General features: G+C 38.6%; 5 protein-coding genes and 1 non-coding gene across 8 annotated transcripts; 5 read left to right on the top strand and 1 right to left on the bottom strand.

The window, feature by feature from the left end:
• The first annotated feature begins 44416 nt into the window (after nucleotides 1-44416).
• LOC128541635 (galanin receptor 2a) lies at nucleotides 44417-45795 on the top strand. The gene is made up of 2 exons (XM_053512148.1): nucleotides 44417-44763; nucleotides 45054-45795. The coding sequence occupies exons 1-2, from the start codon at nucleotides 44417-44419 to the stop codon at nucleotides 45793-45795; spliced, it is 1089 nt and encodes a 362-aa protein (XP_053368123.1).
• A 5341-nt stretch (nucleotides 45796-51136) lies between these two features.
• Nucleotides 51137-64445, top strand: si:ch211-250n8.1 (uncharacterized). Of its 2 annotated transcripts, XM_053510961.1 has the most exons (16): nucleotides 51137-51458; nucleotides 53393-53497; nucleotides 56291-56366; nucleotides 56716-56872; nucleotides 56956-57001; nucleotides 57751-57809; nucleotides 59092-59127; nucleotides 59211-59263; nucleotides 59461-59593; nucleotides 59933-60138; nucleotides 60239-60284; nucleotides 60983-61048; nucleotides 62332-62391; nucleotides 62485-62570; nucleotides 63543-63625; nucleotides 63813-64445. In XM_053510961.1, the coding sequence occupies exons 1-16, from the start codon at nucleotides 51422-51424 to the stop codon at nucleotides 63845-63847; spliced, it is 1284 nt and encodes a 427-aa protein (XP_053366936.1). In that variant the 5' UTR covers nucleotides 51137-51421; the 3' UTR covers nucleotides 63848-64445. The 2 variants fall into 2 exon arrangements, with proteins under 2 accessions (XP_053366936.1, XP_053366937.1); XM_053510962.1 differs by lacking the exons at nucleotides 63543-63625; nucleotides 63813-64445 and having other exon boundaries at nucleotides 60239-60289.
• Nucleotides 64446-65644: 1199 nt separating this feature from the next.
• Nucleotides 65645-83695, top strand: unk (unk zinc finger). Of its 2 annotated transcripts, none has more exons than XM_053512334.1 (15): nucleotides 65645-65874; nucleotides 67906-68115; nucleotides 68859-69035; nucleotides 69153-69283; nucleotides 70032-70167; nucleotides 71986-72103; nucleotides 72521-72605; nucleotides 72899-73104; nucleotides 73196-73258; nucleotides 73346-73505; nucleotides 75607-75705; nucleotides 76639-76824; nucleotides 78054-78235; nucleotides 78600-78860; nucleotides 79008-83695. In XM_053512334.1, the coding sequence occupies exons 1-15, from the start codon at nucleotides 65735-65737 to the stop codon at nucleotides 79167-79169; spliced, it is 2316 nt and encodes a 771-aa protein (XP_053368309.1). In that variant the 5' UTR covers nucleotides 65645-65734; the 3' UTR covers nucleotides 79170-83695. The 2 variants fall into 2 exon arrangements, with proteins under 2 accessions (XP_053368309.1, XP_053368308.1); XM_053512333.1 differs by having other exon boundaries at nucleotides 69150-69283.
• A 152-nt stretch (nucleotides 83696-83847) lies between these two features.
• Nucleotides 83848-116687, bottom strand: unc13d (unc-13 homolog D (C. elegans)). Its single transcript, XM_053512332.1, has 34 exons — nucleotides 116622-116687; nucleotides 114198-114242; nucleotides 113962-114012; nucleotides 112744-112791; nucleotides 112243-112350; nucleotides 111548-111607; nucleotides 111362-111428; nucleotides 110971-111139; nucleotides 110371-110415; nucleotides 110192-110263; nucleotides 109927-109996; nucleotides 109468-109572; nucleotides 107518-107610; nucleotides 106164-106264; nucleotides 105829-105946; nucleotides 104038-104159; nucleotides 103733-103823; nucleotides 103586-103642; nucleotides 103337-103434; nucleotides 101664-101715; nucleotides 101328-101458; nucleotides 100188-100308; nucleotides 96182-96334; nucleotides 95893-95988; nucleotides 95609-95815; nucleotides 94638-94712; nucleotides 94289-94368; nucleotides 92682-92787; nucleotides 91067-91138; nucleotides 89855-89938; nucleotides 89571-89691; nucleotides 89015-89138; nucleotides 85408-85607; nucleotides 83848-84177 (listed from the first exon to the last, which is right to left on the bottom strand). The coding sequence occupies exons 1-34, from the start codon at nucleotides 116682-116684 to the stop codon at nucleotides 84074-84076; spliced, it is 3309 nt and encodes a 1102-aa protein (XP_053368307.1). The 5' UTR covers nucleotides 116685-116687; the 3' UTR covers nucleotides 83848-84073.
• Nucleotides 116688-118159: 1472 nt separating this feature from the next.
• Nucleotides 118160-118230, top strand: trnag-ccc (transfer RNA glycine (anticodon CCC)). Its single transcript has one exon. It is a non-coding gene; the product is annotated as a tRNA-Gly (tRNA).
• Nucleotides 118231-120526: 2296 nt separating this feature from the next.
• On the top strand, nucleotides 120527-133013 carry fbxw10 (F-box and WD repeat domain containing 10). Its single transcript, XM_053510839.1, has 13 exons — nucleotides 120527-120974; nucleotides 123352-123531; nucleotides 123705-123887; nucleotides 125689-125816; nucleotides 126006-126119; nucleotides 126216-126325; nucleotides 128024-128227; nucleotides 129093-129214; nucleotides 129343-129497; nucleotides 129889-130031; nucleotides 131461-131619; nucleotides 131741-131973; nucleotides 132143-133013. The coding sequence occupies exons 1-13, from the start codon at nucleotides 120527-120529 to the stop codon at nucleotides 132865-132867; spliced, it is 2904 nt and encodes a 967-aa protein (XP_053366814.1). The 3' UTR covers nucleotides 132868-133013.
• Nucleotides 133014-144179: the final 11166 nt, after the last annotated feature.

Genomic DNA, 144179 nt, shown 5'->3' with positions numbered 1-144179 from the left:
ATGGAAGCAAATCATTTTCCTAGTTCAGAACACAACAGTGAAAAATAAATCAGATACAGAGGATTGGCAGCAGCTGTAGGAGCACTCTTCTGTATGACCATTCTTTTGGCTGGATTGCACCACTCGCATTTGTAGGTTGTGTGAGAACTGGGTATGTTCATATTTTTATAGCTGACTGTGTTCGAGAATTGATTATAGGTGGTCTTTGATTTGTTGGGAGGTACAGTGAGATCAAATGTTTGCAAGATGTGTGCAGATGATAGTGACCAATACAACTGTCAATTATAATTATTTTTAAAAAGATGATGCATTGTTTTCTTGTGCTGATCCATCATAGAAGTTAAAGGCTTTTGTCTGAAATTCGTTGTAATCAGTGTGTGTCAGTATGATGACTAGCCAGCAGGGTCCGACTGCTCCTTGATGATGAGTTCAGAGTTTTGTCTTGCTCAAGAGTTCAGCTTCAAGTCTGCATTAGAGGGTTTTTTTTTTGTGTGTGAAACCTGATGACATCACTGTTCACAACCCCAACCCCTTTTCTGCCAAGTCTTGTTGAGTCATTTTTAACCTTGAATTAATTAACACTGTGCACAACTTCAGGAAGCACCTCATGCTCATGAAAATATATTCAGTTTATCTGCAGAACATTGAAGAATAACATTCTTTTTTTTTTTTAGAATAGATTTCAGAATTATAGAACTGATCATTCTGGTAACATCAGTCATTTTAGATAGATTACTTTATTAATCCCAAGGGGAAATTGTGTGAATTTTAATTAAATCAATAACACATATACCATTCTTTCAAACTGCTAATAGAAATAGGGCCAAACTCCAAATCCTCAATACCCTGCTGCCTCTCAGCGCTCACCTGGACTACTCAAATACATAGCCGATTATGATTCAGTACCACTGCATACCATCAATTTACAAAGCTGCATTAGACTTTCTCTTTTTTTTTATGATGTGACTATTTTTAATGGCAGTATTCCCTACTGTTGCACCACACAAAATTTTAGTCATTGTCCATTGAGCTTCCCCTCCTCACACTATTATGTCATCAGGCGTCATCGGGCTTACACTGTTGTATGAAGTCTTCTGCAATGTAATGTGTTGCGCTGTGGGTTAGTAGAAGCCATACTGTATTTCAATCAAGTGTATTTTAGGTGTATGTGATGGAATGACAATAAAAACCAACTTGACTTAATATGTGATATAGGTCAATGCATTTTTACAGCATACAGTATATCAGTTTAGCTTTTACATTCAGAGCAAATAAAGTATAACACTTTTTAACCCTACTTTGTATTCAGAGCAATACTCTAGCACGTCTCTGCTCTAGTACTATTACTGTAGTATACCATAGTCAAAACATTAGTTAATACAATAATATCCCACATTGTATAATACTTTCTATAGTAATTACTACAGTATACCATGCCTTGCACTGTACTCACTTACTAAAGTACAGTAAATACTACAGTTTGCTACAGCATTTAATAAATTGCTATAGTAGATACTTTATATATAGATAGATAGATAGATAGATAGATACTGTATATACAATTTCCCAAAATGTTGTTGTATTAATACACAATACACAACACTCCAAATGTTGTTGGATTTATGTTTTTCTCTTCTGCCCATCAACCCCTACACTGTGAGTTGGCAAAACTCAAAAAATTAGAGGTAATCAATTACATTACATGATGTTTTTAGTTTTAAGTAAATGGAACTATGAGTTTTTGAGTTTGTTGTACTCATTTTTTTTTAGTTGTCGCAAATCACATAAAGTGTTGTTGGTCTTTCGGCTGCTCCCGGCAATGGGTCGCTACAGCAGACAATCCGGCCCACACACTGGCTTGGCACAGGTTTTATGCCAGATGCCCTTCCTGACACAACCCTTCTATTTTATCTGGGCTTGGGTCAGGCATTTCATCAAGTTGTTATACTTGATGTTATACTCCAAACTCGGGCCTTTCACTTGGCAGTCGAAACACCTACCATCAAGCAACAATCTGAAAGATTTTAAGTTGGTGGAACTTTAAGGTGACTGTTACCTAAGTACTTAAAAGATACTTAAAATATCAAATTTGTTTAGCTAACTTGAAACTGTAATTTCTACAAGCTCATAAATACCAATACCAATAATTGTAATTATTTAAGTTTACAGTACTCAATGTGTTTAATTACTTTGAGCATTAGGATTTAGAGTGTACCTTGAATCACAACAGAGCTTCTTTCAGAGTTGGTATACTGTTGTGGGTGCCGCTGGATCTCAGACTTCACTCAAGGTGCTTGTCCACAGTATAAGTTATGCTTCATGGTTGAGGTTAAACCATAATTTTCTCAGGTTCTTCTTAACTTGTTTGTACTAGGTTTTCTTAGGTCCTACACTATAGATCTGCCCCTGAGTAGGTTGTTGCCACCAGAGAGTTTTGTACTGAATCTGGCTGATGCTCATTCTGCAGACATGACCAAACTACATTGACCTTTTCTGTTGTAGTTGATTGTTAGTAAGGGGTCTCCTTTTGAAGGTGATTTTAAAGGGAGATGCACAGGATCTGGCACAGACATCTTATTTGGAAGGCCTTGAGTTTGTTCAGGTTGGGCATTAGCATGATCCATATTTCCAATATTACATAGCAGTATGGGCAGGATCAGTGTCAGAACAATTCATATTTTGGTCTTGATGATGGTGTTGGCCTTCTTTTAAGCACACCATAAGAAAGAGACAATCGCAGCTATTGCCTGGCTGATTCTGCTTTTGACTTCAACAATGCTTGTCAACAATGCTTGTCATACTGTATATAATTCTATAGTCAGCGAACATTAGAACTGTCAAGGAGTCATTATCATCGAATTTAGTCCCTGCTGGCCCTAAATGCTTTTTTTATGATGTTGTCAATCACAGTCTGTAAAACAAAAGAGAGGCAGCGTCCAAAAATGCTGGTTGTTTTTAATTCGTACAAAGCTAGTTGACCTTTTTACCTTTTAAATAGTAATTTTGAAGCAGACAATTGATCTTATGGAAAAATATATTCTCTAATGTCTTGCTTAAGGCTGGCCAGTGGACAAAACTGAATGCAGACTTAAAGTCAAAAATGATGACAATGCTTGATTGTCTTACCTGTATCTTGGTCCACTCTGAACCTATCATGTGTGTAAGGTGTTTGGCAATGTGCTGTTTAGAGTGGTTCTAATTTTCAGCCTTGTGTAGTACAGTGAATCCCCAAAGGTATTGCATAATTTGGGGATTGATGCATGTCTTCTCACCACAACTCGTGAATTGCTTGACAGTGGACTGCTTCAGGGTTTTGGCTGTTTCCTGTTGGTACCACCTTAGCAACCTTTTGCAGTTGTTCTGAGCATTGATCATTCTCCTAGTGATCCTGGCCACTTGCAATAGCATCCAATTATTTGAATAGCTGCCTACTTTGCATGATGGACATATTGGCAAATATGCTAAGACATTTGCGGTTCCTCTGCTGCATCCCTTTTTGTTAAGCTCACACCTCATTTAGCCTTGTTATTTAAGGCAGCACCAATGTCAAAACACAAGGGCCAAATATGGCTTGTGGCCTTATTTTACTTAGGTTAAGGCTAGCTGAGATGGGTCAGTATTACAGTATGACTTACAGCTGGGTGGGTAATGTTAGCATTCATCTAAGGAAGCATTACATCTGCAGCAACTTCAGAACAATGCAAAATTTTTCAGATTTTTTTAAATGCACTCAGTGTGCATGGAACATACCAAATATAATTTAGCATTGGGCCATCTGTATGTATAAACACATATTTTTGTTTGTTTTGTTTAAAAAATATATTATCTTGTAAACACTTTGAACTACAGGCTGTACAAGCATAACCTCATAAGATTTTGTGATTTGACGAGGAAAGAAAGTGCAATTATGGGGTTTTAGTCCATCTTTAAAGACTTAAAGAAAAACAATATCAGTGAAGTTGACCTTCTCATGTCTTATGGATCTGTCATGAACTAATTGGTCTGTCGTGAACTAATTTGGTATAAATGTATATATAGCTTTGATCTTTGGTAGACAAAGGTCTTCAAATATGTAAATGCATCATTAAGTACTGAGAACTGTAGATTTAAAAATGTTGAATATTGAGGAAATCCAGAGTAGTGACGTCAACATACTAAAAATTTGTCTCTAACATGTATGTTGTTATATAATTTTTGAAGTCAGCTAAGTTTTTGTATTGATTTTTAGATGGATGAAGTAAAATGGACTGGTTTAAACTCTGGCAATCAGATGGTCAGCATTGAAGTAAGCTTTAAATGAAAACAACAAAGGCTGAACCAACAATTGTAGGACTAGACATATTCTTAATATATTAGGAAAAGCTTTGACCCATCCAGGCCAGGAGATAACAGGTCCTGGAGTCCGACCTTCTTGGCGTAGCCCCTCTCCTTAGGGTTAATTGAGAAGCATCAAACGAGGCAACACATTGTGACACTTGTGGTGGTCTCTTTCACCTAGACGTTTCCGAATATGTCGAGGAGCTGGCTGCGCACTTTCAGTAAACAGCAGATGCAGAACAACCGCAGCCCCAGGGATAGCGGTGGTGTGTGGAGCAAAGCCTGGGGAAAGTGAGTCATCATGTCAGGGCATTTCGTGAATTCCTTTGCTTGCTAATGCATACTGCAAATCAGTCATGCATTTCGATGGTGTTTTTGCAGATTTACCCATTATGTTTTGTGAGTCTCAGATGTTCTGTCGGAACAGAATATCTCGATCATCTAGAAATCTTTACCTCAAAGCCACCATGACAGTCTGAGTGTAGAGGAAAAACTGTACCCTTTGGCCCAGAGATTGATTGTATTGGCTACGGTGCCAGTGGTGCTGAAACGAGAGAATTTGAGCACTGTCTATTTAAGAATTGTGAAGATATCGGGTGACTCGGCTTTTTGAAGTGAGCTGGAATCATGTACTTTGATCAGATTGTCTGTCACTCTTATTTAGACTTTTAATTTGGGTAATTTGGATATGGAATTTTGTAAAAACAGAACCCAATGCACGTTTCAAAACCAAAAAAATGTGATCCACTGTGTTCATTGCTTTTACTAATACAGAGGCCTATGGGTAATAAAAACAATGTTTTTGTTGAATAGTTCAACAAAATAGTTAGTTATTTTAGCCTTCCAGCTAGGACATGGAGAGTGTCACCTATTGCTCTTAAAAATTAACAATTATGATTTGGAAAGCCCAAATGTTTTACATTTTGTTCAGCTAATTTATTTGATTATTTAAAAAATACATTTTTTAAGCAAGAATAGTTCAGTAACTTTATCTGCTGGACACATTAAAACTTCACTTAGTTGCAGGGTGGCAGGATGTTATACATTATACATTTATGTTTTTCTTTAAGCCTCTGTTCATTGTTTCAAAATGATGTAATTAATAATGCTAATAATAGGTTAATAATAGGTTAGATTGTGTTGATGAATTTTATAACAGCAGCTGTGATAGTAGTGTAAGGAAAGTCACATTAATCCAGTTGTCATGAGTTATACAAATACACAAACACAATACTTAAGTAAAAGTACAAGAACTTGCCTAAAAAAAATTGAAGTATGTGCTCTGAAATGTACTTTAAGTACAAAGGTACAAGTACTTAGCATATAAACTGATGTTTTCTTAAATCTATCAGAACAGTTTACTGATAAACAGTATTTTAAACGCAATTGAAGTAGAGACTAGGCATTACAAGAGATAAAATGTTTTAGGTGTGTGTGCATGGAGTTTGCATGTTCTCCCGTGCTTGGTGGGTTTCTTTCGGGCAACCCGGTTTCCTCCCACAGTCCAAAGACATGCAGATTAGGCTAATTGGGTGTGTTTTTATGTGTGCCCTGACTGGCACAGTGTCTAGGGTGTACCTTGTCTCATGCCCTAAGTCTTTTGGGATAGGCTCCAGGTCCCCTGTAATCTTGTGTACAGGATAAAGCAGTATAGACATTAACGATGAGTGGGTGAGAGTGATATTAGCTTCAGGTCTGACCTGATTCACAGTGCCTTTGGTGGAAAGTGGTTGACCTGGTATGACAGAAAAATGTTTTCTTCCAATTTCTATAGTGTAGAAATGTGGAAAAGGATTATTTAAAAAAATATTGTATTGTCTGTACAATCAAATTTCACTCAGATGTTTTATGTAAATATTACTGCACATCGGTCTGTGGTTTGACATTTTAATTGGAGAAATTAGATCAAGTGGTAAAAAAAATGACTAATTACATTTTTTTTCATTCTTCTTTAGTAAATGCTTTGAAATGTTTAAAATTGCTACTACTGATATGCGATATGTACAGTACTATAACACAGGAGGAAATTTAAGAACCCAGAAAAAAGGGGGAAATGTGTATGAAACAGGGCCTAAGCTAAGGTTCATAATAAGAGATCAGATTCTAAAGCCGCTACACACTGTCACCCTATCATTGTTAATGAACTGTAAATAAATCTCATTTTTAACCAAAAGTGTTTATAGAAACAGGGAATGAACATTAAACCAGTGGAAGTGTACTATAAGTATTGGAGAGATCTTGCCAGTAAGAAGAATTACCCCTTTGGTTTATATTTACACCAAAAAAATGAGAACTTTTATTTCACATTGCCTCAGGTAAAAAATGACCTTCACGTAATATCTGCAATATTAAAATCAGTCAAAACAAGCATAAAAGGTTACATATTGGGGGAGGGGGGGGGAACCTTTTATTATTATTATTGGTTATTTTTATTTTTTTTCTGCACTAAAACCATTAATTTGTGAGAAAATGGTACCAAAATCCAATGCCATTAATAAATATAATGAGATTCCGTGATAATTTTGGATATAATATGTTTTCCAGCTGCACAATTCTTATGGCTTTATTTCCACCAGGTTTTATAGGTTCTTTGTGACTTTTATGAGTACATTGAGCCCAGCACACTTTTTATCATTTCTGTACAACCAACATGCGGTGGTGGGTAAAAATACTTCAAAACAAGCAATTCCTGTTATTCACATGTTACAATCAGCTATGCTTAAGTGGTCATATTATTTTTAAAACCAGAGAGTTCTGGCCGAGTTCTTTAGAAGGAATACTTTTTTTCAATTCAATTCAATTTTATTTATATAGCGCTTTTAACAATGGTCATTGTCTCAAAGCAGCTTCACAAAAATGAAAGAATTTTTTTTTTTTTTTTTTTTAGAAAATAAAATATTTGGAAGTGTGTATGTGTGAGAAAAATGTGTCTAGATAATAATTAGATAAATGAATGATGAATGAAATGTCTCTGATGAGCAAGCCAAGGGTGACCGCGATGATGGCAAGGAAAAACTCCCTGAGATGGCAATAGGAAGGAAACTTGAGAGGAACCAGACTCAATCAGGGAACCCATCCTCATCTGGGTGATAACAGATAGAAATAACATCATGTGTGTTGTGCAGGTGAAAGTTCAATATAACAGAAGTTGTGTAGATTAACATGAAGTCCAGTTCAGCACAGGGAGTCAGTAGGTGCAGAGGGCAGATGGGGTTTGGGTCACTGGAAGCACAGGAGCAGCATGTCTTCTCTTCTCTTTTTGGGTCAGATAAAGTAACAACATTGTGATTAATACTTTTTTAGTAGATCTTTATCTTTTTGTTGTCATCTCACGGTTAGTGATCCAGCTAACATTAAAAAAAAAAAGAAATCGTTTTTAACTTTATGAGACCCCACTTGGTGGCAAGGTGGCTTAATGGTTAGCAATGTTGCCTTGCACCTCCTCGGTCTGGGTTTGATTCTGTCCAGGTTCGATTCCCGCCTCTGTCTACAGTACATGGAGTTTGCATGTTCTCCCCTTGCATGTTTCCTTTCACAGGTGAAAGGCATGCAGATTAGGCTAATTGGCTTTCCCAAATTTCCCATAGTGTGTGAATGAATTTGTGAGCATGTGTATGTGTGTGCCCTGATGTGATGGATTGGCACCTGTTCAGGGTGTACGCTGCCTCATGCCCTAAGTTTCCTGGAATAGGCTTCAGGCCCCCCATGACCCTGTTTAAAGAATAAAGCGGTATAGATGATGAGTGAGTAAGTGAGTGAGTGAGTAAGTGAAACCTCACTGTTCTCATATGAGGACTGTATTCTGTGTAATGTATCTGCTTGTAAGATTATCATATGATTATCATATAATCATACGTTATACTTTTGCCAAACTACTTAGTGTTTGAAGACATTGTCAAAGTAAAATTTTTATCAACAGCTAAAAAACAGAACTAGTATGGAGAAATTACAAGCAACATTAGAGATAAAGTGTAAGAAGGTTAAAATAACTGACACCAAGTAAAAAATTTCCTTAAGATTTGTGTGTAGATGTCTGTGCGCTGTTCAATATAACAGTACATGTGGTCACAGCAGCTTGGCTCTGCTGACTTTACAGCTTTCATGTGTTTTTTTATGTTTGTGCTTTTCCTGTTTCATTTAACTAAAGCACATATTATACAGATCTATAAGATTAGAATCAGAAGCAGATCTATTTCATATCAGGCATCCTGGATCTATATTCGTAGATTCGACACTCACCAGTGTTTACCACTAGCCCAGTGAGGATAATATTTTAGACCAGGTTTATATCAGTATCCTTAAAGCATACAGAGTTCCACTCACTTCCCCCACTGTCTCTTTATCTCACTTTACATCACTTTAATCTTACTTCCCCGTCTATTACTACTGTAAAAAAACACTCATCTTCAGATCTACATTTTAGATCAAATCTCGGCAGACATGGAGTGAGGGAGCGAAGTCATCACTGCAGGTCTGCTTTAATAGCTTCAAACTAGCACTTACAGTATTCGGCAGATGCCTCACTATACATCTGAGCAGTTGAGGACCTTGCTTAAGGGCCTAATAGTGGTTGGTGGTGGACATGGTGATCATGGGTTTTGAACCTGGGACCTTCCGAACCATAGTCCAATGCCTTAACCACTGAGCTCCCCTGACTCACTTGTGCTAAGACTAGTAGCCACTGCTAATTCCTGGTTCATGTCCATTTGTTTAATTCAATTCAATTCAATTTTATTTGTATAGCACTTTTAACAATTGTCCTTGTCGCAAAGCAGCTTTACACAATCAAAAGAATTATTTAAGTTTCCATTGGATGTCATGTGAATGTGTATGATTTAAAATGGTCAGATAGTCCCTGGTGAGCAAGCCGAGGGCGACAGTAGCAGGTAAAAACTCCCCGAGATGGTAATAGGAAGAAACCTTTAAAGGAACCAGACTTAACAGGGAACCCATCCTCATTTGGGTGAAACAGAAAGCAGGAATTAATTTGCACCAACACTGTGCGTCAGGTGGCAGCCAGCTCAGCTATAACAGTTGATGTTAATTGATTTTAATATGGAGTAGTTATTGGAGACTCAGGTAGTCTTGTAGAAAATTCTAGTCCTGAACTCTCGAACTGTCAAGTCCTCAGAAAAACAGCTCTCAACACCAGTCGAGGCCAGAACCGTCTTCTAGGTAGCGTGAAACCGTCCCCAGACACCAGACACATCCCAAAGAGACACATGGGGCATCCATGCGACAAGATCTCCAACCAGAAGCGGGGCACCAGGATGGGCTAGACAGGTCCGGAGGGCTCAGGAATGACATGTGTAGCTCGACAGAGAGAGGGAAAGAGAGAGAGGAGGAGAGGAAACAGGAGAGGGAAGAGCAGAAGAGGAGAGATAACATTTAGGTATTGTCGCAGTCACAAAATGTGAGGTATAACGTGAATGTATATTTAGTGTAGAGTGCAAGCAGAGACTCCGGCAGGACTAACTATAACAGCATAACTAAAAAGGAGAGCCAGAAGAAAACATAGACATGAGGGGTCCCTAAGATGTAAAGCAAACAATCACCTCACCGTCAACAAACCTAAGTGATCAATAAGAGTGGGGAAGACAGCATCTAAACATACCAGTTCACCTAATACTCTACGTCCATGAGTCCCCCAGATCTGCTCCTTTACCAAAGACAAATCTATTTATAAAAATGCTTGATTGAATAAATAGGTTTTTAGCCTGGACTTAAACATTGAGACTGTGTCTGAGTCCCGAACACTATTTGAAAGCCTATTGCATAACTTTGGGGTTTTGTTTGAAAGCTCTGCCCTAGCTGGAGTTTTCATAATACAAAGTACTGACAAGCAGCCTGAACCCTTTAATCAAAGTAGGCCTGGCGGATCGTAAGACACTAGCAGTTTATTTAGATACTGCGGCGCGAGACCATTTAATGCTTTGAAATAGTATTTTAAAATCAATGCTAAATTTCACAGGGAGCCAATGAAGTGAGGATAAGATAGGTGTTATGCTCGTATCTTCTGGTTTTAGTGAGGAGTCTCGCTGCTGCATTCTGGACTAGCTGAAGCTTTTTTATGCACCTAGTTGAGCAACCAGACAGTAAGGCTTTACAGTACAATAGTCCAACCTAGCGGTAATAAAAGCATGAACTAGTTTTTCTGCATCGTTTAACAACGATATATTTCTTTCCTTGGCAATATTTCTGAGGTGAAAAATGCTATCCTGGTAATATTATCTACATGAGCTTTAAATGTAAGGCTGGAACTTATAACCACACCAAGGTATTTTACTGTTGCACTTGATGGAACAGAAAGGCCATCTTAAGTTATTGTTACACAGACACAGTTATTGGAACACAGACTCAACAGACAATGATCTTGGTAGTGAATCCAACCATGCGTTTTATTGAAAGTGAGTGAAGTATTGCAAACACAGAATGTATCAACCAGAACGTCTTAGCTGTATGGAGAGTGGAGCTGGTGGACGTGAGTCGACGAACTGGTGGAGTGACGAGTACCCACAAAGCACGGACAAGGAAGCAGGAACAGGAACCAGGAGACGAGATGAAATGGACGACACGGCACGAAAGGGTGAACAGGTGCGTGACGGAGTCTGTAGCCTCATGTAAAGTCAGACGCTGAGTGAGGGGAAGTGAGGTGTATTTAAAGTGTGGTGCTAATGAGGGTCAGGTGTGTGCTCAGAACTCAGGTGATCGGGAACGAAGGTTGAGGATGGAGCCTGGTGTTTCCGTGACAGAACCCCCCCCCCCCCCCCCCCCCACGGACCGCTCCTGAGGGCCGCAAGAACCGTCGTCGGGGCGGACGTCCTCTTCCCCTGTGAGCTGGCATAAGCGGGTGTTGTTGGTGAAACTCCCTCAGGAGGTTTGGGTCGAGGATGTTGTCCCGTGGGACCCAACTCCTCTCCTCAGGGCCGTAGCCCTCCCAGTCGACAAGATATTCAAGGCGACCCCCTCGACAGCGGGACTTTCGGATCCCTTTTACGGCGTAAATCGTTCCATCTTCCAGATCCGGCTCAGGGGGGGGCTCATCTCCGGAACCAGACTCTGTGGACACTAAGGAAAACTGAGTGAGTGATAAGGTTTTAAAACTGAGACGTGAAAGGTGGGGTGAATTCGGTAGGTGCGTGGGAGACTTAACTTATATGTGACAGGGTTGATCTGTGCAAGGATGGTGAATGGGCCGATGAACTGGGGACTTAGCTTCTTACAGGGCAGTCGAAGACGGACATCTCGTGTGGAGAGCCATACCTTTTGTCCCGGTCGGAAGGTCGGTGTATCTGCTCTCCTTACGTCTGCAGCGATGCGTTGTCTTTGAACTGCCCATTGTAGCTGTTGATAAGCCGAGTCCCAAACCCTCTCACTCTCCTGGAACCAGTGGGTCACTGAAGGTACCACAAATGGGGTTCCGTTCCATGGTAAGGGGGGGGGTTGGTAACCGAGCATGCACTGGAAGAGGGTGAGTCCGGTATCTCCTGGATCTTACGCTCTGTCTGACCGTTACTCTGAGGATGATATCCAGAAGACAGGCTTATGGTCACACCCAGGAGATTGAAGAATGCCTTCCAAAATCTGAAGATGAACTGGGGTCCTCTGTCCGATACGAGGTCCTCGGGGATGCCATAAATCCTGAAGACCTAATTGAATAATGTTTCGGAGGTCTCCTTGGCTGAAGGGAGTTTCTGCAATGGGATAAGACGGCAGGATTTAGAGAATCTATCTACGATTACTAGAATGCATGTATCACCTTCTGAGCAAGGGAGATCTGTGACAAAATCCACTCCTAGGTGTGACCAGGGACGCCAGGGAACGGGAAGAGGTAACAATTTCCCCGCTGGCAGGTGTCTGGTCGACTTGGTGGTAGCACAGCCCCGAGATCCCCTCACGTACCTTCTGACTTGTTCTGCCATATGGGGCCACCAAAAACGTTCTTCCAGTAGTGAGAGGGTTTGATTTGTCCTGGGTGACCAGTGCCCATTGAAGCGTGTGCCTGATGGAGAAGGATATCCCTCAGAGTGGTTGGGACATAAAGACGGTGTCGGACAGTCTGGTGAAGAGGGTTTGTTAATTTTAGACTGACGAATTTCTTCTTCGATCTCCCACTGAATCGGAGAAATAAACAGGGTGGAGGGAAGAATGTTTTCTGGGGTTTCTGGAGTTTCTTCCGATTCATAGTGGCAAGAGAGAGCGTCAGCCTTGACATTTTTTGGTCCAGGTCGGTAGCTGACGGTGAAATGAAAGCGTGTAAATAATAACGCCATCGAGCTTGTCGCGGGTTGAACCGCTTGGCCTCCCGGAGATATTCTAAATTCCGATGGTCGGTTAATACCAGGAAAGGGTGAACCGCCCCCTCCAATCAGTGTCTCCAGTCCTCTAAAGCCAGTTTGATCGCTAGTAGCTCTCGATTCCCTATGTCATAATTTCGTTCGGCAGATGACAGTTTTCAGGAGAAAAAGGCACAGGGATGGTACTGAGGAGGATTCCCCTGCTGCTGAGAAAGAATTGCTCCAACTCTTGACCGAGATGCGTCGACTTCTACAAGGAATGGTTGGTCAGGATCCGGGAGAACAAGGACAGGTGCTGAAGTAAATGCCCTTTGGAGAGTAGTCATGGCCGTGGTAGCTTCTATATTCCAGACGAGAGCTTTAGGCTTGCCCTTTAGGAGATCGGTAAGGGGGGAAACTAGGGAACTGTAATTCCGGATAAATCTCTGGTAGAAGTTAGCGAAACCTAAAAAGCGTTGGAGCTGTTTGATGTTAGTGGGAGTCGGCCAGTTACGAATGGCTTCCACTTTACCTTCGTCCATTTTAATACCTTGCTGGCTAATATGGTAACCCAAAAACTGCACAGAATGTTGATGGAATGCACACTTTTCTGCTTTCAGGAAGAGGGCCTTCTCCGGAGGACCTCGGCTACATGAATGCGGTGTTCCGATTCGTTCCTAGAGTAAATTAGTATGTCATTGATAAACAATGACAAACCGATTTAACAACGATCGAAACACCTCATTCATGTAGCCCTGGAAGATGGAGGGGGCATTGACTAGACCATAGGGCATGACCAGGTACTCATAATGGCCAGTAGGGGTAATAAACGTGGTTTTCCATTCGTCCCCCTCTCTTATCCGGATGAGATTGTAGGCGCTCCGGAGATCCAGCTTGGTGAAGATAAGCGCCCCTCTGAGTTTTTCCAAAGCCCCTACGAGAGGGAGTGGGTAGCTGAACTTCACCTTGATTTGGTTGAGGGCGCGGTAATCAATACATGGACGAAGGCCTCAGTCCTTTTTAGCCATGAAGGAAAAGCTCGAAGCAGAAGGGAATGTGGATGGCCGGATGTACCCTTGTTGGAGGGCCTCCTCAATGTAACTCTCCATGGCTTTCTGCTTTGGGACGGAGAGAGAGTAGATTTTGCCCTTGGGCACTGGTTTACCTGGACGGAGGTCAATGGCGCAGTCCCATGGCCGATGGGGTGGCAGCTGCGTGGCTCGCCGAGGGAAGAACACGTCCCTAAAGTTGGAGTAGCACTTGGGGAGAGTCAGACGGAGCTGATCGTTGGGACTTTCCACTGATGACGGGACGGGGAGGATTGGTTCAGCTTGTAAACATACGCCTTCGTCAGTCAGAGGTTAGTAAGAATAACTTTATAGAGGTGTTTAAATTAGCGAAGGCGATGTCCGATGGAGTAGTATGCTCTGGTCCCATCCCAATGAGACGTGGTGACATAACTTACAGCAGGTTATGGTCGCTGAACCGCTGGATGTCCAGGTGGTGCTCCGAAAACAACGTGGGCTTCATTGATAATTGGAAGACCTTTGAGGGCAAAGCTGGCCTGTTAGGGCGGGACGGTGTCCATCCCACTCGGGAAGGTGCTGCTCTCATCTCTTGTAGTATAGCTCATAGTCTTAGAAAAGGCCTAGTTAATCGGTGACAATCCAGAGCCCAGGCCAGGGAGCAGACAGACAGGCTAAACCAACCGTCTGCTAGCTGCATAGAGTCGTCACTCAGGGTTCACTCTATTGAGACTGTGTCTGTTCCCCGAGCTAAAATCAAATTTAGAAAGACTCAGAAAGTCTGTTTTAGTAATTTAATTAACATAAAGACTACAAACTTGGATCAGACTGAATGCGCAGCCGGCACCTCTGATCTGAAGCTAGGACTGTTAAATATTAGATCTCTCGCATCTAAAGCAGTTATAGTTAATGAAATTATCACAGATCAGGAGTTTGATATACTCTGTTTAACAGAAACTTGGATTAAACAGGACGAGTATGTAGCTCTAAATGAAGCTAGTCCTCCTGGATACAGCTACATACACCAGCCTCGGTTAACTGGTAGAGGAGGAGGCGTCGCAGTTATTCACAATAATAATTTGACTATTGTACAAAAACACGGACACAAATTTAATTCATTTGAAATTCTTTATAGTAACATAAGTGTATTTAACTATATTAAGTCAGCTCAGTCGATCCCGCTAATTGTCATTTACAGACCTCCAGGGCCGTACTCGGAATTTCTTAGTGAATTTGCAGATTTCCTTTCAAATCTAGTCGTTTCTGTAGACAAAGTGCTAATTGCTGGAGATTTTAATATTCATTTTGAAAACCCAGAAGACCCTTTAAGAACTGCATTTATGTCTATACTGGACTCGGTAGGAGTAAATCAGTATGTAGTAGGACCCACTCATAAAGCAGGTCACACTTTAGATTTAATAATATTATTTGGATTAAGTATAAGAAATTTATTCACAATACCACTATCTGAAGTTATCTCAGATCACTATCTTGTCTTAATTCAAGTGTGTCACAATAATAATGTACACACAGCGCCGCGCTACCGTATGAAACGTACATTCACATCAACTACCAAACAGAGTTTTATCAGTAATCTCCCAGAGTTCCCAACTTCGATTAGATCGCCGTCTGACCCCACAGAACTCGATCAGGCGACTGAATATTTAGAGTCGACATTTCGCTATACCTTAGATAATGTAGCTCCAGTCAAAAGAAAAATTATTAGAGATAAGAAACTTGCTCCCTGGTATAACGATCACACGCGCACTTTAAAACGGACCGCTCGGAAATTAGAACGTAAATGGCGTCAAACTAAATTACTAGTATTTCAAATAGCATGGAAGGAGAGCATCCTGAACTATAGAAAAGCTCTTAGTGTAGCTAGATCAACATATCTCTCCACTCTTATAGAAAATAACAAAAATAATCCTAGATTCTTATTTAATGCTGTAGCCAAATTAACCAGAAATAAGACCACTGCAGAAATCTCCACAACAACATCATGCAATAGTGAGGACTTCATGAACTTTTTTAATAATAAAATTGTAAATATTAGGCATAAAATTGAGGTTTTGAAACCGAACAATGTAATTGATGCAGATGTTAATCTAGCCATGTCAGATCAGAACCTAGAATACTTTACTCCCCTTGAAGAGAATGAACTAATTTCACTCATCTCTTCTTCAAATTCATCAACCTGTATATTAGATCCTGTACCGACACATTTTCTTAAACAGATAGTACCAGCAATAGTAGAACCCCTGTTGAGAATAATTAATTCTTCACTTAGCATTGGATATGTTCCAAAATCTTTTAAATTAGCAGTTATCAAACCAATAATTAAGAAACCTGACCTCGACCCCTGTCAGCTGTCTAGTTACAGACCAATATCAAACCTCCCCTTTATCTCGAAGATTCTGGAAAAGATAGTAGCGGAGCAGCTATGCTCATATATACATAGAAATGGCATACATGAACTGTATCAGTCAGGATTTAGGCCTCATCACAGTACAGAGACAGCGCTCGTTAAAGTAGTAAATGACATTCTATTGGCCTCTGATCAGGGTTGTGTAACTATGCTTGTACTACTTGACCTTAGTGCAGCTTTTGACACCGTTGATCATGCTATTCTTCTTCACAGATTAGAAAATGTAGTGGGAATTAAGGGTACAGCCCTCTCCTGGCTCAGATCCTATCTGACCCATCGTTATCAGTATGTAGACTTAAATGGTGATTATTCTGCATGTTCTCTAGTGGAGTTTGGCGTTCCGCAGGGTTCAGTTTTAGGTCCACTGCTTTTTTCCCTTTACATGCTTCCTCTGGGCAACATAATCCGTAAGCATGGTATTAGTTTTCATTGTTATGCTGACGATACACAGTTATATGTCTCAGCAAAACCTGACGAGAAAAAACAGCTTACTAAAATTGAGCAATGTGTGCAGGACATAAGAAATTGGATGCTAATTAACTTCCTTCTGCTAAATCAGGATAAGACAGAAGTTCTAGTCATAGGACCGCATACAGCTAGGAGTAAAATTTTAGATCACACCGTAACTTTAGATGGCCTTTCTGTTCCATTAAATGCAACAGTAAAAGACCTTGGTGTGATTATTGATTCCAGCCTTTCATTTGAAGCACATGTAGATAATACTACCAGGATAGCATTCTTTCACCTCAGAAATATTGCCAGAATAAGAAATTTATTGTCGCTAAACGACGCAGAAAAACTAGTTCATGCTTTTATTACCTCTAGGTTGGACTATTGTAATGCCTTACTGTCTGGTTGTTCAGCTAGATGCATAAATAAGCTTCAGCTAGTCCAGAATGCAGCAGCAAGAGTCCTCACCAGAACCAGAAGATATGAGCACATTACCCCTATCTTATCTTCACTCCATTGGCTCCCTGTGAAATTTCGCATTGATTTTAAAATACTACTCTTGACATATAAAGCATTAAATGGTCTCGCGCCGCAGTACCTGAGCGAACTGCTAGTGTCTTACGATCCGCCACGCCTACTTCGATCAAAGGATGCAGGCTGCTTGTCAGTACCGCGTATTATGAAAAATACAGCTGGGGGCAGAGCTTTTTCTTACAAAGCCCCAAAGTTATGGAATAGTCTTCCAAATAGTGTTCGGGACTCAGACACAGTCTCAGTGTTTAAGTCCAGGCTAAAAACCTATTTATTTAGCCAAGCATTTTTATAAATAGATTTGCCATAGGTAAAGGAGCAGATCTGGGGGACTCATGGACGTAGAGTATTATGGTGAACTGGTATGTTTGGATGCTGTCTTCCTCACTCTCATTGATCACTCAGGTTTGCTGACGGTGAGGTGATTGTTTGCTTTACATGTCAGGAAGCCCTTATGTTTGTGTTTCCTTCTGGCTCTCCCTTTTAGTTATGCTGTCATAGTTAGTCCTGCCGGAGTCTCTGCTTGCACTCTACAGTTAATATACATTCACATTATACATTGTGTGACTGTGACCTTACCTAACTGCCATCTCTCCTCTTCTTCTCTTTCCCCCCCTCTTTCTTTTTCCTCTCTCCTCCTGTCTCCCCCTTTCACTCTTTCTCTCTCTCTCTGTCGAGCTACACATGTCGTTCCTGAGCTGCCAGTGATCCAGACTCCCTCTGCCCTCCGGATTTGTCTGACCCATCCTGGTGCCCCGCTTCTGGCTGAAGATCTCGTCACATGGATGCCCCGTGTGTCTCTCTGGGATGCGTCTGGTGTCTGGGAATGATTCTTTCTACCTAGAAAATGGTTCTGGCCTTGACTGGTGTTGGCAACTGTTTCTCTGGGGACTTGACAGTTCGATAGTTCATGACTGAAACTTCTTACATGTCTACCTGAGTCTTCAATAACTACCTGGACTCCATAGTAACATCAATTAACATCAGCTATTATAGCTGAACTGCCTCCCACCCTACACACTGTATAAATGCAGATCATTTACTGCTTTCTGTTTCACCCAAATGAGGATGGGTTCCCTGTTGAGTCTGGTTCCTGTCAAGGTTTCTTCCTATTACCATCTCAGGGAGTTTTTCCTTGCCACTGTCGCCCTCGGCTTGCTCACCAGGGACAAACTGACCATTTTGATTCATACAAATTCACATTTCATACAAACTTAAATAATTCTTTTGACTGTGTAAAGCTGCTTTGCGGCAATGAAAATTGCTAAAAGCGCTATACAAATAAAATTGAATTGAATTAAATTGAATTAAACATCGCTTGCTGCATTCCGACCCCCATTTCAATATCTCTCCACTTTCCCAGGAAATTATAGGTTGGTGCTCAGCGAGCCACAGTCGTCCTAGGATGACGTTGAAAGTGGATCATTACAGAACCAGAAATTCAATGTGTTCCCGATGTAGCCAGCCCACTTGCATGTCAATCGGAGGAGTGGTGTAACGAACCCATCCTCCCCTAGGGGGAGTGCCGGTAACGCAGCATATTTTGAACTGGGTAGGATGGAGGATCATGGGGATCTGGAGTTGGTGACACAGAGCAGCAGAAATGAAGTTGCCGCCTGACCCCGAATCTAGGAGTGCCTTTACTGTAACAGAACGAGAGGCAGTATCAAGAACTACATCAGTGGTTAATGGAGCCATATGTTTGCTTAGATAAGATATTTTGCTTACCAGGGGACGTGGGGGTCGTCGGGGACAAGTCAGGCGGACATGTCCCTTTTCTGCACAGTAAAGGCAGAGACCTTGGGTCAGCCGGCGCTGTCTCTCGGCGGGTGTGAGCCTGCAGATTGAGTGTGGGTCCACTTGCATTGGTTTTGGAACAGATCGCACTCCTGTCGGGCGGAAAACTGCAGTAGATTCGCAATGCGTGGTGGCTTCGGTGGTGCATTCCTGGAGCCTGTTTGCCACTTGGATGGTGGTTCGGATGAACTTCTCCAATCCCATCGAGTTGTCTTGCGCAGCGAGTTGCAGCCTCAGGTGAGGGTCGAGCCCTTGCCGGAACTTTGTCAGGAGAGCAGCTTCATTCCACCCACTGGCGGCAGCTAATGTTCAGAAAGTTAAAACATAGTCATTTATGGAACTGTTACCTTGTTGGAGTTGGAACAGCTTTTCGCCAGTGGTGGTTTAGTCGCCTGAATAAGTGAACACTTCACGGAAATATGTTGTAAATTCATCATAATCATGCACTACACTGCCATCCTGCTGCCAGATAGCCTCAGCCCATTAAAGAGCTTTATTGGTAAGCAGAGAGATTATATACACAATTTTTGCTCTATCAGTTGAGAACCTGTGAGGCTGCACCTCGAACGTGAGAGAGCATTGGAGAAGAAATTCATTGCAGTTCTTTGCCTCGCCGCCGAAGGGCACTGGTGCTGCCATGGTACTGGCGTGCGCGGTTGGTGTCGGCGAAGAAGCAGTTGTTGCCGGAAGTAGTGCAGTGGAGACGACGGCTTGATGGAGTAGCTCCACCAGCTCGCGTAACGCGTCCGGGGCCAGTTGGGTTCATTGTTGTGGTCTGACTTTCTGTTACGGGAACACAGACTCAACAGACAATGATCCTGGAAGTGAACCCAACCGGGCGTTTTATTGAAAGTGAGTGAAGTATTGCAAACACAGAATGAATCAACTGGAAAGTCTTAGCTGTATGGAGAGTGGAGCTGGTGGACGTGAGTCGACGAACTGGTGGAGTGACGAGTACCCACGGAGCACGGACAGGGAAGCAGGAACAGGAACCAGGAGACGAGATAAAATGGACGACACGGCACGGAAGGGTGAACAGGTGCGTGACGGAGTCTGTAGCCTCATGTGAAGTCAGACGCTGAGTGAGGGGAAGTGAGGTGTATTTAAAGTGTGGTGCTAATGAGGGTCAGGTGTGTGCTCAGAACTCAGGTGATCAGGAACGAAGGTTGAGGGTGGAGCCTGGTGTTTACGTGACAGTTATAGTGTAATCTAAAATCTTACTTCTGCGGTCCTTTGACTAGAACTTCTGTCTTATCAGGATTAAGCAAAATATAACTGTGTGTCGTTAGCATAACAATGAAAACTAATACCATGCTTACTGATTATGTTGCCCAGAGGAAGCATGTAAAGGGAAAAAAGCAGTAGGCCTAAAACTGAACCCTGTGGAACACCAAACTGCACTAGAGAACATGCAGAATAATCACCATTTAAGTCTACATACTGATAACGGTTGGACAAATAGGATCTGAGCAAGGAGAGGGCTGTACCCTTAAGTCCTACTACAGTTTCTAATCTGTGAAGAAGAATACTATGCTCAATGGTGTCAAATGCTGCATTAAGGTCAAGTAATACAAGCATGGTTACACAACCTTGATCGGAGGCCAATGGAAGGTAATTTACTACTTTTACAAGTGCTGTCTCTGTGCTGTGATGAGGCCTAAATCCTGACTGATACAGTTTATGTATGCTATTTTCCCATGTATGTAAGTTTTATTTTTCCATATGGCCAGAACATTATCTACAGTAGGGTGTAATGTCCCTCTTGTGATTACAGCAAGCCTCACTGTAGGCTTTTGTGTCCCCAGACTTGTATACTGCATCCCAATGTCAAACGAAGGACTGCACACTATGCAACAAAAAGAGTTATAACTAAAAGGATGTGAGTTGTAATGAGTAAGTATTAGCAGTTAAAATAGTTTAAAGGGGCTAGGTAGCCAAAAGCCACAGCTAACTAACTGTTCTGGTATTGAATCCGAAATAGCCTAAAATGGAAAGCTAGTGTGCTATGTAGGATGTAGAATCCCTTGTTCCACACACCAAGTTGAGCATTTTTTCAGGGGTTAGAGAAACAGATTTAGGATTCAGTTGGAAGTTAGTTAGTGTTGTAGCCTTGTGTTATTTGTGAACAAAGAGGTGAAGTGAGTGATGAACCTGTCAGTGCATTGGCAGAAGCTCACCAGGCAATAATGAGAGACTGAAACACAACACAGATGGTTCAGAGGCTATTCAGAATTACTTAAATGCAATTACTAAGGAGGCAAAGTGTTAAGGTTTTAAGATGACATAGCATTAGCAGATGTGTTTTCTTGCTGAAAGTGATACCATGACTGGTTTTGTGGGTTTTGGCAGGCAGCTGCTCGATGCTCTTTTCCAATAGTACGTACCACCACTGAATCTTTTAGTGGAATGCAGTACCGGAATGGACCGACCTACTTTCACCCATCATAAATATGTGTAAGAGTTAATGACTCAACTGGATTAAATCCAGGTGATGACCCAACAACTAAACTACTGCTGCACGAGCTAGGCCGCACTTAATTAAAAAAAGTCCAAGGGGTATGTTAAAAATGAGGTTTTACTTTTGATGGTTCAGACAAAAAAAGCAAACAGTTATCTAAAAACCATCACGCACAAAACAAAGAGAGAAATATTTGGCTAAAAAAAGGCCACAAAATTAACAAAGGTATCCAAAATGCAACAATCACAGGTCAAAAAAAGTTCCAAAGAAGAAAACAAGAAAGCAAATAAATAAAAACAAAGAATAAAAAAAAAAAAACGCAAAAGTCCAATTAGTGCTAAGTGTTTAAAGTTTGTTTAGTCCCAAGTTTTAATAAATGTGCATGACTGCAATAAACACTGAAAGCAGACAGTTCAGCTTCAAATGAAAGAAACCCATCTAGAAATTGCTCCTGGCATTCTCTAAAAACAGTTGTAACCATGAATCAAGTCCAAAATGTTTTAGGTGGGGACTACATGAGGATTTTTTTGAGCCATAGCCCTTCCAGTCCATCAAGTATTGTATGCCCACAAATTACCTGTGAGTCTAAGAGGTTCTTGATATAACATGAGTGACTGATAAACAAGAGAGCCACTTTACAGGACTATACACATCTTAGGTAAAGAGTCAAACCCTTGTTAAGGATTTGGCCTCTAGTTGCTTGAAACAACTAGAGAGGCCTGTAGTTGAGCATGACACCCAAGTTTGCCAACAGCGACAGATGAACCTCTGGCTCCTGAAATAATTCAATTTACAGTAATTACATTTTACTTATATAGCTCTTTTAATAATGGTCATCGTCGAAAGCAGCTTTGCAGAATCAAAAAGAAAATTAGAGAAGTATGTCAAAACATGTGTATACAATCTTACACATCTATACAATTAAAGCAGTGGGTGCTAATACTTGACTGGCACTCAAATATCCTTGTAGCAGAGCAGCAAAGTGTGTTGTGGATTATTCCCAGCCAACAGAAGGTACTGTAGCTGCTGAGAGTTTAGGTTGGTGGATGCCAGTCAGCACAGGATACTCTGACTATTGGACTTGGAATGGAAACCAGATTGGATGACGCCCTAACCAGCTACCAAAATGCCCACCACGACTGGAAGGTAAATTGCAGACCTGGATCATCTACAAGGCCTTGTGGGAGGTTAATGACTCCAGACACTGGGGCACATTAGTTTAGCAGTGATTTGAGCAGATTTGTATGCTTTAAAGATTTTATAAATTATTAGTTAAACAAACTGTTATGAGATCTAGCAATATTTGGGACCATTGTTGTTTGGGCATGGTTCATGGATGAATAGTCACTGGGAACATTGTCATGGATCTGTCCCTCTGGGCACAGGTGGTACAAGCAGCCACAAATCTTGTATATCTGCTTCCATGCTGGGCTATCAGAAGCTCTTCTTGGTGTTTAGTCTACGGATTGCAATTTGTCTGAGTGACCAGCGAAACTTTGACCATGTACCCTTTGCAGTGTGTGGACATGTTAGGGGGCAGGGACAAAAAGGTCAGTTTTAAGGACTTTGTATCTCTAACTCTTGCTGCTGTGCCTGTCACACAATGACACAATGAACTGGGGCTACAAAGGAATGAAGCAGATTGGATTTGGGGTCTCTGATTAGCCCAGTTTGTGGTGAATCATGTAGCCTGGTAGATTTAGTTGAGGCTTATGTAGTCATTCACCTCGTGAATAGTTGTAGCTTCCATATTCTGTGGGGAACAGTCACTGTGGGGCGAAAAGGCACAGAGTATGGAGTTTAACTGCTAAGTTAAAAACCCTTCACCACCCACCTCTGAAGTGTCCCCTTCCACAGTGAATGAGATGACTGGGTTTTGCAGCACTTAGCCTGGAGCAAAAAAAAAGTGCTTCTTGAACTTGGTAAATAGCCTGTTTTGCTTCAAAGGTTCAGATAAACTGGAAGGCAGATTTCTTAGCCAGGCCATAAAAGGAACCACTACAAAGCTAAAACTGTGGATGAACCTCCAGGAAAAGTTAGGCACAAAAAGAACTTTTTTGTACACACTGTGGCTCTTTGTAGTAGCTCACATTCTGTAGACATTAGTGGAAGAGGGTAGAGGTTCTTGATGGACACATGGTGGGTTCCAGGTATTCTATGCAAGAGAGAATTTCTCCCATGAAAAGGAAACTTGTGTCTTCCAGGGACGTATATGGGGCAAATGGTTCAAGTACATACAGTCAGCTACACTATGACTGTGAGAGGAAACATTCCATCAGAAAAATATGGCACCCTCAAAGATTCCCATGTAACATTTGAGGAACAGGTGAGCATGACTTGGTGGGCTGGGAGTAGAGCTTGCTCTTAAACTAGAGAATCCTGGGACCTCCAAGTGGATTAGAGTGTGCTGAGGCCTGTTGGTTGATGCATGTAGATAGACACTGCAAATGTTACAAGATTTTGTTTAGCAGCTGCTTTTTCCAGCAGACAAAAATAAGGTATGGAACCATGGGACAAAAATAGGGTGATAAAGAAAAAGGTTTTACTTCAGTTCCACCAAACACTAAGCATAAAGTAGAATACCAAAAGAAGTCCAAAGAAGGGAGGTAATAAGACAAATGACACAAAATAAATCAGACAAAAATGCAGGAAGCAAAATGTAATTTTGTCACTTTGTAATAAAGGCACAGGTACCAGCTATATGCTTACATGAGAAACAGAAGTACTGAGCAATGAACAGAGAAAAGGGAGGGTATAAATAACCTGGCAAATCAGGGATATGGGAAAACAATAATGAGCTTTGACATGACAAGGAAAAAAAAAACACAAAGGCAGAATGTCTCCATCTAGTGTCCAAGGTTTGTATCATCTAAAGTCCCAACAAACATACATGTTTTAACAAAAAGCATCCAGTCAAATATAAAATAATACATAATAACAAAAATATTTAATAAATCTAGCATTGACTAAAAAGTGTGGAACAGAGGATTGCCCAGAAGGCAACTAAGAGGCCAAATAAACCCTTTTTGACTATATACTAACATGCGTTCAGACGGAATTGATGGTGTGTGTACACATACCTGAAGTGAGCTGAGGATTCTCTGCATCAGTGACGTGCATCAGAAAAGTCGTGTGAAGCTTGTCATTGGACCAGGCATCGGTTGGTGCTGTTTAGGCATTGTAGGCTCTGATCGTTTCCTTGTTTACTAAAGAACAGAAATGCCTCCTTGTTTTGCATGACGTGGTGTGGTTAAGTAGTGCAAGCCAGGAGATAACAAGGGCCTAAACAAAGAAGATTTGTGAAATGTATATATTTATTTAATATGTTATATTTTCTATATTGTGACATCACTGCAGATTACTGTATATAATTACCAGGTCAGTTAATGAATTCAGTTTCAGTAGAGCAGTCAAACAGTAACACACATAATTAAGTTGCAAAAAGGCTTTGCAGGAAAGTAAGCACATTGGAGGCAGGCTCTCAGCTCCACTAATAGCCTTCACAGCTGAATAGAGATGGAAGTGGACTGAATAACAAGTAGCTCAGTCAAGACATCACTGACATTCTCCTTGCCACAGTTACTTAAATGCCTCAGTGACATCACTCACCGCCAAGAGGCAAACTATTATTCAGCACTCTGGATCAGTTATGTAAGTGTTTTAGCAGTTGTTTTAGCATTTTTATCTATGACACTTGAAGTTTTTCAGGTGGAATGGGAGTGAAGATGAGTTTTTCAGATGCTGCTACATGAGGAACCAATAAATACATGGCAGGCTGTCAGTCGATGGCTTAAAATATTACATTTTAATTTGAACTCCAGTTTTATTTTATTGAAACCACATTTTAAAAATGAAACATTTGAAAGTCTAGTTACCTTGATAGAATTTTAAAACATTTCAGTCATTTTTTAAATTAAGGTAAAAATAGATAAATAAATGTATTTCCAGCAGTTAGAAGCACAGCGTTTTCCTTTAGAATGTAACCAACCTACGAGCTAAGAGGACCAACATAAGGGAACGAGCTGAGGTTATTTGTGCATCTGTCTTATTTTCTCTTTGACAGAAGGTCTTAAGTTTATTTGGATCTCCTGTGGACTGAGCAAATATGAGACTTGCTGAGATGACATGAGTAAGAACTCTTGATGGGAACCAGACTTGAAAGGGCACCCAACTCCTTTTAGAAGATAGTGGGATTATATACTTCCTGGTCAAAGAAAATTTTCCATTTCAGAAGGGTTGCATTATTGGCCTGCAGTAAGCAGTAAAAATGAAAATTGGGGAGATTTAAAATTACTGGAACTGGGGTAAGAACCCTACAGCACATTATAAAACCTGGAAAAGGAGTGCTGAACTGCCAACTTCAGGGAAGGAATGTGATCAGGAAAAAGTCATGAATGGAAATCACTTAAACGGTTGGCGAAGTTGCATCATAGAAAAGACAGAAAAAATGACAGGTAAGAGCATTTCTGTGCATACAGTGTGACAAGATCTGAAAAGATTTTGACTAAAAAGCTAAGGACCATTAAGAATGGACTTTGGAGACGACTTTTGGACTTTTGGTTGGTCAGCACCATTATATGGCAATAAAATAAGGTTATCTGACTGTACTGAATGGCACAGACATACTGAAGGACTAAAATTGTGATAGAGAGAATCTGGGAGCATGAGGAATCATTTCACTCATGAACTGGCCACCACGCTGCACATTGTAATCAAAGCTAAAAGTGATTATACATATTCTTAGAGTGCCTTTTTATGGGTAAGGAATGTAGATCATGCGTGGGTTTCAATAGACTATGGGAGTGCTAAGTACTTTATTATTGCATTCTTACGAATGCTTTTTAATCAAGTATTCTGCAATGAAGAAATCAGGCACTGAACAGAGGGCAGTAAAAGGTCATTTACTAATTTAACCAATGCTCTTTCTGTACTTGGATAAAGTATAAATGTATAAAATAATATTAATAAAATATTAATATGTAATAAATTAAAATGTAATTAAATATTTAATTGATACTATTTCCATGCAAGTATGAATTCTTTTTATTTTCTTTAGAAGCTTGGGGATAAACGGAATGTTTCGTAAGCATTTGAATGTTTCTTGTATCCAGAACATTTTCAACAGGTTTCAGGTTCCCTGAGTGAGTGGAGCAAACATGATGTAAATAGGTATTTAAGAAGAATTGTACGCCCATGGATGAATCTTTTCATTAGCTTTGGCATTGTAAGTATGTGGTTGATTCATCATCAATTTGCTTCTCTTTTGAAAAAAAAAAAAAAACTCACAAATTCTGGTTACAGAAACCATAACTTCCTCTACACAATGTTTACGTCTGTCAGTGTTGCTAGTCCTTTAATCTAATGCATCATCAGAGTAGCTGAAAAGCTAATGCTTTGCTTCTGTAAATCCATGCATCGTCAGAATAGCTCTCAGCGCTTCTCAAAAACTACTAATAGAGGAAAAAATGGTTACTGCAGAAAGAACTGCTAAGAAGATTTACTTAGCACATGAAATAAAGTAAATGTTGGCTCATGTATCTGTTCTTAACATAAGATAAACTGTAAATCTCATACAGTAAAAGCATAAGATGCTCTTCTAAAGAAATTGTGGTATAACAAATAGTTGTAGTAGAACAAGGGAGATGTTAAGGTTCTTAACAAAATCTAGCTACTCAAATAAAAGCTTTAGATTAATGTCACTAATATACATCAACACTAAAACCAGCAGTTTTTTTCAATTAAAAGGTTTGATTGCATCGAAAAAGAATACATTGACCACCACAAAGCTATTAATACTTGTCCAAATGTAGTAATCACTAGGCCTCAGACTGTCCTACCCGGACCTGAATTCTGTGGCTGCTTTAAGCTGCTTGCATGGTGCCTACTGTAGTTAAATGAACTGGGTGAACTCTTCTGAGGTACGTTTTTGGGCAATGACCTGAGTTGGTCCAGTCGTACAAATTATACAGAGCATAAAATGATAATCTGAAATGAGTTACACCTTAAAAAAAATTATATTAATAGTCACAACAATATTTTTACCTTCACCATGGCCATTGTTATTTTATGACTTAATTGGCCCACACCATCTGATTTAGTTTTAAAAAGTTGAAAGGAGTTGAAAAGAAGGTCCACACAAAATCATGCTGCTTGGGAGAGCAAATTTTCTGGATCTGTACCTTTTGCCACAGCCAGTAAGCAAGCCAAAGCAAGATACTTATTAGAGAAAAGAGAGTGATCAGGTAGCACTGCGTGACAATATTATTCTGGTCCCCAACTCTAAAATCATTACTGTTTTAGTACCAAACTGTGAATTAGGCCCAGGTCTTCCAACAAACAAAATCCAGCCACCACCACTCCCCCTTTTGGCCTCCACATTGACAAGCCTGTGGAGGTATGAAAGAAAACAAATGGAATAAAAAAAAAAACCTAAAGGCAGAATAAAAAGTCATAAAAAATTACTATGCAATCATTTTGTACTATAAAAATATGGTCTGCATTTGTTTTTGATTACTCCTATTAGAAATTTTGTTAAGCAAAACCAAAAAAAAGTATGACTTTTTTTTTTTACAAATCATATTTTATTTTAGGAAGCCAATGGTGTGTGTGTGTGTGTGTGTGTGTGAAGAGGATGTGCTGGACTGCCACTTTCTTAAAGGCAGTAACTAGTCACAGAACCAAGATGATTGGGCATTGTTACATCTACGATTGTTAGGATGTTAGGCTTGTAATACTTACTGATTAACATATTCAGTAGGTCATGAATGTAGTACTGAGAGTGGTGTACAGTAAAGGATAAATGTTAATCCTCCATTTCTAGCGTGTTCTGTCTGTCTGCCAAAGGAGGAGCGAAAAAAAAAATGTCTCGTGAGTGCCTGGAATAAACAGTCTAACGTATAAACTCCGGATAGGGTAGGCCAGATTTTGATAAAAATCTCGTGGTAAGGTTCGGATGGAGGTGGACTATATAAAGAATGGCAATTTCTCACATCAGGTCAGCGCATGGGTCATCGCACAGAAATGCAAACAAGTGCTGTCTGCTCAGGCTTGCAGCACAGATGTGATTCCAGAGCCGGCACTGTGTCGCATGCAAGGTGACACAGGCCCAAATGCACGCATTGAAAGCATTTTTTATGCTATCCTTTAGTGTGATGCCTTAGATTAAAAGATCAGCTGATAATGTCATATTGTCCAGCTTAGCATATTGAAATACCAGGGCAGACATGACTCATTTCTCATTACGATAGATTTTTTTCATTGCCAGTAGACCAATGTTGCGTGATATCTACAGAGGAATACTAATATCCCAACACCATAACAAAGAGTACAAATGATAGCCACACATTTACACAAGCAACTGTAAGAGCAATAAGCAAAAAAAAAAAGTGTGTAGTGACAACAGAAAGTAAACATGACATAAGTTGCACAGCAACTGATTTATTGAAGCTGGGAAACAGTGTGCCTTTCATTAGTGTGATTGGCTCATCCTGTTTCTTTCCTCTAGTCCGGAGTGTGGATTTAAGAGAGGCTACAATGAGCCTGGAGATCTTGACTCATATCAGCTTTCTTTGGTGATGACTGAAATCTGATCAAAGGTTTCACGTGAGATCTTTTGCACACGGTCACCCCTGCTTTTTGAGTTGTTGTGAAGGACAGAGAGATTGTCTTACTTATAGTGTTTGAATCACTCTCCTTTTTTCTTTGTGACCCTTATAAATCAATAGATAGTCAGTGACAAATTCTATTAATATTGCAACTGTTCCACCATGGAAGCTGTTTGGAAACGATTAAACACCAGAAATTCAGAAGAAACACAGTGCAAATATGTATTTAATAATGAATCATCGCTGTTGTAGGGTCATTTTTTCCATTCTCATTTCCATCGCAGACTAAACTGTATCATCAATAAGGAGCATCTATGAAGATTTGTTATAGTCTACGATTATATTTACTTTTACAGTATTGAACCATTTTTTACCCTTTAAGCCCTGTCTCTGATTGGTCGGCTCAAAAAAATGACCAATAAGATTACACACATGTCCCGAGAAGGAAAACCCAGATGTCTTCCAGCCTGCAAAGTGATGGGAATGGAAACAGGATGCTGCGCTTTACTCACTAGTGAATCTCGCACTTCTCAGGGGCCATTGTTGAAAAGTGGCGTAATGGTGAACAGACGAGCAATAGACTAAGCACAATTAGGGGCACATTCCAGCTGTTTCTATAAATACTCACTGCCTTTCCTCCCCGTCTGTCATTCTCGTTAAAACAGTGGAAAATCGGCCTGCTGTCAAGACTCAGAGCCTTGTAGTCCCCGAGGCAATTTCAATGGTGTAGTATCAAATTCTATAGTACATAGTGTGTAGGGTCTCTAATGTAGCTTGCAATTAAAACAGAAATGCAGCAAGTTGCTCGGATCAGAAGTGGGAAAAACTGGATTAATCAGATTACAGTGTGATGAAGAGCAGACCACAGCCCATGACAAACATTCTGTGTTCCCTGTAAAACGTTTATACTTCTTCTGCTTTAATAATGTAGAATAATTGAATTATTTATGCACCATGTCTCATTAGAAGAAACAAAGTGTGACCATTTTGTTTCATTCCAGTTTGACTTTAGGCAACCAGCCTTAACAAATTCCACCCTGAAGGCATAACAAAACCTTTCAGGCGTTTGTCATAGTGCACACAGTACTATTTATTTCCACAGTTATGGTGGTAATAAAAATCTAGCACTGATGGAAACTTTTCATCTAGCATGACCCGGATAGTTTAGTGAAGGATGTGTAGCCATTAGTGAGGTGCTGCAGCAGCTGCTGTGCTTTCTCAAACATGCATGCTTGTGCACATACTTACACGCGAGTGAAGAGACTTCCAGTAAAGTGTGGAAAACATGCCCTTGTCCTATTATGACTACAAGTGGGTTGCATCACTTGTTGAAATACCATCTGCTTCAGTTACAAGAATAGTGCCATGTAGCATTCTAGACGTAAGTGCTATGCTTTACAGGTGATTTAAAATAACCAATGAAACATTTACCCTCTTAAAGCTCCGGGATTGCTTTTACATTCCTCTTCATTAAAGTTGCCAATCCTAGATTTATAAAGATACAATAGAATACAATAGAATATCATAGAGTTTTATTAAAATAGAAAAAAAGTAGATGATTTCCTATAGCAAGTCATCATTTGTGGTTATCGCCAAGGACTAGGGACAAAAAACTAGGGACAAAAGTGAGTGACTATGTGGAAAATAAATATGAAGGAAACTAAATAATTCAAATTATTCACTTGTATTCATGGCTAAAAGGAGAGGTTAAGATAATTAAAAAAAACATAGACGTGCATGGTTTGGACAGACAATGTGGAACACTAGTTCAATAATTCACTGTATTTCTGGGACAGTAACATTTACAGCATTTGGCAGACACCTGGATCTTGTGAAAGTCTTTGACAGCCATTAAAGGATTGTATCTAGAACCCAGTCAGTTATTTTATTATTATTATTATTATTATTATTATTATTATTATAATTGATGATGCTTTTTTTGTGTTGGTGGTAAAAAGAAGAATTCAGTCTTAGGGCATTGAACTGTTGTAAATATGTCAGCGCTGTGGCACATAAAGCTGTGAGATTGATTCAGGATATTATTGAAGGTTTCTTTTGTAGAAACCACTAGGTGAAACACCTCATTTATCATCTGATTCTGAACTAAACAAGATGATGAACTGAGCACGAGAAGGTTTGATTCATCTTTGCCCAAGTCTTCATCAGCAGTCACCAACCAGACTCCTGGAACTCCTGGACCAATATAAATAAAAGGTGTCCAGTCAGCGTTAGAAGTGAAGTCTTTTCAGGATCAAATACAATAAGTATATGTTGGAATTGGAATAAATAATATTGGTCTCTTCTTCTCAATGTTTTGATCTTATTATCATCCAAGAAATCATGTAACTAAAGGATTACAGAGTTCGTTTTTTTTTTTTTATGAAAGATTTACATTTCATTTGTGCAATGACAAACCCTAATCTAATTTTACAAAAATGAAATCTGTGAAAATGCGGGCTAGCATAAGAGAAACAGAGACTAAGTGTGAACCTACTCTGGAGTTGTTGCATCTCAGAGACCCAAGCCAGAATGCTCGTCCGTTTACTTTTTCTAAGCATACCATGGCTTTTTCTGACAAGCCAAAGGTGGTGACAGAACTTTGCCAAGTTGTGACGGCATTTTTGCACGTGGGTATGCAAAAATAAGATGCAGTCTTGATCTTGAAAGCCTTACAATTTGGCATCATCCCGTAAGCAATGGAATTAAAGGGTTCAAGGGGCCATCGTCTGGAAATAGAACTTCAATCACCTTGATTATGAAGAAAATGGGCTCGTTTCTTAGGCGACTGCAGCTGTGCAGACAGAAGTTCCTTCGGCATTGTAAAGTTAAGCCTTACGCTGGATCAACATTCATGACCTTGTTCTTGCATAATTTAATACGTTTAGGTCCCTTTGCACCTAAATGTTTGTTATTTGAATTTTAACATTTTTACATTTATTTAGGTGCATTTGCTTCATTATACACTTACCTAAAGGATTATTTGGAACACCATATCAATACAGTGTTTGACTCCTTTTCGCCCTCAGAACTGCCTTAATTCTGCGTGGCATTGATTCAACAAGGTGCTGAGAGCATTCTTGAGAAATGTTGGCCCCTATTGATAGGGTAGCATCTTGCAGTTGATGGAGATTTGTGGGATGCACATCCAGGGCACAAAGCTCTCGTTCCACCACATCCCAAAGATGCTCTTTTGGGTTGAGATCTGGTGACTGTGGGGGCCATTTTAGTACAGTGAACTCATTGTTATGTTCAAAAAACCAATTTGAGGGCCTCCGAGTGGTGCAGTGGTAAAGTGCTCGCCCTATCATCCAGAGATCGCTGGTTTGAACCCCGGGTGATGCTGTTTTCCTCTCACAGCCGGAGGTCTAGAGAGAGCTGATTGTCCGAGCTCTCTCAGGGGGGAGGGATGAGAGGTACTCGCGCTCCCACATTAATCACGACTCTACAGCCAATCAGGGGCGTCTGTGAGCTCGCGCACGCGAAAGGAGCGGCTAGGGCTTACCTCCGAGTGTGTTACTCCGCCCCTAGGGGTGCGTGAGCAAGCAGTTCGAAAAGATGCGGTCAGCTGACGTCACGCGGGTTTGGAGGAAACATGTGATAGTCTTCGCCCTCCTCCTGGCTGAGTGGTAGTAGTAGCCTTAATGTGGGAGCCACCTAGTGATGGGGAGGAATTGGCTACGACTAAATTAGGGGAGAAAATTGAAAAAACCCGGAAAAAAAAAGAAACCAATTTGAAATGATTCGAGCTTTGTTACATGGTGCATTATCCTGCTGGTGGTAGCCATCAGAGGATGGGTACATGGTGATCATAAAGGGAGGGACATGGTCAGAAACAATGCTCAGGTAGCCCATGGCATTTAAACGATGCCCAATTGGTACTAAGGGGCCTAAAATGTGCCAAGAAAACATCCCCCACACCATTACACCACCACCACCAGCCTGCACAGTGCTAACAAGGCATTGAGGATCCATGTTCTCTTTCTGTTTACGCCTAATTCCTACTCTACCATTTAAATGTCTCAACAGAAATCGAGACTTATCAGACCAGGCAACATGTTTTCCAGTCTTCAACTGTCCAATTTTGGTGAGCTCGTGCAAATTGTAGCCTCTTTTTCCTATTTGTAGTGGAGATGAGTGGTACCCGGTGGGGTCTTCTGCTGTTGTAGCCCATCCGCCTCAAGGTTGTGCGTGTTGTGGCTTCACAAATGCTTTGCTGCATACCTCGGTTGTAACGAGTGGTTATTTTAGTCAAAGTTGCTCTTCTATCAGCATGAATCAGTCGGCCCATTCTCCTCTGACCTCTAGCAACCACAAGGCATTTTCGTCCACAGGACTGCCGCATACTGGATGTTTTTCCCTTTTCACACCATTCTTTGTAAACCCTAGAAATGGTTGTGCGTAAAAATCCCAGTAACTGAGGAGATTGTGAAATACTCAGACCGGCCCATCTGGCACCAACAACCATGCCACGCTCAAAAACTGCTTAAATCACCTTTCTTTCCCATTCTGACATTTAGTTTGGAGTTCAGGAGATTGTCTTGACCAGGACCACACCTCTAAATGCATTGAAGCAACTGCCATGTGATTGGTTGATTAGATAATTGCATGAATGAGAAATTGAACAGGTGTTCCTGATAATCCTTTAGGTGAGTGTACAGTATGTCTTAGCAGTTGAGAGCCTTGCTCAAGGGCCCAACAGTGACTGCTTGGTGCTACAACAGCTTGATGCTGCTGGGGTTTGAACTCATGACGTTTTCATCAGTAGTTCAGTGTTTTAAATACTCAGAGAAACATATGAGCAGGGGTATGAAACATATGCTATATGAATTTGCTCCATTAGCTATAAAGAATTTGAGAACCTTGATCTAAAGGAAGGCCTGTTTAATGCTTTAAAATTTTAGGACTGTAGTTACTGAATTATGCTCTGGAATTTAACACTAATATGATCTCCTTCAGTTTGTGTTGTTGAACATCAGTGAGTGAAATACCAGAGCTAATTGAAAACATAGACACGTTTTAGGTACAATTTTTCCAAAAAAACATATTCTGGACTTTAGCTTTTTCCCAGTGTTCAGATAGTGTTAGACAGATCTGTGCACTTCGGCAGGCACAGTTAATGAGAAAGGAAAATATTACGTGACGCAGTGTGATTTGTGAGGCAGGACAGAGCACTTGCGGTCAGACGTGTTTTCCTGTAGTTACAGAAGCTTGAGTAGCGTGTGCCTCATTGATGATTCATGTTTTCACTGTTTTAGATTTGATTTCACTGTTTTGTTTGGGTGTTTTGTTGATGCTGCTATTGCCTCTTTTTTTATACTTTCTTTCATTCTTTTTGAGTCCACCAGAAACTGTGGTTCGCGAATGACGAAACTCTGCAGTAGGTCCTTTCCGGAACAGGGTTAAAAGACTCGGCCAATAGGTCCTTGAGTTTCCACCGCATAACAACAATGTTTGAATTCGTCTAATCGGGGGTATTTAGGCTAAGTAAACTATTGCTCTTTGGGAGTTCATCTGAAGCCATGGCCCAGTCATGCCGGCCTCTTATTCAAACCATTTGTGTGCGGTCGGGAGTCGGGGGCGGGCGGCTGGAAGAGGAATGGAGAGATGAAGGGGGGATCAGATAACCCTGGGAGAAAAGTCTGAGATGCACACAGAGTGAGAGCTCTTGGCAGCCAGCAACAAACCACACGCAGCTTGCGTGATTGTGGCTCCTTTCAGGACATGTGTTCCCCTCTTGCTTACCCCAGACCCCCAGAAGCACCTGCACGCACTGCCACCTGGCCTTGATGACCTTTGCACTCTCAGGGTGGAAAGAAAATGATTACAGATTAAAGCAGAAAATAGGTCTACATTTGACCAGGTTTTTTGTTTTTTAATATAACAATATAAAATTTGTTTCATAGCTCTCAGTATTACTGCTAACCAGACCATCAACAATATAAACGCAAGAGGAAAAGGTGTTTCATTATGGATCCTTTCCAATTAACATTATCTTCCAATTAAAATATGATAAAGAATATTATGTGTTATGAATTTCATTCTTTTTACTGCCGAACTTTCATTTTTTCCTCCAGTTTTCCTGCACTAAAGCCAAAACAAGGATCAGAATGTGAGCTTGTAAGAGCCAAAATCCAGATCATGCCAACAGGTTTTTAATGGCACAGGTTTATAATGAAACACTCCTGTAGCCGTCCTTCCAGAGCAATGACGTTATTCACTGGACACATGCACGTATTAAAAACACACGCTATTCATAAGTCATGGGTCAAAAGGCTTATGAAACATGCTAGCGAGATTGCCCTCGTAGCACACCGTATGCCTCTCCAGAAAGAGGGATAAAGAGGATGCATTGAGGTCACTGAATTTAGTCAGGCTCTCTGCATGTCTTGACGTTTGGAGACTGGAGGTGTTCTTAATGAAGTATCATGATTTGTGGGTTGTAGCCATTGAAGCTTCTTTGCCACTCGCACTCTGGCTGTCTGCCATATAAAAAATACAGATGAAATACAGCTTCCTGTGCAGCACTCAAAAATCCAGCAAAGGCCATTACTTACAGTCGAGCAGCTCACCGGGCCTGAGAGTTCAGGGCTGTTAAACTTCATGACTTTATATGGTGAACAGATCTGGGAATAACTAACACTATACCTTTGAGGTCTCCTGTGGTCACATTTGTATATGAAATTAAGTGCGATGGAGTATTGAAATAATGAGACAATCTTACACACTTCCCATGTAATTTTTTCCCATGTGATTTTAGTTCTCAGTCTTCCCAACCCATAGCTTCAATCATTTTTTCCAAAACTGCATAATGTTTATGCTGCTTAGTGCCAAAGCTTGTATTTGCATACTTCAAAATTATGAAACCAACGAAAGTTTGATTTTACTGATGGTCCTATCACACTCAATAAAATGCTCAAGAAGAGTATGGTTAAGATTTCTCTATTTAATATAAATGTCTCCTTTTATGCCACTCTCCCTTTAAGGAATGCTTCAGGTCATTTGCTGATTGATTGTTTTAAATATTATTATATTTATATAATGTCTGGCACTTTTATTCAGTTAATATTCATCCATTCTTTGGTGACGTCTTTATATCTGTGTTTCTTCCATTTCTAAATGATGGTTTTTACTGGCGGTGACAGTCTTCCTAAACACATTAATATCATTTTATTCTTTTCTGTCGCTCCAATAATTTATGTTTTTTGACCTTTTGATAACCTTCTTTTTTTGTTAAATCAACAAGCTGCAACGAGTTTAAGCTATAGGAAAATGATTAGGATAAGGCAAAAGAAACTGCATTGTTGTCTGGCAGTGGCAGGCAACCAATCCATGCCAGCAAATAAAATAAAAAATTCTTCCCCTATAGCATACCAGAGCATCAGAAAAATCACTTGTGTTCGATTTTGTTGTTTTCTCTTTGCGTTTTGTAAAAAAAAAGCACTATTTACAATATACAACCTATCATTAATATTAAATCACAAGCAAAGTACCTGTAGTTGTAGATCATTACATCTAAAACCTCCGACTGTGTCTTCCTATCTCGTTCACTTCCATGACCTAGCCTGCTCATTAGGGTTAAACTCATCAAGGTTTAAAATGTTCCCATGTGAGAGTAGTGTGAGGCTGTCAGGTTTAGTTAATCTGGTCTCAACCAACATCTTTGAACTGGCCCAGCAGCTCACTTGCAGACTATTTGATCATTTCCTTCCTTGTGTGTGTGTGTGTGTGTGTGTGTGTGTGTGTGTGTGTGTTCATGTCTGTGTGCATGTAGGCATGTGCCGGAGTATATACAGATGTTCATGTGTGTTATGCTGCATTTTTGGAGACTGCACACAGACATACAGTGAACAGTTAAACATACGTACAGCCATTACACCAAACTAAGTACCATGAAGCTCTTTAAGGCGATGTATATTAAAAATTAATTATCCTTAAACCGGAAAGTTAATGGAACTGTAGAAGTGGAACCAGGTGTGGTCTACTGCAGTCCCAGCACATCCACCTTATGGTTTGTTGTGTTGTGCATTCGAAGATGCTTTTTTGTTTATTATTAGAATACATATTTTATGTAAACGCTACCAATGTTTATGTGTGAAAATTCCAGGCGATCAGCAGTTTCTAATATCCGTAGATCGGGCCGCCTGCCTCCAAAAACCATACCATGGTCAAAATCCCTGAGATCATATTTTTTCCCATTCTAATGTGAGCACAAGTTGATTACCTTGACCTGTATTTGCATAACTATATACTGTACATTACACTTATTTCATTTCATTAACTGCTGCAATAATTTAAAGAGTAAGCAGGTGTACAGCTGTTCCAAATAAAGTAGATAGCTCTGTTTCTTTCTCTGTCCAGAATCAAGAACGTTTGTTGTAGTTTTGTGAGATGTAGCTTTAATATTCATGGTTATACAGAATATGGCCAAGATTTGTAAATATATGGTCAAGTTAATAATAATAATTATAATAATAATAATAATAATAATAATAGCTACAGGGTCCTCATTTTTATCTTGATCTCAGGAACTGTCTGTGCTGTGCCACGTTATTCCTGCGTCCCCATGTCACTGTGTCTATTTTCCACCGTAATCCTGACCACGATTAATTGCTTACTGAAGATAACCAGACCAAATACAATGAATAATAAAAATCCATCTGTGTTTGAGGCACTGAGTAGGAAAGCTTGTTGACCAATCAGGCCATGCTGACATGACATCCATATCCTGCCACAATATCTGAACTTTTTTTTGTTGTTGCAGAGAACAGAAAATCAGAAGGAAATTGGCGGTCCATTGGAGTTCAGATGTTACCGCAGTTCTCTTGTCAGTGAGCCTACTGGAAAGCAGCAACTTTAATCTCAGTACTGAATGAGGAGTGTATGTTTCTGTGTGTGTGTGCGTGTGTGTTCAGGAAAAGAGCTGAGTGATATGAGATGCTTAGAAAACCGATGGAACAGTTTTCCTTTGCTTCTTCAGTTCTCCCTCTGTGAATGATGTGTCCTTTGTTTGACTCCAGAGGCCATATCACGCACAGCTCTCAGCGAGCCACCAGCAGTCTGCGAAATCATTGTGGATGGAGGTCTCTTTGGCGTCTCTCTCACACACACATAGATATTTCACTTTTTAACCAAGACGCAGCTCCTGAAAGTAATCTTTCCCATGCTGTGATTGTAATTCCAGTCTGTTTGTTGCTGCTGCATAGCATTACAGTTGAATACACCTGGTTTGGTCTTTATAGTTACATCATACCACCCAGTCAGGAGCAGAACACAAAAGAAAAAAAACAGTATTTACCCAGAATTGTGAATTATTAGGGATGTTTATGTCATTAGTCAGGCTACGCTGGACCAGACAGTTCGCTTTAAACGTACGCTTTATATGCATCAGTGCACTGATTGACCTCTGGGAGATGTGTTTGTCAGGTCGGTGCTGCCTTCTGGTGGTAGAGTGAGAAATCTGCATGGTAACAGGGTTTTACATCCAGAACTGTTCTTTTAACTTATTCTCTGACATTTTTACACATCATCATTCTGTTATGTTGTGATCGCTGAGCTCATTGTTGGATTGGATTTCAGACTAACTCGTTTTTTTTTTTTTTAAAGAAGTAAATGAACAATGAAGTTCATACAAGAAGAAACTAGTTTGGATTCTGATCTGTATTTACATGATAATAACAGTCCAGCATCACTGTAATTTTTTTTACTGATTTTAGTTTTTAGGGTTTTTTTTTTGGATATGTTACTTTTTACTTGTTTTAGCATAAATACAGTACATTGCCTTATATTTATATCCTAGTGCAGATGTTTGCCTACATTACATCACTGCACTTAATAAATAGTATGATTTCATGTCTACAGTTTTTTTAACCTTTAATAATCATCCCTGTATATTTCTAAATAAATTGCATAATAAAATGAAAAAAGTTTACAGATTTTTTTTTATACTGTACTATTGCTGTTGTCCTGTCTAGTCAACTCTGCTATTCTGTTTTGTATATTATTAAATAATTTATACTATATTTAACATTATTTAGTCCTGTATAGCAATGACACACACTTTTTATTTTTAACACATAAAATCTTTAACAAGACTTCAACAAATTTTAGCACTGAGCTGTGTATCCACTGTATACAACAAATGAACGGCATGTGTATAGCACAATTACTAATTCAATTCAATTCAGTTTTATTTATATAGTGCTTTTAACAGTGGTCCTTGCTACAAAGCAGCTTTATAAAATAAAATGTATTAACCATAATTATTAAATTGTCCCTGATAAGCAAGCCAAGGGCAACCGTGGCACGGAAAAACTTCCTGAGATGACAAAAGAAAGAAACCTTTAGAGGAACCAGACACAACAGGAAATCCATCATCATTTAGCAGATATCAGGGCTCGATCTTCAGTCATTCTGTGTGTTAGGAGGCTGGAAGTTCAGGATAACATTGGATGTTTTTAAGTTAATATAAAGTCCATTGAACTGATGTAATTGTGTCATAGACACTTTTTTATCTTTTTTGGGATATCGATGAAGTGTTCCAATCACTAAGATAGAAAACTGCAGATATTCATAATATATCTGTCATCACTTTTTTCTAATTTTATCTACCACCTGTGCTTAGGGTGTGTATATATAAAACAGAAAAAAATTGTTTTGTGCATTTCCTGTACAATATCTATTAAAAGACTTCCCATCTTTCCGAACAGATCCTGTCTATATTACACTGCAGAACCTCCACGGAGACGGAAACGCAAATAGACTCAGCTGCTCCATCCTTCTGGATAATCTGAGATATAAAAAGAATCCTTTAAATGTAGTGTGTGTGTGTGCGTGCACATGTGTGTGTGACAGCTTCCTTGACTGTGTAAATATAGTAGTTGAAATTAACGACACACCCAAGAGGACAGGAAAGAGGTCACAGGTTAAAACCACAGGAGACAAAATGAGTCAAACCAGAACATGACTCTGGAAATATGGACACTTTTTATGGTCCTGACAATTTCCTATTTTCATGATCGGAAAAATAACATTTAAAACCCCTTACCGGAACAGTGCAATTACTTTGGTTGAACTGGGATGTGTGATGAAATTTCTGGTGAATGAAGGTGCAAGATCTGATTCACATTTACAGAAGACTTTAAGGACAGTACAGTGATGAGACTCTTTGAATGGTGCAAACATTTTTAAAAAGGCTGCATGTCCGTTAATGAACATTTAAAAGTGGAATGCCTGATCCTTGAAAATCGATGAATAACTTGTCGCAGACTTGCAGAAGAGACACGTCTTTCTGTGGGATTCTTTCTTCTCACAGTTAATGTCCCGTACCATTTCTGCTACACTGTTTTAGGTCACACCACTTCAGTATGAATAGATTTAGGGGGAAAAAGGAACTCATAACAGTTATGTGTAGAAACTAAAAACAATATACCTGTTTCAGTATTTCTGTTCAAATGTATCTTTAAACATTGCTGTGGTAGATTTATATTAATGAAATACTTAAATACGTATTAAAACACTGACTCATTTAGGCATTTGGCAGACGCTCTTATCCAGAGCGACTTACATTTTTATCTCATTACACATCTGAGCAGTTGAGGGTTAAGGGCCTTGCTCAAGGGCCCAACAGTGGCAACTTGGTGGTTGTGGGGTTTGAACCTGGGATCTTCCGAACCGTAGTCCAATGCCTTAACCACTGAGCTACCCCTGGCCACCTAACACTCTTTAGTTTAATCTAGAACAACTGCAGTTTGTGCAGAATTAAACAAAAGTAAAAGTATTTCCTTAACACATACTGTAGGGCTCCAGAGTCAAATTCAAAACCTTTTAAGCTACTTTTATTACTTTTAAAATACTGTAATCTATTACAGTATTTTAGAGAATGATCTTCCTTTATTGAAGAATGATCATCCAATAAACTAATTAAATAAAATTGACAATGTGTTGTGGCTACTAAAAGCAAATATGACAGCTGATATATCATTAAACAAGCAGGTTAAAAGAATTGTTGCATTATGACACACAGTACTAGAAATGTATCCATGGGGCATCAAAAAGTGTTTGTTATTTAAAAAATTACATAACCCTGTTATGTGTGTGTGCGCATGTGCATGTGCAGGCTCGCCCCCCGTTACATCCCTGAAAATAAATAAGATTTTTGGGACGTTATGAAGCCATATGAGTAATGACTTATATTTATAATAACTTATGTACTTTATGTGTAATAAAGTTAAGGGAATTTCTCCATACAGTACATATATGCAGCACTTTTCACTATGCAGAAAAACTGGGAGTCAACCATTTGGACACACTTTCTCATTCAAGTTTCGTTTTGTGATTTATTTTCTACATTCTAAAACAATACTGGAGATTTCAAAACTATAAAATAACATATGGAACTAGGTAATTAAGCCACACCAACCACAACAACAGTCAGTTGTTATTTTAGGACACAAATGTCAGCTGTTCTGGAAAAGTTCTTGCAAAAGCCATCAAGAACCATGATGAAACTGATCGTCCAAGGAAAGGAAGACCAAATCTTACCTGCAGAGGAGAAATTCATGTAGAGTTGTCAGCCTCAGAAATCACCAATTAACAAACAGCACCTCAGATTAGAGCCTGAAGGCTTTACAGAGCAGATACATCTCAATCTCAACTGTTTAAACGAGATTATTGTGTATTTTTGATGCCTTCAGTATTGTTGTACAGCGTAAAAAGGAATAGAAATTAGGAAGGACCATGACATTAGAAAGAGTGTCCAAACTTTTGACTGGTACTGAAAATGTACTGTATTTGAATCAGTAAATAATAACCATTTACCACTAGAGGGCAGCATTACTTCTTTTTATTTTAGAGCTGCTTATTATTGCTAATAATAATTATATCATATCGATAAAATAAATATTATTAATATTAGAACTGATTATTGATAATCAAAAGATAAAAATGGATAGTGGAGAAATTATTAATTCTATTATTATGTAGTTTGATTATTCGTTCTATTAATTATTGTATTTTTTAGGCTGTAAAAAATACTAAACAGGTTGCGGGATATAAAAAATAAAACCCCTAAGTGTCAACTGAGTTGTTTATTCTCTGATTACAGCGTATCACAAATAGTTGTAATCCTCTTATATGAACTTTATTTGACTAAATATGTATATTGTGTGTATTCTGTGGAACATCCTGTTCCTGCTATAACATATGATACAGAAGCTATAAACGGTCGTTTCCTAACCAGCTTTTCTTTATTTATCTTTTAAACTTAATAGAACAAGAAAATTCTGCTTGTCATAGTAATGAGAAACCCCAAGTGCAAATACAAAGATACAAAGACTTTACAAAGAGCTCACACAGAATTTGTGTTCTGACATTCCTTGCCAGTAACTAAGGGAGCAAAATTGTGCATCTTCTCCAGCTATATACTGTAGGGGTGCACTCTCTTTTACATTAATGTAGAAATAGTTCTCCAGGCTTCCTTAAGGAATTTGTTTGCTTTCATTTATGACAAGTTTTGACTCACAGTCCGTGTACCTGAGCAGTTTTAGAGGAATGTTTTTTTTTGTTTGTTAAGCCACACATTGACCTATGAATCATTCAAGATGGTGACAGATGATCAGGCCGGTGATTAGTCTACTGGTGATGGTGAATATTAAATGGCTGGAACAGACAAAAGGAGAAATAATTTTAATCTAAATATATTATTTTCATTTAATATAAAAAAATGAAGATGGCCCAAAAACTTTCCACAATAATGCATATTGGAGAAAATGAGGGAATGTATTAAAAAAGGGGGCAAAATAAAAAGTTGGATATTATAGAAGTCTTTATTATACAGGTGAAACTCGGAAAAATTAGAATATCGTGCAAAGTTTATTTATTCCAGTAATGCAACTTAAAAGGTGAGACTAATATACAAAATAGACTCATTACATGAAAATCAAGATACTTCAAGTCTCTCACCTTTCTCTTGGCAATGCTCCATGTATTCTCTATGGGGCTCAGGTCGGGCGAGTTTGCTGGCCAATCTAGCACAGTAATCCCACGGTCACTAAACCAGGTTTTGGTGCTTTTGGCAGTGTGGGCAGGTGCCAAGTCCTGCTGGAAAATTAAGTCAGCATCCCCATAAAGCTCGTCTGGGAAAGGAAGCATGAAGTGCTCCAAAATCTCCTGGTAGACGGCTGCGTTGACCCTGGACTTAATGATGCACAATGGACCAACACCAGCAGATGGCATGGCTCCCCAAATCAACACAGACTGTGGAAACTTCACACTGGACTTTAAGCATCTTGCAGTGTGTGCCTCTCCATTCTTCCTCCAGACTCTGGGTCCTTTGTTTCCAAATGAGATGCAAAAGTTGCTCTCATCAGAAAAGAGGACTGTGGACCACTAAGCACAGACCAGTTATTTTTTTCTTTAACCCAGGCAAGACGCTTCTGACGTTGTTTGTTGTTCAGTAACGGCTTGAAAAGAGGAATACAACATTTGAAGACAATGTCCAGGATCCATCTGTGTGGGGTGACTCCAGTCATCCCTGCTGCTTGTGCACCTTTTTCTTCCACACTTTTCCCTTCCACATAAATTTTTATTTATGTGCTTTAATGCAGCACTTTGGAAACATCCAACTTCTTTCGCAATTACTTTTTGAGCCTTTTCCTCCTTGTGGAGGATGTCAATAATGATTTCCTGCACAACTTTCAGGTCAGCAGTCTTTCCCATGATTGTGCTTCCTACTGTACCAGACTGAGAGATCATTTAAAGGCTCAGAAACCTTTTGCAGGTGGCTTAATTAGCTGATTAGAGTGAGACACTTTGAGCCTAGAATATTGAACCTTTTCACAATATTAAAATTTTCTGAGATTGTGGATTTGGGGTTTTCATGAGCTGTAAGCCCTAATCATCTCAATTATGACAAATCACAGCTTGCAGTATCTTGCTTTGCATGTAATAAGTCTATCTCATATATTAGTTTCACCTTTTATGTTGAAATACTGAAATAAATAAACTTTTGAACAATATTCCAAATTTCGAGTTTCACCAGTATGTAAAAAATATACGTAATTATAAATGTATCAGTATGATTCCATTTTATTTGTATAGAATTTCTAACAATGGAAATTGTCACAGAAATATAAATATAAACAAAGAAAACTAAATGAATAGAAATATAAATTCAAAATGTACATTTAAAATATAAAAAGTAAACATTTATTGCTTTTTCAGATTATTCCTAATGGCCATGGTGTCAAAACCTCCCTAAAATGATTTAAGGAAAAACCTTTGAAAGAATCCATTAATGTGGCCATACTGTATATCATGTCATGTATACCATATAAAGCCAACCTGATCATGATCATGGAACCAAAGATCATGAATGGGAGGAGACCTGAGACAGCTTGATGATGGTGTGCATGAGTGATCTCAGTTTAGCTTCATTTATTGGACACTTCAGCACACAGAAAGGATGCTGTCTAACACATGATGTGTGTATAAACTGCTGTAACACCTGCAGGGTTTGTGGATTAGCAGAAACAATGAATGCCACACAGCAAATTCACTTTTTTTCCAGCAGGAGAGTTGAGTCAGTGATCATCGCTTTGGTATTTGCTCTTATCTTTGTGCTCGGCACAGTGGGAAATTGCCTGGTCCTTGCTGTCCTTCTTCGCAATGGCCAGATGAACACCAAGACAACTAACATGTTCATACTTAACCTGGCTTTCGCTGATCTCTGCTTTATCCTGTTTTGTGTTCCACTCCAAGCAACCATCTACGCCATGGACGAGTGGGTATTTGGAGCGTTTATTTGTAAAGTGGTGCACTTTATTATCTACCTGACCATGTACGCCAGCGTCTTTACGCTTACTGCTGTCTCTCTGGACAGGTACGTTCTAATATGCAGTTAACAAATGGTCCAATAATATTACTAATAATTTAATTAGTCAATACTGTATGTAAGGCATATAAACCTTTTAATTCAACAGTAAATGGTGACAAACCAGCAATAGTTTGAGCTTATTATGGTAATACCTTATATAGTTATTAGTTATTGTCAATTAGATGCAGTGTGATGGGTGTGAAAAAGTAAAAACAGTCATGCTGTTTCTCGTGACAAATTATTTTGCCTTCACATTTAATTAGAAATTATATATTTTTTTGTTTTTCTTCTTTCAGATATTTAGCCATTTGCTACCCCCTTCATGCCAGAGAACTGCGAACACCACATAACACTCTTGCCTCCATTGGAGTGGTGTGGACTCTCTCGCTGGTTTTCTCCAGTCCGTACTTTAGTTACTACCAGAAGATGGATCTAAATTCCACCACTGTGTGCATCCCTGTCTGGGACATCCAGAACCGCAGAGCCATGGACATTTGTACCTTTGTATTTGGCTACCTAATTCCCGTCTTGGTCCTGGTTCTTACATATGCCAGGACAATCCACTGCCTGTGGATCAGTGTAGACCCCATGCAGGAGGCATGCGAGAGTCGCCGGGCCAAGCGCAGGGTAACCAAGATGATTGTGATTGTTGCAGTTCTGTTTTGCCTTTGCTGGCTTCCACACCACCTCATCATAATGTGCATGTGGTTTGGCTATTTTCCTCTTAACTACATCACATATGTGCTACGCATTCTTTCACATCTAGTGGCTTACGCTAATTCCTGCCTTAACCCCATTGTCTACGCACTAGTCTCCAAGCACTTCCGAAAAGGTTTTCGAAAAGTGTTTGGATGCGTGGCACAAAAACGGTTGGTCAATCAAGTGAACATGCCTCCACAAGCACAGACAGTGAGCCTGGTAGAGGTTGGATCAAGCGATGGATCGAATCAAAGTGATGGATCCGCTAGGGTTCAAATTTTGAGTAAGAGTGATAAGAAGACAACAATAAGAAGCTTCATGACCTTCAATGTTACCTAATCTAGGCTTATCTGAAGTAACTCTATTTATTTGACATAAAGTTTCATGTTTTTAGCTGTTTCCGTTAAAATTCCTCACACATATTAATTCCTCTATCTGTCTGCATCTCCCTGGATCTGTGCATTCATAAGAGATAAACAGAATTCTCCTAAGAACATGAATAATTGCTTTCTTTTTTTTTATTTTGACATTTGCAATTTCTTTTATATTTTTTGCCTTTGACAAGATCAATAGAACATTAGTAGCTGACTCTATCAATAGGACATAAACAGCTTCCTTAAAGTAGGAAAACTAAGGGTGGAATGAGGTTTACAAAAACCTGTTTTTAAATGATAACCATTATTGTATGTCATTGTGTAGTTTGGGATATAAAAAATAAATTTACAGTATGTTTGTGCTTAACTTGCCAAAACATTTGTTGACCAAAAGTGCCTAATCGCACTTGTGATGTCCACTTTTCCATTTTGTTTCGAATCTGTTGCTCATCTTTGACCAGCTGTCCAAGTTTCATTATATGGGTTGCTGTTTAGATCAAATTTGTTAATACGGCACATACTGTACAGTTAGCCATAACATTGATTATATTGTTACAATGACATTGTTGGTGAAATATATTAGGCAGCAGGTGCATGTGTTGGAAGCAGGAAAAATTTGCAAAGGTAGGGATATGGAGCTGCATAGATACATGCTAGATGAATAGATACATAAATACATAGAGCATTGAATTCTGCCAAAAGTGCCAGCAATGGGCATGTGAGTATCAGAACTATCAACCATCCAAGATATTTAATACTGTCAATCCTGCTGTGTTCATAGAAAACCTGTGCAATTTGTACAGTACATACGAGGAGTACCACAGGGTCTTGTGCTTTGACCACTTTTGTTTTGTCTGCATGTAAATAATGGGATGTGGTGTGACTGGTGTGACCGTTAATGGTATTTACTTCATATGTGGATGATATAGTGCTGTATAGCTTTGCTTTAACAATCATGGAGACATGAACCAAGCTTCAACCTGGTTTTGATATTCTATATTCCCAACTTTTTTTAAAATCTTAAACTTAAAGCAAAGATAAAGCATGTTCTAAAGCAAAAAATAAAATGATTAAATCTTTCATCAAGTAAACTATCAAGTAACTAAAAGAAAGACAATTGAAGTTGTTTCCTGCTACAAATACTTACAAAGGACTGTCTGTCATTTAAGCAACAAATTGAAATATTGTTATTATAGATATAAATATTGTTTCTCTTTGTAAGCAAGAAAAAAGCTGATGCCTTCCACCATTACTTCTGTTTGAGATTATGGAAACGTATCATATGGTGATGCCTCTGCACAATATCTTTGTACATTGGGCACTTTTTAGGGTTGAAACTATTTCAAACCACTGACTCATTTTTGTCCTCTATTATTTTATTTAGTATGATTGTCACCCTTGCAAATGAGCCTTTAAATTCCACAGATCTCAGTTCGATTATGCATATGTTGGATGAGCTGGACAATCCATGGAGTTTCCATTTTACAACCTACAGGGCTAAAAGAATCTGCGGAGTCAGATACCAAAGCACAAGTTTAGATGTATTATTATTATTAATAATATTGTACTAATTGCCACAATAGCAGTAGTAGAAGCAGCAAAATTAGAAATTTAAGTAATATCAGGGTATTTCAGATAGCATAATGACTTTGGGATGTTTCCAAAAAGTATATGTACCTTTCAAGTTTAGATTTTTTTTTAACATAATCAACACCATTTTGAAACATTTTTACTTATGGTTCATTTGTTTTTAGAATGAGCAAAAGTATCAGAAGTTAAATTACTGTGAAACTGAACGATCTTCAACCAATTAGAACTGAGATTTCAAGCCAGGTTTTGGGGTAGGCGCGTTGCTATCCCCCTCATCTTCACCATGTGAAGCTAGTTTTACAGAGACCTGGGAGTGACAAGCAGTATACGTGACAGTGTTCTGTCAGTGGAAAAAACAGTGTTGCAGCTTCATTAAACTTAACATGACACAAGCAGTTGCTCAATAATGTGTTAACACGTCATATGGACATCTGGGGCTCAGAGAAGCTCAACTGTTAATAGAATTTCCGATTTAATTTATCTAATCTTTTCATTGGTGTTCATCAATTTTCAGATGAAGTATCATTTTAACTTTTTGTAAGTAAAAATGTTTTATGTAAAAGCTGTGTTTTATATGTTGGTGCTATTATTGAAATTGCTTTAATAGAACATTAAATCAACACCTACCACTGTAACTAGTCAGTTTTGGGAATTCAGTACTGTGGTATAAAAATGCATTTTCACATGGGGTGCTGTTGGTTTGCTTCAATCTGCATTTTTGTAGTCTATGTAACAATAGAGCTTATGCTTCTAAGTGAAAACTGAACCAAATACATCACACTTTTTGCAAACATACAACCTTTAAATTGTCTGAACCAAGTTTATGAATGAGACACGATAATAAATAAGTTTGATCTTTATAGTTAAAGAATTTCAAACCAAATGTCAAGGTTTAAGCCTACAGTGCTGTGTTTGGTCATTGAGTTGGCACTGGACAGTATGGGGAGCAGATGTTTCTGTGTGCTCTGTCCACACTCCGGGTGTTTTTCCATGTTAATGGACTTCCACGGATCAGACTATAAAACGCTTCACATGTTTCATGAATTCACTAATTAGCTGTGATGTTTTGTTCGCTGTGGCAAAATGGATGATTTCCTCAAACCGTCATGTTGCATGTTGAAATGAGGTGCCACTCAAGCCTTTTGTATGGGTATGTGCAAATATTATATTATATATTATATTATAAACAGCTGTTAACTAGGACATTGTCCTGCTCACAGCTTTGTACACTACTAAAATTGTAAATAAGAGATATAGCCATAGTCACAGCCTTGGACACTATATTTTTCCAAGCTCTTCCAAATCACCACCATGCTGTCCTTCACTAATAAAAAAAAACACAGATGAGGGTGTGTATATTTATCTATCTATTATTTTAAAGAAAGAAATGGAAAGGTAAGGTAAGATAATTCTCAGTCCATGTGCCATCAGGTGATGAATACTCATCACCCCTAGAGAAGCAGGCATTTCAGGGTCAGTTTCTTACAGGTTCAGGTTGCCATCTCAACATCCAAGTGTATCTGAAGTATCTTGCTCAAGATAACTCAGATAACCACTGTGTACACCTGTGATAAGCAAAGAATCTAAAAATGCCCAACATGGCAAATCTTGAGGCGGATGAGCTACATTAGCAGAAGACCACGTGAGGTTTTCCTTCTGCCTCCTTACACTGTATGTTACTTGACGTTAAGTATAAATATCAGTGTATGTTAACATAAAACTGATTTTTAAAAACATACTATAAGATAACAGGTGGGGGGGATTTGGCATTGTGTATTATGTACAGCAAAACGACAGTGAAAGAACAAAACTTTATTTTCTGCAGGGGGGCTTCTCACAATGTAAAAAAATCATGCTGATTTGGATTGTTTAGGTTTTTTCCTCTTTGCTGGTTCTCCTCAGGTCAACAAGTGATTTTAAAGCAACTAAAGCTGCTCCACATTTCAGAGCGAGAACAAATTGACCTGAACCTGATGGTCCAAATCAGCAGCGATGGAGGAAGCAGTATTGACAATCACGCTCTGCATCAGTTCTGTGGATCATTAATGTGTATTAGATTAGCCTGTATAAAGCTGAATCTGTCTCTCAGTGTCCTTCTGTCTCAGCTTGATTCTGTCTTGATTCATATTAGTGTCTGTAGGGTTTACTTGGTGATTGTTCAATTGAGTGACGTTGCTGTTTGCTTCAAGGACTAATTACAACTGTTTGTTTTTATTTATCAATATGAAAATATAATATATTCATATATTGGTAGACTTAAATCTATATGTTAATTTTGGCTGTTAAGTGCGAAGCTACAAATGGTATATTGTGTCATTTATCATGCTGGATATAAATTAATTTAGTTTACAGAAATATTTTGTTAAATTTAATTAATTACACATTATAATTATATAGTAATGATTTAATCATGCATTGTCATTAGCCACTCAGTTAGGACAAAAGTAATGGCACCCGGTGTACGGTGGATTAAGCATGTGTCGTCCTTGTTGTGGTGTCCAACAAGCTGCACTGACTAAATTACTGAAATTTAATGCACACTGCCCTTACTGTAGATGGCACTATTTACTATTTTGCCTCTTTTTTTTCTCTGAGATTTAGGGGCATTTTGCACACATGGCGAAACAAATCAGCTGGGCCATTAACATGAATCATTTATGCCTGAATGTCATTTGTCACATGTGGATTACAAGTATGGAGAGGCATTTTATATATATAATGAATGAGGTAGATACCAAATATCCATTCAATCTACAAATCATCACACTCAAATGTCTGACCTAAATCAATATTAATGACAACAACAACAACAACAACAATAATAATAATAATAATAATAATAATAATAATAATAATATCAGTGTCAGACATTATCACCCAGTATAATAGTTAATAGCAAAATTGTGGTCCATTAAGTAGCACTTACAGTAAAATACATTTTCATTATTCAGTTCATTTCAGTCCAGCTGGACCTATATAAACACTTTAGGTTGTTAAGTTGATGAGGATTGACACAGGAAACACTGAGGATTTTGCTGTGGTGCCACCTTATACTGTACCTCTAACATCCCAGATTTGGGGCAGGGGTACACCAATCCATCGCAGGGCACGCACACACACACACACAGGACAAATTGTGAATGCCAATTTACCTAATCTGCATGCCTTTTGACTGTGGGCAGAAACCCGGAGTACCTGGAGGAAACCCACAGGGAAAACATGCAAACTCCATGTACTCATACCCCAAGGCAGGATTCGGACCTTTGAACCCTGGAGGTGTGAGGCCACAGGCCTAACCACTACGCCGCATTCTCTTAGATCCAGTGTAGAGGGAATTATAATGCTATTACAGCATACAAGGGCATTATTTACAATTGTGTGCTTCCAACTACTCACATAATGGTGTGATATCACCTAAACCACTTTATCCTTGTAGACAGGGTCATGGAGCGTATCTCAGGGGACTTGGGGCACGAGGTGGAGTACACCCTGGATGAGGTGCCAATCCATCATAGCGCCCACACACACACACACACACACACACTCGACGATCACATGCAAACTTCATTCCCACAGACCTCAGTGTACTGTATGTTTATTTCAAGCCCTGCCTATTTGCCAATGGATATGTGCTGAAATATAATTCCGGCCACCAGAGGGCGACAAAAGCGCATGTTTTTAGTGGAAGGGTGTTGAGGGTTGAACTGTTTGAAGAAGCGATAATAAACACTGGCGCACATAACGCACGTTCATAACCTTCATATTCTGCATAACTACTCACTTCAGTCGAGCTCGGTCGCTTCAGCCCAGGCTTAGAGGCAGGAGACATTTTATTTGTCCTAGATGTCAGGTTTTAATAGCACGTCTGTGATCTAATAACGTACAGTAGGGATCTGTGGATAAAATGCCGTCGTGCACGCGCAGTGCGGAAATGTGCGTCCGTGCGCGCCGACTTGATCAACCTGACTCTGCTTTATAGGAGAATTAGAGAATTTAGAGCAATGCCAGCTAAAGACCCGCTTATTGAGACACTGAAAGGTAAGATTTTAAATACTACTTCTCTAACAGCTTGTCCTTTCCCAGGTGATTTTATCTAATTATTATTATTATTATTATTATTATTATTATTATTCCTTTGATAGTAGCCTACAGATGTTACAAATGTTGCACATCAAAGGTGTAGCACCGTTACATTCCACATTCTGCCTAGTGCACTATAAAGGGAGTGATGTGCCATTAGGGATACAGCCAGTCTTCTTTGCACACATTTAAATAAATACTGCTGTTCACACTTAGTGTCAATATTTGATCTTAAATGAGTCAGTGATCAGGCTGATTTACAAAACCTTAGCAGCCTTCCTTAAAGCTCTAGCATCTCCAGTGCAAAAGTATTTATACCCCTTGAACTTTTCCACATTTTGTCATGATACTGTACAACCACAAATGCCAGCTGATGAACATATATATATATATATATATATATAAACACATCATTTAGACGAACTAAATAACATCAGGACTAAACTGCTAAACACACACATGCACAATCACCCTAATCTACAACCATCTCACAAGTGTTCGTACCCACCTACTTGAACTGCTCTTTGCAATATTTGCACAATATTTTATTTTATGTCAAATGTTTACTGCTTCTCTTCCCACTACCTCAACTCATACCTCATCACTTAAAAAAAAAAAAAAAGAATAAATAAATTTGCACGTGCACTTTGTTGTCTGTTGTCTATTGTTGTCTCTTTTTTTGTATAGAAATAGATAGTTTTACTGTAGGTTAAGATAAAAATGTAAATTTGTCATATCTGAGCCAGTCAGCTAATTAGATCTCTCAGTTACTGTAGCTAGCTGGTTCCGATAAAGTGCGTTGTTAATGTTTGTTGTGTTGTTAATTTATGTTGAGTTGCATGTACAGTATGTAGCACCTTGGTCCTGGAGGAACGCTGTTTCGTTTCACCGTGTACTGAACTGTATATGGTTGGAATGACAATAAAAGCCTACTTGACTTGACTTGACTTGAAATCTAAATGTGCTTAATTGGGATATTATGTCAGAGACAGACCGACACAAAGTGACACATAATTGTGAAGTGGGAAGAAATTGATGAATTGTTTAGAAATAAAAATCTGAAAAGTGTGGCGTATTCAGCCCCCTTTACTCTGATACCCCTAACTGAAATTCAGTGGAACAGTTCCAGGCAGTTGGTCTTCAGAAGTCACATAATTAGTAAATCAAGTCTAAGGAAGAGTGACGAGGAGAAAGCCATTTTTGAAAGGAACTTCTTTCTTCTCGTCACTCTTCCATAAAGGCCAGATTTGTTGTGCCCACGACTCATACTTGTCCTGTGGACAGATTCTCCCAGTTGACCTGTGGATCTCTGCAGCTCCTCCAGAGTTTCTCCATGGGCCCCTTGGCTGCTTCTTTGATTAATGCTCTCCTTGCCCGGCCTGTCAGTTCAGGTGGACGGCCATAACTTGCTAAGTTTGCAGTTGTGCCATCCTCATTCCATTTTTAGATGATGGATTGAACAGAGCTCCCTGAGATTGGAAAAGCTTTATTTTTTATAACCTAACCATGTTTTAAACTTCTCCACAACTTTATCACTGTCTGATGTGTTCCTTGGGCTTCATTATGCTGTTAATGCATTAGACTCTATCCTTTCCTTCCACTCCTCCTCACTCATTCCTACGAGCAAATCCTATAACTGCAAGGAAAAAACAGAGCAACACATACTTTACAAGACCAAGAGCAGAGACTTCTACATCATGAAACCTTCTCACACAATGTAACATAGGTGTGGTTTATAATGGTTTATATAAACAGATTTAAGTGATTACAGTGTAGCACTTTCTGAAACTCCTCCACTTAAATATCGTTTGATCATAGCACAGAATTCACATTAATGTAGCTCTAACAGTTACATTGACCTAACTCTCATATATTCTGTGTGTGGTGTGCAGTGTGTATTTTGGAGCTACAGGCTGAACACACAGTGACTGACTCAAGTCCTCAGCTGGCTTCATGCTGTGAGCTGCTGGAGCTGATTCTACGCAAAGGACTGCAGCGTGAGAATGGATTTCCTTTCCTTTATCACCAATCGCTTGGCTCTATCCAATAAACACACACACACATGCACAAACACATTAAATCAGTGGTGCATTTAAAGCTTTACACCACAACGCTGTTACACTGTCAACTCCAATCATTCAGGACCATTCATGGGCCGTCCCCAGTAACAGCACTTTGTAACAGTCAGAGGTAAAGCTGTAATAGTTTTCAAACAAAGGAAAGTCTTCAGGACAGGAGAGTTTCTAGTCTGTTCCTAGGTAACACAACAAGCAGCAATTTTATTAGAGAGAGAAAAAAAAAGAGGATGGCTGGAGAGCTCCTGTGTCAAGCTGCTGTAGTAGGGGTTATAAGAGGATTTAACTTGAACTTTTCTTAAACTTAGACGTAATTGTAAGTTCAATAAAAAAGGATAAAAATATTAATGTTTATTATTATTGTTACGATTATTATTATTATTTGAATCGGCTCTTCTGTGGAATAAAGCACTCAGCTCAATGTTTAACTACACCACCTTTATGTTGTAATAGTTTGTATTACAGTAAGGCATGCATAAAAATGTATACACACATAGATTTATAAGACATGAACTGATTTTTTTTTATAAACACATCTGCACTGTCACGCAACACAGTGCATATACTGTATACAGTGGGTATATATACATAAAAAAGAAAATAATCACATTCTATTGCTTTGCAGCCTCAAATAAACCCAGTTTACATTTTATCCAGCTGTATTTACTCAGCGCAACTTTTAACATCCAGGTGAAAGATGTACCACCAACATGTCAGAATTTTTTTTTTTAATAAAAACAGAAATACTGATTTGGAAAAGGATTACCCCCTGTTTAAAAGTCATATGTAAAGTCAAGCAGGTGAAGCTAATCACCTTCTCAATAGCACATATAGACTTTGCAAACTTTCTCCACTCTTCTTTGCAGAACTGCTCAAGTTGCATTACATTTGATGGTGATGGTTTGTGGACTGCAGTCTTCAAGCCTTCCCTCAAATTTTTAATGGTCTGGGCTCTCACTATGCCATGCAAGGACATTCATCTTTTTCTCCTTCAAGTCTACAGTATGTGTGCCACTGAGAAGGTGATTCGCTTCACCTGATCCAGGATCACAACCACCTTTTCTCTCTTTTACCATCTGGCAGGCGGTACAGGATCCTGTCCGCACGCACTAAGAGACTGAAAGACAGTTTCTATCACCAGGCTATCAGGAGGCTTAACTTGAATAAATAGCCGAGTGATGTAATAATTACATAACAAACCATGTTTCTAGACACTAAAAATCTTGTTTAGAGGTATAGCCCTAACAATAGTTTTATAATATAAAACAAATTTTATGTACAATCATGTGTAGGTTTAATGTAAAACATGTGACCATGTGCAATAACACGTACATACACTCACTTATGCATATACATAGTGTACATACATACATACATTCATACTATACATACATCTATACATACAGACACTATACTTACTGTATGTTCACACACGCAAGCACACAAACGTATAGACGTATACACACTCACATATACGCATATACTGTACAAGTTGACTGGCTCTTCTCGTCCTAAGCATTTCATTGTATTGTTGGCCCTCTGTTGACATGCATATGACAAATAACTGGAACTTGAACTTGAACCTCAGCCACTGTCTGGTCAGGTTTTTGTGTGCTTTGGGTTATTTTCATGTTGGAAGGTAAACCTTCTTCCCATTGACAACTTTCTGGCAGAAGGCAGCAGATGTTCCTCAAGAATTTGATGGTATTTTCCTCATCCATTTTGCTTCGATCCTGACAAGTGCTCCCATCCCTGCTGCAGAAACACCCCCTTAACAGAATATTACCATCTCCATGCTTTCCTGTAGGAAATGTGTTATTTGGGTAGTAAGCTTTATTGGATTTCTGCCAGACATATTTTTTTGGTGTTGTGGGCAAATTAATAAATTTTGGTCCCATTTAACTATTACACCTTTTTTCCATGTGGCCTCAGATTCTTTAAGTGCATTTGTGCAAAGCCCAGTCACTCAGGCTTTCTTTTCAACCCCCCACATAAGCCACATATGTGGAAAATTTGTGTAATTGTTGTCACATGCACACAATGACCACTCTTTGTCATAAATTTCTGCAACTACTTCAGAGTTGCTGTAGGCCTCTTGGTAGCCCCTCTGACCAGTTTCCTCCTGGCTCCTTCATCCAGCATGGAGCGACGTCCTAATCCAGGAAGGTCTGTGTTGTTCCAAATACCTTCCACTTTTTAATAAAATAATTTACCATGCTTTTAGGCAGTGATTAAGCATTTTATTTTTTATTTTTTTTTTGTATCCAACTCTTAACTTTATCCCGGAGATCTTTTGACAGGGCCTTGCCACCTGTAGTTGATTGTATTCTTCCGTTGAACTACCAGGGACTGAAATGCTCCAGCTTTTTATGCTCAGCTAATCGAAATAAAGACAAAGTCAAATGGCTTTATGTGCTATTGAGAAGACGATTAGCTTCACCTGATTGAGTTTACAAGTCATTTTTGAGAGGGTGTGGGTGATCCCTTTTGAAAATCAGTGATATTCCTTTTTTATAGTTTTCTATTTTTTTCTGACGTGTTGGTGTTATATCTTTTGCTTGGGTGTTACACTCAGTAAATACAGCTGGATAAAACGTAAAATTTGTCTTCATTCCAGGCTGAATTACTGTATTTAATTATTATTTTCTTTTTTACACCTAATGTATATGCATGTCTGGGACTACATAGCTTTTTCTTTCCGTTTCATGCCAGCAGAACCGGCGCTGAGTTTGACACAGAGAGACTACTGGTGTTGTTTTGAACAGCTGGTTCAACTGGACACATGTGGAAGGTCAGTCCTAGTGCTTTCTTACAAATCCTGATTCAGAATTGTACAGTTTTACTTATTTTTGTTTATTGTGAAGTTTCAAAATATTTTATTTTACTTTTTATTATATTACATTTATAATTCATGTTGCTTATAATGATTGCCTAAAGGAAGCCATACCTGATACTGCGGATCCTGAAATAGAAAAGTTATATTATAACTCACTATTAAACCTGAAGGTATATCCGTTGATTTAATGCAAATTGAAGAAAACTCAACAATAAGGGTGTTTTGAATTCTGTCAAGTACCAGCATAGGCAGTCACATTGATCACCTTCATCAATGATTTTATATCCCACTGTTGTTTCTGAAGGCTGAGTGCGGTCTCTTTAGCTGTCCAGCAGACCACAGCTTGCCCCAAACTCCTGACCGCTCAGGGCCGGGGACGTTACTTCATCCGTCTAATGCTGAGCAGGAGAACTCTGAGAAATACGATCAACCATTTGCTACATACCTCCAGCATCATGGAAGTCAGTGAGGTCCTCGCTATGTTCCTTTTACTGGATCTGTTCATAAATCAATAATTAATTGACATAAATTTGCCTAATCACAGTGGTACAGTCCTGAAATTTCTGTATTGAGGAATGAAGAATTTGTAGGTGAGACTTTTAATCTCTGTAATAAATCTTTATTTAATATTCAGAACTGTGCAAAAGCCTTAAGCCCCCTCATTCCCACGGCCACCCATGCGACGGGCAAATCTACAGACAACTACGCAGATTTATGGGCTGGCAGAGGAGCGGACGGCCGTGGTTGCTAGGCAACGCCGCCATGTTGCCAATCAGAGCGCAGATGCGCTACTCCTGTCCAGCGGGTTATTTTAACCCCCAGAATCCAGCACATGTGTGCACATATGTACGAACGTTAGATAGCACCAGGTATGAGAGCATTGCTCTGGTATAGGGGAAAGAAGAGAAGAACAGAAAAGTGAAAAGATCGAGAAAATAGAAAACTGAAAAGAGGCCTAAATGATAAAAAAACATCTACCTAGAGATAAATAAAAAAGAGAAAAAAATAAAGGTCTGGAGAAGAAGAAATAGATAACTAAATAAATAATCATTTTTCCTTTCACAATAGAAAGGGGAACATATATATTTAGGTTTACACGCACATGGTACACAAGACGCTCCCCGTTCTTTAGTTGAGTTACAAGGTGGTGTAGGAGCGCCATTTCTTTGAGAACTATTTCTCAAGACTGCATTAAAAAGACAAGAAAGTCTGGCTCTTTGGAAGTAAAGGATGAAGAGGGTGCTCGAGACTTATGCACATTATTGCACGCATATTATTTAAGGCATCTAATATTAAAGCATATATTTTTATACTTTTATGTTGCTGTTTTATCTCTTAGAGCCTTTTCTCTCTCTCTGTCTAATTCTCACTGAAATGGAGTTCAAGCTCAACATACAGGTAAACATCTGCTCTGAATGCATCAGTGTAGGAAAAAGACCAACCAAAACTGATAACCTTCACTGGGACTGACAACACAGAGGTCACGCCTCCTTCACTGGGACTGACAGCAAAAAGGCCACGTCTCTTTCACTGTAGTGAACAAAATTTCGGACACGCCTCTTTCAGTGTAATAGACAACATAAAGGACATACCTCCTTCACTGTGACTGACAGCATAGAACACACGTTTCTTTCACTGTAATTAACATTATGGAGGACACACCTGCTTCACAGTTATGGACAACAGAAAAAACATGCCACCTTTACTGAAATGGACAACAGAGAGGACACATCTTCTTCACTGTAATGGACAACAGAGAGGACACACCTGCTTTACAGTTATGGACAACAGAGGAAACATGCCACCTTCACTGTAATGGACAACAGAGAGGACACATCAACTTCACTGTTATGAACAACAGAGAGGACACATCAACTTCACTGTAATGGACAACAAAGAGGACACATCTCCTTCACTGTAATGGACAACAAAGAGGACACATCTCCTTCACTGTAATGGACAACAAAGAGGACACATCTCCTTCACAGTAATGGACAACATAGAGAAAACGCCTCCTTCCCTGTAGCGGACAACTTAAAGGACATGCCACTGTTATTGTAATGGACAACAGAGAGGACACGTCCCCTTCACTGTAATGGACACAGAGAGGACACGCCTCCTCTACTGGAATGGACAACATATACTGTAGGACACGCCCCCTTCACTGGATTGGACAACATAAGGACACATCCTCTTCACTGTAATGAACCCGGAGAGGACACGCCTCCTCTACTGGAATGGACAACATATACTGTAGGACACGCCTTCTTCACTGGATTGGACAACATAAGAACAAGTCCTCTTCACTGTAATGGACCCAGAGAGAACACGCCTCCTCTGCTGGAATGGACAACATATACTGTAGGACACGCCTCCTTCACTGTGACTGATATCATGGAGGACACACCTCCTTCACTGTGACTGACAACCCATGTGCCACACCTTTTTCACTAGGACTGACAGCACTAAGGTCACCCTTTAACTAGAACTGAAAATTTCCAATAATTCTATCTAAATAATCAACACTGAACTAATAAAGCCTGATGAATATGTGATGAATTTCTGAATTCAGAAAAGAAATCTTTTTCCCCTTAAATAGCACATTAATATACCTAATATAAAATAAACACATCTTCTCTTAGTATCTGGTTTCATGTCCTGTCTGTATCTCCCACCCCAGAACTGCAGCTTTCTGGATGAGAGCTGGCTGCTCCCTGTAAGTCTAAAGCATCATGACCTGCATAAATAGCACTACATGCATGAGATAATGCATGATAAAAGCCTACTCGTGTGTTATAGGTGTGTGAAACGTATGAGGCCGTGCCGTGTCGCGAGCTGGGGATGGTTCTCAGGTTAGCATGTCCACAGCAGCATGTCTTTCTCAGCTTTCACACTGCGTATTTCTGCACATTCCACATGCTTCTGCATAGTAACACACTTTGTAATGGTAATTCTGCTTGACTGTGATGAGACCCTGCTAACACTACTGTGCATGTTCTGTCTGAGCCTGGTTTATTTGAGTTTCTTAAGGTTCCTCTGTCCCTCTCAGATACCTGGGCAGGCGTGTGTTTGTGCTGGAGCTGCTCCGAGGCGGTATCGCCCAGGCGGACATGTTTGCAGAGCCTGGAGACATCATAGACGAGATCAACGGCATATCACTGAGAAATTCCAGCAACGGACAGGTTCAGATTTAACCTCTACTCTGGTTATGTATATTATTTTAAGAGTTCTATTCAATTTCTGTTTTTTTTTTCTTACTTATTTTAGTTTTTTTTTCTTCCTCGTTTTGCACCTTACCAAAAAAAAAGTCCTGGTTTGACTTGAACACACCCATATAAGTATGCATAATATGTTTATTAACCATTATATGTACAGTACTTAGTGTGTCATGAGAAGAAAAGCCAATAAGCCTGTTCTTCATGACAGGCCATCAGTGTAGCTCAGTTTATCATTATGTGACTTGGAATGATGCAGGCATTATTTATTTTCTAATAAACCTTCCATTTGTGTGTTGTCTAAAGGCAGGTGTGGTTCTGTCCAGATTAAAAGGACAGCCTCTCTCCCTGCGCCTGCTGCGCTGGAGAGGACAGAACGGCGCCGTGTATCGCCCCCTGGTGCCGCTTTTACGCCAGCTCAAACAGGAGAATCCCTCGCTGGAGTTCGGCTCACCTCGCCCCAAACCCTCAGTGCAGCAGGACAGCCAGAGCCAGTGTGTCAAAGAGGGACGGTGAGAAACTCAGGAGGGTTGACTGCTCACTTTAATAAAGACTTATCACTCAGGAGTGTTTGTGAGTGGGTATAAATGTATGCTCTTATTCTGTTAACAGGATCCTGTATGAAGTACAGCTGTTGGGGAAAACAAACATAGGAGTGGTAGCGTAAATATTAACTTTGAACTCATAATTAACTAGATTCATAATCACAATATATGCACGAAACTGAGTACACACCTTACATTTCAGCAACCACTTTATTATATGTTCTCAGGGCACAATACACTCACTTTCCCTCACTCATCTTCTATACCGCTTTATCCTGTATTCAAGGTCGCGGGTAGCTGGATCCTATCCCAGGAGGCTTAGGGGACGAGGCAGGGTACACCCTGGACAGGGTGCCAATCCATCGTCAGGGCACACACAATTATTCACTCACATGAAGTTGATAAATAGGACTTTGCGTGGTTAAAGATGTTACAGCTGTTATTACTTAGGGTGAACTTACTTTTGTTGCCAGCTGACAATAATGGCTGTATGTCGAGTTATTTTTAGAGGACAGTACATCTATACTGATATACAAGCTGCATATTGACTACTCTAAATATATCCAAGTTTTATTTCTAGTATGTCCTTTGAGATAATATACTAAAATGTTTGCTGAAATTAAAGGGGTGTACTTACTTTTGTGAGTGGGTGTAGGTCAAAGTCAATATGTACACCCCTCACATAACTTCTGAATTGCTGCATTTGATGTTTGAGGTCAGAACACTTGAACCGATTCTCTCTGAATATGACTCTTAGTGTGTAAAGCATGAACGCGTGACTGATTATTCCCCTTTCTGCTTCTTGTGTCAGTATGGAGGGAAAGAGGTTCTGCGGTACGCCATACCCACTGTGCTGCAAAAGAGGCAGAGCAGGAAGGTATGAAATCTAAATCAGTATCAGAAAAATGCATCTTGGATTGGCAGAAGCTTTTTTACAAACCTAGTGTGCTCTCAAAATGCTGGGATGGATGAACAGACCGTTTTAACTCATTTCTGCAGTCGTGTTAATGATGAACTGCTTGTACGTGGGCGAGTCAAATGAAAACCATAGGCGTACTGTACAACGTGCAGTGAAATGATTATCACTTTTCACTCACCCTTATATTACACGCCACAGTCTGTCCCATTTGCATATAATTTAAATGAAATACCTGGTTCTATGCAAATGTAGTGGTGGCGAGCTATTAAAATGAATCAGCATTACAAATTACACAGTGTTACCTGTAATGCCTTGTAATTGGAATGACATTAAGTAATATTCAGTTTGATTTTAAGGTTGCATAGTCATACTGATTTAATTGACTGTATTAACTGTATTGACTGAATTAACTGTATTAATTTATATGAATTTACTCGTAACAGCAGCTTTTAATAATAGTATTATTACTGATTAAATATAATGCAGGATTATAGGACAAAGGCCAGAAATATAATACATGTATAAAAAAACAGACCATTAACACTTGGAGTGATAGAGACTGAATAATACTTAAGGAGCAATTGGTTTCTATGTAATACTTTCATTGTCTTAACATTTTTATAATGTTCTAAAATGTTAATTGAAAAATAAATAAAAATAAAAAAATCTTAAATTAGTTTATAAGATGAATGTAAATATTGAAGTAAAATAGAAAATGTCCATTTATTAATGAATGAATTAGTTTAAGTTTTACTTAAGTATTTTTAACCTATAATTTATATGTTTTCCCAAACATTAAGAGCTAAATTGAACTTAGGACAAAAAAAGGTTGCAAAGCTTTTATATATATACAAGTTTTATATATACAAGGGGTGTTCAAGTCAAACCTGGACTTGGATGAAGTTTGTCATGAATGAACGTGTAAAACTGATTGACATTTACAGAAGCACAATACGGAAATGAGACCCTAACAGTAGCCGCAGTAAAACATTTGAATGGTGCAAACGTGATCTTATCCAAGCACTAGTGAAACACTGTCAAAAATTATTAAGTATATTATTTCAAAATGTTAATGCCTGTATTATTATTATTATTATTACTACTATAAATAGCATAAATGAAGAAAGCCCTGCTACAAGCAGCTATGCCTAAGCTTTTGTCTTACAGTTTAATTGAATTAAGTTTACAAGGTAGAATATAAATGAAAAACATAAATAAGCCCTTTTGTCTGATTTTCTCAGGACGTACTGCTGGACATAAAGGAGACGCACGTGATCTGCATTGATAAATCCAATAAACAGGTTTGAAACTGTTATTGTTTAATTGGAATATGAATACAATACATATAAAGATAATAAAAGAATAACTATAAGAGAGTCTTTCATTTGCAACAGCAACTGTTTCAGCACCACTTTCCTGAGATCTCATGTGTGGGAAGATATGGGCAACTGGATTTCACTATCTTTGCTTTCTGTGTAGGGTAAGTGTCTGAGTTTTATAGTTTATGATTGGGTATGTTAGAGTGTGTGAGCCTATCCAGGGAGTACCCCGCCTTATGCCCCAAGTTCCCTGGAATAGACTAGAATAAGAGGTACAGAAAACAGATGGATAGATAGAATTTGATGAGCTGCAATGAGGCATCCTCCTTATTTCTAAGAATAAATTATAATCAGTGCAGTGTCAGCTGTGTTTGTCTATAAATTGGTAGGAAATATGTAGCGTTACACAATTGTAGACAGTGTTACAGCATTGCTTTATTTGTGTGCTAATCAATCTTTTGGATGGCTTTGTAGAAAATTAATCATTAATAACATTTAAATTAGGCAATTGGCAGACAACCTTATCCAAAGCGATCTACATTTTTATCTCATTATACATCTGAGCAGTTGAGGGTTATGGGCCTTGCTCAAGGGCCCAACAGGGACAAGGGCCGCCAGATGTGATCAGACTGCCTGTCTAATTTATGTCTAAAAGGCTGGCCTCCCAGGAACTCCTTTAAATGGCTCACACATGTGGGAATGGCTTGAAGTGAGGTCAGAACTGTACGGGGGGGACTGTACCAGCCGACTTCCTGTAATGTGCAAGTGTTGTTGGTGAATGATTGTGTGTACAGTACAGATGTGCCTTTTCCACAAGTTGGCAAAAAGTAATCTTGCCTCAGAAGCAGGTTTTCCACTCTCTGAATTTTTCATGAAACGATTGCAGTGGGATTCAAGCCACCTCGGCCATGATTGTGATTCACATGTCAATCTGTTTTACACCTTAATTCCCTATAAATTTAGTCACAAGTCTCGGTTTGACTTAAATGCCCCTTATATAACAGTGAGTATCCACTAGAAACCACTGCAATGCCAAATGGATAAGAAAAATCATTTCTGAATTTCAGTTATGCATTAGTAGAAGCAGAAACATTAACATTCAAACTTAATTAGCTGGGGCAATGTTGTTTCAGAGACACGCCAGATACGGGTTTCAGCTGTGTGGTTCTCAAGGCGGCATCCAGCATTGAGTGTGAGGAGATTGTCCACCGCATTGGTGAGGAATCAAATCTTACTAATGCCTTTTATTTCTGAAAAACTTTTACCAAGGTCATGTTTGGTGTCTAAATATAGTAACTATAGATAGTGTGTGAATATATACAATATATATTGACATCCATGTTTAATTGCTTATCACTATCTCCTGTTTTCCTGAGCTCTGCTGTGCCTTTGTATTCCCACAGCTGCAGGGTTTAAAAGCACTGAATGGTCTGTGTGAGGAAATTATATAAGCATGGCAACACTTGGAGCATCCTTTCAATGAGGAACTTCTTTTATCAGCAAAGCACACCAATCTTCAGGACCCATATTCACCCCTATGCTCTATTTGGGGCAAAATATTTTAACATTTTGTATTTCACAAATAATTTTCTCATTGTTGACTTTTAAATTTATTGTCAGTTTCTTTAACAAATCTAAAGGTTGCTGTAAACAATACCTGTATATAACCTCACCTGCCAGTTTTTTTTTGTGCTCAGTAATTGTCAAATCACCACTGAACATGTTATTATTTTGGTGGTAGAATTATTTTAGCACAAAATATGTTGGACTTTAAATACATACAAAAATGCCTTTCTACAAATGAAATGTAAAGATGACTGTCATATTCCTTACCTCACACTCATATATGAAAATAAAGATGATATATAAGAGATTGTATAATCTATACTCTATACTCATTTACCACTTTATTAGGAACACCTTCACATTCATGCTGATATTAAATTAGCAAATTAACAGTAAAATGCATAAGACCATGCAGATACAGGTTTAGCGCTTCAGTGAATGTTAAATATGAAATTATAATAAAACTTCACAATAAAGAAAATGTGTGATCTCTGTAACTTTGAGCTTTAGTAAACTTGTTTGTTTGGGTATTTGAGAAACTGATGCAGGTTCCACAGAATGATGCGAAAAACAAAAAAAAAACATTAAGTGAGCGACAGTTCTGTGTGTGGTAATAAGAAAGGATGTAAAAAGAGGATGGACAGAATGGTTTAAGCTGCCAAAGTAAGTTTTTTGTTTTTTCTCTATTGCCCTATTCTGAGTAAACTTTAGACCAGGGGTGTCAAACTGGATGCAGAAAGGGCCTGATTCTGCCTGTTCAATTAGTCCTTCTTGGCTGTTAATAGACTATCAGGTGTGGATTCTGTTTGGTTGAAATAAAAGCCTGCACCCACACAAGCCTTTTTGAATCCAGTTTGACACCCTGCTTTATATACTGTTGTGCAGGAAAATGTCAGAAATACTAATCATATTCTTCATCTTCTAATTAAGGTTGTTCTGTATCATTTTTAATCTGCTAATTATTACTTCTTGTTTCCAACCCGCCCCCCGAAATAACAGCACTGAAGTGGTATAAGTGAATTTTAACACGCTCGAGTCAAAACGTAATGTTTATCCAGTTTTCTCATGTTTGATTTACATTCTGATTACCGAACAGGGAGTGTATTTGGCAAATGATCAAAAAAGTTAAACTTAGTGTAAACAAGGTATAAGATTCTTAACCTTACAAAATGTTATTTCTTTGAATTAATAGGTTAGGCAGAGAGTTCTACCATACAGAAATGCACATGGGTTTAAACCTGAAAAAATTATATCACTGATCAGCTTATTTTAAGCTCCAACCCTTTAACTATTTCTAAAAACTCTTTTCTTATCAACAGGTACGTAAGCTAGTGCCATATATTTAAAATGGCTGAGATTACATGTTTTTTTCTCTATTCTGGTGGTTGATGTAAAATTATTCAAAGCTCCTTTCCTGTATTTGCATGAGTGTATTGTGATAATCAGATAATTGAATGCATTAGTGACTACAGGATTTTCTAACAAAGTGTTTAGTGTGTGTGATATTGTATTGAGGCTTGAAGAAAGTACTTCAACAACAATAAATGTATTTCTGTAAAATAATACATGGTTAGTTGTCTAGTTGACTTGTCAACAAGGTCTGTGTTTACTTTGCAACGTCATCAACATGAACCCGGAAGTTCTGGGTTTTAAAAATTAACTCCGCGCATGCGCACATCAAAAAAGAAAGCAGATCCCGAGCTCTTGACAATTTTAGCTAAACAGTTTGATGGCGGGGATTTTTATAGTTTAGATAAAGATGTCCAAAGTTCCAGTACAGGTTAGTCCCTCCGCAAGCAACCACGGACCTTCATCGTCATCATCCTCTTCATCACCGCCGCCTTTGTCTTCTCCCGCCAACGCGCTGCACGCGCACACGGAGAAGCCGCAACACTACACGTACGTTACTTGCACGCGCATATGCACGCTAAAAATATAGCTACTTAGCATTGTAACCTGCAGCGTTGTTTGTTAAATTCCTTTAGTCCTTATTTAAAAAAAGGGCCTATAGAGACAGAATCCCAAATCACTTCACACTTCCTACACTAGTGTCGTATACTGGGTGAGGTAAAAGTGCCCTACATAGTGCCCCTTGTGCTCCATGATGAGCCGTTTGGAATAACACAGCTAGCAAGTTTTTCAAGTTAGCTAGCAAAACATTGAGCACTAATCAGTGGTATATGTGTTTCATTACTGTGATTTTTTTTCATTGCGTAATCATTATTAAATGGCTGCTAGGTTAAATATACATTAAGTAAAGCAGTTTTTGTGCATTTTATTGTGCATCTTGACTAACTTGACTGTAACCTTACCAACTAAGCTTTCTTTTTGAAAGGGTGATGGAAAGATGGAGTGCACTTAAAGTGAATCTTTACCTATATGCTTATAATAGTTAATAACATCATAATGTATAACAGCAATACGTTGCAAAATACATCCTTTAAAATGCCATTAACTACAAAATGGAGTAGTAATATTGCTGCTCTCTGGTGATGGAGAGACAGGTGGACAGAAGGATAGGGAGATACAGTACATAAATAGAGGACATGTAGGATAGAGGATAGATAGATAGATAATACTTTATTAATCCCAAAGGGAAATTGTATTGTTACAGCAGGCACTTCACAGATTATACAAGTAAGCAACAAGCAAAAATTCCAATTAAAAAAAGGTAAAATTAACAACAACAACAAAAATTTTTTGGTATCAAATAAAACAAATATACTGTTTCTATGTACACATGCATGATGATTGTATATACAGACGGTAACAAAACCATATATAATGCGCACCAGCAAGTTGAAATAGTAATAAAAGAAAAAAATTAATGATTGAAAGGACATGATCACATCAGTGCAATAAAGACCGAATGTATATGAGCCTACTTATTGTTATGTCAGAGAAGGAGATCCTGGAGTTATTGTAATGTCTAACTGCAGTCATCAGGAAAGATTTCCTGTAACGTTCTTTGTCACAACAGAGATAAAGCGTTTTCTTACTGAAAGTGCTCTGCTGTTTATCCAGTAGTTTGTGGAGGGGATGTGAAGTGTTCTTGCAGCTTTCTCTTCACTGCCAACCCCAAAATTAAGCAAGCCTTCCTGATGGGTAGATACTTTATTGATCCTGGAAAGGAAAGGAAGGAAAGTGTTGAAAAAAGCATTTATTCTATAAAGGATAGAAATGACTAAAAAAAAAGCATAAAAGCTACATTTTAACTCGGCTGCACGTGTCTGTCATCTGCTGTAATTATTTTTTCTAAACAAATGTAACAAATATTTCACTCACATGGCACAGGATATCTGGGTAGAATAGTTTAAAGGTTTCCACCTGTAGGATTATATGCATTGTTTTACCAACTCAAATGCTTTCAATGTCTTGAGTGTGTTGAGCAGTTGTAAGCTTTCGGGTGCGCGCAGCTTCTAATGCAGGCACGCGTGTGTTTCAAAACTAATTGGTGCACACAGTGTTTTGAGACTGGTGTAAGCATGTGTAATGAGTGGGTTTCGAGACTAATTTGCTTGCAGATTTGGGGGAAAAGGGCAGATAAGATGCTTTTTAATGCACACAACATTTTAATGTAACACTATAAAACACAAACAGAAAATGTGTTTTTGTTAACTCGTTTATCAGCAAGGCCAATCGCTTATGGCTGATCGAACTAAAAAACAGGCAGTTCAGTCACTGTCTGATTGACTGGTGCATCTCTATTATACATGTAATAAATAATAAAAAACAAAATCTTGAAGTCTGTGCGGTGATGCATGAACCAGCATACAAAAGAATCATTATTCATAACTGAATCGACACCCTCCCCCAATTTCTAGAAAACACGCACCTTAAACATTTCCGTGTTTATATAAAAAAAATATATATTATTCTATTAAATTGTTCATTGTATATATTTTTTGCATATTTATGTGCGTATCACAGATATCTGAAGGAGTTCAGGACGGAGCAGTGTCCTCTCTTCGTGCAGCACAAATGCACCCAGCATCGACCCTTCACCTGCTTCCACTGGCACTTCTTGAATCAGAGACGCAGAAGGCCCATCCGCAAACGGGACGGCTCGTTTAACTACAGCCCCGATGTTTACTGCGTTAAGTACGATGAGGGCACAGGCACCTGCCCCGACGGAGACGAGTAAGAAGAGGACGACCCTGCTGCCCTTCTTGCTGTCACTGATTTGTGCAAAATCTGAGCACAGGTTCCCAAAAAGCATGGCGGTGTTAAGCCTAACTGTCCATGTTACGTTACTCTTTGTGGTATGATGCTTTTGGGAAATTCACAGATGTGTTTTTATTATAGGAATTCTCCAGTGCTTTTTGGCCTAAACTGTCTTAACAGCATCTGTAGCCAGAGGAGGGCAAAGTATACAAATCCTTTACTTGAGTACATGTTAAGATACCCTAGGTAAAGTATTACTCAAGTAAAAGTAGAAGTCGTCAGTTCACAATTCTACTTAAGTAAAAGTAAAGTAAAATTTACTTCAGAATCAAATGGTGCAGAGTTTGCATCAGCTTACAGTAGCCTTTATATTATTGTAAGATTCTCTCCCTCGTCAACCACCCAGTGAACTTTTCTTCTCTGTTTATTTGGTTTGGTTTTCCGCTGTACGTATTTAAGTGAACAGAAACTGGAACTTTAGGTGAGGGATGTATAGGGTTGAGAGAATTTATTAGTGGTACAGTGATGAAAAAACAACTTGAGCACATGCATAAAAACACACACAAAGAACCGTTCTTCTAATTGTTATACTGTTATACCTCTAGTTCATCTTGTGTAATGTTTTACAGCCTAAGCACATATCTTATGCTCAGTGAGGCTCTCATATTAAAACAGCCTTTATCTCTATGTCTGACCATGTTTGCATTGTTGATGTACAGATGTCCTTTCCTGCACCGGACAGCTGGAGACACAGAGCGGCGCTACCACCTGCGCTATTATAAGACCGGCTCCTGTATTCATGAGACAGATACGAAAGGCCACTGCAGTAAAAACGGCCCCCACTGTGCCTTTGCTCACGGCTCTCACGATTTGCGGTGTCCCATCTATGATATCAGGTATAGCTCCACTTTCTTAGATGGAGCATTGATATTATGGATACTGAGATAATAATGATGATATTATTAATAATAATAATAGTAATAATAACAGTGATGTAAATGTTTGTCAAGCAGGGAGGTCCAGGTTCTGGAGGCTCAGCCCGGATCCAGTTTTATGGACAGCGGAGTCGGGGATGGACAGTCGGGATTGGTGGCCAGCGCTGCTCTTATAGAGAAGACGCTTAGTGAGGAGCCAAGATGGCAGGGTGAGGAACATCTGCTGATGTATGCAGCACTCCATTGTTGACTAGTCGGTTGTACGCTCCAGTTATAGAGCTTTCTTTTTCTGCTCTTTCAATTAACAGATAAACTTTTCAACTTTCCAAGCTGGCATTATTAATATGCTACTTAGCAACGTTTCAATATAAATCAAATTCAAGTGAAGTAACAACAATAAGAACGTGATGAAATATAAAAGGCGTTCAAGTCAAGCTGGGACTTATAATTGTGCAGAATAACAGAACATGGTTAAAACGCTCCTTATTTCTCTATATAATCCCCTGCTACACTAATGCACTTATCCCACCGTTTCACTAGTGCTTGGATACCATCAAGTTAGAAAGTTTTTTCAGTACACCAAAGCAATTATAAGACTGGTTTACATCAGAAACAATGGCATACCAGGAACCTCTTTAACGCCTTAAACATTTGGAAATGACTTGGAGCAAGATCAGGACTGTAAAGGGGATGTGGCAAAGTTCCTGCAATGTAGAACTGGTCTTGGTGAATGATTGTGTGTTCAGTTCCCACACACAGATGCGTCTCTTCCACCAGTTGGCGACTAGTTATCCTTGTTTAAAACTGTTTGCATAATTCAGTTGTTTTACTGCCTGTCTTATCACTTGCAATCTTCTGTTAATGTCAATCATTTTCACGCCTTCATTCACAAGAAATTTAACTTGAACTCCCTTCATAGAATAACTTTAGATTTTCTTTCCTACTTACGGTCCGCAGATAACACCTACGTGTTGACGCACTATAAGACCGAGCTCTGTAAGAAGCCTCCTCGTCTGTGTCGCCAAGGTTACGCCTGCCCTTACTATCACAACAGCAAAGACCGCAGGCGCTGCTCGCACAAGCACAAATACAGGTACTTACCAAAGGAGCATTACAGAATAAAAAATGTCTTGTCGATGATCTAGGCATAGGTAGATTTTACATTTCATACATTACACCATCTTTCTCACCTCACATAGAACCAGAAACTAAAGTAGATTCTAAATAACTACCTTTGCTCATTATATTGGGTGTAACATAATGGAGTTTTGAGGCTATTTCAATTTAACCACAGACAATTTACCAGTTTACAGATACTTTGTCTCTGTATGTTTATACTCATGCATTTATTTATTTATTTATTTGTTTGTTTGTTTATTTATTGCTTTAAAATAATAAACAAAAGTTAATGCATAGCTAGCTAGCTGGATTGGTTACTTGGTAACTAACGAGCGAAACGGCACACTTTATGCAGGTCTCCTGTAAATTATCTCAGGTTGACCAATGAGATTTTTTTTTTTAAATAAGCCTATATGATTAATGTGTGTGATATGTGATAAAAACATTTGTAATATTTTTAGAAATTTTCTTTTATCCAGACACTGTGGTTTTTAGACAAATTAGAAATGGTTAAAATATTAACTGTTTATTTATTATATATATATATATATATATATATATATATATATATAATAAAAAGATTAAAATATCCATTTTAATTTAAAAAAACAGCCTGCATTGGATTGGCATCCTGCCCATGGTGTATCCTGCCTAGACTTCCCACAAATCTGTATACAATAAGTGTTATAGACAATGAGTCAGGGTGAGAGTAATTTAAAGACCTTAATGTTATTTTAGTATATGTTTAAAAAAAAAAAAAATTTTTTTTTTACTTGTTTTTTTGCATTTTCATTTAAAAATAAATGAACTCAATGCACACTGACTCTTTTAGGACATACGCTTTGTTTTGTATTTCTATTTCATTTATATATATATATATATATTTTTTTTTTTTTGCATTAAGACAAACTCAAGACTTGGCATGTTTCAGGCAAAGCTTTTAAATTTTTATTTATTTATTTTTGTTATGCTTATTTGAATAGTATATAAACAATAAAATGCCGTAAAAAAAGTCTTACAATAACTTAAAAGCTACTGTAAGCTTATGCAAATTCAGTACCTTTTGATTCTTAGGTAAATTTTATGGTAAGTATTTTTGTACTTTTACAAAAAGTAAGTATTTAAAGGCGTATACACCAATTAGCCATAACATTACAATGTAAATCATTATGCCCAATATGGTATAGGTTTCCCTTGTGCCACCTGGGCATCTCTTAGCCGCAGGGCCTCTGGGAGTGTGCTGTGGTGTCTGGGCCCAGGTCATTAGTGGCGGATCCTTTTGGTGATGCGAGGTGGGGCCCCTATGGTTCAGACTTGTCTGTCCCGCAGATTCCATGGATGTTCAGTCAGATTGAGATCTAAAGCATTGACCTTTTTGAGCAGTTTGTGCTACATTGGCTTTACTGTGGTAATCAAACCAGACAGGCTGGCTTTTGGTCCTTGCAGGCATGGATGAGCCTTGTGTGCTCATGTGCTTGTCACCAGTTTACTGATATGTAATTGATAATCAGCATTAATTAATTTACATGGCGATGGTGTTAATATCATGTCTGATCAGTGTACATGATTTCAACCATCTCGTACCATTACTCTAAGAATATTCTGAGGATGATGTTTCTCATCAGCATGACTTTTGTATGTTTAAAAGTTTATAAGCGCACAGACTGCAACAGTTATTGTGAGTTTTACTTTCAGTACCTATCGTTCTTAAGCAACAGCAAATAGTCTGAAATGGAAATTGGAAATGCTGCTCATGTTTTCAAGGACCGCTGATGTAATATATCTTTTTCAGGGCCTTGCCGTGCCCATCGGTGAAGCACAGTGATGAGTGGGGTGACCCGAGTAAGTGTGAGAGCGGCGAGAGCTGCCAGTACTGTCACACACGTACGGAGCAGCAGTTCCACCCCGAGGTACTGTACACCAGTTATAAATCAACATTGTTAACATGAAAACGGATTAAATAACAGCTTCCACCTCACCACCAACCATATTATCATGCTGTAGTATACAAATACAATACAAATACAGTTTGTTTAAACAACTTGGTTGTTAGACGTTATCATATAACCAAATGAACCAACATTTACATTTATTTTTTTATCTTTATATATCAGAGACAGCTGCACATGCAATTTCTCTTTTTTTGCTGTCTAAAATTAAATGTCAAAGGATATTGCTGAGTGCATAAGAACTAAATTTAACACATAATTCAAAATACAGTCAAATACAAATTTAACAGAATAAGCTAAAACTGCAGTGACTAAAACTGATAAATCTGTTCATATAATTTTTTTCGACTCTGTAACAAGCTCTGGTTCTTTGTGTAGATCTACAAATCCAGCAAATGCAATGATATGCAGCAGAGTGGCAGCTGCCCCAGAGGGCCTTTCTGTGCATTCGCCCACATCGAGAGTAAGAACTGGGTCATGTGTGCTCTGTGTGTAACATCACTACACGGTGGTCAGACTATAGAGAACCAGAAGCTACAACTCTGCACACCAACCAACACAAAATAAATACACACACATACAAATAGCAAAAAAAACAAAGATCAGATTAGGTTTACCTCATACCTCATTCATACCTGTGATATGAACATTGGAGCATAAACGCTTGATAGAATTTATGAAACTGAGGTCTGTGAATAAAAGTCTGTTATGCATATGAATGTGTATGTGTATGTTTTTTCTTTTTTTTCCCTCCAGAAGCGAGTGTCAGCGAGGATCAGCTTTTCCCAGAGTGCAGCTCTTCTCCCTCCTCAGCCCTTGCTTCAGCAATCGCAGACAGCACAGAGCAAAGCCTTCTGGGAAGGATATTATTTGAGGAGACCTCCATTTTAGATCCCCTCAATTCCATCTGGACAGTAGAAGGGGGTTATGGGAAAGCGCCAGGCTTTGAGCGGGAGGATCAGGTTTGGAGAAACGTTCAGGAATTTTCCAGCTTGTATTTAACCTAAATTTTTTGTTATTTATTTTTCCTTTTTTTTTTCTTTTTTTTTAAAGGCAAAACAGAAGACATATGCAATGGAGCATCGCAGTAAAGAAAGTGGTTTACATAGCAAGCCGGTACTGTTATGTGTTATATAATATTATTTAGTCATATGATGTATTTGGTTAAATGGTGACGTTATTGATGATGGTCTGCTGTTGTAGGAGCTGTCCGTGTTCTTGCCGGTGGGCAGCCCCCTCAGTCTGTCCTCCAGTGTGCCCTCCAGCCTGGCAGCGACTCCTCCCAGCCCCGCACCTTCATCTAGCATGAACGCCAACGCACTGCCTTTCTACCCCACCAGTGACACCGTGGAGTCTGTAGTAGGTCAGTACACGTCACAGCTGCTAATTTATTAGGAGAGCAGTGACAAAAGTCAGGTTAGCAGCTGCCTAAATGCAAAATAAGAAAACAATGTGTAATTGTAAATGGCATTAAACAAGGAGGTGTGTTAGAGAGAATATTAATAATATTAATATTCTCTCATCTGTTTTCTGATTTCATGCTTCTCAGAGTTCCTTACCGCTCATGTTTTAAATCAGCTGTTAATAAGGTTACTAAGAAATAAATAAGTCAATACATCATCCTGCTTTAGTGTAAAGTTTCAGCAGCTGTTCACACAAGCTCTTCTCAGTAATTACTCAGGAAACCGCTCTGCCATCTTCCTGGTATTCAAATATAACTTCTTGCCAGTAAACTTAAGGGAGGGGGATTGTAGGAAAAAAAAAACAGGGTGGAGTTGTGCATGCTGTTACCAACCTGAAGAACCTGAGAAATCTTTAAAAACAGCACATTGTATAATTTATTTATTTTTTTTAGCAAATGTAGAATTTTTGCAATTTAGTTGAATTATTGCAACTATCAAGTCGATGGACATTTTAATCCACTGACAGTTATATATTTTTCTTTGAACCATTTACCACTACGATTAATGTTGCAAAGCACGAGTCTAAATTCTGTTATCGTGTATACAAAACAGATCATCTTTTGAAATTAAAAAGCCGTCAGAAAACACAAATTCCTGTCCACACCAAAACAATGACACTGGAGACCCCGCTACATTTTCTAAATTCTAAATCATAGACTGTATACGAAAGAGCTGGACAAACCCTCTGTAAAATCACTTGTAGTTTTTCTAAAGAATGGTTTTGAAGCTCATACTGTGTGCGCTTTGGTCATCCCCATCTTGGCAGAGCCTGACTCCTCCTATATCTTGGTTAATCCACAAATTAACCAGGATTTAGGAGGAATGCTTCATGCTATCTAAAATGCTAATGTGGCTAATGGTATATTCTGTATAATAGGTATGGGAATCACCAGTCACCTCCCAATAAAATAGCGATTCTATGAGTATCAAGATTTTAGAAATATCCTGATTCGATGATACATTTTCCAGTGATTTTGTTACAATTTTAGACCTTTTAAAAAAGTTTAATGATTAACTAAATGTAGCGCTTAGTTTTTTAACTTACAACCCAATAGGAACATTTAAACAATGCAAACTAACTTTAAATACAAAATTTAACTTCCAAATTAAGCAGGAAAGCTACATTTATAGATAATAGTTTAGAGCATCACCTGTGGGATTATAAAGGAATCAGGACATTTGCCTTCTGAAATGCCGCCAAACTCTCAAAATTCAACTTGAAAGTAAGCGTGTGGGTTGAGTGGCTGCGATCATGTGGGCGTGTGTGGCTTCTAACGCAGGCACGCGGGGCTTTTAACGCACACGTTTTTGACTAATTGACATTTTTGTGGCATTTCGAGATTCATGTAAGCGTGTGTAATGAGTGTGTTTGAAACTAATTAGTTCAGTTTAGAGAAAAAGGCAGATCAGTGGCTTTTAACGCACGTAATTTTTGATAATGTGATGGCATAAAAATGCATTTCCGTTGCACGACTCGGAAGCTTCTGCGATCTGTTTAGAATCAGTTATATCTGATCACCAGTCACGGCCAATCAGACTGAAAACCAGACAGTTCTTTTCAGTGACTGTTTCATCTCTGTTATAAATGTAAAAATTATAATCTAATAAAACGTCAGTGGAGTCAGTGTGGCGATATGTAAACTCATAACTGAATCCCCATCTTTAATGTTTATACCATTACTTTGCGTTTGATTAATGAATCATCCATACCCTACACAGCATCCCGCATCAGTTTCTACATTTCTCGTAATAAGTTAAACTAGACCATTCTAAATCATAATGCATCAATGTAATATAATATCAGCAATGTTCTTAATAAGCTTAGATTTTTATAGCTCACTAACACTTCACCTGTTACAAAACGTGCATTAATATGCATTAAGCTGCTGTAGGACTTTAATGAATACCTTCAATCAGATTTGAGAGTTGGACTGTAAATAAGGCTTTAAGTTTATGTCTGTTTGTTTTTGTGTGTTTGTTTAAATACGTCTCCTTAATCAGAGTCTGCACTGGATGATCTAGACCTGAATGCGTTTGGAGTGTCAGCTCTGGAGAAAAGTCTGGAGAGCAGCTCCATGCCCAGCGTGGGACTTATGCTAGGTTCGCATTAACTCATTTCCAGTAAAATGGTAATGTGGACACGGTTGTCACGGTAACATGACCACCTCATATACTGTGCAGTACTGTGCAAAAGACTTAGGCACCATATTATATACTGTACCAATTTTGTTATATATGTTTATCATGTCTGCATAATTATGTACAAAATCATTCAGTATTTCCATATATAACATAAAAATAAAAAATAACATTACAGGAGAATATATGCATATTACATATACTCAGCAAAAAAAGAAACATCCCTTTTTCAGGACTGTGTATTTCAACAATAATGTTGTAAAAATCCAAATAACTTTACAGACCTTCATTGTAAAGGGTTTAAACAATGTTTTCCATGCATGTTCAATTAACCATAATCAATTAATTAACATGGACCTGTGGAATGGTCGTTAAGACCTCAACAGCTTACAGAAAGTAGGCATTTAAGGTCACAGTTCTAAAAAGGGAGGACACTAAAGAGACTTGTCTACCGACTGTGAAAAACACCCAAAGAAAGATGCCCAGGGTCCCTGCTCATCTGCGTGAACGTGCATTAGGCATGCTGCAGGGAGGCATGAGGACTGCTGATGTGGCTAGGGCAATAAATCGCCATGTCCCCACTGTGAGACGGCTAAGACGGCACTACAGGGACACATTGTGACACATTGTGAAACATTTTTAGTTTATGTCTTATGGTGTTGACCCTTTTAGTGTTCATACAAATATTTACACATTAAGTTTACTGAAAGTAAAAACAGTTGAAAGTCAGGGGATGTTTCTTTTTTTGCTGAGTATATTATATGTTGTAATATACATTACAACATATTAACCAGATCTTGCTGTCTTTGCTCCATTATTAGAATATTTATATTCTTTAGAACAGAGTAAGATGTTCATTTGTTATTTGAAATTTTTCCAAACTGGTGTAAACAGGTGGAAGTCAGCTTCAGAGTTCGGCTCCTGTTAACATCCCTGGATCCCTCAGCAGCCCCTCCCCCTTCAGATCCGCCTCTCCTTCTCCTCCAATCAGAGCTCACGCTTCACCATTTTTGTCTGCCCAGCTACCACCACCCACCCAATCAGAGAGCAGCTTTTTGGGACCATCTCATAGTTCTTTAGGTTTGTATACGTCTTAAAATTTTATCACAGTGCTGTTCAGTTTTTGCATCTGATTGGTTAGAAGGGGTTGATGAATTTTCGATAAGAGCAGCTGAGAGAGGAGTTAACCTTATATTAAGACTCTAATATGTAATTTCTGTATTAAGAGCTCGTTTAAGGACGTGCGTCATGTGTACTCTCATAATCTAAGGCTTGTAATAAAGACGTAAAATGTAACAAAGGAAAACACGTGGTCACAATGTTATAGTAAACATCATACATGCGCACGGATGTTGACTATACGAGTGTCGCACGCGCATTAAGACCAAGCAAAGGAGACAATTATCCACAATCCCGCAGCACTTTTCGAGAATTTTGTATAAATACCGAATCCGATTTCTTACACCATCACTTTGTGATAAACAAGCGCCGCACATGCCACGGTATTCATACCAACCCGCCTGACGCCATGGCAACATAGTAAGCGTGTGATAAAAGTGTAGTGCGATCTGATCAGACAAAGAAATTACTTGATCCCATTGGACCCGGTGAACACATGATCTTGTGCGTAATAGGAAATTAGTGACAGCGTGATGGATGCGTTGATAACCTGACGCCGACGTGGCTAGGATGTATTATGAACTTTATAAATGCGCTTTTTTTTTTTTCTTCTTTGGCCCTGCATACTTTGATATTTTTAGAAACATGGTCTTCGTCAGTGTCACGGGGCGAAAAGGGGATTTTATTTAAGAATTATGGAACGTGTCTCCAAGGCTAGCACTTTGTTAGTCACATTTTCTGCAACAGGAATTTGTTCGGTATACAAAGGACTTAGGGTTTCTGTGGAAAAGCTTATTCATGTCAAGAAATGTAAAAAAGAGAGAGAGAAGCTGTTGAGGAAATGACTGTTTATATAGTATGTGATAACAGATACTCTGTTTCACAACATCATAGTTGCGTAAGTGTCACGAGGACTGGATTAAACTGTAAAATATGTCGCTCATTTATATATAGATTTATAGATTTGACGATGTTGGTAAATTGCTGTGACGTAAGAAGAATAAAACACTTATTGACATGCTGATTATATTCTGCAAGAGTGATGTACGTATATTACACCAACCTTGTATTGGTTAATTTCACTATAACAGCATGTCCCGATGAGTTTTATTTATTACGTATGTACATAATCACGTTATGTTGTTAGTATGAAATGTGTAACCTGTGACTTCTCCATATGTATTGTGTAGGTCTAAATGGAATGAGCAGTAGTATCTGGGAGCATTTTCCCCTAGGCTGTTCTCCCGGGACCCCCCCAGCCCTGCTCTCCACTGGAACCATGTTCTCCGAGGCCTCCCGTCTCAAACAGGAAGTGGAGGAGGCTCACAGGGTGCTAAAGCACTGGGACCACAGCTGGAGGCAGATGTCTCAGGTGGGTGTTTGTCACGTGTTCGTTTATTCAGTGTCTGCAACATTTTACCACTTTAAATGCAAACTAATCATCTCTGCACCAGTATGGTGTAATGATTTAGTCACTTAGCAGATAATGGGTTTCCTCTTAAGCTTGGTTCCTCTCCAGGTTTGTTCCTCATAACGCCTGGAGTATTTCGGTATTTCTTCACCACTGTTGCAAACAGCTGTTGCACCATATCAGCCTGATTAACTCAGCATGGTTAAAATAAAAAAAGGCATCGATTATAAGTCAAAATTATGGCAGTTGAAATGATCTTTTTTTAAAACTGGAAATTAGATTTTTTTTTTTTTTAAGTAACACAGGTGTGTGTTATTACGTGCAGTCGTGGGCGGTGCTAAAGGCTGATGCCGAAGAGGCTCGGATGCTGGCGGGCCGTTTGGGTTTGGAGGCAGAGAGAGCGCGTCAGGCTGAAGAGGAGGCACAGGAGCAGGTTGCGCTCCTGGAGGAGGCGCTGGAGAGCTTACGTAGTTCTGATAACCCTCGACTGCAGCTTCACCAGCTCCAGCTGTTACACAAACTCCCTCTCAGCTCCATCTGCAGTCTGCAAAGCCAGATCTGCACCTGCTTACGGACTGTGGAACAGGTATATCATATACACAAACACACACATGCACGTTCCCACTGTGTAATACAAGGCTGTCTTTCGACATCCACTTAAGACAGTATTATAACACAACGTCAGTCGGTCCTGCTGAAATACTTTCTTTTTGTGCCCTCTCTTTTTCTTCAGGCCGTGTACAGGAAGCAGAGGTTATGTTGTGTGTCGTGTGAGGAGTTGGGCTCGGTGACGTTGCCGTGTCAGCATGGTGTGTGTTGCGAACGTTGTGCTGCCTCGGCCGAATGCCCCATGTGCTCCGAGCATCAGCAGAATCTGAATATACCCCAGTCCTAATCAACAGCCATATAACCTTGAATCATTCCTTACGCTTAGCACTGAATGTTGCTTCGAGCTCGATCATCCTCCTCCTCCTCCTCCTGGAGATTGAGTTAATTCGCATTACAAAGCCAACACTCCTTTAGCCAGGTGCATCAAGCTTGATCGTAGTCAGGAGGGAACGTAAATTGGCACTGCAAGAACAAATGCACCAAGCAGCTTAGTTACAGTGTAAAATAAATAAATGTTTAGATGAAGTTTACTCCTTGTAGCTATTGTTTGATGATAAATTCATATTAAATTGGTTAAGGAACCCAGTCTCTAAACCCTCACACGAGACTCCAAATATCTGTTTGGTTTGTTTTATTTACATAAAAATCTATCTAAATTGACCTTACAGTAAACAGACTTTAATATGCATAATGTTATTATTATATTCTTTTTATGATATGGTTGTATTTTTTTTTGAACAGCAGCTCTGACATTATTATTCAATTTAAAAGCACAGTTTTAAGGACTTGTATGGCTTCACTGTGTATTAACTGACAATTATCTTTTGTTTGTTTTGCTTTAAGATCAGATGCGGTTGAGGTTTTGGGTTTTTGATCACAAAGTTCTTGAGCCCCATCATCACCAGGTCGCCACAGTTGGTCCTTGGTCCCAGTTAGAAAAATAGAAGGGTTATGACAGGAAAGCAATCTGGCTTTAAAAAAAAAAAACTTTTGCGCCAGATCTTGGAGAATAAATGAGAGGCAGTTAGGAAATCACAGTTTATTTGAATTAAAGATATATTTAAGACGCAAACTAAATGTAAGCTTGACTGGTGCATCTGGCTGTTTCTTTTTTTTAGTCATGCGTTTTTACATAGACCGTATAATTATGTCGATTTGAGGCTGATGGCTTTGTAAGCTGGATCTCCAGGAGAAGGTTTGAAATGGTCGAGTGAAACTTTTTACCTCAGCTATTAGTTCTCAAACACAGACGCTCCCTTATTTTAAGAAACAAATGCAGGCAAAACCGGACAATATTTGTTTAAAATGCACTGTCAGATCCACAAAAGTGACCCGACTGCACTGAGCTTTTATCTCACTCTTATCTGATTTCTATGCTTCAAACCTCTCGTCTTGTTCCAAATAATTTTCTTTTATTAATTGAGCTAATGATTAATGATATACATATTTGTTATGACGTGTCTTGCTTTTATGGCAACGGACACGCTCCTAAGAGGCACGCCATTTAAACCACACACCCTTAAAAAAAAATTTGCGCTAGAGTACTCTTTTGTACCTTAATTGTGTACTTTTCTACTTTCATATAGTGTATATTTAAAACGAATATCATTTATATATGATGTTAAAAAAGTGGGGGGAAAATGCTGTAAAGGTTTAAAGATTAAAACGACATATTCGAGCTGTAGTAGTTTGTAATGCAGACAACTATCAACTTCATAACTCTCGAATCCTTTTTGAAAATCTCCTTTGTCAAAGTTGGTCTCTTGCTGTCCTACGGAATTTTTATGGAGACGACCCCTTTGACAAGAGCAATGTGCACAGATGGATGAAGTAGATTAAAAAAGGGGGAAACCAGCATTTAAGACAATCCACGCAGTGTGAGACCATCAACTGCAGCAGAGGAGAAGATGAACTGAAGAGGATTCGAGAGTCGTACAAAGGAAGAGTTACTCTACCAACATGTGCAATTCGAATGACACATCCCAGTTAATAAGTTGCACATACTTTTGCATTACTTTCAATACAGCTTTCAAACTTAAAACAAGTGCAACAAGGAAGGTACAAAAGGAAATGTACTTTTTTTTTGGTACCCTTTCACTGAGATACGATGTCAAATAGTCTCATACAGTAGCTCTCCATTTGTTTACGATTTACATCAAGCTTAGTGTTTTGGGTGCTGACATTTAATATTGTCTGAATTCTCAGTATTATTTGGATATTGCACAATAATATTGTCTGTAGTGCTCCATTAATCAGTTTATATTCAAATGTATCAGACAAAATGGAGACCAAAGCAGCTGACTTTACATATCAGTATAAATAACATATAATTAAAAGGTAATAGAAATGTTTACTGGCATATAAATCCAAAAAATACTTCAGATTTTTATATATATTAAAAAACAAACACTTTATTTAGACAGGTTTTTTGTAGTAAAGAGTAAACAATCGATTTAAGATCCAGCACAAGAACAATGTGTAGTTTGAGTTCTTTTCAATTACAAGTTCTTCCATATTCAGTTTATTTCTCTGCTTTAAGTTTATCATCAGATGAACACCGTGGGCTCAGACTCCACAGCACAGTTTAGCATTGCGGCTCATACTGTATAACACACCCGGTGTAACCTAGAACCAAGCAGGAAAATAGTGTGTGTTAGATCTGATCACAGATCTGCTTCTCTTCGCCTCCTCTTAATTAGTCACATATGGGTCTTGGCTAGTTTTTTTTTTTCGTTTCCAGATGTAAATGAGTAGTAGGATTTTTTTTTTTTTTTTTTTTTTACTGAATTTCGATATTGTCATTAAAAGTTGTGGAATGATGGAAACAAAACTATCAGCCATATGCATGTCTCATCAGCTCTGTCTTATTTTAACTTGTATCTCCAGTCCATCTATCTGCTTTTCTTTTACAACTAGATGTCTGTGTAAAAACAAAATTTGCCAGACGGACCAGGATGTGTCAGAGTAACCAATCGGACTATGTGATGGAGCTTGCGATTAACAATACAATATGAGAGTGTGATACTGGGTGAATGTTTAGCATGCACAGATACTGAGTACTGATATGAAACCAATATTTCTATTTGATTTTTTTAAGTATAGATTCAGATTGTGTTGGGCGGGGTTTGGATTACTATTCAGAGGCCACTGTTTTTTGTTTAGCCGAAAAAGTATTTACTGTTAAATTCTTGTAGATAATAATGGGAAAATATACAGAACATTTTAACTCCATTTTAAACTAAAGCAACTATGCAGTACTCATTTATACAGGTCAATATTACAGTACATAAAAAATATGAGGGGTGCTCAAGACTGGTGAGTAAAACCGGTTAACGTTTACAAAACACTTAAAACACAGTACGGTGATGAGACTCCTAGCCGAGGTGGTTTGGAGCCCACTGCACTCGTTCCCTTGAACATTTAGCGAGAGGAACGCCTGATCATTAAAAATCAACAGATAACTTGTCGCCAGCTTGCAGAAGAAACACGTGTCTGTGGAAATTGTACACATGATTTTGGGGTTTTTACTCCCATAAAGGTGTTCTGGTATTCTGCACAACCTGGTTTGACTTGGATGCCCCTCGTATTAGTTAGTTTTATATATTGACTGTCATTTGTGAACAATTACAATAATGAACAATAATGGTGGAAATTAAAAGATTATATTATATTAAAATATAGCACACATAATATGACCAATTTCTTTAAAAGCAAAATATTTCTATTATACCTTAATATTGGTCTGAATAAATAATTTATGAAATAGTATGTGTGCAGGTGCAGTGCCGGTGCTCAGAAGTTAATAATTTTCCATTATCAGTATATTTTAAAGGTTTTTTATTTCTATTTTAGATTTTATCATTCTTAAGTGCTGTGGTATAAATATCTTTGATAAAAAGGATTAATTTAATATTCCCTGTTTAAAGCTAAAGGACATTTGATTATTGGATATGCAGCCATAGTATTGGAATCATATCAGTATCAGGAGTAATTAGTGCATCTCTGTCTAGGATTATTTTCTGATTTTATGGATAATTTGTCTATACAGATGTGGGATTTCATTTGATAATGCTTTACACGTACATGAAGCAGTATCGCATCATTGAAGCTATCTGAAGTTTTCTAGCTTTTGACTTGTTTTGGTATTTTGTGTGGGCACGTGTCTAATAGTGAAGTTTGATTTTTTTCCGTCCTTTGTGTGTACTGACTTTGTGATTTCAGTATGGAAACACAGTGCACAGCCATCATGGATAAACTGCTATCGTGTCAGGATGAGCGTAGTGATGATTAAGACCAGGTCTTGATACACATTCCTTGGTAAAGGGCTGTAACACAGTGTTTTCTGGTCAATAAAGCTTCATTCAGCTCATCAGGAGATCAGCAGCTGGTGACATGAATTAAGGCCAGGGTTGTGTTCGAAGGTCACTTACACTCGACTCATTTTTAAGCTTTTCAGATCAGAGCTTCACTGTGAGGTCTGTACTTGTCTGCTCAGAACCATTCAGTATTTCATTCTGATTTTCTACAAAAACAATAAATAAACGTATATTTTTTGACGAAAAAGTCTCAGTCGTTTGCATATTTAGAACAGGTACGCTTTAATTTAAAATAAAAAGAAACATCAATCTATACAAAAATAAAACCATAATGTCAAATAAAGTCCATAATGTCACAGTTCCATTAATATTCAGATGATTTAATTAAAATATTATTTAAATGGTTCCAAGTCATAGTCCTGGAGTAACAATGTTCATGCCTTCCATGTTTCTTTAATCAGTCATTAAAAAAACAAAACAACAAAAAAAAAAAAAACAGTAGTTAACATGTGTGGGAGTTGGGAATCCTATGGAGGGATTATTTTTATTTTTTAATCCACCACAGTTAAACCATACATGAGCTTGTGACAAATGAGAATTTCATCACATTTCCTGTACTGAAACAAAAACAAGACTATTTATTACTAAAGCCATATTCAGTGAAATTCATTTTACACTTAAAATCTACAAGGCAGCGGAATTCCGCGTTCCTAACTTAAACCAGTGTTTCAAAAATAATTCACTTACAACATGTTTAATAATATAAACATCTAAAACATCATGACATAAGCATATCCAGATAAATACACAACAACCGTATCTGTAAAGGTAAATTATCATTTCCGGAACCTTTCTTTCCTTTTTGTTCAGTGTGTCAGGCTTCTTGTGATTTGCGCTCTCTCTGTCTGCGCAGTTTGACGAAGGCCTGAGCTTCACGTTCGTTCTTCCTGCCTTCGAGCATCTTCAGGCTCGGGTCACCTGTAAACACCCAGAGGAGCTGTGAGGGCTTGGTAACATTTTACTGTAAAAACGCTTTACATGTTGTCAAACAAATAAGGTTCTCTGTTTTTTCTGTTCTTGTTTTTTTTCAACGGTTAAGGGTTCTAGATCGCTACGTAACTTATTTAAGAATCCTTTTTAGCTTTTTTTTTAAATGTATAAAAGATTAAACAGCAGTCTTTTGATAAATCACATAAATGCAGCATGATGATTAACAAATAGTATATGAAAAATACTACAAATTATGTTCAAGTACAGTATAATATAATTAGATATTATATAATTAAGTAAATTATTTAAATATTATTAAAATAGTTACAAAGTGAGTTATTAAAAGCACAGACAATGCAACAAGAGTTCTTTGCAAAGATGATAATTTTCTAAAAGGTTTTTTTTAAACATTCGCTGTCAGTCAAACACTTTGAAAGCACTTTTTCCTCCAAGAAACCAAAAACTGAATGAATGATAATAAACCTATCTGTAAATCCGTATGGTTCTTCTTTTGGTTTGTCCCTTCATGGGAAATTCCAAATACAGTGGAACATTGGATTGTGGGTAATTTTAGTTTGCGAGTGTTTCGCAAGACGATCAAAAATTGTAAATAGATTTTAACTTATTAAACGAGCGTGGTCTTGACATACGAGTAGTCCTCATGCGCTTTGTCTGCTGAGCGTCACGTGATCACAACTGATCAACAATGGTTATTCTTTCGCGTGCTGCTGGGTAATCGTCTCCCATGCTCTGTCTCAGTGCGCGTGCGCCACTGATATAGTCAACATCCGCATACGTGTGTTCTGTTTACTATAACATTGTGACCACGTGTGCGTGCGCATAAAGCAATAGCAAGTGTCGTTAGAGAATTTCCTTGCTAAAGAACTTTCCTGACAAAGCAGTGTTTCCATAAGTGTGTGTATGTAAGTGAAAGTCGTCCTACACAGTAGCCCCTTCCCTCCCTCCTCCTCTCCTCCCTCGTCTTACTTCTGCTTCACACACATGCACGTGTGCACATTCACATTTACATTTAGGAGATGAGCAACTTACATTTTTATCTCATTACAAGGGGGCCTCGCTCTAGGGCCCAAAAGGGGCAACTTGGAGGTCTTGGAACCATAGTCCAATGCCTTAACCACTATAGAGATAATTCCGATGGCCCAGCCACCAGCACACGCCTATGTGTATGAAGCTATTTGGAGAAAATGAAACACGTACTGTTTGGTTTGGGATGCAGCAGAGGGAGGCGTATCTGAGCAGGGGTGGGGTCAGAGCCTCCTCCTCCCGCGACTCCAGGCACCGCCTTCAGAGAGAGAAACGCCTCTCCTTCAAAGTCGTCACTGCGCAGGGCGTCGTAATCCAGCACCGTCACCAACAGGCACGCTCCGGGCGACTGACACTGCTCTAAAGATACAGCACTGCGCCCCCCACAGCACAGGAGAATGATTAACACCACAAGCACTTAACCAACCAACACACACACACACAGTCTACAGTAGACATTATAAAAATTTACTAAAGAAAATTGCCTTTCTTAATAAAAAAAAAAAAACCTTTGTGTATGGATGTACACCCATGTGTATGGATTGAGGTTAATTTAGATTTAATATTAAATATATAAGATGTATTATTTAGTATATACAGTAGATATATACTACCGCTCAAAAGTTTGGGATCACTTGCAAAAAAAAAAAAAAAAAACACTTTTTTTTTAAAGCGATTGACAACCATTTTTATCCAGCACGGCCAGCACAGTCTGCGGATCTGAACCCTATCGAGCTGTTGTGGGAGCAAGGAGGACGAATCAAGCCAATCCATCTTGTGGGAGATCCTTCAGGAAACATGGGGTGAAATCTCATCAGATTGACAGCTAGAGTGCCTATGGTCTGTCTTTAGTAGGTTGGAAGGTGTTTTTTTTTTTAGTTTGAAGAACACATTCATCAGTTCCATCAAAATCATTATTTCTAATCTGACAATGTCAGCATGTTTCTGTGTCTGTTTTATGTGCCTGTTTCACACACACACACACACACACACACACACACACACACACACACTCACCTGCACCTGTCACTTGTGCAGCATTGGACTGATCAGTATCTCAGCCCAGCAATAAAGAACTGAATACATACAGTGGGGGAAATAAGAATTATATAATTTCTTCTGAAATCTGTAGGGGATCAAATACTTATCATAGGTTTATGGTAAAGGATTGAGACAGAATATCACATAGAAAAGCACATGATACAAATGTTATAAATTAAGTTGCATGTCAATGAGGGAAATAAGCATATGATCCCCTACCAACCAACAATAATTCTGCCTCTCACAGACTGGTTATGTGCTCTTGTGGTACACATATTAATTTAAGAAGGTGCTCCTAACAACAATGTGGTACTGTATGTATATAAAAGCCACCTGTCCACAAAATCTCTATCTTCCATTTAAACCTCACCACCATCGGCAAGACCAAAGAGCTGTTAAAGCAAGAACAGCTCTTTGGTCTTGCTCTCAGGAACGAGATTTTAGACCTGCACAAGGCTGGAATGGGCTACAAAACCATCAACTAGAAGCTTGGTGAGAAGGAGACAACTGCTGGAGCGATTATTTATTAATGGAAGAACTTCAAAGTAACCATTAATGGCCCTATATGCATGATTTCACCTCATGGACTATGAATAATCATGAGAAAAATGAGGGACAAGCCCAGGACTAGACGTGAGGAGCTTGTGAATGATCTCAAGGCAGTTGGGAGCACAGTCACCAAACAAACCATTGGTAACACAACACACCTGCATGGATTGAAATCCTTCAGTGCAGCAAGGCTTCCCCTCCTCAAGAAGACACATGTACAGACCCGTCTGAGGTTTGCCAATGAACAGAGAAAGATTGGGATAAACTGCTGTGGACAGATGAGACCAAAATTGAGCTCTTTGTCATCAACTTGACTTGCTGTTTTCGGAGGAAGAACAATGCTGACTATGTCACTAAGAACACCACAGTCCCTACAGTCAAGCACAGAGGTGGAAACATTACGCTTTGGGGCTGTTTCTCTGCTAAAGGTACAGATTGACTTTGCTGCACTGAGGGACCAATGGATGAGGCCATGTGTTGTAAAATTTTGGATAAGAACCTCCTGAAGATGGGTTGTGGATGGGTCTTCCAGCATGAAAATGACCCCAAACATACTGCCAGTGGCTCAAGAATGAGCACATTAAGGTCATGGAGTGGTCTAGCAGGTCTCCAGACCTTAATCCAATAGAATATTCACAGAGAGAGCTGTAACTTCGAGTTGCCAAGCAACAGGCAAGAAACCTTAAACATTTAGAGAAGATCTGTAAAGAATAGTGAATCATATGCATCCCAAGATGTGTGCAAATCTGGTAAACAACTACAAGAGACGTCTTCCCACTGTGCTTTCCAGCAGGGGTTTCTCTACCAAGTACCAAGTCATGTTTTGCTTGGGGATCAAATACTTATTTCCCTCATTGAAATGCAACTTAATTCATAACATTTGTATCATGTGCTTTTTCTGGATTTTTGGTTGATATTCTGTCTCTTAAACTTAGAAAATCTGTAGGAGATCAAATACTTATTTTCTCCACTGTATGTCACTTTTAACAAACTAAAAGCTCATTTACACTACACTTATTTCCACTGTGCACCATACCGGCCTTCTGTAATGTGTTATCTGTTGCCCCTTTTTGCAGGACAGATAAAGTTATTTGTCTTAACCACTGTGATAATCTTAGTTTGTGTTATTTAAGTTTTTTTAACACTATTTTGTTCTTTAACATAAATTTTAGTACTTATTGTTGTTTGTAAGAAGACTGAGAGTAACGTAATTTCAATTCCCTATATGTATGTACTGTACATGGAGCAGAATCGACAATAAAGTTGACTATGGCTTTAACAGATTAAGAAAGTACCTTACAAAAAGTTTCTTGTTTTCCGAGGAAACACACACGAAATAAGTCTGAATAGAAGAGTTAATCTGTTTTGTCTCAGCTAGTCAGCTAATTACGTGTCCTAGTTAGCTAGTTAGTTGTTGTTAATTCATGTTGTAAATTTATGTTGTTTGTATGTAGCACATTGGTCCTGGTGTACTGAACTTAAAATGACAATAAAAGCCTGCTTAACTTAAAAAGTTCTAGGTGATCCCAAACTTTTGAGCGGTAGTGTATATATATATATATATAGAGAGAGAGAGTGTAGGAATGTGTTTTCAATCCAACTATTGCCTGTTCATTTTATTTCTCTTTGGTGCTCTTTGTAAAAGTTCCTTTTATGCAGAAATGTTTTCAAAAGCATATTTTGCTTATGCCATATTTTTGTATGAGCCCAAGACCTTTACACAGTACTATAAGTAAAACAGCTGTTAGGTTTTACTGAGCTTGCTGGAGAATATGAGTTCTCCTGGTAACTTTGTCACACTCGCTTCTTTCTGTTTTTATATAAATCCCAGGAGCGTACATTAGGTTTTTGGTTTCCATCTGAAAACTGGTCTGTCTTGTACTATATTTCTTTCTTTACAGCCATGCATATATCCTCCTGTAATGTTATTTATTTATAATTTTTCTTTTGTTATATATGGAAATACTGAATGATTTTGTACATAATTATGCAGACATGATAAACATATATAACCAAATTAGTACAGCATATAATATGGTGCCTAAGACTTTTGCACAGTATTAATATACTGTATATAAATGTATTATTAGATATAGATTTTGTACACATGGTCAGAACCAGAATTATTGGCACCACTCTTAAAGAATAAATTTTGTTCCTTATGCATTTCAGTAAGCTTGATTTTACGTACAACTCGAAGCACTCCTCGAACAGCGGGTTGAGGTCCCGGGTTTTGACCTTGGTGGATCGTATGTCCACTTGTGGGAAAATATGCCTTGGCTCCAAAGTTATCTGAACAAATGGGTCACTGAAACCTGCAGAGTAAAAAAAATCACTATGACTTTAGATCTAATTAGCAACATTAGAGATTAAAGATTAGAGATCGATTCTGTCTGCGCAAAGTAGTTAAGTAGTTAATGACTCATTAATACTGTATCTCTGTTTTACTGTAATGATGATGAGTAAAAATGAGAAAAGTTAAATTTCTATTACACTGGTCCCCGTATAGTAAATGTAAAGGATTTAGTGGTAGTGAGGGAGTGACCTTGTCATAAACTGATCATTTCCAAGAGATACAATGGTCTCAAACCATACTACAATATATCTTCTAATGTTCAAGGAAAGGCAAGATTTACAGTATATCAGGTTTCTATCCAGAAAATCCTATATGACCTTCACTAAAACATTTCTTTCTTTGCTTGTGCTGTTTGACTCCTCTAGCAGGTTGGTGCTGTGTAGCCGTGTACCGTTGGAGTCGAGAGGAATGAGATTCACTGCATTCAGCACTTCCACATGCAGTTTGGACTCAGAGCGCTTGTACGAGGTGATGAGCGTTACCGCGCCGTATTTCTCACCATGACACACTTTCTGTCGAGACCACAAACAATATTATGTTCTCAGGGTGCAAACTTGGCGAAGTAATTATCGTCCCGTTTTACAGCTCTGTGCATAGATAAAAGCTAAGAAATATCAGGGAATTTAGCAATCAATCTTATATATTATGTACAAATATAGACATTAGAAACCATACCTGCTCCCACACTTTCTTCTCAAAAAACTTTTCCATCAGCTGCTGGCAGGTCATGGAGTTGAGCATCAGGTGGTTTTGCAAGGTCTGAAGCATGGAATAAAAACAGATCAGTTCATGAATGGGAGTTATGAGTCAAACCAGACATTGGATTGTGCAGAACATCAAATTATGAGAGTAAAAAACTCCCTTTATTTCTCTATACTGTATAACTCCCTGCTACATTAATGCACTTATCACAGTGTTTCACTAGTTCTTGGATACCATCGAGGTAGAAAGTTTTCTCAGTACGCTAAAGCCATGATCGAACTGCCTGCTGCACATCTGACACGCTGGCCTTCCAGGAACTCCTTTAATGACTTTTCTAAGCATGTGGAAATGGCTTGGAGTGAGATCAGGACTGTACAAGGGATGTGGCAGTAACTCCCAGCCGAGGTCCTGTATTGTGCGAGTGGTGCTCGTGAATGATTGTACAATGATAGTACAATTCACACAGACAGATGTGTCACTTTCGCAAGAAGAAAGATGTTCACAGGAACGACTGCAGTGGGCTCCGTGCCAACGCGGCCGGGATCGTCATGTACAGACGTACAGCCTTCTTTAAAATGTTTGCAACATTCAAACGTTTTGCTGTGGTTAAGAGTTTCATCACTGGACTGTACTTGAAGTCTTCTGTAGATGTCAATCATTTTTATGCCTTCATTCACCAGAAATTTCATCACAAGTGTTAGTTTGCCTTGAATGCCAATTCCATCAAAGCTCTGCTATTTATTCTATGTATTCTGATCCAATCGTATTTATCTATAAGTTAATTTTATATCTTAAGCATCAAATTAAACCCATGTCGATGTGTATAGATTCAGTACATAGCCGCTGAATACATTCGTCTTTTATCAAGTTACAGTAAGGAAGAAAAAATGTATCTTTCTTCATTGAAAAATAAAATTTAGAAAAGTGAGGTTGAAAAAAAAATACTTAATGAAGTGGTAAAGAAAAAGCAGAAAACGTTAAAAACTTTTACACATATTAAACTATTCTCATTAATTTTTTTCTTTAATAAACTGAATATTGTCCTATTTTAGGAAATATTAGCCAAAAATATATATAAATTTTTTTCAGATTTTATATTCTGACTTAAAAGCATTACTTTTTAATTTTAAGTACAAATGGTCAAATACAGCTGGTTAAAGTCATAAACCTGGTTTAACTGCTGACCTTATACTCTTCTGTGTGTAGCGTTTCAAGTGGTAGTCCATTCCCTTCAGCATGAAAACACTGCTCCAGACACTGGCAAACACACACAGACACACACAGTTTCAGATCTAGCTTTCAAATAAACAGCATGCCACTTTTCTTGGAGAAAATAATCAGTATTCGATGGGGAAGCTGATGTGAGAAGCAGATTCAATGCAATACGGCTGCACTGGAACAACATGCCGTATGCAAGCACCTGGGTTTGCAGGTCAGGTTCTGGACATGCATATCCATGTCAAGAAAGTAATTAAGGAAGATGTTCTTGCTTTTTTCTAACATGTGATGAGTCAAGAGGAACTACAAGCTGCACGACACAGTGGCTGCCATCAGAGAATTAAATGGTTTTATGGATTTCTGGAGAATGTTGAAGTCAAAAAAGGACATTTTTACATTTTACAAACTAAATTTAGTTTATACGCAATCTTTTGTTTCACGTCCAAAACTTTATTTATTACTACTGTAATGTTATACCTTTAGATCACTGACATATATTTGTACAAACCGACATTAAAAAGTGGGACCGTTCATCAACTACCAAAGTCAAACCGGATAGAGGAGGAGGCTGACGATGCTCTAAACTTAAGTTTCAGTATTGTTCATAATGTTTATATTAATATTCAACGATCTTTGTAATTAAAAAGTTGTGTGTGCAACAAAACTCAACATTTTTTCCCCCTGACCTCGTTTGCTATCACTACCTTCTGTTTAACTCTACAAAATCACAATCAAAGCATTTAATAGCATCGTAGCATACTGTGGCTTTCTGTAAATGTCAATCGGTTTTACGCCTCAGACCAAAATGCCTCAGATCTTAAGATTGTTTTTCACACCACAGACTGGCAAGTCATACAGCGTACAGTAATAATAACAAAAAAAATTCCGGCTCAAAAAGCTCTATCATGTTACCACGTTTATTACCGTATCATGTCCGGTTCCTGAGATATGGCCAGGGTGACTTGGTTTACTGGTTCTTTAAAAACCCTAATTTTTTTATATATTCAAATGATGTAGTAAGAAAGAGGGAACCCTTCGCCCCATTTTCCAGAATTCCAGATACGAGAATTTTCCAGCTACCCCTAAAAATACCTTCAACAGCAGTGTGGATTTATAGTAAAAAAAAATAATAAATGCATGTTTTTTTTTTCTGTCACACTTGGAGTAAACAGCTTAAATAATATTCATTAAAGTGCTTTAAACCAATGTTTAGGACTAAAACGTTCACTATTCTGTTGAAGGATCAGGAAGATAAGGTATTTATCGGTCATAGAGCAAAACTAACCCGTGTGACTTTATACCTGACTTGCTATGATGGCTCAAAAATGTGCGACATGGACTGTTAAGAGATCAGATTGGATTTTTTCACACCAGACACACACCTCAAGTGGATCTGGATCAATTAAGACAGGTTTCGTAAATAATGTTGGGCTTCAATGGATCCTCGAATGTGTCTGAAACATGAAGATCTTCTCAAGAGACACATCATGTTCTTCAAGCTTAAAGTATCACTCCTAGCTGTTATTATTGAGAATTTCCTCTTTTTACATTTTTAAGCCTTGTTGTTTCAAGAGGTACACACCTGGAGAGTAAACTTCAGTCTCTGAAAGAACACTGTGCTGCCGTCCTCCTGCTGTGAGACCTGGAGCAGGATCTTCACCGAGTTCAGCCACAATGGCGTCAGCAAACTGACACACACACAACACATACATTATAAATACCTAGGGTTAATGCTGGGAGACAAACTGGACTGGTCAGTAAACACAGAACATTTATACAAAAAAAGTCAGAGTCGACTGTTCATTCAGAGAAAACTGGGCTCTCTTAGCATCTGCAAAAAGCTCCTACAGATGTTCTTATACAGGATAAAGTATACAGATACAGATACTTTATCATGTATTCCGGGTCACACGGGCTTGGAGCCTATCCCAGGAGACTTGGGGCACGATGCGGGGTACACCCTGAACAGATGCCAATACATCACAGGGCACACACACTACCAGCAATTTGGGAACGCCAATTATCCTAATCTTCATGTATCTGGCCTGTGTGAGGAAACCCACCAAGAGAAGATGCAAAAGGATCATTTGTTTTGCTTTTTTTTTTAAATAAACATATAAGGGCTCAGGATTGTGCAGTATGGAGTGACGTATACTTTTTTTCAGCACAACCTAGGCAACATGATGAACTGAATTTGAGTTCAACTACCCAAACAAGACTGAGCAAAAAATTAGAAAATGGGTCACATAAATAAAGAAATAGCACAGAAACACATGATCACGTGTTTTTATTGTTCAGCTGTTTCTATAATAATTATAACTTGAATATGCTCATTTTGAGAGTTCCTCATTTTTGCGAAGTCATTCCCATGCTCCAGTAGTGGTGAAAATTTCCCCTTTATAAAAGTAATGATGACGTTTGTTCTACCTGACATATCCAAAAACCCAAATGCACAGGTTGAAGTATGAAGCCGCCACTTTAACCCTGGAGCACCCCTGGGGTCATATTTGACCCAGACGTTTACTTCACCGTTATATTTAACCCACTCACCAAAGTAACGATTTCTTTTTGCATTACAACCCAGTGTGCCCTATGTGAACCCATAACACTGACATTTAGTGGTAACTGACTGAACTAACCTGATTTTTTTTCACATCAATCATGGCTGCTACTGTGGTAAACCTTTTTGCAGGTCTGTTCATTTTACATGTTTTTTGATAGGTTGGCATGTTTGATGCCAGTGTTTTTAGTTTCTGCCCTAGAGCAAAATTTGATGTGCATAGTGATTGATGAAAAGTTAAAATCAATAAATATATTTTGAAATGAGAAAATTTATGTCATGAGTGAACGTAACCAGTTGGTAAAACATACTGGACATCCCAAGGGGTCATATATGGACCATGTCATTACATGTAGTAGGAAAGGGTTAATTTTTAAAAAACACCTGTTTTAGGATTCACTGGGTCTGTATCATCATTTCAGCCAAAGAAGATAGATTTCCTATTAGGATAAGGTGGTCTGGGTTTTCCAGGGTTAACAAAGCAATGAATCTCTCTCTCTCTCTCTCTCTCTCTTCTTTTCTATTAATTATAATTAATTATTAAATAAATCTCTCTATTGATATATCAATGCATTTTTCTGTACATATCATGAAATATTTAATTTATCCGAATATAAAACAAAGCTAACCTGTTAAAGTTCTCCTGTACCAGATTTTCATTCATATACTGCAGTTCCTTCTCCAGATACCGCATCAGAGGGTCCACAGCCTAGACAGACGGCACAAGCACCCTTTTAAGCGACATTTTACAGAACAAGCTACAGATTACACAAATCTACAACATGTGTTTGATGTAGTTTGACCCTTTCGACATTAAAGAAATTTAACGCTCTCCTGCTGTAGCTGGTATCTAGAAGACAGCGAGCGAGTTAATCTCCCAGACTGCCTCCCAGAATCCCTTGAGCTTTTTACTGCTCCACTGGTTCCATACAAAGGTTTGCTAAGTTAACAAAATAGTAGTAGTATTACGGGACGCACATCCTCCGTGGATCTCGAAGGGAGCCGATGTCGCGTGGCCATCCTTCGCACGTAATCCTCGATGTCCGTGTGCAACTAGAGAGAAAAGAGACACATGGTGTTTCAGATCAAGACTGCTCCAACCTCCACACACACACACACACACACTCTCGGACAGTAATTCTGGCTGTAAAACAAACTGTTAAACTGTAACAGTAAACAAACTGTTCTTTTCTAAGAAGTTGTTTCAGCATTCATTTATGGAAGGAGTCTCCAGCGCCAGCACATTTTCGAGACAGAAAGTCTCGAAAGGAGTTTATTTTTTGCTGTTTCACATAAATATAACCAGGAAGAAAAGAGAGTCTGTGGAAAATCCATTTTTTTATAGCTGCTATAAGGAAAGTGGATGTTTAATGGATGTTCCACTCATTGTCTATACCGCTTGATGCTGTATACAGGGTCACAGGGCGTCTGGAGCCTATACAAGGAGACAAGGTGGGGTACACCCTGGACAGTGTGCTGATCCATCGCAGTGTACACACATACTATGAGAAATTTGGAAACACCAATCAGCCTAATCTGCATGTCTTTGGACTGTTGGAGGAAACCGGAGCACCTGGAGGAAGCCCACCAAGCACGGGGAGAACATGCAAACTCCATGCACATTAAGGTGGGAATTGAACCCGGACCCTGGAGGTGTGAGCCAACATTGCTAACCACTAAACCACTGCGCCGCCTTGGACGTTCCGCAAAAAAAAATTGGGTTTAAAGTAAAAAAAGAAAAAGTGCAGAGCTAAGCATTTTTTGAGACAAAGCTAATTTCAGGGCCAGGGTCTACACCAAGGTTTATCTAAAACAACTAAATGATTAAATCAACAAATATATTTACTCAGATGTATCTTTAAAATGTCTACTTGTGAATTTAGTTTATTATTAAATGTCCAGAGACTTCTTGAAACTTTTCAAATTGCATCCCTGCCCCTGCCAGTTACCTTCCGGCCCAGAGTGTCGACGGCCGAGCGAATCTCTCGGTTCAGCGCCGCCTGTGTGTGTTGCAGCTGCGATGGCAGTGTGTTCTGAAACTGGTTTTCTCCGATCACGTTCCGGGTCCGCTCCCGAAGCCCCGCCCAGTTCAGCTGCTGAGGTAGGCGGGTCAGCACCAAACGTAGGTGCTCCAGATCATTTACTACGACACACAGCTTAAGAGACAGAACCAAATTATTTTAAAGCGCATCCTGAATTGTCATAGAGAATATTGTAAAGGGCAGTTATTCACCATGTTAACAGCACTGCTTGGGTCGCAGTTCTCGGAGAGCTCCTTCACCCGAGCCTTCAGCAAACGGCAGTACGTGGAGGCAATCTTACACATATCCTAACACACACACACACACACACACACACATAATGGCAGAATTATGGCAAAGCTTGTATATCAACAAGGTAACTACAGTGCATTCAGGGATCAGGAAAATGGGAATAGGAATAAATATATATAATACCTTTTAGATTTTTACAATGTAGGTGTGTGTGTGAGAGAGAGAGAGAGAGAGAGAGAGAGTTTTTACCTCTGTCAGCTTGACCATGAGCATGAAGCCTTCCTCTGAGTCGGGCCAGCTCAGTTGTTCCCAAAGCTGACAGATCGGTTGCAGACAAGCTGCCAGGTCCACGGCCGAGGAGCTGTGCTTTATGGGTACTGCTCCAGTCTGAAGTGGCTGCAACTATGAGTACACACACACACACACACACACACGTTTGTTAATTTCAGTGGTAAATAACATATAAAAAAATACAGAAAAATCTTATCAAGCAGCATACATTTATTTACATTTAAAGGTCCCCCCCCCTGAATGCCACAATACAGAACTAACAGAAAACACCACCTGTATTTTATTACTTTTTCTTTTGTCAATTTAGATATTCTTTTTGGTAAACATACTAAGTTTGTGTAGCTTTTTCAAATAGATTCTCCCAAAAACTGACAATGTTCAGGAACAGTCCCAGAGTCAAACATACAGACCCAGACTCATACACTGTCTCAGTCACACACAGACTCAGTTTCACACACTGTCTCAGTCACACACAGACTCAGACCCAAAATCAGACCCAGTCTCAGAGTCAAACACAGTCTGAGAGTCACACAAAGACCCAGAGTCACACACAGTCTAAGAGTCCTACACAGACTCATTCACACACAGTCTCAGTGTCACACAGTCTCAGAGTCACACACAGTCTCAGAGTCACACAAAGACCCAGTCACACAGTCTCAGAGTCACACACAGACTCAGAGACACACACAGTCTCAGAGTCACACACAGTCTGAGTCACACACAGTCTCAGAGTCACACACAGACTCAGAGTCACACACAGTCTCAGAGTCACACACAGACTCAGAGTCACACACAGTCTTAGAGTCACACAGACTCAGAGTCACACACAGACTTAGAGTCACACACAGTCTTAGAGTCACACACAGACTCAAAATCACACACAGACTCAGAGTCACACACAGACTCAGAGTCACACAGACTCAGAGTCATACACAGTCTCAGAGTCACACACAGTCTGAGTCACACACAGTCTCAGAGTCACACACAGACTTAGAGTCACACACAGTCTCAGAGTCACACACAGACTCAGAGTCACACACAGTCTTAGTGTCACACAGACTCAGAGTCACACACAGACTCAGAGTCACACACAGTCTTAGAGTCACACAGACTCAGAGTCACACACAGACTTAGAGTCACACACAGTCTCAGAGTCACACACAGACTCAGAGTCACACACAGACTCAGTCACACACAGACTCAGAGTCACAGAGTCTCAGAATCACACATAGACCCAGAGTCACACACAGTCTCAGAGTCACACACAGACTCAGAGTCACACACAGTCTTAAAGTCACACACAGACTTAAAATCACACACAGTATCAGAGTCACACACAGACTCAGAGTCACACACAGACTCAGAGTCACACACAGTCTCAGAGTCACACAGTCTCAGAGTCACACACAGACTCAGAGTCACACACAGTCTCAGAGTCACACACAGTCTCAGAGTCACACAAAGACCCAGAGTCACACACAGTCCCAGAGTCACACACAGTCTAGGAGTCACACACAGACTCAGAGTCACACACAGTCTCAGAGTCACACAAAGACTCAGAGTCACACACAGTCTCAGAGTCACACACAGTCTCAGAGTCACACAAAGACCCAGAGTCACACACAGTCTCAGAGTCACACACAGACTCAGAGTCACACACAGTCTCAGAGTCACACACAGACTCAGAGTCACACACATTCTTAGAGTCACACAGACTCAGAGTCACACACAGACTCAGAGTCACACACAGTCTTAGAGTCACACAGACTCAGAGTCACACACAGACTGAGTCACACAGTCTCAGAGTCACACACAGACTCAGAGTCACACACAGACTCAGTTACACACAGACTCAGAGTCACAGAGTCTCAGAATCACACATAGACCCAGAGTCACACACAGTCTCAGAGTCACACACAGACTCAGAGTCACACACAGACTCAAAATCACACACAGTCTCAGAGTCACACACAGACTCAGAGTCACACACAGACTCAGAGTCACACACAGTCTCAGAGTCACACACAGTCTCAGAGTCACACAAAGACCCAGAGTCACACGCAGACTCAGAGTCACACGCAGACTCAGAGTCACACACAGTCCCAGAGTCACACCAAAACCCAGAGTCAAACATACAGACCCAGACTCATACACTGTCTCAGTCACACACAGACTCAGTGTCACACACTGTCCCAGTCACACACAGACTTAGACCCAAGATCACACCCAGTCACAGAGTCCCACACAGTCTCAGAGTTAAACACAGTCTCAGAGTCACACACAGTCTCAGAGTCACACAAAGACCCAGAGTCACACGCAGACTCAGAGTCACACGCAGACTCAGAGTCACACACAGTCCCAGAGTCACACCAAAACCCAGAGTCAAACATACAGACCCAGACTCATACACTGTCTCAGTCACACACAGACTCAGTGTCACACACTGTCCCAGTCACACACAGACTTAGACCCAAGATCACACCCAGTCACAGAGTCCCACACAGTCTCAGAGTTAAACACAGTCTCAGAGTCACACAAAGACCGAGAGTCACACACAGCCTCAAAATCACACACAGACTCAGTCACACACAGACTCAGAGTCACACACAGTCTCAGAGTCACACACAGACTCAGTCACACGCAGTCTCAGAGTCACACACAGACTCAGAGTCACATACAGTCTCAGAGTCACACACAGTCTCAGAGTCACACACAGTCTCAGAGTCACACACAGTCTTAGAGTCACACACAGTTTCAAAGTCACACACAGACTCAGTCACACACAGACTCAGTCAAACACAGACTCAGTCACACACAGTCTCAAAGTCACACATAGTCTCAGAGTCACACACTGTCTCAGAGTCACACACAGTCTCAGTGTCACACACTGTCCCAGTCACACACAGACTTAGACCCAAGATCACACCCAGTCTCAGAGTCCCACACAGTCTCAGAGTTAAACACAGTCTCAGAGTCACACAAAGACCGAGAGTCACACACAGCCTTAAAATCACACACAGACTCAGTCACACACAGTCTCAGAGTAACACGCAGACTCAGAGTCACACACAGTCTCAGAGTCACACACAGACTCAGAGTAACACACAGTCTCAGAGTAACACGCAGACTCAGAGTCACACACAGTCTCAGAGTCACACACAGACTCAATCACACACAGTCTCAAAGTCTCAGAGTCACACAAAGACCCAGTCACACACAGTCTCAAAGTCACACACAGTCTCAGAGTCACACAAAGACCCAGAGTCACTCACAGACTTAGAGTAACACACAGTCTCAGAGTAACACACAGTCTCAGAGTAACACAAAGTCTCAGAGTCACACACAGTCTCAGAGTCACACACAGTCTCAAAGTCACACACAGTCTCAGAGTAACACACAATCTCAGAGTCACACACAGTCTCAGAGTCACACACAGTCTCAGAGTCACACACAGTCTTAGGGTGTCCAAATAGCAATACAAAGAACGTTTTGCATTTGGGGAGAAAGCAGAAGTACATACTGTAAGCTAAGCGTGCACTGTTAAATCAAATTACGCAAAGGCACAAAAGACAGAACCTGTACGTTTTATCTGGTTTCAGTAAGCTTGGTAACCAGAAGTGTAACTTTTCTGTTTATTAAGAAACAAACATAAAACAAGACATAAAACCCTTTAAATTAAAATTATAGCAAGAATAAATGAAAGTTTTATGTCTACAGTAAAGCTGTAAGGTTTAATAATGCTAACAATTCCAAATTACCTCCGACATCAAATTAACCCTGAAATGTTTTAGCTACTATATTGGTAAAGATCTGAAATTTACACAAATTTAGGATGAGCGCTGAATCACTGCAGGTCTTCACAAAGGGCCTCGAACCCCAAAGGGTTTTAATTTGATGAATAGCCAACACTATTTATGCTGCAGCTGATCCTGTAGTAAAAACAAACAAAAAAAGACCGGATTACCTGATCCACCTGCACTGCTTTCTCCACTCGCTCCATCGTGGTGCTGAACGCTTTGCTCAGCCAGTACGGCAGAGCCTCACGGAAGTCCTCGTGGAAGCTCGTCAGCTGCAGCAACTTGTCTCTGACCGAGAAACAGAAGCAGCTGTAAGGTCTGCGTGTTTTATATTACAGGAGATGTTTTAATCCAGAAAAAGACAAGACTGTAAAACTGGGACTTTGATTGAACTGAAAGCTGTGTAGCACCATCCTCTCATGCTTACACCAATCAGCCATAATATTAAAAAACAGGGTCAGTCTGAGCTCTCTGACCTGTCTGTGGATACTTGAATTTTTTTTTAGCAGTTTGTGCTAGAGTAGCTTTATTGTGTGATCGGAGCAGACGGGCTGAGCCTTCACACCCCATGAGCAGATATTCCAGCTCCAAATACTACGCATCACTATGGGTATATAATGCGACGCCATGTAGAAATGTAGTAAAGTAAAAAGTACAGATATTCGCTGTTGCATATAGTGGCGTAAAAGTAAAAAGTATGCTCTAATAAAACTATCTAGTAAAACTACTCAAGTACATATATGTGAACTTATGTACAGTAACTAAGTAAATGCATTTAATAACCTTCCAGCTCTGCCCATGACCCGGGTGCTGGTTAAACAGTTGTCGTTCCTTATAGGACTTTTTTGTAACCACTGCATCCTGGAAACATCCCACAAGGCCTGCTGTTAAAGCACAATTTTGGCCCTTGTTAAAGCCTCTCAGATCTTTATACTTGCCCATTTTTCCTGCTTTTATCACAAGAACTTTGAGAACCGGTTGTTCCTGTACTGTTTGATATATACATTGTAATAAGATAACTAACATTATTTTTCCTGTCGGTGTTTTTTAAGTTATGGCTGATCAAAACATTTGGTAAATAATTGGCAATATATTTATATATTTATTTATATATTTATATATAAAATTGCTGTTTTAAAAAAAAAATAAATAAATACCAAGTGTCATTGCACAAGTACCTACATAAACAGCCACAAAAGTAAGGAGTGCAAAAATGCCTTGGAATACAACTTTTGCTATCGTCTCTACAGTATATTATATAACTTATATATCTTTGCCATCAGGTCTTTAATGTCTAAATGTTTCACCTCTTCTGTAGATAAGCTTTCTCTTTGTGGATGGCCTGCAGGCTCAGATAGACAGGAAACAGACCGTTAGCCAAAGACTGATCCATAGTATTCTCCAACTGACACAGCATGTCTCGAAGCTCCTGTGACAGCTATACAAACACACACACGCACACACACACACACACACACACACACAAACACACATATGCACACATTGACCTTAATTAAGTACTCTCTTTTACATAAACAAGGAATCTCCCCAATGTCTATTTGATGGTTATGATCTAAAGCAACAGGTTATTATTATCTCCTCAATAACACACATTTCATAAAGAAGAGGAGGAAATTTCTCACCAGTGAGTCGAGTTTCTGGTACACTATTGTAAACGCATCTAACTGCACAGCACTGAGAAGAGACAGAGAGAGGATTTTTATTATTATATTTAATTAATGATTAAGCATATAAAAAGTTACTATAGTTTACTTGGTGGTTAAAATGGTAAAGGTAAAAAAAAAACATAAAACCTAACAACCATAACATTTTTTAATTTTTAATTTTGATTGTGATGTGAGAATAGATAGTATATTCTGCACAAATAAAATAAAATATGTGATAACTGCTAAGACTTGATGCTATACTGTGAACAATTTACATGCATGTTTGCACAACACATTTATTTGATTTATTTATGTATTTAAAAGATAAAGCTCAGGCATCCTTGACCAAACAGTTGAATATCCAAGTGTGTTTGAAAATAATTCAATAGCTGATGTATCTCTAGCTGATAAATCTTTAAGGCATGAAACCTGAAACAGTCGGGCTTCCACAAGTCCAACAACAGAAAATATTGATATTTCATGCAGCTATAGATGAGCCCAAAAAATATTATTGTGTTTAGAGAGACTCTATTTACTGTAGTTTCTTTTCACAATATTTAACAGTAAGGACTTCCTTTTTCTAGAAAATGGGCAAATCATTGTTGCAATGCACAAATGAAGCAAACTACGAGGGGCTTTCAAGTAAAACCAGGGCTTGTGATGAAATTTCTGGTGAATGAAGGCGTAAATTCGATGGTGATTATATTGTTTTAAAGATCCCATTTGTCTGTGAATGAGGATCCATCCTGGCCGAGGATCATTTCTAGTTAATTTTATTTCATTTATATAGCACTTTTAACAATGGACATTGTCGCAAAGCAGCTTTACAAAATTGAAAAAAAGAAAATTAGGCAAATTTGTTGAAAATGGGAGGAATGAGATCTTTATTCTGCACAATAAAAAGTCCTTGGTTGACTTGAACGGCCCTCATATTTAGTCTTAACATAAAAAATTGCTGCTATCACCTGTCCTTTTATAATTCTTCCCCATATTTTTTTTTTTTTTAATATTATTTTTAATGTATAATTAATTTATATTTTTTTTACATTTCTTTGCAAATTATATTCTTATTTAAATTTCTGTGTATCGTATATCTTATATTTTCCTTTTGTATTTTTTTCTTAAAGTTTTTTTTTACTTTAATTTTATTTTACATTATTGACCATTTTTAAAAATTGTTGCATGTGCCATTTTTTTTTATTTATTTGAATAAGCATTTAATGTTGCTCTGTCTGAAACTTGTGTTTAGAAATGATCTTGACTTATGACCCGTAGCTAATTAAGGACTCAGTCTTGACCTGGTCTTGGACCTGAAAATGGTAGGCTTGTCCATGTCACTGTATATTAAAGTACGGTACAAAAAACTTATGCAAACTTAATTATTTTAATTAATTGATTTAAAGACAATTTGGTTAAATTGTTCAATATATTTTCTCTTGTACACCACTGCATACATGGAACTAAACCTTTAAAAAAAGAGACAGAAACAGGAAAAAGTGGGAAAGTACAGTATGACTATTAAAATGATCCCTTATTGTAAGAGACTGGTGGCCTATCATATTCGTTTATTAATCTTTTGATTATACATCTATTTCACTGATGCTAAAAAATACCCCTATAGCCTTATTATATATGTTTACCCTTGTTACCTGACAAACACTCTGTTCCAGACGTCTTTGCTGAGACGGATGTCCTCCTGCACTTCCTTTATCAATAGAGAGAAGGCGCTAACGGTCTCCAGCAAATCCTGTAACAGATGCAGTTTAAGTTTCAGAGTTTACAGTAAGTTTCAGTTCCATAATTGAAGGTCAATGTTCATGATACGTCGACCTTCAAAAAAAAAAAAAAAAAAGAATAAATAGAAAATGTGAATATTTATTAATTGTTTAGCATTGCACCTTTTTCATTGGCTGATGCAGTCCTTTCTTAATGTTGAACCACTCCTCAGTGCCAGTCTGTAAGAAATCCAGAAGCAAAATCATGCAGCTAATTTCACTCAACTGTATCAGTAGTGTTGATTTATATTTGTTGAATGTGTTTCTTACCAGAACTGCATCAATGACCTCGTCGTGTAAGGCAAAGTTTGCTGGGTTGAGCTTCTGAAAAGCACGGGTCTTACAGATCTGGACCAGAACCCTACACACATACATATACACACAATTATTATATACTCGGCTAATTAATGCTATTCTAGGACGAAATCCACCTTAAGTTTAATCTCAGTCCCCATTTGCATAAAAAAAAAAAAATACAGTTTAGATCATGCGCTCCAGAAAGGTCAAAACTGTCAGACATTCCGACCCTACATGGGGACGTTTGTTTCCATTTCATGGTCTTGTGGGTGCCGTACCTGAGCAGTGTGTGTAGTCGGGGTGTGCATTTGGGCGTCGGGGGAAAGATGTCTCTGTACTTGGACACTAAACACAGACCGTACTGCAGGAAGCCATGCAGAGAGTCTCCCAGCTCTTGTTTCTGTTAACACACACACACACACACACACACACACACATACGCACAATGACTTTACGTCTGCTGTATATAAAGAAACATTTGTAAAGCGGCATGAGCGCTCTTGCACTACTTCATAGCCATCTTTAACCACATCAGACATGTGAGAAAAAAATGGTACAAAAAAAACAGCAATGCTTCATCTGCAACTATTTCGACGTCAGCGACAGCAGCGGCACACACTGCATCTCTCTGCACACCTACTATCATACTCCTACATTGCAGAACTACAGAACCCAAGGCACATGTTACCTACACAGAAAAAAACCTGGGAAAACCCCCTGACATGGACAGATTTGTGACACTGCGTACACATTCCTCTTTTTCACAAACCAGAAGTGAAGGCCTAGCTTTATAATATTAATACCAAATGTGATGAAAACTAAGAAAATGTCATATAAAGATTTCATCGAATTATTCTAATTAATCTTGACTGATTAATTCAGTTCATTTCAATCTGCTGGCTACATTATGGTGTCGCTTTTTTATGATTTGATGATGATGTGACAGTGGAGACATTTTGATAGCCAGTATCATTATTGAATTATTCTTACAAATACAATTTTCCTTATAGTTTTGTGTGAAAAAAACACTGGGGTCAAAAGTAAGTGGACACCTGACCAGAGCACCCATATTTGGTTCTTTCCCAAATTGTTGCCATGAAAAGTGGAAGCACACAACTGTTTAGGATGCCATGAAGATGTCCATAATGTATCATTGCAAATCTCCTCCACTCTAATCTGTTTTGGGATGACAACCCCTGTGCACAAAGTAAGCTCCATGTGTTAGGACTTGGGTCACGCTCTAGTCTAGTAGAAAGCTTTCTCAAGGGGAATTAGGGTTAGTTTAACTGCAAAGGTGATGAGAGATCCCAGAGATGTTCTACCAGCACATAGAATATAATGGTGAATGTCCACATACAGGACTTTTGGCCATGTACAGTAATATATTACTGGAAGAAAAAACTTTTTGTATAAATGTCGTATTTTGGGTCTGGTTTTCAGCATTCGTTGTTAGATGTTAGATGAGTAAAAAAAAAAAAAGCATAATAATTTTTCAGTAATAACTCAACCTATGAACATCCTACAGTATTTTGCCATCCAATCACATGACCTATGTTTTTTTTTTTTACATGAAAGTGTTGTTGAATTCTAAAATTTAGGTCAGTAGATGCTGATCAGTTTTCTGTAACAGCACATTTGACAAGAGTGCGGTTGCATTCGAGTTGTTTATTAAGTACTTTTGCAAGAGGTCTCCAGTTAGAGGCGTAAAATTGTGGTGAGATGACAAATAATCCGAATCCTGACCTCACTCCAAGTCATTTCTATATGCTTGAACTGTTAAAGGAGTTCCTGGGAGACCAGTGTGTCCAATGATGGCTCCAGCGTACTAATAAAACTTTCTACCTTGATGGTATCAAAGCACTAGTGAAACACTGGGATAAGTGCATTATTGTAAAAGGTGATTATAAAAGAAAAAAAGGGAGTTTTTAGTGATTTTAAATTAAACTACTTTTATCCTGTGGTTTTAAACAAAATATTGTTTGAGAAAATAAAAACCTCGCCCAAAAGTCGAGTATAAATTCCTATAACACTTTTATAACAGATTTTTTAATGTTTTGAGAGCCTACAACCTGTTGGTACGGGAGTTCCTGCTGGTCCCAGTGGTACTCGATACTAGTCAGCTGCTGAAACAAGATGGTAGAGTCCACCTCCAGGCTCTGATACAGTTTACTGTAGGCCACCCACTTCCTGCACACACACGAACATGCACATGCACACATACACATCAGTCTTTTATCAAACCCACTGATCTTATAATGAGAGTCTGCATAAACATGCTGATTAGGCACTAAATAGGAGCATTTAGTACCAACTACTTCAATTCATATAAAAACAAAGGCGCATATCCTAGACTTTTTATTTTTTATTCTTATTATCAGTGTACGGTATGTATACAGAAACTTACGCCAGGTCCTGAAGGAAAGGTGAAATATCATTCTGACAGGAATAGTACTCCAGCAGCGTGCTAGCTTCCCCACAGAGCTCACCCTTCCAGGGACCGCTGTCCTGATCGCAGACACAAACACACAGATTATCAGCAGAGCCACAAAGAAAGACAATAACACACCCATGCACTTGACATCACTTTAAACATTACAGCGTTCTGCAAAATACAGTAATGTCACAGTATGCACATTACTATAGTACATCTGTTCTACTATATGCTGTAGTTTAGCGTCTGTAAAGCAGACTGATTTTTTTTTTCTAGAGATAAATGGAATAATTTTTTTACCAAGAATGTCGTCAGAGCTAGTTAAGAGAATATTAAGAGAATGTTGTGCAGTGTTAGTTAAGAGAATATATTATCCTGTGTCCAATTGTCAAAGGATGCATACTTATAGATAGATAGATAGATAGATTAATGACATTGTTCTGAGATAAATATGCAAATATGCAAACTAGAAATCTGAAAGTTTGAAAGAACTCACAGATGCTTTTAACTGACCTTACTTCATTTGTTTTAATTATTATTATTATTACATTAAATGATTATATTTAATTAATTATTTTTACTTGTGTAGGGAAAAGGATTAGGGCCAACATAAAGAATCCCTCATAATTCAATTTTTTTTCTTTGAATTCTGAATTTTATTACAAAATTATTTATTAACCTTTTTTTCTGAGTGCCTTTTGCCACATTTAGAATTGAATCTTTTTCTCAAGATTCTGACCTTTTTTTTTTTTTAGAATTCTGAATTTTATTTTTTTCAGACTTATTTTTTTCTTAGAATTCTGACTTTAAACTCTATACTTTATTCTTAGATAAAATGTGAGTTAAAAGTCAAAATTCTAAGAAAAAAAGTCATTACTATTTTTATGGCGACCCTAATCATCTTCTGTACTTATGATAATGGATCTGAAACACATCAAATGTTAAAAAGAGGTGGAACTTCACAGTCATGTAGTGCTTGCTCATCTAGTGCTTGTTTAACAAGTGCAGCTGAGTACAGAAAATAAAATCATTCATGGTTTCTTACAGAAAAAAGAAATACATTAAATAAACACATGATAAAGATTATATAAGATAAATAACATTACAGAAATTAATAAAGGTTTATAGGAACATTTGACTTGACCCAAACATCATTTTTCTTTCCCTATTATTAACTTGTACATGATTTGACACAATAAAAGAATATTTGTAAAAACACATAATGTCTTTCATTAAGAAATGTAAACATTTCAGCCATTAATTAGCTGATTAATGTTCAGGATGTGGTAGTGTATTCATGGTTCAGAGTGTTAGTTAGAGTGAATACCTGTTGTTTGGAAATGTACGCCTGCACAAACTGCTGTAAAATGCCACTGTAATTCACGTACAGACTCCGGCCGGCACTCAGAGTATCGTCTCTCTGTCAATGACAAACACACAGCCCTGAGCACCTTTCCCTTTTTATCAACATGAAACAATTGTCACGGTGTTGAATGACACTGGTTCAGACATGGAAATGCAATGTGTGTGGTGGCCTGGGAAATCCCTTCACAGTTTTCCCCTGTTTAAAGTTCTGAAACTGAAACTACTACTGACTTTTCTGACCTCAAATACTGTAACCTTCTCTTTTGAAGAGTTATGGTTTGGTTACTTCCAAAAGTGAAAATGGCATTTAAAGGCTTCATTGTAACTCACTCACTCTCACTCATCATCATTACTGCTTAATCATGTGTTCAGGGTCACGGCTCTCCTGGAGCCTATCCCAGGAGACTTAGGGCACGAGGCGGGGTACACCATGGACAGGGCGCCAATCCATCGCAGGGCACACACACATACACACGGTCACACACTACAGGAATTAACCTAACCTGCATGGCTTGGACTGTGGGAGGAAACCCGGAGTACCCGGAGGGAACCCACCATGCAAACTCCATGCACACAGAGATGGGAATCGAACCCGGACCCTGGAGGTGCAGGCGACAGAGATAACCACTACACCACCGTAACATTTTTGAACCCAGAATCTGATGTCATGTTGCTGTTTATCAACACGATCAAACGATAAAATATGAACAGTATAAGGAAGTCACACTTAGCTACTAAGCTTTTAGACTTTAAAAGCAGACGTCTATTTTTAAGTTTGCACTTAGTCAAAAATGGTACTTTATGCTGTGCAATGTGATCTTTGCATGAAGGTAATTAAACTGAACAGCCAAACAAAATATATATATTTTTTTGTAAAATGTATCTCTTAAATTGAAGTGCTAGTGTAAGTTACAGGTGAAAAACAATTATTACAGAAAAAGAATTATGTGTTAAAAGTATACAATATAAATATTAACATTTTCTTGTGTGGCTCAAACTGCCAAACACAGATAAAGAAGAATGAATTGTCATACTGAAAGTGCAGATAAACGGCTGGTCAGTAAATGTAAAAATACAGGAAGAGCCGCAGCTATGGCACAGCAGTCTCATTTGCATGTTCAATTCAAGTCGGCTTTTATTGTCACTTCAACCATATACAGTTCAGTAGGCAGTGAAACTAAACACTGTTCCCCCAGGACCAGGGTGCTACATACATGTAACATAAATGAACAGAAACTAACTAGCTAACTAGGACACCTAATTAGCTGACTATCTAAGACAAACCAAATACAGCAATCAAAGAAAACAACTAGGGACTGACCAATGTAATTCAAAAAAATGGAAGAATAGAAATAGAAATTAGGTGGAAATAAAAATCTTGCTTGCTTGGTGACGTTGCATTCTAAAAAAAAAATGGACAGCAGAAATCACGGCTATGTTTAATAGTGAAAGTAATTCATTTCAAGAATTTGCACCCACACAGTGATGAGATCACCTACGTACATGGCCACTCAAAACCATTTGTTAGTGAGGCTTATCAGAAAAAAGGCTTCAGTTTGCATAAGGATTGGATTATGCAGTAGAGAAAAAGGTCATGTGGTCTGATGAGTCCACACTGACCCTATTCCAGAGTGATGACGTATCAGGGTGATTTCAGCTCTGCTCCATTTTAAAGGGTGTGAGTAATTGGAAAAAAAGGGAACAACTTTTTTATATATATATTTTTCTAATTACATCAATAATTTCCCACTGAAGACGTTAAAGGGCTCTAAGATGACAAACTGCTTCTTTAAATGAGATTTTAATATTAGCTTCTGTCATTATGCTTGACTATTTTAGTGATTGCATTGACCCGCATTGTTTCTATCATATTTTCAGCTTAATTGCTCAGTACATAGATAACGACATTCACCTGTTTGTGGATTAATTTGACCTGCAGGTGACACTGCCCTCGGTCTGGGTACGTCTCTGTCCGAGGCTGGAGTATGTACCATTTGTCCTCTGTACAGTGCAGCTCCTATAACATAGCATGTAGACCAGGACAATATTAAAAAAATTAAATAGTAATATATATGTTAGTTAATTCATTGAGATATGCATGTCCTTATTAACGAAATTAAGTCCCTGTTGATAACATTTACTAAATAAAATACAGTGTATACAATATAATATATTTGAACTCCCATAAAGAAGTGCAAACTGAATTACTATCAGGGTTCATGTGCCTTCTAAAAAACAAACTGATTTCAAATATGTAAAATTTATTGCAACCCATGTTGCATTTTACAATCTGATCATTTTGATTTCAAGGTTATATTTAGTAAACTTGTGGGTTAAGTGAATGTCATGTTTTACATTAGTGCACACCTACCTGCAGTTTGAGGACAATGTTTCCCAGGAAGTCATCTTGCCCTTTTTCCTTCTTGGCCTCCTTTAACATCCTGTAATAAAATCAGATCAAAAAGGAAATAAAAACAAAAAACAAAAATGTTTCCACCTTGCATGTAAATCAGTTTCACCATTAACTGTCAGCATGGCTGTGGGCCTATAAGTGGGTTTGTGTGTGTGTGTGTGTGTGTGTGTGTGTGTGTGTGTGTGTGTGTGTGTGTGTGGGAAAGACATAGCGGCACCGTGACCTTTTCAGCCCGTGGAAGTTTGTCCGGAATTCATCGAGTTTCTGAGCAAGCGACACCTCCTCATCTTTATCCCTGTAATGCAAGCGGAGTCTGAGTCAACACGAACACACTCCACCTCATTCAACCACAGCAACTCAGTCCGTGATAAAACCGACACTTTGGCCCACTTTACTACTCACCACATTTCCAGATGAAAATTGGTTGACTTGATGTCTTGAAACGGCCTGAAGAAAAGAGAATGTAAAGCTGAAATGATCATGAACCAGATCTGAACTTGTGCATCTTTTACACATTGATAATACAATCCAGTCTATTATATGTATATTTTAGCAAAATAAATAAAGTTTATAATGAACCTAAAGATACAGTCCCAGTTTGACCATCATTACAATTTTTTGTTCAAATTATATATTTCACGAGTGGAAATTCTGCTTTTAATTTAAGCATGAAACCTTTTTTTAAACTTATGTAGGTAGCTTTTGAATAAAGTGCTAACACACACTCTTCAGTTGTTAGAATGATGCAGCAGTAAACTGAAGCATTTCCTCTGACATATTAAAGTCTTTTCCTTCCTGTGCAAGTTTAACTCGGCTATTTGTTATGGAACTCTAAACGGCCAGGGTTAGGGTTAGGCCCAATTAATGCAATGAGTGCACAGGCTTAATTAACAGGATGTCCTAAATATACAGTTATATGTCTTAAGCCTTTAAAGAAGCTAATACAGTATATACAATGTGCATAGATAGATTTCTTTCTTTCTTTCTGTTCTTTACACTCACAGTTTAAATGTTTCATCCCACACTGGATTTAGAGTCTGTTTCTTTACATCCGTTTGGAAGATCTCCCCTTGCTGGCCCGAGTCCTTCACCACGGCCTTCTGCGGTTTGCTGCTCTGAGCCTCTTGACTTTTCTGTAAGATGGTCAGCAGGCAGTACGGATCACTGAAGCCTTACACACACATGGAAATAGGGATAATGAGGAAATATCTCCTCACCATGCGGGACCTCACATGCACTCACTCAGAGGAACGAGAAGTCTTTATCATGCTAATTTTTTGACATCCTTTTACCCTCAATAAGTTTGTCATAGAGGGATAAAATTAGCTACAACATATCACAAGTGAGGTCACGTGATTTTGTACTAATAAACAGAGAGGAAATGAGTTGGTACCACTGATGTCCTTTCCCAGAATCCCTTTGGCCTCCTTGACTGTGATCTTCAGGCAGTAAACCGGTGGCTGTACAAATCGACCAGGGGTGAACAGCGCATGTGAGAAACCACACAAATTCCATGAGTAATCAACTCAAAAAGCTGATTTAGGATAATATAAGATTATTTATTTAATTAATTTGTCACCACTGCAGTTTCCACTTTCTCAGACAAGCTCTTGTGCTCAGCGTCCGTCATGCCGAAGGCCTGGAAGACATTTTAATGTGTATTACTAAATCTTCTAACATCATAAATTATCATTAATTACATGAACATTCTCTACAGAGAAACTAAAAATCTAATTAAGAAGATGAAGAAGATATAAAAATACAAAGAATAAGGTAAAAAGACTGATCTAATTTTTATATTAGTTAAATTAAAATGTTTAATTAAAACAACAGATTTAGATGAAAACTAAAATTAAGAAATACAATAGTGTATAAAATATAATTTTATTATAATTTGTAAAAATATAGAGGCAAAAATATTTTATATTAATTATGTATGTAATTTAAGAAAATTAAGTAAATAAAAAATTAATAATCTTAAATTAAAAATGATAAATATTTTAAAAAATAAGTCTTTAACTTTAACTAAAATAATACAATTATATTGATATAAAAACTACAAACAGATATAAAAACTGAAATCTATATGAAAATATATAACCTTGACAAAAGTTAAAATAAAATTACTATACAACAACTCTAAACTTTTTTTAAATAAATACCATTTATAATTTTATAAATATATATATAAAATATATATAATTATTGGGAGTGTGTGTGTGTGTGTGTGTGTGTGTGTGTGTGTGTGTGTAAGTGTGTTCACAGTAAGCTCACCTCTTTAATATAGTCGTGAAGCTGACTAGTGCTGTACTCGATGTTGGTGGTCGGTTTACCCAGTCTGTGTTTGATGGTGTACAGCAGCTCCTTGTACAGCGGTTTTAACTGCAGGATTTAAACATTTTTTGAGATATGTTTCTTTATTAATCCTCTGCCCGCATAATAGGTCTGTGTAGGCAAATTCTACATTGTATTGTAGCCAAATGTACTGTATGCAGAAAGCATGTTTATGGACACATTTTACACAATGCTGTGTAATTAATATAAAGTAAATCATCTCTATGCATATAACAAAATGATAACAACTCTGCAGAGAAACATAATTCTGTAAATGTAAGTTTGTATTTTTGCAATCATTTCTAGTTATGACTATGCCTTCAATTTGAACCAGTCATTCTCAATTCTCACTTATTTATAGAGTGTGTTGACCATTATAGTGGTCTCACTAAATTAAATAAGAGTGCACCAAAAAGCTATATTTTTTAAATAATCACTCACCTCAAACTCTTTGTGCCTTTTCTCCCTTTCTTCTGGATCTTCAACATCCTGAAAATACAAGCTTATTTGATTTGTAATGAAGGAATCTTTTAGTTCTTAAACTGATGAGTTACCATAGGAAATTTCAAATGGTGAAGGACCATGGACCGTGCAGTATAGTTAAACTCTTCCATCCATCCATCTAGTCCAACTAGGGACCATGGAGGGCAATGGTGACCCTTGTATTTATTCCCTCCGATCAACATTCACATGCTCATTCACACACTACAGGCAATTTGGGAACGCTGATTAGCCTAATCTACATGTCTTTGGACAGTCGCAGGAAACTAGAGTACCTGGAGGAAACCCATAGTACTGGTAAATACTGACGGAAATTGGGTTAATTTCACATTTTTTCCATTTGTGTCATTTAGTTCCCTATTTCTATTTCCCCAAAAACTGTAAAATGTTACAGAAATTATTTTGTATACTGTTAAAGCAGATTTTTTTTAAATAACTTAGTTAATATTAGAAACATAATAAGTTACATAATGTGCTAAGTATTCTTATGATGTTTTCTATGTTTCTTATCTATCGAACATATACGTACTTACATGACTATATCACTAGTAATGGGGATATTGTTTTCTAAACTGGAATTGATTATATATAAAGATAATTTTTTTTATAAGGATTGATTATTTTACATTATATTTTAGGTAATTTTTTTGAAAAATTGTGTGAAATCTGTGTGAAATTGTGTATTAGTCCAGGTTTTAGCTATGCTTGTCATTTAAGTGCTTCAGATAATAAATAAATAAATAAATAAATACATAAATAAATAAATAAATAAATAAATAAACAAATTAATTAATTAATTAATTAATTAGCAATAAATGCTAAATAAAGCTTAGCAGGTGGGTATTGGCATCAACTAATACTCAAGCTTTCGATACCAGTACTGTATATCATCATATTGTAAATGAGGTGGCAGTGCATCATCTCTAGTATTTACACATACAGTTTTGTGTTTATTGTGTATCATGTTCTTATATTTGTTGCGGTGTGCTGCACTTGTCATTTTACCTGATTTGTCTTTCTGTCCAGCATGTTGTAAAACTTATGTTTACAGTCACACTGCATATGATCTTTACCTTAATTGAAAGTTTTCCCAGAAAAAGTTCAAACCTAAACTTTGACAAATACGATCTTTAAACAAGCTTAACCTTCTGTGTTTACCTTTCTGTCCCTTAGTTTCCTCGTCATGCCCAGCTTTCGTGCAGGAGAGCCCTGAATGACACGAAAATCCATACAGATGTAATTATACCAGCAACCAGCAGCTCTAATCACAGCTGCCCGTAATCATACAACACAATCACATCTGTGTGCTGTTATACAGGACATGTTTATTTTTTTTTACCTAAACAATATACAGTATAAAGGAATATGCAGTATGTAATATAATGCCTTTGTACCTGTCTCTGTCTGCTTCGAGTTGATCCTGAACCAGACGAGTGACCCTGTGTATCCAGACAGCGGGGAAAGAGAGTAAGCAGGGAAAAGGAAAACATTATTCAGTTATAGTGTGAATGTAGACGATTTAAGGCTAAAAGACATTTATTAAAACTTCTGGAAACTCCAGACATAAAAAATTGGTTCCTTATGGGTTCTATGTGTCTTTTTTAGATGGAAACATGCCAGTTTCTATGATTACAGATTTACTGAATCTGTGTGAGAATATACTGTACCCTCTGAAGCAAATTGAAATTTTGCATAGATTTGTTTTTTAGAACGTTCAAATCTTTAAAGCTTCTCTGGTGAATATGAAAAGCCATCATGATTGACACGACTAAATGTTTTGCTACTGTAGCTATCCTTTCTTTAGAAAGAAGAGGAAATGAAAGAAAAGTAGATTGCTACATGTCTATCACGGTGACTTTTCATATTCACCATAGAAGCACTAAATATATGAAAATTCATCATGATATACATGAGTCAATCTACTTTTCTTTCAATTTCTTCTCTTTCTAAAGACTGGAATTTTTTATTAACTAAATGTTTTGCTTAGCAACACTTCAGCAAACCTGCATACTGCAATACATTTGGTTTGATACTAAGAATTAATAATAGTTGATAACAATATCAGCTAGATTAATCTACACATTTTTAATTAAACTGTACAGTCGATGGCGGTCATATCGCTTTTTAAATTGTTGCTGACTAATGGGAAATTGTCAATGTAGAGGATTATTTTTTACAAAATATTACATTTTATACATTTTCCCCTCAACCTAAATCTTAACAATGCTGCCTAAACAGGGTGGCGTCATAAACATGCTAAGATCGGCATGTGAACTTAATGCACAATACACGTCATTAGCTAAAAACATGGACAAAATGAACTATAACTTTCATTATCCTGACTACTCATTAGCAACACCTGGTCTTAATCCCACACACACACACTAACACACACAGTATATAAGGACCCACTGCAAAGTACACCCTCTTTCTGATTTATGCCAATTTGTTTACCAGACCTTTTAATTAGCCATTATCTTTCTTGTGTTTTTTAATTGCTGGTATTTTATTAAAACCGATCAACCTGCTATTGTGTATGTCTGTCAGTTCGGTGGTTCAGTGGTGGTTCACATCTTTATTTTTACATCAGTGGTAGCCCAAACTATTATTTATGGAGTTCTTAAATATATGGCAGCCAGAGACCCTTTTAACTGTAACATAAACACTATGGACTACACATAATTACAGATTTATGAACATCCTTTAAATGAGGATAAAAACAGTTACAGACCATGGTCAAGCTTCAATCGAGCTGATTGATCGATCAATCAATCAATCAATCATATTCAATTATTTTATATAGTGGAGCCACCCATCAAATCTGATAACTCCCAGTTAAGCTAATATAAAGTGATGCTTTAAAGAAACCTATCACAGGAGGATTTATTTAAATGGGAACAAAATATTTTGTTTATTTATTAGAACTATATAGCTTTTCATTCCTAAGTGTTTCACTAACAAAACCCATTAGGCTTAATTTGATATTATTTATACATTGCTTTATTTTTGAGTTTTTAGGTTCGGATTTAATTAGTTCAGTTTCCGTCAACACTATGGATCGGTCAAATGCGCTATTAAGCATAATAACTCAATTTGGAATATAATAATATCCATATATTGAACCAAATAATTTTAAACTGTGATTCACAGATGCCAGTTTGAGAATTCAATAACAAGATTAGCCTTCTTTCTGCAGTGCCACGCCAGAGACGTGAACAACGAGCCTAAACATCACCTTGCTGATTTGGAGGAAAATCACATTAATTTCTCGTTAAAATTCATTTTAAGCTGCTTCTGAAACTTCTGAATCACCTATATAACAATTTAGATGAGTGCACTGTATCGCAAATTACTGTTATGTCACTCATTCTGAGAACCGTTATGATCTTTTTTTTTTTTTTTTTTTTACATGACCAACTTGCAGAACATGACCATGCAGATACACAAGCAGAGCTCTGGTGGTTGGCTGCACTTCCTTGTTCGCTATGATAAGGAAGCTTGGCAATAATATTTAGGATTTTCATTGTGCTTGGTTTCAGATGCATAAACGGTAGAATAGAATGATGGAAAATAAATAGATGGATATGTAGATGGAAATAAAGTGCAGAAGTTGGGACTGAACAGTCATTTAATCGTTCTGCCTGTTCCTTATAGAACACACTGTAACAAAAAAAAACATGCAAACCATAAAAACTAAAAATATAGGTGCATTTTCAGTATATGATGTATCTGATCATACTTAACCAGAGATCTGGAGTTGTCCTTATGATTTTATTATTTTGCTTATATGAAGAATAAAAAACCTGTTAAACACTTGCCTCTTGTGTTGGAACCAGCAGTCTGTCAGCAGTGGGACGAGAACCATCCTGAGCTGGGATCATGTTGGCCAAGAGTTTCTAGTCGTCTTCCTGTATTACTCTAAATCCTCCTGGAGTCCTCTCTCCTCCCTGCCCTCGCATCCAGGACAAACACAACAATCCAGCGTCACACAGTGGAACCTGCCTCACTGAAACATTCTCAAGTTCTGTCAGGCTGCCATACATGTTTGGTGAGAAAGTCTTGCGGAAGTCGACGTTTCCTGTTGAAGGTCGGCCCTGTGACTTCGAACGCCTTCACCGTGTGACTCTCAAAGCGTGTCATCGCTCTGCCTCGTCTGTCTCACCTCTCTTTCTCCATCTTCCTTCCTCCGTCACCACACACACACACACACACAGGCCTCTGCGAGTCTAAACCGAAACGAATCGCTCCTCACATCGCAGCCGCTGCTGAGTTACTGTATCTCTAAAGATAAAAGGACTTTGCAAATGAGTCGCGTCACATGTACAGTACATCAAACGCTCTGCGTGGCCTTGCGAAGGATAATCATACTGGATTCACGTGTCAATAAATCACACGTGTTTTTTTTTTTTTTTTGTTAGCAGGTACATTATTCACACGATCTAATGACGAATTACACATTACTACAAGGCTCTGCCCGTGTACAATACACACTATACTCACATTCTGACCACGGTTTAGTGGTTGCACTAGTTTTCACACAGGGGTTGGGTGTGTGTGCATCACAACTGGTTCTCCAGAACCTAATTTAGCATCCTGTGCACTGACATATTTAGCAATCGAAACTGCTTTATTTATTTTTACTGTAGCTACTGCACTGTAAAGGGGTATGAAATAAATATGATGTGGACATATAAAAGTTACGCTTTGTTTCAAAATGTGCACGCCTGGCAAACTGCACGAAGCTGGGTGTACAGTATTTTTAAAGGCTCGATTTATGCAATGTAATATGCAAATTGTACATTGATTCAAAGTTTCTTTCTTTCTTTTCAAATCTGTCAGCCACAAACACGTGACTAGCTACGCCTTTCAGTCATATATTATACAGAAGAAACATGTACCTTTATTGTGATGCTTTGCGCTCATGTACAGTATAAGAAAAATGTTTTCTGGGCTACAACGCCATCTCGTGGCCTGTTGAGGGAAGTGAATATTTTAATAAGAGACTCGTCCTGTAACTTATTGTAATAAAACTATATTATTATAAAAGCTTTTTTTTTTTTTTTTTTTAGCTATTTTTAGTTCATTAGCGAACTAGATTACATTTTAATCATGTTAACTTACCTTAAAGCTCTCTAATGGAAACGCTCAATATTATAAGTGTAGGTTCATATTAAAATGAGAAATGTCCTTTGTAAAGTGACTCAGGGCGCATTTGCTTCAAAGCAGGAAATCAGTGGCATTAGTGGGCAGCTTATTGGAAAACCAAACAAAAACATAAAAGAAAGGATAACAATAAACCGGTTGAACGCGCATTGAAGGGAAGCTGATAGGTAGGTTTGTGCGGCTTCCTTGTACAGCGCCGCTGGTGTAGTGGTATCATGCAAGATTCCCATTCTTGCGACCCGGGTTCGATTCCCGGGCGGCGCACATGCGTTTTTTTTTTTTCTCTTCCTAACAACCGTTATAAATAAAGAGTAGAAATACTGCCTAAGGTTTACTCTTATAGTCTCATTTGGAATATGACGGACAATAAAAGTACTAAATACTCAGCATATTAAAGTAATATATTATTCAATATAATACCCCTTCCATGTTTTAATTAATTAAGGGAATATGCACTATATTTTCTCTGAAATTTGCACATTTCCATCTCATCTTCTATACCGCTTTATCCTGTATTAAGTGTCGCGGGGACCTGGAGCCTATTCCAGGAGACTTAGGGCACAATGCAGGGTACACACCGGACAGGGTGCCAATCCATCGCAGGGCACAAACACATACTACTGACAATTTGGGAATGCCAATTAGCCTTACCTGCATATCTTTGGACTGTGGGAGGAAACCAGAGTACCCGGAGGAAACCCACCAAGCACAAGGAGAACATGCAAACTCATGCACACAGAGACAGGAATCAAGTTTTAAATCAATTTAAATACTGTGTTGCTTATGTTAAAAGGTAAAAAAGTGTCCACGAGTAAAAAAATTAGAAGCTACAAACCGTATGGCTGAAATTGTGGTAAAAAATAAATCTGTAAATGTCCAAAACTTTTAAGATTCAAATCTAAAAATATAAAATTTTTATGACAAAAAAATTTGAGCATACAATTTTTGACCAGATTGTTTCTTACACAGTTTATTATAAGGGCATGACATATTATTTGTCTCTCTCTCTCTTGCTCGTGCTCTCTCTTTTCATTTAAGGTTATTAGTTGAGTCTGGCACATTTTCTCATAAAATTATACCTTTTTTAAAACCTTTTTTTAAAATACTTATATGTACTTATTCATTTAATTTGTTAGTTGGTTTTTAAATTTTCTGTAAAAATGTATAATGTTGTAACAATATGTATGCATGATTATATATAGGCCTACTGCTCAAAAAATAAAGGTAACACTTTGTCCTAGTTTGACTTGAATGCCTCTCATATGTGTATGCATGGTTCAAGTCAAACCGGGACTAAGTGTTCCCTTTTTTCTTTAGCAGTATATATAATTCATTATTTTATATAGTAATAATAAATTATTTTGTCCCTTTATTTTGTCTCCTGTGTGGATCTTGTTGCATGGCAACAGTCCTAACTACCATTACATTCTTGTGTGTGGAGGCAGCTTGTGGGAAGACTTTTGTCTGGTTTTGCAGTTCTGCAGTAGCATTGAATAACACAGTAACCGACAGTAGACAGTAAACAGCAGTGTAACTAAAACACTGGGGACTTGGGGAATAGGATACATTAAAAATAAAATAAATCAAATATACATCAATAAAATATTTGTAGATGGCACAGTTCACTTTTGCATTTAAAGTCAAAAGTGTATAGAATGAAAAGGAAATATTTAATACACAGTCCATGAGCAGAACTAACTGGTGTTTTAGTTAAATAGTTCATGATCCAATGTATGATAGGTGGTCCTTATTATGCTGCCTTGAATGTCCAGGTGTGAGGGGGGGCTGGAACCCATCCCAGAAGACTTTGGGAACAAAATTGTGTAAAAGGTGATAATCCATAGCAGGGCATAAACACACTAGGCAGTTTTGGGAAAGCCTATTAACCTAATCTGCATGTCTTCAGACTTTGGGAGGAAACCGGAGTATCCGAAGGAAACCCACCCATCACGGAAAAAATCATGCACACATGCTTCAGGCACACAGACCTGAGGCAGGAATTTGTATGTGCCAAGCTTGTATGTGCGGACTGGATGATCTGCTGTGGCGACCCCTTTGAAAGACCAGCAACATTAATAATAATATATTTCTAATAACAAAAATTACAATAACAATAGTAAAAAAAAAGTAGATTCATGTGTAAAAATTGTAATTATACAATTAACTATCAACAGTTAACAGAACAGAAAATAAATAAATAAAAAGTTATTCACTACAGTATAGGCAAACTGAAAGAGTATGTAAATATATGAGACAACAGACAAATCAACAAATAAATAAAGAAATAAGTGACGAAGGTAAAAGGGTGTAGGTGGTGGGGGGAGGTGTGACGTCTTCTATGATGAGTGAAGACAAGAACAATGGTTTCGGTGATGACGTCACAGAGGAAAGGTCTGAAATGTGGCAAAGGTGGCACTACGTTAAAAGTTTCGTCCTTTCTTTTTTTTTAATGTTTAATGGAATTCGGACACCTTAGGGGGGGACGAGACACGCCTTCCAAGTGTCCAAGTTAGTGCAGACACAATGTCCATGTCTGGCGGCTTGTAATGTGTGTGTGGAGATGCAGGACGAGACGAGAAGACAGGGGCAGAGACTCGGGACAGATTACACGAATAAACTGCACAATTCAGCAGAATGGCTGATATCAGCCGGAGACAGCGCGAAGCGGAGGTTCCTGACCGGGGTGCTGGTGCGCTGTGAGAGTCTGGAGCTCCTGGAGAATGTGCGGAATGTGCTGCAGGTCACTTCGGGGAAAGACTTCACCTACACCAGGAGTCGCGCCAAAGTGGCCGCCGCGTCCGGCTCGGCTCAGGACGAGAAAGTGCTCGGGAAGGAAATGTTGAACACCTGGGAATGGTTTAAAAACAGCTCGAATGTGACGAAAACGCAGTATTTACTGGCTCTCTTGACCTACTGCGATGCGGATCTCCTGCACGTGCTGGGGAACCTGGTGCGCGTTCTGATAGCGCGCGAGAAAAGTGATTTAAACCTCCTCAGGCGCAGTACAGGTACAAAAAAAAGCCTAATTCCAGTATTAATCCTAATGTCATTAACAGCCGTTCATATTATAATATTGAACGCAGTAAAAACAACCCAACATGGGCTAATAAGACTTATTTACTTGTCGTCAGTAGTGATGGATCGGTTTGTCAAGGAGTCGGTTCTTTAAATGAATCTTTTAAGCGAATCGATTCACAGCTTTGATTAAAGATGCACTTGGTTTCTTCTGAAACACGATATTGGTGCTGAAGAGTGTCCTCACCTAAGTGAAAAAAAAGTAAATTTTCAGATAGGATCATATACCACTTAATGCTTCTTTATCTCCCGATCCATGCTTCGTTCTTTGTAAAAATGCAGATAAAATGAAAGACTTCAATTATCTTTCAATTATCTTAATTGTTATTCAGATGAAATTTGGCCAATTTAGGTTTAACATCCATTTAACTATCTAGGAATCTATCCATACCTCAATGGAGACCATTGTCACTATTTATTCCCATTCTGTATGACCGTGGTAGGACTTCTGGTCAACATTCATACTACGAGCAATTTGGAAATGCCAGTCATCCTAATCTGCATGAGGAGAACATGCAAACTCCAGGCACACAGACCCAATGCAGGAATCCAACCCAAGTGCAAGGCAACAGTGCTAACTACTGTACTACACCACTGTGCTGCCACATTTCCTATGACAAGATATAACTTTGAAAAAATGTATTTTAAAAAAAATGCTAAATTTGTAAGATATTGCAACATGAATTGGACATGGTTACAGATTACCATTACAGAGACTTAATTTTGCACAGAATGCTTTAATTTAAGCAACAGGTTTTTACATGTCACATGCTTCTAAAAGCTTACACCAATTTTATTATCAACACTCAGAGAAATATGAATAAGCGAGACAGTATAACACTGAAAAATTATCATTCTTGGGGCACATATAAAATCGTCTTTCAAAACTGGCTAAAGTTAGCAACTTGAAATTTTTAATGAAGCAGGATTGGTCTATGTTGTACTTAAAAAAAAAAAAAAAAAAAAAAAAATATATATATATATATATATATATATATATATAAAATCAGCACCAATACTGTGTTTTGGCTGTTTTCGTTTACATTTATACATTTGACCGATGTTCTTATACAGAGCAACTTACAAAAATGCTTTGAAGTTTCCGTCATTAGATCTATCCTTACACTGGGTTACTAGGCTACTAACTACAAGTACCATTAGTCAAACACTGTTGGAAGGGTGGGATTGGGAGGGATTTATTTAAGGTAAGGAATTAACCCGATTTATTTAAAGGACAGAGGTCTTTAGTCGGCGCTTAAAGATTGCAAGTGACTTATCTAAGCAAATAATTAAGAGCTTTTCATTGGATAATCCAAGTGAACTTTTATTGTGGTGACTTGTATTTTGGCCGGGAAATGTATTTTACCGCAAAGTTTCACCATAAATGTATAGTAATTTTAATGGCTGAATGTTTATACTATGATTAAAATAATTACTTAGTTAAAACAATATGTATCTCGAAAAACATTATTTTCATCATATGCATGTGTATTTGACATGTTTAGTTAAGTCTTTATTGTTCACATATGCATTACCGCATAGTGAAATTCCTTCTTCGCATATCCCAGCGTAACTGGGGTCAGAGCCCAGGGTCAGCCATAATACAGCGTCCCTTTAGCAGACAGGGTTAAGGGCCTCGCTCAAGGGCCCAACAGTGGTAACCTGGTGGAGCTGGAGATCCAACTGCCGATCTACCGATCAGTAACTTAGTGCCTTAGCCCTCTGAGCCACCACTGCCACAGAAGAAAATAAACACATTTGCATGAGAATAAATGTATTAATTTATTCATCTCCAGTAAACACTCTGTCCTGGTTAGGGTCTTAGTAGATCCAGTGCTAGTCTCAGGAACATTGAGCACAACGCAGTAATGCACCCTGGATGACAGGGCATCATGCACACACTTATTGACACCTAGGGGCACTTTAGAGTAATGCATTCACATACCAGTGTATTGTTTTAGGGAGGTGTGAGGTAAAACACAGACACAAGCCAAACATACGAAATTATGCACAAAAAGTAATCCAAGCTTAGAACGACTGAAGTGTGGACACTTGTGCTCTGAAGTAGGAAGACTGTGCCATGCTTCCGTGCAACCCAACACTAAATTAATACAAAAGAGTCATACAAAAGGTAAATACAGTAATCGTTTCATTACTTATAGTCCTGCCGAAATACCAGCATGCTGCATGATCCCAAGGATATTTTTTTAACCACTGCATATTTACTGCTACATCATAGTCCATTCAAGCATCCAGGATAAAAATGTGAGAAGAATTGAAAAAAACAAAGTTTACTCTTATGTTTTGCAGTTTTTCCAAACTCTGAGGAGAACAGCAGTTATGTATCTCAATCAAATTATTCCTTCAGCTCTGGCAAAGATCCCGAACAAGACCTACTTGTTCAAGCCAGCTCAATCTTTGAGAATGGCACTTTCCCTCATGAAACCCGAGATGCCACTGAATTAGACTTTCAGGACTATTCAAAACCCAGTAAGTCATTTTTTTCCCATTGAGAATACACTGGGCATTACTCAATGATAGAATAGAAATAAGATCTATATAGAGTATAACAAATATATGTTTGATCCATATAATATGAATATTTTCATAGGCAGTCAGAAATATTGCAAATATGCCAGCATTCATGTTTTTTTCCCCCACAGTCAAGAATTCCAGCTGGAATTATGTGGAGGAAGCAATGCTCAGGTGTCGGAGGTTGAAGAGCAGTGAGGCAGATGATCCTGCACTCATGGTTGTCCCCAGGTCTTCCAAATCCATGTCAGGAGTCAGCCAACACCGAGACTTTATTCGGGGTCTTCCGGTTGGGCTCGCCAAGAAGATTTTAGGTGAGAGAAGAGACATGCAGTAATAGTTTTTTTCTAAAGTCATAGTGCACTCATTATCTTATAACATGAATGCAGATTCCTGTAATGATATTTTCCTGCATTGCATTACTAATATGAACGGAAGAAATTTGTAGAAAACCACAGTTCCAGTCTTATCTAACAAGTTTTACTATTAAAGCATTGAGACAGTTGTTAAAGGTTTTAGCAGGGAGTGTAGATTGTTTTTTTTTACTTCAGCCACAATGCTTTTTAATTCCTCACTCTGATTGGTCAGATGACAGTTACTGCTAAATATTACTGCTTCTATAGTAACAGCCATTGTGGTGACTTGTATGAATGACCTTCTATATAATCTAATATTGATAATAAACAGATTTTCAATGTGACAAAGGATAAGTTACATTGATTGCAACACCATTGATATGGTGAGTTATACTGTAAGGAGATTTATGGAAGGAGTCTCCAGTATCAGTACTTCTGTCTTGGGGTTTACACTTTTGTGATTTTCAGGAATGGGAACAACTTAAATTAAGTGTGACTATAACTGTATAACAGCAGTACAGTATATATTTTCTTTTAATTGGCATGCTCTGTTATTGCAAAATAATCAACTTTGGGGTGGGACCATTAATTCTATTTCATGCATAACTGCTAAACACCTCCTGCAGCAGTACCAGTCAAAAGTCTGGACACACCATCTTTGTTTTGTGATTTATTTTCTACATCCGAGAACAATGCTGGAGATTTGAAAACAATTAAATAACACATATGGCATTAGTTAAGTAACAACAGTCATGAAGATCAGACCTTCTGAAACAGGTATTGCAAGTACAGTACATTTAAGAGATGTCCTTTAACCACTGTAACACATAAACCTGTCATTAAGTTTACTCTGCATGTGAACAACTGCTAAGGGTAACTAAACATTTACAAAGTACAATCTATTATCTCCCTCAACTCTTTCAATTAAGAGATCACCACAGGACACTGATTAGATATTAACTGGTACCTGTAGTGATATTGTCTAGTGCATAAGAGTTTACTGTAATATGAGTACCAGTGACATCAGCATCACTCTATTCTCTCAAATGCTATTTGATCTATACATTGAACCCTTCTTATATCTATTGTGCTCAGATGTTGCCAGGTTTAGCAGGATTAACAGGTTTCTCAAGTCATGGCCTTTGTGCTTGCGATCAGATCCTTTCAGCTGTGTGTGCTATTACTGTCACGGTTTTATTAACCAGTCACAGGCTTAAATAGCATTAAAGGCTGGACAGAAAAGCGTACTCTATGTGAACTTAGACTCTCAATCTCGCACTAGTAACAAGTAACAAGATTCCCAGTTTGTTCTGCACCTGCTCACAATGCGTGAAATTCTGTAGCGTCACCAAGGAAGAACAATTTTTGACAAAAGTAGAAGGATTAACTGTTGAATAGAATACAAGACTCATTATGGTAGTCAGATTTAGTCAAATGGATTGGTATGCTTTATGTTGTATATTCGTGTCAAAGGCGAATATGGCTCACTTTGTCCGACTTAAGAACAAATTGGACTAACAAACATGCTCTTAGAATGGAACTCTTTTGTAAGTCAGGGACTACCTGTATGTCCTAATCAAAAGGACATTTATAATTCCGCTAATATAATTCAGATCAGACACTATAAACATTAAAAAAAAGCCTCAGGTCCAATTGTGGTCATATTTTTGGGCTGACAGCGGGACAAATATGCAGTGGTGTTATGTATTATGGAAAATGTCCTTCCACCAAAGTGAGAAGTGTGTGATGTTTGTCTCAGGCCTGTTGGATAAGACCACGCTACAAAGCTGTAGACATGTCTCTCAACACTGGCAGTACCTAACCGAGGAGATCGTAGCAGAGCACAGAGTGAAAAAGATGGTGGAGGACCAAGCCGTGATTTTGCAGGTGATAAATTTGATGCTCAGACAGAAAGCGAATGGATTTCATAGTTGAATATTTAATTAGATTATCTATAGCATGATCTATACATGATATATTTTTGCTTGCCTATCTATTATACTAATAGCACATCCTATGTATATCTGTGTGTTTATTATCTATCTTAGAGCACTGATGTGATGCGTTCTTTCATAGGGAACGCCTTTTGTAGTCAACCCTGTCTATGCGAGGATCCGTGAGGTCCTGGTGCCCATCAGAAAAGAGGAGATGCACATCCAGCATAAGAAGAGTTCGCAAAAAAATAAGAAGGTCTCTAATATTTTGGGAGTTAGAATTTATTTAAGTAGCTGTATCAGATACGATATTCATCTGTGTGTGTGCGTGCATGTGTGTGTATTCCTACAGGATCTCGGGGGCTTTGAGATGGTCTATGCAAAGATTAAAACCAAGGTCGTGGAGATGGAGGAGAGGAATGTGTACTGTGGAGTCTACAATGTTTTAATCATGTTGGACAGGTACAGTGGAGAAGAGAGGATTTAATTTTGTACTGTACAGTTGATTAGTTCATTAAGGACAAGGGTTTACCAATAATGCACACGACTGTAATCATATGAAAAAAAAAAAACTCTAATTTTAGTCTTTAATATGGATTGCTCAAGGACTAGGCATTATACAACAATAGACATTAGCTGAAGTGAATACATTTATATAGTAAAATTATTTTTTTCATTTAATCACTAAACAAGTACATAATTAAAATTTCCATTACTGTACTATATACTAACCCTAACCCTTGCAGTCCATAATAATTCCAAAGTGATATTTATAATAAAACTAAGTCAAATATTTATGCGTTTTGAAGTACTACAGACTTAAAAAATGAAAAATGATAGGAAGAGATATAACAAACAAAACATCGCGGGGATTCTGTAACAACAGGCGACCGGTTAATTAGAAGTATCACAAAACAGTGATGCTACGCTTTCATGCCAATGACCACATCACAGCCGTGCTGATATCCAGCACTACAGCATGACCTCAAAACCAGTGTGATTAATTTTATACAACAGTTCCATAAACACCTTTTATTATCAACATGGTTTCTTTGTTTATTTAACCAGGAATTTTGCTTTATACTAATCCGGATATTTTCACTCCGTCAGAGACAACTGTTCTAACAATTGTTAATTACTGCTTTCGGCAACAGCATGGGGGAAAGTAGGTCAGTACAGTCCACAGCAGTCCTGAGAGTCATCTTACACAACTGTCTGCTTAGCAACTGCTTCTAAGTCATTTTGGATGGCCTCGTTCTTGAATTGAGTCGTCCATGTCGTTCTGTTCATGGCCACCCGGAGCTACAAAGTTAACTAGCTTGCAACACAAGACTGAATCTCAAACCCCTCTCTAACCGCTGATCTAGGGCACTACTTGGTGTGTGAAACAAGGGTTATACAGTCTACAAAGTGCACTAGCATTCCATTTAACACTATTTGGGATTCAACTCTGGCACTCTGATATTCTAAACCAGAATAAGTGGAAAATTAAAGAGAAACTTGTGAGATTTACAGGACTGTCCACCACCTTCATGGTAAGAACCGGTAAGAATTTAAAACTACTTTCACCTGTTAATTACGCTAACTGTCAGTCGCCAGCTCCTCCATTTGCTGTTAATTATTTCTGCCAGTTGCAGAATGATATGTGTTGATGGAGCAAAATAATTAATTGAATAAAACAAACAAATCATAATCTGTTAATAATGAATTGTGTTTGTAGAACTGTTGTTTAAAAGAAATATCACACTTGAGGGCGTGCTGTTGTGCTGGATATCAGCACAGCTGTGGAACCTTCCCCACTTTCCCCAACTTAATTAATTATACCACAGCAATTTAACAATAATAGGAATAATTTTACTTATTTAAGAATAAATGTAATCAATTAAGAATGAACATAGTCAGTTTATTCATTTATAGATATAAGGGATGTCCTTAAAACCAGCTAGTCTCTGTTAACATTCACGTTATAGCAGCAATAAATGGTAATTTCCCTACCCACCCTTTTTTGGTCATCATTTGGGTATAATTGTATCAATTCTATCTGATAGAATTAATATAAGCCTTGAAAAGCACTGTGGTTAAGTTTCTGCGTTTTCAATACTAAGCAAATGATCATCTGTTAATTGTAATGATAACCAACCTGCTTGTCCTTCACCACAGAGAAGACCCCAGTAGAGTGATCCATTATAATGGAGGCAGGATGGTGGCGCTGGGCTCTAAGGACCGATCTGTGCGTCTGCTGGACACGACGCTCATGAAGCAGGTTCCCCCAGTGATGCATGGCCATGCGGGTAGCGTGCGAGCAGTGCTGGTGTGTGAGGAGAGAGAACTGGTGATCAGCGCCAGCTACGATCTCAGCATCCGGTAAGGTTAATTACACTGACACTGAGGAGCCATTTCACAGTCTGGCAGTATCTTTAAACAGATAGCTATGATTTTGTTATTGTAGGTATGGAAGTTGACATAATGCTTGTTATTTATAACAAAAGAAAGGGGGACCATTAAACATGGCTAGTGTGTGTTAATATAAGCAATGGTGATTTTATTGGCTGACATTACCTCCATTGCTTCTTAACACATCAAGTGCAGCTCCACATGTGAACACCAGGCGCAGGGACTTTATATCGTTTATACCGCTTTATTCTGTGTCACGGGAGGCCTGGAGCTTATACCTGGATACTGAGGGCTCGAGGCAGGGTACACGCTGGACGTGGCAATCCATTGCAATGCACACACATATACACACACACATGCTCATGGGCAATTTGGGGATGCCAATGAATGTATGTCTTTGGACTGTTGGAGGAAACCTGGAGTACCCAGAGGAATCCCACCAAGCATGAGGAGAACATGCAAACTCCATGCACACTGACCGGAGGCAGGAATCGAACCCAGACCCTGGAAATGCAGGGCGACAGTGCTATTTCTATTTCTTTTACAAGCTAGCGCAGGTCTCAGATCTCCTTCAAAGTGTGTTGATGCTCTAGCTGAAATAACCCGCAGAGAGCTTCTAAGTTTAAAACCTGGTCAGTACAATAAAAAAAAAGTAGAAGAACAGAGAAATGCTTTGTACACGCTTGCTGGAGACCCATCTAAATTTCTAAAAATTAAATTTTGCATAATAGGCCGCCTTTATTTTGGTTGTTTATTGATAACCCATGGCCAGAACATAAAGCCTGACTGTTTTCTTGTAATACACCCAAACTAAAGCAAACATTTTATTTGGAAGATGCTGGAACCTGAAAACAGGGGCATGTGTGATGCTGTTCTCTGGACACATGGGCACCATCACCTGCCTGGACCTGCACAGAAACCACCTGGTGTCCGGAGCCAGAGACTGCAAAGTCAAAGGTAAAAGTATAAAGTCGGCAATTAACAAGTCACCTTCTTATCAGTTCCCATAATGTTCTATTCTCACACATTGCTTGAGCTTTGATGCACATGGGGAAATGTAAACGTTTATAACGTTGTGGTGTCAGTGTGGAGCCTGCAGACGGGTCAGTGCTATGACAGGATGAAGTTTCGTCATCGGAAGCCTATAGTGTGTGTGAAGACGGACTCGTCTCTGGTGCTCAGCGGCTGTGAGGGAGGATTGATCAAGATGTGGGACATCCAGACAGCGACTCTTTTGAAGGTACACTGCCAGGATGAGAGGAAATTCACTCATTAACTACATGGAAGAAATAACGAAAAGTCATACTGTTTAGGTACTAAAATGTAAAGCATTTAAATGTTTGTTTGTCATGTGACAAAATTGTACCAAACTTTCTGTTCTTTTGGCCAGGATCATTTGACCAGACCTGAACTCAAGTCATTCATTCCTTCATTTATTAGCTTATTAACTGATTTAAAACCTAAGTATTCCCTAAGATGACACTCAGCATCTCCGTTTACTATTATATCCATATATATTTATTTAGATCAGTCACATCTTAAACATGCATCATGCATATCACATGTTTCACCAGACAGATCTAAATACACCGTATTTACATCTGTAAATTGTGTGTTTTTTATGTTTATAGGTCACGCAGGGTCACCAGGGCGCTGTAAAGTGTCTGTTCTTTGACCAGTATCACATCTTGTCTGGAGGACCGGACGCTCAGGTGATGGCCTGGAGTACAGACCCTGAATTAAAAAAATGTCTCATGACCTTCCAACATCCACGGTGAGTCAAACAAGTATAAAATATATAACAGATCAGAATTTTTTAATTTGCCACATAGACATACTCTGTGATAAGGTAATAATTAAAGCTGGGGTAATGCGATATGGTCCACTAGGTAACCTTGAGATGAGATCATGGAAAAATCAATTCAGTTATGAATCGGGATTCTTTTGTGTGACGATTCACAATGACCCCAAATCGATTAAAAAAATATATTTTTTCCTTTATAATGGACCATGCATCAGTCGATCAGACAGTGAGAGCTGGCTGGGTTACAGCTCGATCGGCCATGGGCGATCAGCCTCGAATACAAATGCTTCTGTGCTGAGTGCAAGAGCTTCCAAGTGGTGCAACAGAATTGCATTTTTATTGGTGTTACATTACCAAAGGTAGCACCAGTCTCAAAACACCATGGACGTAAATTAGTCTTGAAACTTGCATGCCTTAGAAGTCTCGCCTTTTTTCCTTTAGAAACCATGCAGAGGCGCCCTTATGCTCACAGCTACTGAACACATACTCATTGTCAAGTTGAGTTTTGAGTCTTTGGAGGCGTTTGAGGCAGTAAAACATCGCAGTTCCTTTATAACCCTGCAGGTGGTGCACTCTAAACTATTTCCACATTGGCATCCCGTGTAGTAGGAGAGAATTATTTGCTTAGTTTGTTTCTAAGTACATGTTTTTGTTTACTTTAATTTTAAATTAAATGTTAAATTTGGCATATACTGTAGCGATAATATCATATCGCATGGTCACTGGTGATTCCCATCCCAAATAAATAGCATGTCTCCAATTGCTTTATAATAATACTACAGGTTGTGTTTAATACTGATGAACATCCACACAGACGGTTTGTACAAGTTTGCAGTATCACCTATTATAAAAGTTACAGTCTTTCCTTTTCCAGCTCATCTTTTTCATCATCAGTTAATAAGGTGAATAAGATTTCATGTTACTGAGAAGTTTTAAAGCGTGAACTCCACCATTATAAAGGCTCTCTCATGTAAAACAAAAATTAATTTACAGCTTTACCTGAGGGCGGCAAGGTGGCGTAGTGTTTAGCACTGTTGCTTTGCACCTTCTGGATCTGGGTTTGATTCCCGATTCGTTTCTGTGTGCATGTTCACCCCGTGCTTGGTGGGTTTCCTCCGGGTACTCTGGTTTCCTCCCGCAGTCCAAAAGCCCTGCAGAATAGGCATCCCCAAATTGCCCGTAGTGTGTAAATGAGTGTGTATGTGTGTGTGCCCTGCGATGTATTGGCGCCCCGTCCAGGGCGTTGCCCGCCTTGTGCCCTAAGCATCCTGGGATAGATTTCAGACCTAAGGTGAGGTCTACCTGTGACAAAGTGCCGCCAGTTAAGACTCCTTCAACAATTACACATTTAAATTTAAATCTGGAATAACTGTTTCTACAATGTCTTGTGATAATGTAGGGAAGTGGTAACGTTGTCTTCCCTCTTCCTGCGGGTCATCACCGGCTGTGTGGACGGAAAGATCCGGATCTTTAACTTGCTCAGTGGGGATTGTCTCAGACTCATCAAAATTAGCACCGATGAACGTCCTATACGGTCTTTATACACACATCATAATATGTGAGTTTGACCAAAAATCACACACACACACACGAATCCAAAGTATACATATGCAGTAAATATATACACATTAAAAACATCTGCTTTTTTTTTTTGCTCTCCCGTTCTCTCTCTTTCTCAGTATGGTGGTGAACACCAGCAGCCGTGTTTTGTTTCTTCAGTTTGCTGAGCAGCAGTGGGATTACAGTGCACTGTCAGAGCAGAAGTGCATCCCTGATCACACACTTCCTCGTCCCAAGGAGTCGGCTTCAGCAAGCTCATCCAAATCAAAAAAGAACGAGAGGCGATCGAAGACTCAATTTCTCTCCCAGCGGCTGAGGAGCCTCTCAGCTCCCAGCATGCAACAATCACATGGTCTGTACTGTTCGTCAGTTTTGGCAGGTTACTGCATTTTTCTGTGTCCTGATATTATTTTCAACACTTTGTCGAATCAGTTACATTTGACGAATTGATTTCAGTACAATGGAGTAAACAGAACATCAAAACGTCTAAGTTGCATTATTTTATTATTTTTTTAATTCAGATAAGCGATACATGACCCAGAGGTATGTGATGTCCCTGAGTGAGAGAGCTGTGCAAGGGCACGTGAGGAAGAGAGGCCCCCATCACCCGATCACAACCTCCCAGGTCCTGCTAAGGGTCCGTCCTAGCTGTCAGGGCGAGTGCAAAGACCCGGCCACCTCCAACATGGAGCTGAACGCTGCGGTTCGAGACGCCTGGGGTCCTCCTCCGAACAGAGAGCCAGCTCCTCCTCCAGCTTCGAAAGCGTCCAAACGTCCACATTCAGCCCGTAAACCGTCCTCATTTCAAGGCATGCTTAAGATATACACGCCTCTAAAACCCCACACGCTTCAGCATTCCCCACATTCCAGCGTCCCAACTTTGACTTTTCCTAAGTCCAGAAGGACTAAAACAGCATGCAAAGTCAACAAATTGACCACAGCCAACATCAACACTGCAGCCCAGGAAGATACCCAGAGTCCGGGAAATACTTTACCGAGAAGTGAGTTGAAGCGTGAGGGCCACCATGTTGAATTTGAGCTACGAGCAAAATCCAGGCCATCCCAGAGTCCACTGGATCCATTCCGAGAGAGCGGAGGCTTTCAGCTCAGGACAGACACACAGATGGAGGAATACAAGCAGGCACAAACTCAAGCTAACTCTTACACATTCTCAGAGACTTGCAGACCGTGCCGGACATTCTGGAAACCAAAAGTTGCGCCAGTTAAAGCTCAGGAGCCACCATGAACTCTGCGCTTGGTGCTTTTGTATTAAAATTGTCTCACTGTCTAGTGTTTCCTGTTCGTCTTCATGGTGTTCTTGATTAACTCATTGATTAAGAGTACAGTTAGTCTGGCTTATCTTGCATGTCTTTGTGTTATTATGTTTCGTGTATCGATATTATGTTTTCGCTCTGTTGTTTTTTTGGATCATGTTGATTTCCATTTTGGTTTATGTTTTTCCTGCATTTCCACCATCTCTGAAAATGCCTTTTTATTGATGACATTTCCTGGCAAATCAGGCAAGCTGTTCGCTGCAGGAACATTATTTCATGTAACTGTGTGCTGTACTTACTGCATGTGCTTGAAATGATAATAAACCTGACTTTTTCTTTTGCCTTTCAACTGTAATTACTACAGTAATAAAGCATTTATTTAAGTTAATCGTAGGGCGCTGTTAGCACTGTCGCCTTGCACCTCCAGGTTCCGGGTTCGATTTCCGCCTGGGGTCTGTGTGCATGGAGTTTGCATGTTCTCCCCGCGCTTAGTGTCCGAGACAAGCGGATTAGGGTAATTGGTGTTCCAAAACTGCCTGTAGTATGTGAGTGTATGTGTACAGTATGTGTGTGTGTCCTGTGATGGATTAGCACCCTGTCCATCCAGGTCTACCCCGCCTTGTGTCCTACGTCTCCTGGGATAGGCTCCAAGCCCCCTGCAGCTCTATATACAGTACATGAGTGTTGTTTTTGATTAAACCATATAATGTAGTGATAATTTGAAAAATCCTATGTGGAAATGATACACTAGAGGGCAGCACAGACATATGCATTCAGGCATTTGGCAGATGCATTTATCCAGAGGTACTTACAAATGTCCTAATCAGTGGGGTTGGAACCTGAAGTGTAACCTCACTGTTGCATTAAATTTGGACTAATTTGTAATATTACAGTATACAGATCTGTTGTCAAGTACAAACCAGACTTGTGATGAAGTTTCCTGTGAATAAAGGCATAACACTGATTAACATTTCCAGAAGACTTCAAGCACAGGATGGCCCTAAGACTCAGCCACAGTAAAGCATTTGAACGGTTCAAACAGGACAGGTTTTAACCTCAGGACAACCATGACCTCATACTGCCCACCATGGCACTTGTACAGTACATTACAGGGAGGCTGGGAGTTATTGCTAAATCCCCCTGTACAGTCCTGACCTCGCTCCAAGCCATTTCCACATGTTTGGGCCATTAAAGGAGTTCCTGGGAGGCCAGCGTTTCAGACATGAAGCAAGCAGTCTGACCATCTCTGGTGTACTGAAAAAACTTTCTACCTTGATGGTATCGAAGTGAGAGCTACAGTCAGAGCAGTTATAGATAATTAACCACATCTGATCAATAGGAATTGAGATTTTAGCAGCATGGTTTAAAGCACTATGGAATAATCTCTGAACATGTATCTTAGTACTTCTGTATACATTTGTTCTTTGTTGTTATTATGCACACCTTTCAAATGTTGCTGTACATGTAGTCTATAGCAATAATTAGAAACATTACAACATATTTAGCTAATAAACACTACAGATAAAGTGTTACCAAACATGCATACTTGACAAATGTATTCCTTTGATGCTCCTTAGTTCCCCTTTTTTTTTATCCTCAAAATGCACATGTGCGTCCGTATCTAATCTATACTTCAGGCTGTTCAGGGGGGTCAATAGTGATACACGACCCAGAAGTACAATAATTGTAAAAAAAAATCATTTAGTCGAGTCGAGCATATGAGATGAGATAAGATGTACAGAGGGCCTGAGAAACGTCAGCGTAATAATAATAATAATAATAATTATTATTATTATTATTATTTTTTTTTTTATATATAGCGCCTTTCCAGAGCTCACGGACACTTTACAATGAGCGTACCTAACCATTCAGCCAGATGTGAAGTTGTGAAGGGAACACATTGGTGCTTGTCTTAGATCCGTCATCCATAGAGCCTGGGCTGACCAAAAGGTCATGTGTGAATGTGTGTGTGTGTGTGTGTGTGTGGGTGTGAGAGAGAGGGAAAGAGATTGGGCAAGATTCCTGCTTATATTAGCAGATTTAGTTTTGCTAACAAGGGAAAACACTCATTTAATAGTTTAAACATTCTTCCCATTTACAAGCCGAACTAGAATATAAAACCAAACAAAGGACAGGAAGTGCAAAGTACACACATTACTTAATGACATCACACTTGGAATTTGAACAATTCCATGATCTGTTCTCTCCTACGCACAAATAAATAAATCCTTGTTCCCATTGCTGTTTTAAAAGAAAAGGACTGAAACTGATGTTCTGTAGAGAACCACTGACGTTGTAGCACCGCCACATAAACCGGGTTATATAGACGGTTTTTAAGTAGTTTACATGTGACCCGGGTTTACATGATAAAACGGCCAATAAGTACAGATACGATGGAGGTGTACCTAATAAACTGTCACCTCAGTATAAATATCTGCTACCCAACAGCTTTGATGCTTCAGCAGTCAGTCTGTCTGGCTTTTCGCTCACAGTGCTGAAAGCCTAACACATCAGCAACAGTTTGCACATAACGATGCTGCACGATGACAAAAGACACTCCTGCACCAACACGCCTTTTCAGAGCTACAGTAAGTGCTGCTATTTAAGGATTTGTAAGAGACGTTAGCTCAGCTAGGAGATATCTGATGTAAACACTTAGTTTTGAATGGAATCTTCGCTCATCATGCTGGATCCTTTTCTTATCTTAATCCTACGTTCTTTAAAGCGCTCATAGGGTAAGAGGAACGGGTTTAGACATCACAGTCTGTATGCAATATCACAACCTGGACAGTCATTGGCACACAAAGCAAACTGCCAGAGTGTTCTCCCTTACCATTTATTAATATTTCATTCCTTATTAGGCAGTTGCATGACAGAGAAGGTGCTGTCAAAAATAAAACTTTCAATATTTGAATCTATGATTGAACTGATTTGTGTATTGCCATTCACAACGTTGTCTGTCTGGTTGCCGTTTTTACATCGTGCAATTTTTAAATTATGCAATGCACATTGTTCCTATTTTAGTTTGAAATGACATAACAACCAAACTGCATCTTTCTGGAGCTGAAAAAAGGAACGGGAGAAAAAGCAGAGGAAGAAAAGCAAGTTTAAACTAAAGTTATGTTCTACATAATAAATGATTTATTGCTATACTATCAGTACTTGTACTTTTCATTTATATTTAATTTTATGTGTTTCTTCTTCTTCTTTGTCTTTCGGCTGTTCCCTTTCAGGGGTCGCCACAGCGAATCATCTGCCTCCATCCAACCCTATCCTCTGCATCCTCTTCTCTCACACCAACTAACTTCATGTCCTCTCTCACTGCATCCATGAATCTCCACCTCAATCTGGCCTCTCTGACTTTATCTCCAAAACATCTAACATGGGTTGTCCCTCTGATGAACTCATTCTTGATCCTATCCATCCTTGTCACTCCCAAAGAGAACCTCAACATCTTCAGCTCTGCTACCTCCAACTCTGCCTCCTGTCTTTTCTTCAGCGTCACTGTCTCTAAGCCATAGAGCATCGCTGGTCTCACCACTGTCCTGTACACCTTTCCTTTCATTCTCACTGATACACTTTTATCACACAACACACCTGAAACTTTTCTCCACCCATTCCGGCCAATGCACCCAGTTCAATGATGCGAATCACAAATATTATTTGTTTCATGTGTATATATTTTGTTTACTTTTTCAAGCACACTCGTACATATATTTGCAATACTTTACTTGTTTAAACTTGTTTAAATCTGATTGAAGGTTTTTGCACCATGTAATTTATGTTAACTGTTTTATATTTAATGCACATTTATACCCTTAAATTTCTCTTAACTTATGAAATTGCTATGACAGTTATTTACACCAGTGGGCCCAGTTTTCATGATCTCGCCCAGGGCCTCACAACCCCACAGGTCGGCACTGAACTGCCCAGAGCACTGCATGATGAATAATTAAGAGGCGTGGAGCCAAGGTTCAACAGGAAGTGATTTTATTTTTATTGTTTATTTCAACACAAAGTCTAAAGGTAATTCTGCACTTTTGGTTTGTTGTCTGCATTGTTGTTTAAGAAACTTTTCTCAGTTTTCTGACAGATCACATCCACATGATGCCACTCCATTAAGTGAATGGAAAGCAGCGGCATTTGATCCATAAAAAGAACTTTAGAAATGGGATGGCAGTGAATTAATGCACATGATACAACTTTATAAAATTGCACTCCTTTTTTTTTTTTTTTACTATTTATCATTCTAAGGCCCAAGACAGCTCTTCCACCCCTGGATACTAATAATGCTTCTCCTGCTCAGTATTATGCTGGATCTGGAGATGGGGAGTGTGATTTCTAAACGCAAAGACGTCAAGTCTGATGTGTTTGGCCTCCTTTTGTGCAAAACACATTATGAAGTTTGATTGATGCTTCAAAAAAACTGCAAGAGAAGGCCTGTGGATCTCTACTTTTTTTGTCTGGAAAATTTGTGATTCTCTTTCTTTTTTCTCCTCCCTTTCTGGTCTGTGCACAAGCACACCGTGCCTTTTGTGCAAATAACATAGTAGGAAGCTCTTTTCAAAGGGAGTACAGATAATATCTTTATCTCTCTCTCTCTCTCTCGTATTCAGCGAGTGCAGGAAAATGTCTAAGATCAGTCTTTCAGTAGATCACAACCAGTTCAGGTGTGCAGTCTGTCTTTGTCTTCTGAAGGAGCCGGTGACTATCCCCCGTAGTCACAGTTTCTGTAAGGTGCGTATTACCGGCTGCTGGGAACAGGCGGGTGAGAAGGTGCTGAATGCAAAGACACTTTTACTCCATGCTACAGCATGCTGGCTGAAGTGGTGAGAAAACGTAAGGAGAAGACTGAAGTTCAAGCTGTGTTTGGAGATGTGGATTGTGATTTCTGCACCGGGACAAAACACAAAGCCATCAAGTCCTGTCTGGTGTGTCAGACCTCAGTTTGGGAAGCTCATCCTAATATTGTTATGTTCGATGATTCCAAACTTTCTTTTCTAATATCAGTACCTTGCTTGTTCTTTAGTCTTGTTTTTCAGTTATCTGACTCTGGATCCCAACACGGCACACAATTACCTCGTTCTGTCTGAGAAGAACAAGAACGCCAACACGATGGTGCTCCTCCACCGAGTCCAGATCACATTCACTCAGCCTTTGTATGCTGGGTTTGGGTTCCTACTGAGGTGGTGGATGTAAATCAGGACCAACTGTGAAGCTGTGGGATCCAGAATAACTGAGCTGTGATGGTCTACGTTTAGCAACAAGTCAATAAATGTCAGCAAATTTCCATATTGATATAAAACATCTTGTTAAAACACCCACTTTGCAAAAGTATTCCTATCCCTTAAACTTTCCCACTTTTTCTCATGTTACAACCACAAACGTAAATGTATGTTATTGGGATTTTATGTCGTAGTCCAACAAGAAAGGGACACATACTGTAATTGTGAAGTGGAAGGAAAATGATAAATGGTTTCACTTAAAAAAATAATAATAATCAAAACCTGAAAAGTGTGTTGTGCATTTGTATTCAGCCCTCTTTGTGTAATTGAATCTCAGTATGAATCCAGCTGTTCTGTTAAGCCCTCAGAGGTTTGTTAGAGAACATTAGAAGCCCAGGGAACACACCAGACAGGTCAGGGCGAGTTTAAAGCAGGGTTAGTATATAAAACAATATCTCAAGCTTTGAACATCTCAGGGAGCTCTGTTCAATCCATCATCTGAAAATGGAAAGAGTATGGCACAACTGCAAACATACCAAGACATGGCCATCCACCTAAACTGACAGGCTGGACAAGGAGAGCATTAATCAGAGAAGCAGCCAAGAGGCCCATGGTAACTCTGGAGGAGCTGCTGAGGTCCACAGCTCCACAGTGAGAGAATCTGTCCACAGGACAAGTATTAATCATATTCTCCATAAATCTGGCCTGTATGGAAGAGTGTCAAGAAGAAAGTTATTGTTGAAAGAAAGCCATAAATAGTCCCGTTTGCAATTTGACAAGCCATGTGGGGGGACACAGCAAACATGGGAGAAGTTACTCTGATCAGATGAGACCAAAACTAAACTAACACTGCACATCACCATGAACACACTATTCTCACCGTAACAGCATCATGTTGTCCAGATGCTTTTCTTCAGCAGCAACGGGGAAGCTGGTCAGAGCTGATGGAAGAAGGAAAAAAAAATTTTAGAAGAAAACTTCCACTCTTTGTAAGCATGATCGGGGCCTTTATAATATATGTTGTATAATTGATTTAATTAACATACGTGTGCTCCGTGATATATGAGTGAAGCCAAATAAAATGTCCTACAGCTGTTTAGAAAATACTCAATAAAGAACACTAAGAAGCAATCATAGGAATTTAATTTTGATAAAAAATTTCAATAGAATTTTTTTTTTTTCCTTGGAATACACTTGTTAATTAACTACTTACTTTTAATTAATTAATTAATTAAAATGTTCTGCCACCTCCTCTATATCTAATGTTGAGGATTTTTTTTTTCATTTATTTTTATCTTTTAAAGCAGTCCCTGCACATGATGCCATGAATTGTTGACAAAATCTGATGTTAATTAAACAAATTGTGAGCAGCATTATAAAAAGTAACAAGTCTCCTTTTAAAAAAATTAGTAAGTAAAGTAAAGGAAACACAGGTTTTTCATAAAAAATTTTAGTGTGTAGGATTAAAAAATATCACATAAAGAAAATACTGAAGTATAGTAATAAAGTATTTGTACCTCTGCATACCTTTTGTGTTTTAGCAGTTTGCTGGTTTTGAAGATGTCTACCCTTTGAAGTCCTGTAGTAATTCAATTGTAAACTGCACAAGTGATTCAAGAGATGTATAACCTCCTGAACTCCTTCGTTGGATAAGCATTAACACCTCACACAAGTTAAGACAATGTAAAAGATTTAGCATTAGGCGGATGATTGCTCTACGTAAAAGTTTTTGTCTTATAATTTATAACCTAATGCGTAATTTTTACAATGTTTACAAAATGGCAATGTCTTTTTTTGTTGTTGTTGATAAACTATGTAATTTAATAATAATTTTTAAAACCTCCTATGCAGAAGTGAGACACTAGAGGGCAGCACAGACCACCTAGTAATAAAATTGTAATAGAAAGTAATAAGAATTTTTAAGAGATTCTTAAATAGTTTTCATAGTTGGAAAGCTTGTGATTGGTGCTCCTATAACGATTCGCAGCATCACTAAAATGTACCCCTTTTATTTAGTTCTGAGTCTTCTTCTACAGTATATCTCATATTTGGTTTTAGTTTATTCGGTCTTCAGTAAGCTGGAATGCTCTCGCCGTATGTCCATCACAGGGCATCATGTACATGCAGGACATACACATATGGGAAAAAATCTCAAAGTGGATGACCACCTGAGCTCAGGATTGAACCCCGGAGCTGTGAGGAGGTCTCTGGTTTCAACAGCAGATAACAACTGCGGTACAGTAACTGCTGCTGTGGGCTTAGATTGGATTCTGCTTCTCTGCTCCAAACTGCTCTCATTACTCACTGTCTGACTCACATTTAGAAATGACTTTATCCTAGTCAGGGTCATGGTGGATCAGGCGTCTGTTCTTAAACACTGAGTTTGAGGTGAGAATAATGCCTGGATGGGACTCACTCATTCACACCTACTGTACAGTAGCCAATCTGTTTACTAGAGCAGGGTTTTGGAGAAAACCGGATAACCTGGATTGAACCTACAGTACTTTTCCAAAGACCTGCTTTGTTTTTTTTTGTTTTTTTGTATAAACTTTGTTATACATATTTTTTTTATGACTTCATTGTTAAATCAGTACAAATCTCTTTTTATTTCTTTTTATTATTTATTAATATATATATATATATATATATATATATATATATATATATATATACACACATGTAAAAATTAATAAATAATAAAAATAAATAAATAGAAAGGAAATAAGCTGCTGGGTTTTGCTAAATAAAAAAGAATCATGTTCGACAAACTCCTCAGAAGGACTATGGCTGGTTCTGCAGGATGTTCAGTAAAACTAAGCAGCTCATTTCCTTACATAACTGCACAAATTGTGCTTGAGACTATATTTTCGCCACACCCACTATTGACTTTTAATTTTTTTTTCAAAAACATTCTTGCTCTACAGCAAGACTTTTGCACAGTACTGTAAGTGTATATCTAAGTTTCTTATCAAACCACTGATACCTGCTTAGCCCATGTGCCACCCAAGGCATTTTCTATGTTATTGGATGGTAACATAAAACATTAATGTAATGAATGAAATGTGAGAAATATAATTGAATATATATACACAGTATATATATTTTATAAAAATGATGGGATATAGTCAGTTATTGAATTCGGTACAAAATTTACCAGTGTTAGACAATATAATGTTTAATGTTAAAGCGGTAATACCGTGTCATCAAGAGTTATAGAAAATATAGAGTGCAGGCCAGTTTCAGTCTTTACTTTACTTTTCAGTCTTCCACCAGATGTGCAGCTTTACAGGAGGGAAAGGGGATAAAAAGTTAAGAGTTAAGGCTGGGCCGTGATAAGAGCAGTTACCCCTCATGTAGAAAATCTCTCCTTTCAAGAAGCACCTTTGTGCTAATTAGACTTAATCAGCAGAAATGCTGTTTCCTTTGTCCTTTTTGTAGGACAAATCCCCCACTTCACTTCTTTTAAAGGCCAGGATGAGCACGCTAAGTGCTGTCAGGTAAGAGCCAATAATGACTTCGAATTCGATTCATAGCAACCAAGAGAAAGTCTTCACACAGGAGCGCACTCAGTCGTCCTGGGGCCGACCTGCTGGGGCTGTGTATGTCTGGGGTAGGGATCCGCAAGGCACCACAAGTTACCATTCTTTAAAAAGTTCTTAAAGTTGTTCCTGAAAAGAGCCATCCTTCTGAAACAACTTTGCGTTGCCCTGACCTTTTGATCTGCATTTGACTGGCTACAAGCTGGAGGGATTGAGCGGGGTGCGTCCGTCAAATCGAATTTCAGTCATGGGGTGTCCATGCTGGCTGAGATTAAGCTCTTAAACCATAGTTTGTTTGCACTGAGGCATTTGATAGAACTGTCACAAGTCATAAAGATACAAGGATGCTCAATTATACCAAAATGATTTTTTTTGTAGAAACCTTTTACTGGCTAACTGGGAATAAAAGACAATTACATGATTACTTTTAAATGAGACAACAACATAATGAAGAAAAATTGGGAGGAACCAGACTCAAAAGAAAAACCTTGCTAATACTAAAGAAAGACTGATAGAATGTCACTTTAACATTTACATTTTCGACAAAAACCAACCTCAAAGCTTAGCATTCTGTGTCTAAAGTCCAGGTTTGGAGTTTAAATTGGAGTTAAAGTTACTGAATTTAAAGTGTTAGACAAATATCCTGGAACCATCAACACTGAGCAAAGCTTTTGGGTTTATAGTTCCTCACAGCATTCTACTTGTCTTATTGATTAATCATTGTGCATGAAGTTTGCATCTTCTCTCTGTGATTGGTGGGTTTCCTCCGGGTACTCTGGTTTCCTCCCACAATTTAAAAACATGCAGGTTAGGCTAATTGGTGTTTCCAATATTGGCCATAGTGTGTAAGTGAGTATGTGCTTGTGTGCCATTTAATGGATTGGCACCCCATCCAGGGTGTACCGGTCTTGTGCCCTGAGTTCCCTGGGATGGGCTTCAGGCTTTCCACGAGCCTATTTAGTTACATTACTGTTTTAAATTTGGGTCACTATTTATGCTTTTTCACATTTTCTTCTTGTGTTTATGTGGATTCATTCTGGGTTGCACAAATGTTAATGTTTGCATGGCACCTTGCAATGTACCGCCATCTAAAGTGCACTGCTGGTTATGTCCAGGTTCCTGACAATCCTGGCCAAGCTCTTCCAAGTCAATGAATTAAGCAGTATCAAGGTATCTTCCACTCCAGCTCTACAGTAACGCCACCCTAACTCCACCGACTCTCACCTGTTCCATGTTTTTATTATTCATGTACTAGTTTAATGTACTATATTGTGTATTTCGCTGAAAAAAAGAAACAGCAAAACTTACTAAACAATATGCATGGAATAAAGTACAGTTTTAGACATACCAAGACACATCAAGCGTTTAATCAGAGATTATGATTTTAACATCAGCTTTCAAATTAAATTAAAATGTAAATGAAATTTATAAACAAACCCTTGATTAGCTCTAAACCAAATTTAATATAGTCCCCTTTGATGAAACCGAACCTCAGGTCTAGTCGTGGCTTCTAGATCGTCAAAGAATTAAAACCTTTCATTTGGTTAAAAAAAAAAGTCAGAACTCTTCTAACTCTTCTAGATACACCAGGGCATGGTTTCTTGTCTTTTTTTCACCAGTTCTTTGGATTGTTTTTGTAACAAAGTATGGATTTTCCTGGTTTGGCTCATTTGGTTTCAAGATCCTGTCTGCTGGTAACATCGATGTCTCATAGAATGAGTCAACTCACACTTTCATCCAACCACATCTGCTTAGCTAATAGATCGCCACGACCTCCTTCTGCACAATTTAATGACATGCATGAGAGAAAAGGTTTCTTTTTCAATAAAACATCAGAGCTAAACAGGGTTAATCAAGCTGACTTGAAGGGGTTGTGTTTAGACTTCCCATGAAATGACTGATTTGTGCTAATAGACATTCACACAGATGTAAACGCTCAAAATTCCTGGACTAAATAGATCATTATTTTTTTCCTACTTGCCATCCAAAACGATATCAAAAAATATCCCAGGATTAGAATTGACATGGATTTTGACCATCTGAATCCATGAGCTCTCCCTTCTGGCTAGGGACAAAACCAGAATTCCTGTTTTGACCTCACTAACTGACAAAGATCAGAAATGTAAGCAGATATGAGCAATAATGAGGTGGGGCAATAAGCCAGAAGCCTTCATGATTAGCTCTTGGCTTATCTGAACAGATAGCACAAAGGGAACCGGATTGATAATTGTTTTGTTGCACTATTGACTGCCTCTGGTTTGAGTAACTATAATTTGAACTGAGAGCCCTTGATTAAGCCAGAAGACAAGAGGGATGTGGTGCAGGGCTTCAGTGGTGCTGGATGATAATGAGGCCCCAGACTGTTATTCTTAAATGTCAGCTTCTCTTTGCAGTGATATGATTTCAGCTCGTTTTATGGGGGAACTACAAAGTGGAACTCTGTATAGGTTTATGATAAACGAGTCAAAGACGATAAAGCAAGTCTCTGTCTGTCTGTTCTGTCTTACAGTTGTAATAAGG

This window comes from Clarias gariepinus, chromosome 14 (assembly GCF_024256425.1).
Source record: "Clarias gariepinus isolate MV-2021 ecotype Netherlands chromosome 14, CGAR_prim_01v2, whole genome shotgun sequence".
NCBI lineage: Eukaryota > Metazoa > Chordata > Actinopteri > Siluriformes > Clariidae > Clarias > Clarias gariepinus.
This window is presented reverse-complemented; position numbering and strand designations above follow the sequence as displayed.

Bases quoted from the DNA above. Each gene is read 5' to 3' on its own strand.
- LOC128541635 (XM_053512148.1), top strand. From the start codon at position 44,417: ATGAATGCCACACAGCAAATTCACTTTTTTTCCAGCAGGAGAGTTGAG. The intron at 44,764-45,053 runs GTACGTTCTAAT...TTCTTCTTTCAG, and splicing joins ACTGCTGTCTCTCTGGACAG to ATATTTAGCCATTTGCTACC.
- si:ch211-250n8.1 (XM_053510961.1), top strand. From the start codon at position 51,422: ATGCCAGCTAAAGACCCGCTTATTGAGACACTGAAAG. The intron at 57,002-57,750 runs GTGAGACTTTTA...TTTATCTCTTAG, and splicing joins GAGGAATGAAGAATTTGTAG to AGCCTTTTCTCTCTCTCTGT. The intron at 60,139-60,238 runs GTGAGAAACTCA...TTCTGTTAACAG, and splicing joins CAGTGTGTCAAAGAGGGACG to GATCCTGTATGAAGTACAGC.
- unk (XM_053512333.1), top strand. From the start codon at position 65,735: ATGTCCAAAGTTCCAGTACAGGTTAGTCCCTCCGCAAGCAACCACGGA. The intron at 68,116-68,858 runs GTAAGAAGAGGA...GTTGATGTACAG, and splicing joins ACCTGCCCCGACGGAGACGA to ATGTCCTTTCCTGCACCGGA. The intron at 72,104-72,520 runs GTACTGTACACC...TTCTTTGTGTAG, and splicing joins AGCAGCAGTTCCACCCCGAG to ATCTACAAATCCAGCAAATG.
- unc13d (XM_053512332.1), bottom strand. From the start codon at position 116,684: ATGATCCCAGCTCAGGATGGTTCTCGTCCCACTGCTGACAGACTGCTG. The intron at 111,608-112,242 runs GTGAGCTTACTG...AATGTCTTCCAG, and splicing joins TTCACGACTATATTAAAGAG to GCCTTCGGCATGACGGACGC. The intron at 110,264-110,370 runs GTGAGTAGTAAA...CTTGCATTACAG, and splicing joins AATTTTCATCTGGAAATGTG to GGATAAAGATGAGGAGGTGT.
- fbxw10 (XM_053510839.1), top strand. From the start codon at position 120,527: ATGCAGGACGAGACGAGAAGACAGGGGCAGAGACTCGGGACAGATTAC. The intron at 123,532-123,704 runs GTAAGTCATTTT...TTTCCCCCACAG, and splicing joins TCAGGACTATTCAAAACCCA to TCAAGAATTCCAGCTGGAAT. The intron at 129,498-129,888 runs GTACACTGCCAG...TTATGTTTATAG, and splicing joins AGACAGCGACTCTTTTGAAG to GTCACGCAGGGTCACCAGGG.